This window comes from Schistocerca gregaria, chromosome X, assembly GCF_023897955.1.
Source record: "Schistocerca gregaria isolate iqSchGreg1 chromosome X, iqSchGreg1.2, whole genome shotgun sequence".
Lineage (NCBI taxonomy): Eukaryota > Metazoa > Arthropoda > Insecta > Orthoptera > Acrididae > Schistocerca > Schistocerca gregaria.
This window is the reverse complement of record NC_064931.1, coordinates 751,492,989-751,637,167: the sequence shown is the minus strand read 5'-3', so window position 1 is coordinate 751,637,167 and position 144,179 is coordinate 751,492,989. Positions and strand designations below refer to the sequence as shown.

Here is a 144,179-nt window from a genome sequence, read left to right as displayed (position 1 = left end):
TCTAGAGAACCAGCAAATGTGTCTTTCACTTGCTAGATACACACACCATAATCGAAGTTCTCTCAACTAAACACAGGCGAGAAATTTTCACCTGCTAGATGCACACATCACAATCCATGTTCCCTCCACTAAATAATGGTGCGAAATGTGCAGAAGCAGTCAACCGAACAATCTACATGGGAGGGAATAACGGTCCAGTGCAAACCCATCCCCTGTTCAATCTTCTCTAATTTCCGCGCGATCTCGAAAGCTGACCAACACATACTGAGTATTAGTTCACTGTTCTGCCGTCTAGAGGACACCCCAGATAAGATGACTACATTCCTATGATCCAACAGGCCTCTCCATTCAGACAGATCCTACTATTAACGTGAAACATGAATCATCCCTGCACAGGTCATCAGCACTACAAGCCAAGCACACACAGGTAGAATCATCACCCTAAGAACTCGGTCACATTTATATATTGTCCCTGTACTTACAACTAAATATTACGATCGCAGTCTCAGTTGAACAACATTCGACAATGAGCGAAGAAACGGAAATATACCGTGTTGACGGGAGTGGCTCTGGAAATAGAAACATTTCTACCATTCTTATGATTTGACATACTCTTCCCTTCCACATCACAGTATTCCACGTCAAATCCATACCTTCCTTACGGATGGACATAGTCATTTCCCTTATACATGTCGGGACACAAACACATACTTTATAAGCATGATGCTCAAGGCGAACTTGTCACGCACCCCCTACTACTAAGTTTAATAGATTGCCGGCGATGCGAAATAATACTGACCGAAAATCAACGATGGGTGGTCAGGTCTCATTAGTTTTTTCTTGCTAGTGGTACCAATGTGTCTTAGAAAGAGTGTTGTAATCTTCTTACAAACTGCCAGATATTAAAAAACCCGATCGCAACAACTACTACCAGACGTACCGGTATGAAATGAGATTTAACATACAAATGTGTCGATAGGGAACATTTGTTGTGAGCGAGCCTTAATTTTTTTGTTTGGTTGGTATGACATCTGTCAAAGATATCTAATATACATCAAGTCATGGAACAAACTACATCATATGTTTTCATCGTGTTAACAATGTTGAATTTTGTACCAGAAAGTGATGATTTGCGGAAAGCATTAATTTTTTGTTTTCATTTGAAAAAAAGTGCTGCAGAGTCGCATCGAATGCTTGTGGAGGCATTTGGTGATCATGCTCTATCAGAAGCAACATGCAAAAGATGGTTTCAAATGTTCAGAAATAATGATTTTGATGTAAGAAATGAAGAACGTCGAAGACCACCGAAAAAGTTCGAAGACGCCGAATTACAAGCAATATTGGATGAAGATGATGCTTTGAGTCAGAAGCAAATGGCAGCAACGCTAAATGTTGCATAAGAAACAGTTTCTGACCGTTTGAAAGGTATGGGAAAGATCCACAAGTACGGAAAAAGGGTGCCACATGAACTGAATGAAAGACAGATAGAAAACCGAAAAACCATTTGTCAAATTTTGCTTCAAAGTCATGAAAGAAAATCAATTTTCCGTCGAATTGTTACTGGCGATGAAAACGGATTTATTTTAAGAATTCTAAATGGAAAAAATCATGGGTTAATCCGGGGCAACCATCAACATCGACTGCAAAACCAGATCGATTCGGCAAGAAGACAATGCTCTGCGTTTGCTGGGATCAGAAAGGTGTGGTGTATCATGAGCTTCTAAAACCCGGGAAACTGTGAATACTAATCGCAACAGACGAAAAATGAGCAATTTGAACTATGCATTGATCGAAAAAAGACCAGAATGGGCCAGAAGACATGGCAAAGTAATTTGTTTACACGACAATGCACCTGCACACAAAGCAAAACTGGTTCAGGATACAATCAGAACACTTGGCTGGGAGCTGCTACCCCACCCGCCGTGTTCGCCAGACTTGGCCCCTTCCGACTACCATTTGTTTCCATCAATGGGACACGCATTGGCTGAGGAACACTTCGATTCCTACGAAGAAGTCGAAAATTGGGTGTCTGATTGGTTTGCTTCAAAAGACGAACATTTCTATTGGTGTGGTGTCCACAAATTTCCAGAAGGGTGGTCAAAATGTATGGAAAGCAATGGTCAGTACTTTGAATAAAATGTTTTTACTTTTCAATTCCAAATTAGTGTTTCATTTTCACAAAAAAAAACGTTCATTTCATGCCGGTACACCTGGTATATGCTACTGTCACAAGTGGTCTTGGTTCTACAGGTGCACACAAGTGTCCACGTTAAAAGCTACACTGGCTTTATAAATTGAGACATTGTATTACCTAAGAATCACGTGGTTTTTTTCAACAAATATCAAGACGGTGATCGTCGGAGTGTATATTATCAGACCAGCAACTCGGTTAGACGTAACCCATGTTCCAACCTCGTGATAAAATCGCTGAATTTTGAAAGGAATGTGGTATTAAACTGCTATTTGCAACTCCCTCACGCCGCTAGACATTTCTCCAGTATTTTTAGTGTATTCTGTCCCGATACCATGTCAGAGGTTCTGCTACACATCCACCGAGTTATAGGTGATGGCTCATTGAGAAGGATAACAGACAGTAGTACATGGTGTGCTGATTGAGATCGTAAGAAATGTAGACTAACTATTCAGATCTCAAATGCTACGCAGTCCGCTCGAAATGCTTTCTGGGATTTGGAATAAGGTCCCTCCATTCAAGCACATATCTGCTATTTATCCTACGGAGAAGCCCTTCAATGATCAGAGCCAAAAGTGAATCATAATTCTGACCCTCTCACATCTCGAAACGAGTCACCTCTCTCGAACCTATCTGCTACAATAAAATTTCACCCTCGTTTTAGGCAGTCCGTACGCATCTTGCGACTGCTGCCATTTCTGCAGCTTTGCACATGTGATCGTTCCAATTTAAGTCGGAACTGTGCAGAAGTCGGAGAATGCCATATCCACCAGCTTCTGCAACCCATGTAGAAACAAACGAAGCTGAGTTACTGCGACAGGACCGTGTTTTGATCATTCGACGGAAACAAAGCCTGCTCCTACAACACGAGGTAGTATAAAAGACAGTACGGGAACTGGGTGGAAGGATGTGGATTTTGCTACTGCATTGTGGTGCACCCCCAAAGTACGTACAAGTACTACAGATCCACGTCCATTCACATCTGTCTTCCCAACATGCTGTCTTCGTTATTCTATACCATACATCAGAGAATAATTAGGAACTAGAAAGCTCAACTAACTTCATCCCATAGAGAATTAGAGAAGATTATTACCGCATCTCTCTCCTCTCATATACTGAAAACAAATACCCAATGCGTGCAGACATCGAGCACATGTGATGACCCTATTAAATATAGAGACATTGATCCACTGCACAAAAGTTTCATCACCTGTCGTGTAGGAGGGTGATCGTATCCCGCGGAATATACTGTAAGTCGCAAGAGACTCTCAGTGACTCTGTCTCGTTGTTCGAGACATTATATATTTCTGCTGTAGCACGCTTTCTACACTGCCATACATTTTGTTTTTCTGCCGCGACTTTGAGGTCTTTGTCAGGTTCTAAACTGACATTAACACGCTCTGTTACAACATAAGGAAATTGGAAGAGCTTGGCGGCGCTGTGGAGAGTTTCCAAACTGCTGTCCGAAAGTGATTGACGACCTCTATATTTGAACTCATATGTCACAGTGACGGAATAGATGATTGCTCTGCGTTCCTTTTCAACTGATTCCTCATTTGCAGTCATGTACGCTGTCACTGTTTCGGTGGTAGCCACCCCCAGAAGATATCGCCCATCCACAAAACTCTTGTTCCAATTCAAACAAGCATTGTTAGTCAGTCATTATGTGTTAACCAACAGCATAGCAGTGGACGGATGGGATGGAAAAGGCACCGCCAATATACTGAAATAATAAGCATTACAGTTGATAGTGTGAACAAATTTACCAATTTTTCAGTAATTTCATCACCGACAAGTGATGTGACAGCATGTTTCCCAGTTTAAGTGTCAAAGCCTGAGGATGGCCTTGTCCACTTTGCGAGTATCATTGCGAATGTAGATAGATGACTCTGTCTCGTTGTCCGAAACATTATATATTTCTGCTGTAGCACGCTTTCTACACTGCCATACATTTTGTTTTTCTGCCGCGACTTTGAGGTCTTTGTCAGGTTCTAAACTGACATTAACACGCTCTGTTACAACATAAGGAAATTGGAAGAGCTTGGCGGCGCTGTGGAGAGTTTCCAAACTGCTGTCCGAAAGTGATTGACGACCTCTATATTTGAACTCATATGTCACAGTGACGGAATAGATGATTGCTCTGCGTTCCTTTTCAACTGATTCCTCATTTGCAGTCATGTACGCTGTCACTGTTTCGGTGGTAGCCACCCCCAGAAGATATCGCCCATCCACAAAACTCTTGTTCCAATTCAAACAAGCGTTGTTAGTCAGTCATTATGTGGTAACCAACAGCATAGCAGTGGACGGATGGGATGGAAAAGGCACCGCCAATATACTGAAATAATAAGCATTACAGTTGATAGTGTGAACAAATTTACCAATTTTTCAGTAATTTCAACACCGACAAGTGATGTGACAGCATGTTTCCCAAAGCCTGAGGATGGCCTTGTCCACTTTGCGAGTATCATTGCGAATATAGATAGATGACTATGCAGTACATCTATTCACTGTTAATTCTCGAACACGTACATCGTCAAAGCATATCAGACAGCGCTCTATATATTTCTAACACATCGAGCATAGCGCTTAATTTACGATCTATCTCTATGTGGATGGTAGTCACAGAGCATTCTCGCAGTCCTAGGATAAAATTAGAGACTGGAAGACCCTCTCGCACTGTCTTTGACCAAACCACCCTGCTGTACCGTTACCGATTTAATTTACAGCCGACCAGAAATAAACTGCTACATTCCACGTCCCGTGAATGAATGGAGCTTGCCGAGTCCTCGCCCAACCAAGTGCACTAGCTTTGTCAAAATGCGTCCATGTTGAGGAGGTTAGCTCTCCTTAACGATGTATAGTAACGGATCTGAAAGTGCTGTGATGTAATAGCAGACGGTTAAGAAGAACAAGAACTGGTGATTTTTATGCGTGATGGAGCTCCAGACGGATGTAATTCGAAGCATTTTTAAGTAAATCAAATAAGCTATTAATTTTAAAGTATTATTTTAGACTCTAGGATCAGTACCTGGAAGGTATTGCTAAGAGAGAACATAAACACACCCACTCCTAAGGCTACAACTTATCGCACTTAAAATGGGCTACAATGTTGGATCGTTTGCCTTTCCGACCTATCAGTAGTATGGAATGTTGTGCTATAAATATTACAATGTAAGAAATATATTTCAAGTGCATGACATACATCATTCTTCCCGGTTTCTCTAAGATAAACTATGTTATCGAACTGTAAAACGAAGAAACTACTATCTTAAAACATTGGCTCAGTGTGATACGAGCACATTATAGCCTTCCGGAGATGTATAGCATGTACGGTTCACATCCGATCACAGTTCAGTAATCATACTATGCCTGCCTCAGCTCTATATAAAATGCTCGTTAGTAATGGGGAATACCTCTTACAAGGGAACGGATAGAAGACATAGCAGCAGCGTCGACATGTGAAAATTACAAGTCATTCTGCCACTAACTCTGTAAACAGCACATCTGTCAGGTAAATGTATACACAGGGATTGCAGTGCCTCACAATCACATATCACTAAATTAATTATGAAGATGAAGTCTCGATTTTACACCCTAGATGTGACAGGGGGATGGAGTACATCGCATAAATCATAGTTCCCTTAGAGGAATGTGTCACGATTTATCACACATGAGATGGACGTCCTCTGATGACCGACTGGCTTACCGTTAACGATGGCGCCGGCCGCGGTGGTCTAGCGGTTCTAGGCGCACAGTCCGGAACGGCAGGTCTGCTACGGTCGCAGGTTCGAATCCTGCCTCGGGCATGGATGTGTGTGATGTCCTTAGGTTAGTTAGGTTTAAGTAGTTCTAAGTTCTAGAGGACTGATGACCACAGATGTTAAGTCCCATAGTTCTCAGAGCCATTTCGCTAACGATGGCAAGTACACAGCGCTTTAAACCACATACAAAACACGTGGCTGTATACGAGTCGAACGCATGCTATGTCACGAGACTGATTCATCATGTCAGAACAGTGGCAAAATTGAACTGCAGCAACTTCTCCCTCTATGGAATGCATCATCACTCTACCATTAAATCGTACTTCGTTACAACTCCATCTCAATCGATCACCCCGTCCACTCTCTGTTATCCTTTAATGCAGATTCATGTAAGTTTAGAGGCAGATGGTTCTCTGTCTTCCTGAAAAGTGTCAAATACAGTAGTCAACCGCGTGTATCACTGTCATCTTAATAGACATATAGTATAACGCTGCCTCGACGGAGAAAAATTGACTGCTCCCCTGATTCCCTTCACTTCCATGTCAACATTTTCTTGCATTTCACATGCTGCCACATACTTGTCCCTACGTACAAATTGTTCTGCACAAACAAGAAGATGCGCAAGTATTTCCTCAATGTCCCCGCATTTCAGTGTATATTTGGTCAATTTATGCATATTCTCTCGTCATTTTACGCATTTCCACCGATTGTATGTCAGATCTATCCATGCAATCATGACATAACCTGTAAGATGGACTGAAAAAGTAGCACAACTGCCAACACCTAGCCCAAATCTCGAAGGTGTAGTATAGCAATTTACTCGATTGGGTCCAGTCACCTCCACATTTGGAGATGGTTTCTTCTGTTTTCTGTATGTCTGTGTATATGTATGTCTTGCGGATGGCTCCCAAGATACTCTCCACAACGATAGCAAACTCTTCCAGTTTCCTTATGTTGTAACAGAACGTGTTAATGCCAGTTTAGAACCTGACACAGACCTCAATGTCGCGCCAGAAAAACAACATGAGTGGCAGTGTACAAACCGTGCTACAGCAGAAAAAAATAATGTTTCGAACAACGAGACAGGGTCACTCGGAGAGCCTATTGCGACTTACAGCATGGTTCTCAGGGTACGGTTATCCTCATACAGGACAGGTGATGAAAATTTTGTGCAGTGGATCAATACCTCAATATTTAATATAATCGACACATTTACTCGATGCCTGCACACATGCGGTATTTCTTTTCAATATTTGGGAGGAGAGAGATGAGGTAAGAATCTTCTCTAGTTCTCTATGGGGTGAAGTTAGTTGAGCTTTCTAGTTCGTAATTTTTCTCTGATGGATGGTATGGAATAACGAAGATAGCGTGCTGGGCACATAGATGTGAATGGACGTGGATCTATAGTACTTGTATGTAGTTGGGGGGCACACCACAATGCAGCAGCAAAATCCACATCCTTCCCCCCAGTTCCTGTACTGTTTTTTATACTAGCACGTGTTCTAGGAGCAAGCTTTATTTCCGTCAAATGGTCAAAACACGGTCCAGCAATTCAGCATGGATTGCAGAAGGTGGTGGATATGGCTTTCTTAGACTTCTGCTCAGTTGCAACTTAAACTAGGGTGATCACAAGCGCAAAGCTTCAGAAATGGCAGCAGTCGCAAGATGCGTACGGACTACCTAAAACGAGGGTGGAATTTTATTGTAGCAGATAGGTTCGAGAGAGATGACTTGTTTCGAGATATGAGAGAGTCAGAAATATAATTCACTTTTGGCTCTAATCATTGAAGGGCTTCTGAATGGGATACAACCCAGGTATGTGCTTGGATGGAGGGACTTGATTCCAAATCCCAGACAGCATTTCGAGCGGATTGCGTAGCATTAGAGACCTGCATAGTTAGCCTACATTTCTTACGATCTCAATCAGCACAGTCATCCTTCACAATCAGCCATCGCCTATAACTCGGTGGATATATCGCAGAACCTGTGATACCGTATCGAGACAGAATACATTACAAATTCTGGAGAAATATCTATCGGCGTGAGGGAGCTGCAAATAGCCGTTTCATACCACATTCCTTAGCCGAATCACTTTCAAAATTCAGCGATTTTATCACGAGGTTGGATCTTGGGTTAGGTGTAACTGGGTTGCTGCTCTGATAATATACCTCCGACAATCACCGTCTCAGTATTTGTCTGGAAAAACCACGTGATTTGTAGTTAATACAATGTCTCGATTTATAAAGCCAGTATAGCTTTTAACGTGGATACTTGTGTGCACCTGTAAAACCAAGACCACTTGTGACAGTAGCACATAGTAGTTGTTGTGATCGGGTTTTTTAAAACCTGGTGGTTTGCAAGACGATTACACATATATTTCTAAGACACAGTGGAGCCACTAGCAAGAAAAACTAATGAGACATGTCCACTCATCGTTGATTTTCCCTCAGTATTGTTTCGTATCGCCGGCAATCATTTATTGGATATGTATTAAACTTAGTAGTAGGGGGTGCGTGACAAGTTCACCTTGAGCATCAGGCTTATAATGTACGTGTTTGTTTACCGACATGTGCAAAGGAAATGACTATGTCCATTCGTAAGGAAGGTGTGGATTTGACGTGGAGTACTGTGATGGCCAAGGGAAGAGTATGTCAAGTCGTAAGCCACTGCCGTCAACACGGTATCTTTCCATTACTTCGCTCATTGTCGAATGTCGCTCAAAACAAACCGCGATCGTAACGTTTAGTTGTAAGTACAGGGATAAAATACACAGGGTGTTACAAAAAGGTACGGCCAAAGTTTCAGGAAACATTCCTCACACACAAAGAAAGAATATATGTTATGTGGACATGTGTCCGGAAACGCTTACTTTCCATGTTAGAGCTCATTATATTACTTCTCTTCAAATCACATTAATCATGGGATGGAAACACAGAGCAACAGAACGTACCAGCGTGACTTCAAACACTTTTTTGCAGGAAACGTTCAAAGTGTCCTCCGTTAGCGAGGATACATGCATCCACCCTCCGTCGCATGGAATCCCTGATCCGCTGATGCAGCCCTGGAGAATGGCGTATTGTATCACTACCGTCCACAATACGAGCACGAAGAGTCTCTACACTTGGTACCGGGGTTGCGTAGACAAGAGCTTTCAAATGCCCCCATAAATGAAAGTCAAGAGGGCTGAGGTCAGGAGAGCGTGGATGCCATGGAATTGGTCCTCCTCTACCAATCTATCGATCACCGAATCTGTTGTTGAGAAGCGTACGAACACTTCGACTGAAATGTGCAGGAGCTCCATCGAGCATGAACCACATGTTGTGTCGTACTTGTAAAGGCACATGTTCTAGCAGCACAGGTAGAGTATCCCGTATGAAATCATTATAACGCGCTCCATTTAGCGTAGGTGGAAGCACATGGGGCCCAATCAAGACATCACCAACAATGCCTGCCCAAACGTTCACAGAAAATCTGCGTTGATGACGTGATTGCACAATTGCGTGCGGATTCTCGTCAGCCCACACATGTTGATTGTGAAAATTTACAATCTGATCACGTTGGAATGGAGCCTCATCCGTAAAGAGAACATTTGCACTGAAATGAGAATTGCCACATTGTTTGATGAACCATTCGCAGAAGTGTACACGTGGAGGCCAATCAGCTGCTGATAGTGCCTGCACACGCTGTACATGGTACGGAAACAACTGGTTCTCCCGTAGCACTCTCCATACAGTGACGTGGTCAACGTTACCTTGTACAGCAGCAACTTCTCTGACGCTGACATTAGGGTTATCGTCAACAGCACGAAGAATTGCCTCGTCCACTGCAGGTATCCTCGTCGTTCTAGGTCTTCCCCAGTCGCGAGTCATAGGCTGGAATGTTCCGTGCTCCCTAAGACGCCGATCAATTGCTTCGAACGTCTTCCTGTCGGGACACCTTCGTTCTGGAAATCTATCTCGATACAAACGTACCGCGCCACGGCTATTGCCCCGTGCTAATCCATACATCAAATGGGCATATGCCAACTCCGCATTTGTAAACATTGCACTGACTGCAAAACCACATTCGTGATGAACACTAACCTATTGATGCTACGTACTGATGCGCTTGATGCTAGTACTGTAGAGCAATGAGTCGCATGTCAACACAAGCACCGAAGTCAACATTACCTTCCTTCAATTGGGCCAACTGGCGGTAAATCGAGGAAGTACAGTACATACTGACGTAACTAAAATGAGCTCTAACATGGAAATTAGGCGTTTCCGGACACATGTTCACATAACATCTTTTCTTTATTTGTGTGTGAGGAATGTTTCATGAAAGTTTGGCCGTACCGTTTTGGAACACCCTGTATATGTGACCAATTTCTTAGGGTGATGATTCTACCTGTGCGTGCTTGGCGTGCAGTGCTGATGACCTGTGCAGGGATGATTCACGTTCCCCGTTAACGGTAGGATCTGTCTGAATGGAGAGACCTGTTGGATCGTAGGAATGTAGTCGTCTTAACCGGGTTGTCATCTAGACGGCAGAATAGCGAACTAATACTTAGTATGTGTTGGGTAGCTCTCGTGATCGCGTGGAAATTCGAGAAGATTGAATAGGGACGTGTGTTTGCGCTGGGCCGTTATTTCCTCGCATGTAGATTGTTCGGTTGACAACTTCTTCACATTTCGCACCATTATTTACTGGAGGGAACATGGATTGTGGTGTGTGCGTCTAGGAGATGTTGTGTGATGTCCTTAGGTTAGTTAGGTTTAAGTAGTTCTAAGTTCTAGGGGACTGATGACCATAGCTGTTAAGTCCCATAGTGCTCTGACCCATTTGAACCATTTTCTAGGAGGTGAAACTTCGCGCCTGTATTTAGTTGAGGGAACATAGATTGTAGTGTGTGAAAGACACATTTGCCGGTTCTCTAGACATGAGAAACACCTTAGTTGACCTTGTAAATTATAGGGATAATTTGAAATCTGTTACATCACTGACATCGGTAATCGCGAGTGGAAATATCAGTTATCCTATATTTGTTTCGAGTTCTCACATAAATGTCCACCTCGCTAAAATTTGGGGTTTGTAGAGAAATAATTTCCAGTCTATATCTTTGTAATAATGTTGCGCGAGGAACCAGTAGCATACTGCTGTGTGCTTGATACCGAAAAGTACCGCGAAATTGGTATAATATTACGGTAAATCATCGAAAATCAGGTGTTCTTGTAATCCCAGAGTCTGGAGACGGGTGTAGAAAAGCAAGCAAGCAAGCAGGTTCGTACCAGAAACAGTAACGCGTTTGTGCCAAGGGAGAACGAGCTGAAATTTGTAGAACATTTCTGAGAGTGACTTCTGTCCATTGAGGGTGTATGACCGCTGACCTCGCAGGGAAATAACTAGTGTTGCAGGGAGTGTACACGGTGCTGTCTGTCATAGTGGTAAATGCACGAATGACGTAAAAGGGCTGATTTTGTATGGCGCAGGATACGATTTGTATGTTTACAAGAACGACACGGTACGTGGAGATATATAGATGGGTCGGAGATTGGTTTCATGTTCTAATATTCTAGCTCCTGTCCTCAGTGCGAGGTCAGTGTAAGTGAGTAGGAGTCTTTCCGTATTTGGCGATATGTAGGGTACTTTGCAAGGTTTAATTGTGGATGCAATATGGCTATCTGTGTAAAATAGTTTTTTTGTGGCTAAAAGTATTGTCTGCAAAACGAAGAAAAAAAGGCGAATGGCGCTTCCACGCAGGTAGCAGCGGCAGTATGATGGGTAAGTTCAGACGGATGGGCTGTATCTTTAGGAGTGCACCCTGTGCTATTCTGGGAAGTATTGCAACATCTCTCTCTCCATGCCTGACCCTATGTGTCATTGCACCAGCAATGGTATCTAGGTGAAAACGTATTTCGACAGTATCAAAGAGATTCCAGCGCCTCATCATTGCGGGACCCGAATGAACGCATCGTAGCTTCGCAGGGACCGCCGATGCTCCCCGACTCCGGCAGTGGTGTCAGGTGTTGGGTGGTGGAATGTGTTTTTTACTAGTGATCTTTTGTAATTTAAACTATATTCCATCTACATCAACACATTCAGTCTGCTGGCCACCAAGCGGTGTGCAGTGGGTGGAGTGCACTGTTTGCAACAAAGTCATATTCCCCCCCCCCCCCCCCTCTCTGTTCCACTCGTGGATCGTGTGAGGGAAAAACGACTGTCTGAACACCTCAGTACGAGCTCTAATTTCCCTTATCTTTGAATGGTGATCATTGTGCGCAATGAAAGTTGGTGGTAACAATATATGCTCTACATCCTCAGCAAAGATAGGATTTTGGAATTTAGTGAGCAGCCCCTTTCGTTTAATGTGTCTTCTGTCTGCAAGTGTGTACCACTTAAAACTTTCAATGAGATTTGTAATGCTCTTGTGGTGGCTAAATGTACCAGTCATGAATCTTTCGGTTCTTCTTTGGACCTTCTCAATCACTTGAATCAGACCCAACTCGTTAGTGCCCCATGCAGACGAACAATACTCTAAGACCAAAAAGATGCAGCAAATTAAAAAAAAACTACCCCATACATGTGAAAAATATTAATTTAATTAATTTGCATAAATTTTTTATATCACCGTGGTGTTGGCGGTACAGTCGTTAAGGGGAGGCTGTGTGTGAGTGGGTGAAATGGAGCAGAGCAGCAGGTTAAGTGCAGAACACCAAGATAATTTGAATAATTTTTATGCATAATGCAGTACAATAGTTTAAGGGGGTGTATGTTTGAGAAGAATGCTCAAGAAATGACCTTCAAAACCATGTGAAATTCGAAAAGTGTACCAGAAAATGGTGGGAGGGTATAACTAATTACTTAATTTGTCATCAAAGGCGGTACAATAGTTTAAGGAAATGGGGGTGACATGGAAAACGACTTAGCAGGACAGTAGGTTAAGTGCTGACAAAGGCTCAAGCATTAGGTTAAGACACCCAGAGTAGAGGGCCGAACATTAGATCATGCAACATGTCTGCTCCATGTAATTACTTCTTACAAGACCTACATGTTTCCAAATAGCACAGATACAAACTGATATTTTTATGAATAAACAATACACACTAGAATTTCCTGTTATTAGACCCTTCCTCTCCACCACCAGACCGCCATCATAGATTACATCATGGAAGGGACAACAGTGCCCTCTGGTGGTGGTACTGTGTACTAGGTAAGTTGGACTCCCAGACCTCTAATTATTTAAATAAATAGTGAATGCAAAATAAAGACTTATTGGAGCACAGGTCGAGTCCTCTTTCCACCATTTCCTAGGAAGAGGTGGCGATTGGATGACTTAGGTTAGTGGAGCTAGCCCAAGCGCCCTTTCTTTCCTGCCATTTTCTTAGGTTAGTGGAGGTAGCCCAATTGACCTATCTTACCTCCAAAATTCAAACTTCGTATCAATTCCTAGGAAGAAGTGGTAGTTGGGTGACTTAGATTAGTGGAGGTACCCTAAATGACCTTTCTTTCCCGCCCTGTTCTTAGGTTACTAGAGGTTGCATTGTCCTGATAGAATCAGAACTTCCCACCAGGGGGCGTGGCAGGTTTGCGTGACACTTTCCCACCAGAAACGTTAATTAATTGATCAATTTAATTGCCGGCCGGGGTGGGCGAGTGGTTCTAGACGCTACAGTGTGGAAATGCGTGACCGTTAGGGTCGCAGGTTCGAATCCTGCCTCAGGCATGGATGTATGTGATGTCCTTAGGTTTAAGTAGTTCTAAGTTCTAGGGAACTGATGACCTCAGATGTTAAGTCCAATAGTGCTCACAGCCATTTGAACCATTTTTTACCTGAGAAATCCCTATCGGCTAGGCACCGATGATGACACGATCGCACGTCCAGTCGATGAGGCCGTGAGTTGTCAAAGCACTCACAGATGTCCATTTAGGGCCACGCAAACCACAACACCCACAAAGTGAGGCAACCGCAACTCGGATCCCGCATGCTTCTCCACAGTCCCTGAGACGGAATCGTCGAACACCGGTGAAAGTTCCATGTCTCTATACAGTCACGGTTATACAGACACCATAGCATTACAAAGCACGCTCACGCCAGTCTCATGCTTGAGGCATCTCCAGGCACCACTTGTCTTTACCACTGAAGGCAGAATAGTACAGAGCGTGTTGACACACGCATTCCGCCGTGTGTACCCACCCCAGCGTGACTGAGACCTCACCATATAAAACATTCTCAATGTTATTCTTACGTTACATGCCCTTGGGAAAAAAGTGTCATCCAAGTAGAGCTCTCCGTAATTTTATAGTGCCCCAGAAATAGATAAAGCTGAGCTTGTATGCGCCAAAATTCCTACCCTAACAAAACCTGTTTACGAAAATATCGCCGAATCCAGTTCTCCTCGTAAACATAATGTGATAGCTTTCTTGCTCTCAACATACACACATGTTCTCACGGCACCTATATCCAACCACAGTCCAACGACAGAATTTACCAATTGAATTACTAACGCCGTCGGTATCGAAGCACCATCCACCTTTCCTTTCTGGGGCGTTCTGTGGCTATTTTGCACAGATTGTTAAATTGCACCGACAGTTCCCTCAATCTATACGTCCCTCACGATAGGACACACAGCCATCCTCTCTAATCATCCCAAAACATAAACCATACTAACTTTACAATGCAATATATACCCAGTTTACACAGGGTAAGCCACAGAAACTTTACAATAAAATATATACACATTTTTGACAAACATTGTCATTATCTTTTATATCTCTACATCGCCCGAAAAAAATTATCCTATACCTACACTCACACAATCTATATGCCACAATGCTCTCCATTCCTAGGGAAGCACTGTCAACCTTTTCTTTCTTTGTATAGATACGACACTCAGTGGTAATAAACTATTTGAAACCGACCACCATTTTGCATTGACAATAAAACATCGCAAAGTTGTCTAGATGTCATCAAATACATATGAGACTCGCAAGAATATTGGAGCGTTAAACTGATTTCCAACCAGGGAATATGTCACCACCCACCGTGTTGATGTGGTAAGAATACACTTCATATCCTCCACCATACAAAATCATCCCTTTCACATCAGTGGACCGAAGTCGCTCTCAGAACTCGTCAACAAATTCGGGATCGTTTCCCCTAAGCACAAACGTGTTATTTCCTCTTTCTTGCTCGCTTTTCCACAGACATCTCCAGACTCGCGGATTACAAGAACACCCATATTTTCGGAAGAATATTATACAATTTTCGCGGTACTTCTCTATATCAAGCACTAGGCAACATCCTATCGATGCAACATAATGCACAAGATATAGACTGTAAATTATTTCTCCAGTAACACCAAACTTGAGCAAGGTGCAGCATGCTGTAAACCATTGCGTGCCTCAGCGATACAGATAGCCGTACCGTAGGTACAACCACAATCTGTTGAGAGGCCAGACAAACGTGTGGTTCCTGAAGAGGGGCCGCAGCCTTTCCTGTAGTTGCAAGGGCAACAGTCTGGATGATTGACTGATCTGGCCTTGTAGCAATAACCAAAACGGACTTGCTGTGCTGGTACTGCGAACGGCTGAAAGCAAGGGGAAGGCATGCAGCTTTACTGTATGATTAAATGATGATGGCATCCTCTTGGGTAAAATATTCCGGAGGTAAAATAGTCCCCCATTCGGATCTCCGGGCGGGGACTACTCAAGAGGATGTCGTTATCAGGAGAAAGAAAACTGGCGTTCTACGGATCGGAGCGTGGAATGTCAGATCCCATAATCGGGCAGGTAGGTTAGAAAATTTAAAAAGGGAAATGGGTAGGTTAAAGTTAGATATAGTGGGAATTAGTGAAGTTCGGTGGCAGGAGGAACAAGACTTCTGGTCAGGTGACTACAGGGTTATAAACACAAAATCAAATAGGGGTGATGCAGGAGTAGGTTTAATAATGAATAGAAAAATAGGAATGCGGGTAAGCTACTACAAACAGCATAGTGAACGCATTATTGTGGCCAAGATAGATACCAAGCCCACACCTACTACATTAGTACAAGTTCATATGCCAACTGGCTCTGCAGATGACGAAGAAATTGAAGAAATGTATGATCAAATAAAAGAAATTATTCAGATAGTGAAAGGAGACGAAAATTTAATAGTCATGGGTGACTGGAATTCGAGTGTAGGAAAAGGGAGAGAAGGAAACATAGCAGGTGAATATGGACTGGGGCTAAGAAATGAAAGAGGAAGCCGCCTGGTAGAATTTTGCACAGAGCACAAATTAATCATAGCTAACACTTGGTTTAAGAATCATGAAAGAAGGTTATATACATGGAAGATCCCTGAAGATACTAAAAGGTATCAGATAGATTATATAATGGTAAGACATAGATTTAGGAACCAGGTTTTAAATTGTAAGACATTTCCAGGAGCAGATGTGGACTCTGACCACAATCTATTGGTTATGACCTGTAGATTAAAACTGAAGAAACTGCAAAAAGGTGGGAAATTAAGGAGATGGGACCTGGATAAACTGAAAGAAGCGGAGGTTCTACAGAGTTTCAGGGAGAGAATAAGAGAACAATTGACAGGAATGGGGAAAGAAATACAGTAGAAGAAGAATGGGTCGCTTTGAGGGATGAAGTAGTGAAGGCAGCAGAGGATCAAGTAGGTAAAAAGACGAGGGCTAGTAGAAATCCTTGGGTAACAGAAGAAATATTGAATTTAATTGTTGAAAGGAGAAAATATAAAAATGCAGTAAATGAAGCAGGCAAAAAGGAATACAAACGTCTCAAAAGTTAGATCGACAGGAAGTGCAAAATGGCTAAGCAGGGATGGCTAGAGGACAAATGTAAGGATGTAGAGGCTTATCTCACTAGGGGTAAGATAGATACTGCCTACAGGAAAATTAGAGAGACCTTTGGAGATAAGAGAACCACTTGTATGAACATCAAGAGCTCAGATGGAAGCCCAGTTCTGAGCAAAGAAGGGAAAGCAGAAAGGTGGAAGGAGTATATAGAGGGTCTATACAAGGGCGATGTACTTGAGGACAATATTATGGAAATGGAAGAGGATGTAGATGAAGATGAAATGGGAGATACGATACTGCGTGTAGAGTTTGACAGAGAACTGAAAGACCTGAATCGAAACAAGGCCCTGGGAGTAAACATTCCATTGGAACTTCTGACGGCCTTGGGAGAGCCAGTCCTGACAAAACTCTGCCATCTGGTGAGCAACATGTATGAAACAGGCGAAATACCCCCAGACATCAAGAAGAATATAATAATTCCAATCCCAAAGAAAGCAGGTGTTGACAGATGTGAAAATTAGCAAACAATCAGTTTAATAAGCCACAGCTGCAAAATACTAACACGAATTCTTTACAGACGAATGGAAAAACTAGTAGAAGCCGACCTCGGGGAAGATCAGTTTAGATTCCGTAGAAACACTGGAACACGTGAGGCAATACTGACCTTACGACTTATTTTAGAAGAAAGATTATAGAAAGGCAAACCTACGTTTCTAGCATTTGTAGACTTAGAGAAAGCTTTTGACAATGTTGACTGGAATACTCACTTTCAATTTCTAAAGGTGACAGGGGTAAAATACAGGGAGCGAAAGGCTATTTACAATTTGTACAGAAACCAGATGGCAGTTATAAGAGTCGAGGAACATGAAAGGGAAGCAGTGGTTGGGAAGGGAGTAAGACAGGGTTGTAACCTCTCCCCGATGTTATTCAATCTGTATATTGAGCAAGCAGTAAAGGAAACAAAAGAAAAATTCGGAGTAGGTATTAAAATCCATGGAGAAGCAATAAAAACTTTGAGGGTCGCTGATGACATTGTAATTCTGTCAGAGACAGCAAAGGACTTGGAAGAGCAGTTGAACGGAATGGACAGTGTCTTGAAAGGAGGATATAAGATGAACATCAACAAAAGCAAAACGAGGATAATGGAATGTAGCCGAATTAAGTCGGGTGACGCTGAGGGAATTAGATTAGGAAATGAGACACTTAAAGTAGTAAAGGAGTTTTGCTATTTGGGGAGCAAAATAACTGATGATGGTCGAAGTAGAGAGGATATATAATATGTAGACCGGCAATGACAAGGAAAGCGTTTCTGAAGAAGAGACATTTGTTAACATCGAGTATAGATTTAAGTGTCAGGAAGTCATTTCTGAAAGTATTTGTATGGAGTGTAGCCTTGTATGGAAGTGAAACATGGACGATAAATAGTTTGGACAAGAAGAGAATAGAAGCTTTCGAAATGTGGTGCTACAGAAGAATGCTGAAGATTAGATGGGTAGATCACATAACAAATGAGGAGGTATTGAATAGGATTGGAGAGAAGAGGAGCTTGTAGCACAACTTGACCAGAAGAAGGGATCGGTTGGTAGGACATGTTCTGTGGCATCAAGGGATCACCAATTTAGCATTGGAGGGCAGTGTGGAGGGTAAAAATCGTAGAGGAAGACCAAGAGATGAATGCACTAAGCAGATTCAGAAGGATGTAGGTTGCAGTAGGTACTGGGAGATGAAGAAGCTTGCACAGGATAGAGTAGCATGGAGAGCTGCATCAAACCAGTCTCAGGACTGAAGACCACAACAACAACATTATACAATTTTCGCGGTACTTCTCTATATCAAGCACTAGGCAGCGTCCTATCGATGCAACATAATGCACAAGATATAGACTGCAAATTATTTCTCCACTAACACCAAACTTTAGCAAGGTGCAGCATGCTGTAAACCATTGACTAATTAGACACAAATACAGTAAACTGATCTTTGCGCTCTCGAATACCGAAGTCAGTGATGTAACATATTTCACATGATCAATATAGTTTACAAACCAACTATGGTCTTTCCCACATCTAGAGAACAGACGAACATGTGACCAACATACCACAATCGATCTTGCCTCAACTAAATAAAGGCGCCAAATGTGGAGAAGCAGTCGACCGAACAATCAACATGGGAAGAAATAACACTCCACGTCAAACGCAATACATTCTCAAAATTCCACTTGTTCACGAAAGCCGCCCAACACATACTAAGTATTAGTTCGCTATTCGGTAGTTTAGAGGATGGTAAAGTTAACCCTGATACATTCCTATACTCCAACAGGTCTCTACATTCGGAAGACTGCTACCGTTAACGTGGGAACGCGAATCAATACCACCACAGACTTTCCATACACGAACACATTCAAGAAACCCCTCACATACATATTCTATAATTATGCACTACTAGCCATTAAAATTGTTACACCAATAAGAAATGCATATGATAAACGGGTATTCATTGGACAAATATATTATACTAGCTCTGACATGTGGTTACATTTTCACGCAATTTGAGAGCATAGATCCTGAGAAATCAGTATCCAGAACAACCACCTCTGGCTGTAATAACGACCTTGATACGCCTGGGCATTGAGTCAAACAGAGCTTGGATGGCGTGTACAGATACAGCTGCCCATGCAGATTCAACACGATACCACAGTTCATCAAGAGTAGTAACTGGCGTATTGTGGCGAACTAGTTGCTCGGCCACCATTGACCAGACGTTTTCAATTGGTGAGAGATCTGGAGAATGTGCTGACCAGGGCAGCAGTCGAACATTTTCTGTATCCAGAAAGGCACGTAGAGGACCTGCAACATGCGGTCGTGCATTATCCTGCTGAAATGTAGGGTTTCGCAGGGATCGAATGAAGGGTGGATCCACGGGTCGTAACACATCTTAAATGTAACGTCCACTGTTCAAAGTGCCGTCAATGCGAACAAGAGGTGACCGAGACGAGTAACCAATGGCACCCCATACCATCACGCCGGGTTATACGCCAATATGGCCATGACGAATACTCACTCCCAATGTGCATTCACCGCGATGACGCCAAACACAGAAGACACCATCATGATGAGATTTTCACTCTGCAGCGGAGTGTGCGCTGATATGAAACTTCCTGGCAGATTAAAACTGTGTGCCCGTCCGAGACTCGAACTCGGGACCTTTGCCTTTCGCGGGCAAGTGCTCTACCAACTGAGCTACCGAAGCACGACTCACGCCCGGTACTCACAGCTTTACTTCTGCCAGTACCTCGTCTCCTACCTTCCAAACTTTACAGAAGCTCTCCTGCGAGTGAGAGATCTGTATTCATCTGAAAAAAAATGACGTTTTGCCATTCGTGCACCCAGGTTCATCATTGAGTATACAGCCACAAGCGCTCCTGCCTGTGATGCAGTGACAAGGGTAACCGCATCCATGGTCTCCAAGCTGATAGTCCATGCTGCTGCAAGCGTCGTCGAACTGTTCGTGAGAGGTTGTGGATCAGAGCGTCTTAATGTCAGTTTAGAATCTGACATAGACCTCGAAGTTCTGGCAGAAAAAGAAATGTTTGGCAATGTACAAAAGCGTGTTAGTGTTTGAATCGGGACCAGAGGGTGCGTCTCATACGATAATTCTATTGGAGTATAGGTGATCAAACTTTAAAGTGGTCTCTGAGGTGTCTGTATATTTAATATGATCGTGTCCACATAGGCAGCAGTAGTTCGAGGATCGGACTTGGTGAACCGTTAGCAATGCCTGGATGGCTGCATGCTACACTATTCTGGGGAAGTATTGTGAAATCTCTTTCTTCGCGCTGAGGCCCAACGCAGCTATACGTCATTGCGCCTGCATCGACGCCTAGGTGACTTGTTAATAGGATGAGCTTTTATAGTTCGTAATTTTTCTATGTTAGAGTGGGTATAAAAGAATAAAGATAGCATGTTTGGGATCTGTAGTACTTGTCTCTAGTTTGGGGACGTACCACATTGCGCGCATTTCCTCCGAATGCTCTAAACATGGTCCTGTTGCAGTAACTCAGCTCGGTCTGTTTCTACACTTGTTGCAGAAGGTGTTGGATATGTCTTTCTCTGACTTCTGCTCAGTTCGGACTTACATTGGAACGACCACTTGTGGAAAGCTGTAGAAATGGGTGCGACTGCAAGATGTGTAGGGTGTGATTAAAACCAGGTTGTAATTTTACTGTAGCAGACAGGTTTAGAGATATGAGAGTGTGTGAAATATGATTGACTTGTTTGTGTGAGCCTATGCAAGTATGTGTTTGAATGGAAGTAATTTCTAACATACAGCGTAACACTACAGATCTGAGAAGTTAGTTAAATTTTTCTTCTTACGACCTCAATCAGCACATCATCTACTACTACTGTCTGCCACTGCCTATAACTCAGCGGATATACCGCGGAACCTCTTATATGGTCTCGAGACAGAATGCATTGCAAAAACTAATGAATTACCTCGTTGGGTGCGGTGTGATGGAGAAGCAAATAGCGCTTGCATACCATGTTCCTTAACCGAATCACTTTCAAAGTTCATTGAGTTTGTCCCGAGGTTGCACATTTCTACCATCACCCTCAGGGTATTTGTCCAGAAAACACCACCTCATTCAGAGGTAATGTTGTACCTCGATTCATAAAGAGGGTATAGGTTTTAACATGAATACTTGGGTGCACCTGAAGAACCAAGAGCGCTTCTGAGAGTAACATGCAGCAGGTATTGGGATCGGGATTTTTTTCTTTAACATAGTAGTAGTAGTAGCTTTATTCATCCATAGATCTCTTTTTACAAGGATATAGGACATGTCAAAGTATTTACAAATTTAGATCAATTTAAAATAAGCTAATTCGTATACACATAAATTTACATACTTCTAGTTAGAGACAATCATTATATTCAATCCTGTTATACAATACTTTTTTTTGCAAATAACTTATTAAATAATATAATGCCACATTGTTCACTCGTATGTCTCTGTCAGTCACTGCACACACTATACACACGTTGTTTCATAACACTTCACTGACTACACACACACACAATGGTGATCTCTGGGCCATTTTCTGTACCTCAACTTCCCACTTGCTGTGCTGAAAAACTGAGCCAGCGTCCCTCCATAATGAGTGAGATGTTGAGCTCAGAAAGAGGAAGAGGTATTAGAATTTTGCTGTGCATAGCTTCGGTGTAAGTATTTCTAGAAAGGAAAGAAAGAAGGAAAAAAACATAAAGTGAAAGTGTTATGTGGAATGTTGGGTATTTTATAATCATTATTATTATTATTTATTTGTATAACATTCTTTATCAAATCCCTACTCTGTTTTAGCTAAGTAATCCTTCAATGTATAAAATGTATTGCATAACAGCTACTTTTTAGCTGCCTTTTTAAATAAGTGTATTTTGGCAATTTCTTTAATCTTTTTGGTAATTTCTTGTATAGTTTTATTCCTTCGTAGAAAATGCTTTTTTGAGTTTTATGTTTATTTTTTCTTGGTAAATGTAAGTAGAGTCTATCTCTTGTTGCATGGTCATGGACAGAGCTGTTTGTGCAGGAATTACCAATGTTATTTTTTGATGTGTACAACTGAATGGTATATGTATTCACATGGAGCAGTTAAAATCCCAGGGTTCTGAACAGATCTTTACAATGAGCTCGACTAGTATTTTTGGTTATTGTTCTTATAGCTCTATTCTGGAGTTTGAAAATTGTGTTCATATTTTGCTCAGTTACGTCTATGACACAGTGGTATGACTCGCACGAACAACGTAAGAGACATGCGAACCCATCGTTGATTTTCGATCGGTATTATTTCGTATTGTAAGCATCCAGTTATTGATGAGGTAATATTATACTTAATATTAATGTTGGGTGTGTGATATGTTTGCATTTGAGCATCAGGTTTTTAAAGTATATGTGTTTGTGTAAAGGACATATCTATGTCCTGTTGTAGGGAGGGTATGGATTTGACTTGGAGTACTGTGATAGCAAAATCAAGAGTATGTCTAGTCGTAATTGAGGTACAGGTATTTCCAGAGCCACTGCGGTCGAAAGAGTGTATTTCACACACTTCATTCATTACCAAATACTGTTCAGTTGAGGCCACGATGTAACATTTACATGTAAGTACACTACTCGCCATTAAAGCTGCTACACCACGAAGTTGACGTACTACAGACGCGAAATTTAAGCGACAGGATGAAGATGCTGTGATATGCAAATGATAAGCTTTTCAGAGCATTCACACAAGGCTGGCGCAGGTGGCAACACCTACAACGTGCTGACATGAGGAAAGTTTCCAACCGATTTCTCATACACAAACAGCAGTTGACCGGCGTTGCCTGGTAAAAGGTTGCTGTGATGCCTCGTGTAAGGAGGAGAAATGCCTACCGTCACGTTTCCGACATTGATAAAGGTCGGATTGTAGCCTGTCGCGATTGCGGTTTATCGTATCGCGACATTGCTGCTCGCGTTGGTCGAGATCCAATGACTGTTAGCAGAATATGGAATCGGTGGGTTCAGGAGGGTAGTACGGAACGCCGTGCTGGATCCCAACGACCTCGTATCATTAGCAGTTACGATGACAGGCATCATATCTGCATGGCTGTACCGGGTCGTGCAGCCACGTCTCGATCCCTGAGTCAACAGATGGGGACGTTTGCAAGACAACAACCATCTGCACGAACAGTTCGACAACGTTTGCAGCAGCATGGAGTATCAGCTCGAAGATCGTGGCTGCGGTTACCCTTGACGATCCATCACAGGCAGGAACGCCTGCGATGGTGTACTCAACGATAAACCTGGGTGACGAATGGCAAAACGTCATTGTTTCAGATGAATCCAGGTTCTGTTTGCAGCATAGTATGGGGTGCCATTGGTTACTCGTCTCGGTCACCTCTTGTTCGCATTGACGGCACTTTGAACAGTGGACGTTACATTTAAGATGTGTTACCCGTGGATCCACCCTTCATTCGATCCCTGCGAAACCCTACGTTTCAGCAGGATAATGCACGACGGCATGTTGCAGGTCATGTACGGGACTTTCTGGATACAGAAAATGTTCGACTGCTGCCCTGGTCAGCACATTCTCCAGATCTCTCACCGATTGAGAATGTCTGGTCAATGGTGGCCGAGCAACTTGTTCGTAACAATACGCCAGTCACTACTCTTGATGAACTGTGGCATCGTGTTGAATCTGCATGGGCAGCTATACCTGTACACGCCAACCAAGCTCTTTCTGACCCAACGCCAAGACGTATCAAGAGCGTTATTACAGCCAGAGGTGGTTGTTCTGGATACTGATTTCTCAGGATCTATTCACTCAAATTGCGTGAAAATGTAACCACATGTCAGTTCTAGTATATGTTTGTACAATGAATACCCGTTTATCATCTACATTTCTTATTGGTGTAGAAATTTTAATGGCTAGTAGTGTATAATTATAGAATATGTATGTGAGGGGTTTCTTGAATGTGTCCGTGTATGGAAAGTCTGTGGTGGTATTGATTCGCGTTCCCACGTTAACGGTAGCAGTATTCCGAATGTAGAGACCTGTTGGAGTATAGGAATGTATCAGGGTTAACTTTACCATCCTCTAGACTACTGAATAGCGAACTAATACTTAGTATGTGTTGGGTAGCTTTCGTGATCAAGTGGAATTTTGAGAAGGTGTTGCGTTTGACGTGGAGCGTTATTCCTTCCCATGTTTATTGTTCGGTCGACTGCTTCTGCACATTTGGCGCCTTTATTTAGTTGAGGCAAGATCGATTGTGGTGTGTTGGACATATGTTTGTCTGTTCTCTAGACGTGGGAGAGACCATAGTTGGTTTGTTAACTATATTGATCATGTGGAATATGTTACATCACCGACATCGGTATTCGAGAGTGCAAATATCAGTTTACTGTATTTGTTTCTAGCTAGTCAATGGTTCACAGCATGCTGCAACTCGCTAAAGTTTGGTGTTTGTGGAGAAATAATTTACAGTCTATATTTTGTGCATTATGTTGCGTTAGCGATCGATAGGATGCTGCTTAGTGCTTGATATAGAAAAGTACCGCGAAAATTGTATAATATTCTTCCGAAAATATGGGTGTTCTTGTCATCCCCGAGTCTGGAGATGTCTGTAGAAAAGCGAGCAAGTAAGAGGAAACAGTAACACGTTTGTGCCGAGGGGAAACGATCCCGAATTTGTTGATGAGTTTTAAGAGCGACTTCGGTCCACTGATGTAAAAGGGATGATTTTGTACGGTGGAGGATATGAAGTGTATGTTTACTACATCGACACGGTAGGTGGTGATATATTTCCTGGTTGGTGATCAGTTTGACGCTCCAATATTCTTGCGAGTCTCGTATGTATTTGATGACCTGTAGACAACTTTGTGATATTTAATTGTCGCTGCAAAATGGTGATCAGTTGCAAATAGTTTACTACCGCTGAGTGTCGCATCTGTAGAAAGAAAGAACGGGTTGACAGTGCTTCCCTAGGAATGGAGAGCATTGTGGCATATAGATTGTGTGAGTGTAGGTAAAGGATAGTTTTTTCGGATGATTTAGAGATATAAAAGATAATTGCACTGTTTGTCAAAAATGTGTATATATTTTATTGTAAAGTTTCTGTGGCGTACACCTTGTAAACTGTGTATATATTGCATTGTAAAGTTAGTATGGTTTATGTTATAGGATGACTAGAGAGAATGACTGTGTGTCCTATCGTGAGGGACGTATATATTGAGGAAACTGTCGGTGAAATTTAGCAATCTGTGCAAAATAACCACAGAAAGCCCCAGAAAGAAAAGTTGGCTGTGCAACATGATCCCAAGCATAAGATGGCGAGTGTTTCGTATCAGTGTGATAGATATACAACATGCCTAAATAAGTTGTTTCAAAATAAATAGAGTGCATTCATTCCTTACTCTCCCCAGCAGCCCAGCGCAGCATGAGACATTTTACGCGCCATTTTACCCCTGCAGACAACCATCTGGGATTAGGTCATAGGAGCGATCACAGTACCTTCTGGTGGCAGTAGTGTGTACTAGGTCAGTAGGACTCTAGATCTCATGGTGGAGAGACTAATTGCAAAATAAAAACTTGTGTTCAGATCTGTTTTTCCGCCATTTCGCCAAACCATCCTGGATTAAGTTATGCACTACGCACATTAGTACACGTTAGTGCATGTTAGCCCGACGACATATGCTGGTAGGGGGTTGTGGCGGTCGATTGCAGAGATTTGGTGGAGACTTTAACTATTTGCTTCCAAGTCCATGTGGGTATGGCATGCAGCATTCTAGCGGGGGGGGGGGGGGGGGGGGGCTAGATCATGAATGAACTCTGTGCTCATAGTGGGAAAATGTGAAACTTCTCATTTGATAATTGAATATTGAAATTATAAATTGAGTTATTGAATATGATTAAAATTGAAATGGAATTAAGTACTTGGGTAATTCATACGTTAGATGCACGATGTTGGTGTCACATTTGTTCAGTCAAATTCGTCAGCATATTTACAGAAGACTATGTCCAACGCGAGTATGAAAGTGCGGACTTGAGGCTGTGATGTTAGCAGTCGTGCGCTCGTGGGCCGTTGCCGCGGCGCATGTCCTGTTATAACGCCCGAGACAGAGAGAGCAGACAATCTTGTGTCATCACTCAACATCACGGTTGCGTCCTCTTACGGCGACGATATGAACTAAGCCAGTTGGGCTCTGTAGCTCGTGGTGGATACACTGGGTGTTTCTATCTTGAATAACGGTGCTTGCATCATGATCTGACGTCAGGAGAGTGCCCTCTGGTGGACACGATATGAACTAAGTCAGTTGGGCTTAGGAGCTCACGGTGAACACACTGGGTGCAGCCATATTGAATAACGGTACTTGCGTCCTCACCCGATGTCAGGAAAGCGCCCTCTGGTGGCACCAATACGAATTAAGCCAGTTGGAGTCCAGACCCAGTAGCAAAAACATGTGCTTGAAATTGGTTAAATAAAAGAAGAGAAGTCTTTTTTCCCGCCATTTTCCTGCTTAGTAGAGATAACCAGGATGTGATGCATTATCCTGCTGAAATGTGATTGTCGCACGGTTTTGCAGGGAGGGAGGGGGGGGGGGGGGGGTGGCACTTTACCAACAAAATTCAAGCTTCCCGCCAAAATCTGCCATCTTGATTGACGTCATGTCCGCCATCTTTGATGACGTCATCGCCGCCATCTTGGATAATGGTACTTTGTTCCCATGCCCCCCTTGTCCCAATACTTCTGTTTATACCCCAGGGTTGTCACTACCTTGGGTTTTGAGTCATTTCATAGGACTAGTTGCTCTACACATAGTTGCAAGTCGTTGTGCTTGATCATGGAGATCGGTGAGAAGTTCCATGTCTGTCTCCAGGACATATCCTCCAGCAGCATCAGCATCCACAATTTGGATTTCATCGTTCAATCAGTCGTTTTCATCTTTGAACAACCATCAAAAACCTCCAAATGGCAGAGTGTGTTGCACAGTATTCCAACAGAGATTTTTACATGCAAAAAAATCAGGTAACTCAAATCATCAGATATCCTGTATTCCTCCTCACACAATCGCAGGTTATTCATGATAGCGTACCTGTGGATGCACTGACAAAGTACTGCATGAATCACATGTCCAAATAAAAGCAACATCTCAACATCTGTCAACAGTTCAATGCCGATACGTGTCTTCCTCAACATTGTGTCCTATGAAAACCCTGGAACGGTTTAATGGAAGGCACAATCCAGAATACATGTGCCTAGATTTACACTCTGGAATTTGTCAAAAATATCTGCGAGCAAGAGTACATTTGTCTCCATATACGATTTATCATATACCTCTAAATGGGAGATATTGAATTCCTGCCACACATTAAATGTGTGTGTGTATACTCTGCACCCATTATGGCAGTGCCTGAGATTTCGCTGGTGAACGCGGTTATATCAGAGAACATAGTTTCATGGAGTATCCAAGTATTCATATACTTGGATTCAGTGGAGATACTCCTTTCTTCGTTACAGGCTAAAGCTATGCATTATCGGGATATGTGGCTCTGTTGAGATGCATATCCTCCTGACACATTGTCTCAGCAAATTTCTGGAGAAAATTTCAGGAACAGAATGACATTATTTACGTGATCTGTTAGGAAAATTAAATGCATTGTTCTACGTTGTCAGATATGATACTGACCTTACCATTCTTCATTCTGAAATCAACCAAGTGCTCAACGAGAAAGTCAGCATCATACCCACTCAAATTATAGAAGAGGACGGGTATATGCCATGGCACTGCAGGACTTCTCCATTAGATGACAGTGATCTCTACATGGGTTTCCGCATTTCTACCCCAAGGCAGGTCTCAAATATGACATTTAACTGCTTGCTTGTGTAAGGCATCATTCTCGTGTGAGGTGGTCATTGGAATGTCGTTGCTATAAATAACATCAACACACTACGTGAATGTTCTGAGAACAGAGAGTAACCAGGATTGTTTTGTCTGCTCTGAGCCGAGCCGGCAAAGCGCGTTGCGTGCAGGGAGCACGCAGCGGTGCTGGGTGGGGCCGCTTGCCGATTACGCTCTTTAGGCCTTCTTCTCGGTCTTCTTTGGCAGCAGGACGGCCTGGGTTGGGCAGGACACCAGCCTGTGAGATGGTGACGCCCGACAGGAGCTTGTTGAGGTCCTCGTCGTTGCGGATGGCGAGCTGCAGGTGGCGCGGGACGATGCGCGTCTTCTTGCTGTCGCGGGCCGCGTTTCCGGCCAGCTCGAGCACCTCAGCCGCGAGGTACTCCATGACGGCGGCGAGGTAGACGGGCGCCCCGGCGCCGACGCGCTCGGCGTAGTTTCCCTTGCGCAGGAGGCGGTGGACTCTGCCTACCGGGAACTGGAGTCCAGCCCTGCTTGAGCGGGACTTTGACTTGCCCTTGACTTTGCCTCCCTTTCCGAGTCCGGACATGGCGCTGGGCTAGTGGCGTTGGCGACCGTAACGATGTAAGCCGCAACGAGTCGCGTAGCGGCACCAATGTATGATTCAAAGTTGTTGATATTGGTGTCATACAAGCATACAACTCGATACTCTATTGCACACAGTATACATCATTCTGTAAAAGTGCTGTGAGAGGCAAAGGGATCAACTTCACAGTGCGCCACAGGAATTAGTAAGCACTCAGGATCAGCATATACAACAAAGGGACATTGTTCCTGGTAGTGGGCGCTCTTAAACTCTAAGAACATGTTATCCTCAGTGGGCATTTGCACACGTACCAATTCCTGACTCGAGCAATCAATTAGATGTCTTTCTAAATACTCTCCCTCAGTAAAAGAGTTGATGCATCTGCAGCTAACATTTCAACAACTGAGCCAAAAGTTGATGGGATATGCTCTTGATCCAGAGCTAGTGGTGCTTCTCACCTTCAGGGAACAGCAGTATATTTACATGTTTAGGTCACTGGCCGACTCCTTTTCAAAGTAGAGCGCTCCAGCTGCTTTATAGTTCACATCTCCTAGCTTGCTCTTTTCTCATCTACGTCCAGATTGTAAACATGGAGCAAATAATTAGGGTCATGACTCTTGAATTTTGACAGGGCGGAAGTTGTGACGAGGAATGAGATACATTCACAGTTATAATGCCCACAGAAGTTATTTGTTTCATACGTATCCATACAACACGAAGCTTTCAAGTAATCTCTATCTCATGCCAGAAGTCACCACGTGAAGCAACATTTATCCCCCTTTTTGATATTCTCGACATTAATACACATCTTTGTTAGTGGCAATATCTTTTTATGAGGAATGAACTGGAATCCCCCACCCCATCAACTGCATCAAGAACATGAGAGTATACATCAAGGTGCAGTACACGGATGACTCCCTTATTGGACCCTCTTCCCTTAATATCAGAAAAACGCCTCAGTATGATCCTCTTGGTAAAAGTTCCACACCCCTCTTCAATTGACATACCCTGTGATATCACAACCATTCTCCCCCAAAGGTTTACGTTGCTTTTTTTGGCAGTATCATTACTGACCTCTTTCAGGGGTGCTCCAGTTCGCAGTATATAACTGTTTTGCACCTGATGGTTCAAATTCAAATGGCTCTGAGCACTATGGGACTTAACATCTGTGGTCATCAGTCCCCTAGAACTTAGAACTACTTAAACCTAACTAACCTAAGGACATCACACACATCCATGCCCGTGGCAGGATTCGAACTTGCGACCGTAGCAGTCCCGCGGTTTGCACCTGATGTTGGGATACCATTGGGTGTTGTTGATTTCAGGGAACATACTTTCCAACAGTGTTCAACATGCACGACGGAAGGTAGCTGGATTCCGATTGGTATTACGAATGTGGGATTGTAAGATCCGACCTCTGAAAGCACCAATAACCACAGAGTGATCTAATGCAGCTGTATGATTTACCTGGTGTCCATTAACAAGACAGGCTATGAGGTTGCTACTGCTAGGTCTGGGACATTAGCCAGATAGCCCCAGATGAGATGATGTCGACATATACAGTAAAGCCCTGCTACTGCTAGGCCAGGGATGCCAGCCAGACAGGCCCAGACAAGGTGGTGTAGACTTCAATGGACATGTAAAAGACAGGTCCAGCACCAGTGCTGTTGTTGCCATTAAAGTCAAGGTGGAGCAGCAACCCGCCTCTGTACACATCTCGAGAAATTGGTAATTCCAGAGTAATTCTGAAACGCACACATCAGAACATTCTATAAGTATCATCTTACGTTACACAAACACAAACACACACACACACACACTATATGCATATATCTTGTAATCTGACTTGTTCCACATCATATCGATAAAATAATCGTGAAAATGATCTACGGAACATGACATAACTAAACTAAACTAAACTCTGGGCAGAAATAGTCTGTAAAGTTTATGTGTTGCAGAGGAGGTTGACAAAATGACAAATGTGTCTGAAATCTTATGGGACTTAACTGCTAAGGTCATGAGTCCCTAAGCTTACACACCACTTAACCTAAATTATCGTAAGGACGAAAACACACACCCATGCCCGAGATAGGACTCGAACCTCCGCCGGGACCAGCCGCACAGTCCATGACTGCAGCGCCTAAGACCGTTCGGCTAATCCCGCGAGGCAGGAAAAAGGGGGGGGGGGGAGGTTGAGCTGAGAAGTAACTGTTCAGAAAAAATTCAATACATTGCGCCATTTCTGAGAGCACTGAAATTAGGCAATCAGGTCGTCGTGCAAACGGATTCGAGATAGCTGCCTGAAGCAATGTTGCCAAATGTGTCTTCATTTGGTTGGCTGAAACTGACCAAAAAATGACAGGAAATCATTGGACAATAGCGAAGATCGAACCCACAGACATTTAGCCTGGTGGACCCTGGTTTTTGAGAAATCGACAAAAAAAATTCTCAATTCCGTGTGATATCCTGATGATGATGATGATGAGTCCCATACTCCGTTTACCGAGCGTAGGGGAGCGACGCGGGAGACCCGCGCCGCCATACTAGGCAAGGTCCTAGTGGAGGTGGTTTGCCATTGCCTTCCTCCGACCGTAATGGGGATGATTGATGATGATGATGAAGACGACACAAACACCCAGTCATCACGAGGCAGGTGAAAAATCCCTGACCCCGCCGGGAATCGAACCCGGGACCCCGTGCTCGGGAAGCGAGAACGCTACCGCGAGACCACGAGCTGCGGACTGTGATATCCTAGTGGCTTAAAAATAACAATGCTGCGCAGGGTGGTGGCATAGCATCAGTCACGGCCGAGTGCTTAGCCTGTGTTGACGGGTGGTGCGGCGCTCTATAGTATAAATTAGTGGTTACTGTACTACATAAACACGATGCTATTGCACTTGGCCTCCTGTGGCCGCTATCGGAAAGACGTGGTGACCTTACAGTAAACAAGTACAGTGGTGACTAAGGAACATGCATCGCACTCTCAATGCTATCAGGTCAGCAGTGCATACGCTATCAAGTGGTTCAGCGTGTCCTCATTAAGTATCACGATAAAAGCTCACGCTAAGCAGAAGGAAGCACCAGCAAGCACCAGCACTCCCAGGTGCAATAATATTGTGGTCGACTAATACATGTATATCGCATTTCCTTGTGCAACCATTGCACATGTAAGTAGTAATATTTCTTGTTCATCTTCTTTGTGTATTGTTCACGAAACGGAGATTCCACTTCGTAGTTATAAATCATGTCCACGGATTCGATCAGGGAAAATACTTTGAGGTTCGCCTTTGACGAGAATAGAATACATGTACAATATACAGCTTTGAAAATTCATGACTGACTGCATGATAATTTTGGTATTTCTGGTGGTAATGCTAGGTTGTTCAAATGGAAATTTGAATTCCGTCGTCGTGATGATTCTGTGAAGACCATTGATATAAGTAATGGTAGCAGTGAACTAAAAACTGTCAGGGCGCTAAAACTTCTCTCCGAGCACGACAACAAGGGCTTTGATACAAGTACTTCCTTATTTAGGGCAGGTCAAAAGTATCTCTTTCGAAAAGTTATCTAATAGATAAAAAATTCAGTGCTGTAAAAGGATTAGGTCAGTCCAAATGTTTGTTACGTCCGACATCCTCTCCCACAAATGGTTCAAATGGCTCTAAGCACTATGGGACTTCACATCTGAGATCATCAGTCCCCTAGACTTAGAACTACATAAACTACATAAACCTAACTAACCTAAGGACATCACACACATCCATGCCCAAGGCAGGATTCGAACCTTTGACCGTAGCAACAGCGCGGTTCCGGACTGAAGCGCCTAGAACCGCTAGGCCACAGCAGCCGGCCTCTCCCACATTCTTGTGGGTAGAAACTGGTACACCTGTCTGATACCGTGTAGGGCCGCAACATGACGTGGCATAGACTCGGCTAATATCTGAAGTAGTGCTCGAAGGAACTGACACCATAAATCCTGCAGGGCTGTCCATAAATCCATAAGAGTACGAGGCGATAGAGATCTCTTCTGAACAGCACTTTGCAAGGGATCCCATATATGCTCAATAATGCTCATGTCTGAGGAGTTTGGTGGCCAGCGGAAGTGTTTAAACTCAGAAGAGTGTTCCTGGAGCTACTCTGTAGCAATTCTGGACGTGTGGGGTGTTACAGTGACCTGCTGGTATTGCCCAAGTTCGTCGGCATGCACAGTGGACATGGATGGATGCAGGTGATCGCACAGGATGCTTTCATACATATCACCTGTCAAACTCGTATCCAGACGTATCAGGGGCCCCATATCGCACCAACTGCACACGCCCCATACCATTACAGAGCCTCTACCAGCTTGAACAGTCCCCTGCTGACATGGAGGGCCCATGGCTTCATGAGGTTGTCTCCACACCCGTACACGTTCATCCGCTTGATACAATTTGAAACGAGACTCGTCCGACCAGCCAACATCTTTACAGTCATCAACAGTCCAATGTTGGTGTTGACAGGCCCAGGCGAGGTGTAAAGCTTTGTGTCGTGTAGCCATCAAGGGTACACGAGTGGGCCGTCGGCCATATCGGTGATCTACTGTTGAATGGTTCGCACGCTGACACTTGTTGATGGCCCAGCATTGAAATCTGCAGCAATTTTCGGAAGGGTTGCACTTGTGCCACGTTGAAGGATTCTCTTCAGCCGTCTTTGGTCCCGTTCTTACAGGATCTTTTTCTGGCCACAGAGATGTCGGATACTCCATGTTTTACCGGATTCCTGATATTCACGGTACACTCGTGAAATGGTCGTAAGGGAAAATCCCCACTTCATTGCTATCTCGGAGACGCTGTGTGCCGTCGCTCGTACGCAGGCTATAACACCACATTCAAACTTACTTAAATCTTGATAACCTACCATTGTAGCAGCAGTAACCGATCTAACAATTGCGCCAGATACTTGTCTTGTATAGGCGTTGCCGACCGCAGTGCCGTATTCTGCCTGTTTAAATATCTCTGTATTTGAGTACGCATGCTTATACAAGATTCTTTCGCGCCTCACTGTGGATGTTGGGCAAAATCTCACATATCAAGAATACAATGAAAATTAACCGGGATATCCTTGAAAAAACTGTCCATGGTGGGTGTTTATTTTATGAAATAGCCTGTAACAGCGAACAACATAGGAATTGATCCACACGAGTAAGGCATCGGACAACACCGAGAGTACTCCCATGGAATCCACTGACCAAACCCTTATTTTAGATGCAGGGGAATTCCCACCCGTGAATAGGGAACCAGCAAAAAATTAATTACATGAGGAAAAAAAAGAACGGGCACGAGAAAAGGGTAGGATGAGCTCAAAAGAGGACCCCGAAAAGAGATCGTCACAGACACGTAGGAAACAGAACTCGGGTAACGTTACAGCGATGCAGGGTGGATCCGAGACGGAAAAGATAACTCATGCGGAAACAACTGTTCACCAATCCCAACAATCAGACATAGCAGGCTGAGCATTACACAGAAGGAAAGTAAACATCCACCTGTTCATGAAGGAACTCGGCAGGCAACAGTGCAGGAAGGGCTGAGTGAAACATGTAAGAAGGGAGGTAAAGTGAAGGGTCGCGCTGAACCAAATTTCATTACTATCACAGAGGAGTGGCCGAGCAGTTCTAGGCACTTCAGTCTGGAACCGCGCGACCGCTACGGTCGCAGGTTCGAATCCTGCCTCGGGCATGGATAAGTGTGATGTCCATAGGTTACTTAGGTTTAAGTAGTTCTAAGTTCTATGGGACTGATGACCTCAGATGTTAAGTCCCATAGTGCTCAGAGCCATTTGAATGCATTATCACAGAATAAATTAAAGAAACGCTCTGTAAGGGGAGCAGAGGAAAGGAGCAACAACCTTAAGGCTACAAAACCTCAAGGTGTTGCGAAGACACTGTGCGAGAAAGTCAAACCCAATCGAAATGTGGAGCGTAGAAATGTCAAGAAAGGTGCGTAAAGGAAAAACAAAGATGACGAGAAGGGAGTAATAGAAAGTGAACCTACTGAAAACGACAGAGGTCAGAATATTGAAGAATCAGAAGCAAAATCAAAACTGAAAAATAAGTTTGCAGTGGAGAAGCTACGGTGTTACTATGAACGTAGATGAGCGACAAGAATAACCGTTGGCAGTGACACACCTGTGAAACGTAGAAAACAACTTAATCTGGTCAGAGAACTTTCAACTGTTTGGCGTGTAAAATAGTGACTGTCAGTCTCTACCGAATTCAGTCAGATGTTGAATTAAAATGCTTGGCCGGCTGTTTATATACCGCAGATGTAGAGGTAGCTCATATCCAAAATGTGGTCAGCCAAAGATTTCCGATGTATTAGTTTCTAATGGTTCAAATGGCTCGGAGCACTATGGGACTTAACTGCTGTGGTCATTAGTCCCCTAGAACTTAGAACTACTTAAACCCAACTAACCTAATGACATGAGGAGACAGAAACACCCATGCCCGAGACAGGATTCGAACCTGCGACCGCAGCGGTCGCGCGCTTCCAGACTGTAGCGCCTAGAACCGCTCGGCCACTCCGGCCGGCGATGTATTAATATTTGATGTGATGCTAATATTGGTGAAGAATCTGGAACGGCGATTCTATACAGGAAGGGTGTAGAATGTACGGTTCAAGCGTGCGTATAGTCACTAAGAGGCACTGTTGCTCTGCTAGAGGATATGCTCAAAGCACTATGGGACTTAACATCTGAGGTCATCAGTCCCCTCGACGTAGAACTACTTAAACCTAACTAACCTAATGACATCACACACATCCATGCCCGAGGTAGGATTAGAACCTGCGACCGTAACAGCAGCGCGGTTCCGGACTGCACTATCATTCACTCATCAGTCAGACTCATGGGTCAGATATCATGGTGAGTTTTGACGTCGTTTGCTTGTTTACGAGGGTACCCCTGCGAGAGTCACTAAAATTGATTAGTCAGAAGTTTGACGAGAGGACCACTGAACTTTTTAGGCATGTCTTGACTTCCACGTATTTTCTTTTTAATGGAGAATACTACGAACAAACGGAGGGAGTCGCCATGGGTAGCCCACTCTCACCGGTGGTAGCGAATTTGTACATGGGGAACTTCGGGGAGGAAGCCCTGTCGTCATCCGAATGGAAACCTACTTGCTTTTTCCATTACGTGGGCGACACGTTCGTCATCTGGCCACATGGTATGGATAAACTCCTTGACTTCCTTACACATCTAAACTCCATACACTCCAACATCAAATTCACTATGGAGACTAAAACGGAGGGTAAATTACCTCTCCTTGACGTCTTGGTCAAGAGAAGGGTTGACGGCACCCTAGGTCATGGGGTGTATCGGAAGGCAACGCACACTGATCTGTATTTGCACGCAGACAACTGCCACCACCCTTCACAGAGGAATGGGGTACTTAAAACTCTAGCACACTATCTCTGACGCAGAGAGTCTACCCCAGGAATTGGAACATCTGAGAACTGTATGGGTACTCAGAGTGGCAGCTTCAACGTGCTCTCCGCCCAACCACTACAGCACAACCTGTGGAGATGGATGAAATCACGAGGGAGGAGGTAGGCACTGCGTTTAATCCATATACAGACGAACTCTCGGGGAAAATCGCCCGCATTTTGAAGAAACACCGGGTCGGAACGGTGTTTTGTCCACCGAATAAAACTCGTGCACTGGTGGGGAGCGCCAAAGATGACCTCGGTTTGAGGAAGGCCGGCGTATACTAGATTCCGTGTCAATGTGACAAGTCGTATATTGGTCAGACGATGCGTACCTTCGAGGATCGATGCCGTGAACACCAGAGGCACACTCGACTGATGTATCCGAGCAAGTCGGCGGTCGCTGAACATTGTTTGTCGGAAAATCACGCTATGGTGTATGAACGCACGAGGATTCTGGTACCGACGTCAAGATACTGGGACAGTGTTGTTAGAGAGGCCATCGAAATTCGCACCAATGACGACCTCATAAACTGTGACTGTGGCTATAATCTTAGCAAGGCTTGGGAACCAGCGATTGGGTTAACCAAGAGTAAACCGAGCAAACGTATAGTTGTGACGACCACGGGGGACCGAGCCATCACACCGACGTCATCTCAGTTGCCGTCGCAATCTGTTCCACCGCGCGACCGTGGCGCGGGGCGAGGACGGCGGAGGGAGCGCCCCGCGGGCGGAGGGTATTTAAATCGGCCGCCGCCGCGACCGAACCCACTTCCCTCTGAGCCATAGAGTACGGATCTCCGTGCCGGCACGTTCACAGGAGCTCAGTCCGTCAGTTCACCTGATGATGGCGACATGTATGATCGCCGAAATATTGTGCCCGTTGGACACTGTAGACCGGCAGTACACCCGTAGATATTTTGATGATCATATTTTATTACTATTTTGTTTTGTTACCTCCAAGCTGGTTACCTCCAAGCTGGTTTACTACTCTCTTTGCAGAATACAAGGTCTGAAGATGACCGAAGTACAAAAGATCAAAACCCGTCATCAGTTCAAATAAAATATTTATGCAATCAAGTTTTATTCACATAGAAAATGCTATTTTCTTAGAACAATGTCCCATAAAATATTTGGAATAATTAAGGTTCACAGCACATAGTAATATTTTTAAAAGAAGAAACATATTATTTACAGTATTTCCATTCACTCATTCGGCAACTATGCTCTGGAACAATTATTGACTAATACATTCATTGTAAATGTCTGGTACACTTCCTCCCATTGTTCATGGTGTAAACTGTTTTGAAACAAGTTTGTAGATTCTGTACTTATTATTCTAACATGTCATATTGTTGTCCAAAACCTGGGCCTATCAGACCACCTCTGTCAGATCTTAAAAACTAACATTCATGTAGAAACTCCTCCTAAACTGCATAAATACAAAAGAATGTTTTCCAAATCAACCCTGTATGAGTTTAAATCCCAGCTGGAATATGAAGATTGGTCGGAAGTCTATGTAGAAACCAATGCAAATCAGAAATTTATCAAGCTCATGTCAATTTTTAAACTCAGATTTGAAGAGATGTTTCCCAAAACTCTATATCAAATTAAAACTACAAAGAGAAATCAATGAGTGACTACAGGTATCGAAAAATCCTCAGAAACTCTTAGATATCTCAACTCCATAATAAATAACCAATGTAACCCAGAAGTTCTGCAATTCTACAAAAAGTACAGGAAAATATACAGAAAGGTGTTGCTAGCCGCAAGAAAACTTTCAAGCAACAAAATATAACTTGAAGCTGAAAACAAGAGCAAAGCAGCCTGGAACATCATCAAACAGGAAACATCTAACTCTGTTAAAAAGGACCTCAAGTCGCATATTAAAAACAAAGATGTACCAGTAGGTAACCCTAAAAAATTAGCTCGTTTTGTAAACTCATATTTCAGTAGTATTGCAAAAAAATTACAGCAGAAATTTCCAGATACGTATGATTTACCTACACAGAACCAGCCAACAAACTCAATGGTGCTCTTGCCAACTACAGAAAGGGAAGTGGCACCAGTAGTACACCAGCTAAAAAATAAAACTTCAGTAGGACTTGATGAAATCCCACTCTGCGTAATTAAAGAATGTATAGACTCCGTGAAGGGCCCATTAACAGACATAATTAATGAATCTTACAAATCTGGATACTTTCCGGAGTACCTAAAACAAGCAAAAGTTATACTTATCCTTAAAAACGGAGATGTGGAAAATGTAGAGAACTACAGGTCGATTTCTATACTGTCTATCATTTCTAAAATAATAGAAATACTAGTCAAAAAGAGACTGCTAAATTACCTGAATAAATATAACCTTCTTTCCAATGACCAATTTGGTTTTAGGCCCACAAAAGGCACACAATCTGCTATAGCACAGTTCACTAAAGTAATTTTAGAAGCACTGGACAAAGGTGAAAATGTGAGTGGTATCTTTTTAGCCTTGTCCAAGGCCTTTGATACAGTTGACCACAAATTCTTACTTCATAAATTAGGGCAAATAGGAATAAGAGGTGTGACAAAGAAGTGGTTCAAATCATACTTGGAAAACAGAGTTCAACGATTCCCTTCTGAAACACCTGTCTGACCCAGTAAATGTGAAAATAGGCATCCCACAGGCCCAATATTGTTTCTTACACACATTAACGAGTTCCCACAAAGTATCAGACATGGAGAAAAAATACTTTTTGCTGATGAAAGCAACATAGTAATAACAGGTGAAAATCCAACTCAACTGTCAGAAAGAGCAAACGAGGCTCCCAATGATGTCCACAACTGGTCATTAAAAAATAAAGTAACCCTAAATGTAAAGAAAACAAACTATATTAACTTCCAATTGAACAAAAAACACAATGCTACTAGAATAAAAGTTAATAATAATAAATTAGGATGTGTAACAAGTACCAAATTCTTAGGGATGAATGAAGACAGCCAATTGAAATGGACAAACCATGTCAACATTTTGACAAAGAAGTTATCCACACCATGCTATGCTCTTACAATCCTTGCACCGGTATGCAATATAACCTGTCTTAAAATGACATATTACAGATATCTACACTCAGTCCTCAGTTATGGCATCATGTTTTGAGGAACAAGTGCCAGTAACATACAAACTGTGTTCAAAGTACAAAAAAGAGCCATAAGGATAATAACAAACAGCAACAACAGGGCCCACTGTCTAGAATTATTTAGAAAGCTAGGCTGGCTGGCTCTGAGCACTATGGGACTTAACATCGATGGTCATCAGTCCAAAGCTAGGCATTTTAACAATTATCTTCTGAAAGATATACTCACAAGAAACAGTTAGAAAGCTAGGCATTCTAACTGTTTCTTGTGAGTATATCTTTCAGAAGATAATGTTCATTAAGAAAAATCTCAACATGTACAACACAAACAGCCTAATACATGACCATGAAGCAAGAGCTTGTCACCACCTCCATCTAGATAGAAAGAACAAGGCAAAGATGCCAAAAAGTATATTTTACAATGGGATAAAACTGTATAACTAATTACCACAGGAAATTAAAGAAATAAATGAGCCCCTCACTTTCAGACAAAAGCTTAAAACCTTCTTAGTAAGTAAAAGTTGTTATACTGTAAAAGGATATTTTACATAGATGTAGATTATTAGCAACATATGACATTATCACCAAAATATTATATAATTATAAATGTGTGTATGACTAGTTATAAAAACTACACAAAATATGAGAAACCTGTTTCACTGTAAATGTAAATGTGTGCTCATGTGTTGTAAACTGACGACATCCATACAATATTTATTGTTCCACAGATAAATAAATAAATAAATGAATAAATAAATAAATAAACCTGACTGTGATCATTTATTGTTTTTCTACTGGTGTGTTTTAAGGTTGGCAGTTGACCATCATGATCAGATAGACAATTTATTATGGCTTGTGTCTTTACATGATTGTAATTTGTGGGGTCTAGGGACAGATTATCAATCAAGATCTTGCTATGCCCATTAATCTTGTTAAGAATGAAACCATCAGGAGTAGGTTTAATGTAGAGAACAATGATTCCAGTTGTTTGTGACTGTTACTATTTGAAAGAAAATTATTTCAATGCTTTCCACAGGTGTCTTATAAACTGCAATTATTATGAGGAACTGAATTCCCAGTTCTAATTTGACAGCACAGCATTCATAATGTTGTTCAATACAGTACTGAACTACATCAATGGTTGATGTTCTAAGAATACATATTGCCACCCCTCCTCACCTTACGTTGCTCCTGTAGTGGTAAGAGACAATTCTATAACTTTTTAAATGTACTTGTTTGATTTCTGTATCATTTGCACAATAAATTGTAACTATGTGGAAAACGTCATCTTACATTCAAATTTCAGATTAACTTGTAAGTATTTTAAACTTCAGATGGGAGTTAGTAATTCCAATCCACCACCTTTTACACATTACAATAATAAAAATTCTTCTATTCGGTAGAAGAAGTTATGAAGGAAAAAATTTTTCAGTTTTTTTCAAGTTTTACTTTCCTGTCTGTCACACATTTTATATCACTAGGTAATTTATCATACATTTTACTTGTGGCATTGTGTACTCTTTTCTCCCCTAAAGACGTGGAGTGATGAATGTAATTTTTCCTTCTGGTATTGTGATATGTAGATCCTTTTTCCTTTTGAATTGCAGTGAATCATTTACAACAAACATCATGTAGAAATAAATATAGTGTGAAGCAGCAGTCAGAATGCCCAACTCCTTAAACAGATGTCTAAAAGGTGATCATAGGTGAGCACCACATATTATTCTTACAGCTTGTTTCTGAGTAAAGACGACTCTCTTTCTTACAGATGAGTTACTCTAGAACCTTTTTTCTGTATTGCATTATTGAATAAACGAACCCACATGCAAAGTAAATCCTGAAGATTTGCAATGATTCTAATGCAGATGGGACTTAACTTAATTGTTTTAGGAGTTCCAACATGCACCTTTTCAGTTTAAATTGGTATCAATATGGACACCTAATAATTTTGAAGTTTCCACCCTATTTATTATTTCCTCACCATGTGTTAAATCATCATTGGAGTAGTACCCCTAGATGTGCAGAAATGAATATGTTGTGTCTTTTTAAAATTAAGAGCGAGACTGTTTACAGAAAACCAGTCAATAACACTTTTAAGAACAGTGTTTACCATTTCTTCTGTTGCTGTATGTTAGCATTGATTGTTTACAATATCAGTGTCATCTGCAAAAATAACTAATTCTGTTTGTTGTATACTCAACAGAGGTTGTTCACTCCTGTGAGGAACAATAACAGACCTAAGACTGAGCTTTGGGGCACCTCATACATGATTTCTCCCCAGCCAGAAGAATGTTCTCAGACTCCATTGTTTGGATTACCACATAGAACTTTCTCCATTCATTTTGTTGTATAAGAAGTTATCAATTGGTTAGCTACACCATCAATCCCACAAAACTTCAGTTGATCTGGGAGAATATTGTGATTCACACAGTCATATCTTAGACAGACCGCAAAAAATACCAGCTGACACTATTCTGTTATTTAATGCTTGTGAGTGGTCATGTAAATGGCATTCTTAGAAGAGCAACTTTTCTTAAATACAAATTGTGATATGCTGAGAATATTGTTGCACAGGTGAGATATTACTCTAGAATACTTCATCTTCTTAAACAATTTGGAAAACCGTATCAGCAGTGAAACAGCTGAGTAGTTATGGACATCTCTTTTATTACCTTTGTGGCACCGATGAAATTGATACCAACATCGATGCATCCATCTTTCAACTAAGCTAAGATTATCTTTGGACTCTGAGCATTGTCTTTGTGCTGTTCCGCCATGTTCAGTTCTTTGTGAGCCTTTGATGTGTTTAGGTGAATAAGTGAACTACTGCTAAAATGGTGTTGTTTGGTGTAACCAACCCGAACTTCCATGTCACCTTTCTTAGAGAGGGGTTTGACAAAGGCACAATTTAGTCTCTCTGGAAAACTGCCTTTAGTTAGTTATGCTCCATGGGCCACTTTGCCTGTAATGGTGTGGACCAAGTCACTTAACATTCACATTACAAATTAATTTGTGAACATGGTTACATGCTGAACATTTACAAGAGACCTCTTTTTCCCCCTCTGATGCATTACATATTTCAGATACCGTGGGTCTAATTATATGGGAACAAATCTGTAGTACTCTAATGAAAACATCACCAAAACCAGAAGAAGTTTGTGATACATTCATAGGATTGAATTTTATGAGAGTTGTGCCATACTTAAGAAGTAATTATTAAAGATATGTACTACCTGTGACTCACAATTTATACCTCTTCCTTTCACTTCAATAGTCATGTTATCTTTTTCTGTGGCTGGTTGTCCTGTGTCTTGTTTACTGCAATCCATATAGCTTTGGTAATGTTCTTTGATTTTTTAATAACTTTTCTTAGAAATTTGAGGAGTCTTAGGGTGCAACTACAAACTACATGTTCCAATCAATAGATACATTTCTATTTTTTTTTCACAATTAAATTTAATCCTTCTAGTGGTCCAGGGTTTTTTACATGGCTGTTTAATGTTCTTTCTGATTAGTTTATGCAGACAGCTGTTTTCAAGTAATAATACAAATTTGTCATGGAATATATTAAATTTTATGTTAGCACTTGGTTCATTATAAATTTTGTTCCAGGCCATCACTTGTAGACTATTCCGAAAAACTTTTGTCCTAGAGTAATTAATTATTCCAACTGTTTTCTACTGAGGACTATCCATACTGTAAGCCACTATCTTATTTAGCCTAAGTGAATCGGTATCATGATCAGCAAGAACATTCATTACTGGGTAAACAGTTATTTTTCTTCTTTGAGATTCAACAAAAAAGTTATCAATTAGGGTCCTACTATCTTCATTCACCCAGTTTGGGTGAATCCAAACAAGTTTTCTATCTCCTTTTGCCTATCAGAATCCTTCAGAAAATATGCATTTAAGTCACCAGAGACTATTAGCTGCTTGCTGCCATCTGACACATAGTACAATAAGGAAACCAGATTCCTTGTTAACAGTTCAAATTTTCCCAGTGGGGATCTATATATAGTCTTCATTAAAAGTGAACTATTTTTCAGTATTAATTCACAAGCCACATTTCTATGCACTGATCACTGCAAAATCTATTTGTCTCAATGTTTTGGAACTTGTGTTCTGCCTTAATATAGGTAACAACTCCTTCTCTTCCCATATTAGTTCTGCATGAGTAAGATGCTACAGTGTAACCTTTTATATGTATCTAATCTAACACTGTGGTTATGTGGTGCTCAGATAGATACGAGATGACTTATAAGGGAGGTTGCTGTTTATGACCTCTGACATTTTATAGAAAAGAGACTCCAAAACAGCCTGACAAAGTGATGTTGGTGGCATGCAGTGAAAGACATGTATAGCACAGGTTCATACTTGCAACTATATTATTGAATCAGTTATTAGCCTTATGGCAATGATGTGTGAGGAAAGATATGCATAGTATAAGAGTGTGTTTTATTCTTTTTCAGTTATTCACAGTGTTTCTGATGAAATATGGTACACATCATATATTGGCAATTAATAAAAAATGTTATAGTATCCCTGAAAATTATGCAATCATTACTTGTCAAAAACACAGCAATCCTCTTTTATGTAAATATGAGCATCATCCATGGACCAACGACCATATGATATCTTCTGTGAAGGGAACACAGCTATAGAAGATGCATGGTGACTGGACAGGACATTTGCAACATGTGTCTGAAGTGTTCAGGACCAACTGCAACACAGACATTAAGTATCTGGCTGTTACAAACAGTCCATATCATCACATTTTCAGCAGTAATGTCAAGTGTAGATGTCGTAATCAAATCAAATCAAAATACTTCATTCTAATGTGATTTCTCACACACAACACTACTAAACTGTGTTCAATAAGTGTTGTTGTTAAGAAGTAAAGATATAAAATAAAGCTATAAGTTATTGTACAGCTTACTAAAACAAAAGCATACAAAAATCTTGTGAACATTTCATATTTGTGATTAACAGTGGAGTGGAAAATATTATTTTTCTCGAGCTGCTGCTTCATTCAGAAAAAGGAATAATGAAAAATATTTAGGTTAATTAAAAAAAATGTCAAGGAATGCTGTATGGTCTGATGCCATATACTCTAAATGGAAGACACATTTGCACATACCTGCATAGGGAATTAATGAAACAGAGGATTAACCTTTTCCATCATGGACAAATGAATGCTGAGTCAGAAAGGTTGTGGTTGGTGTAGAACCACACAGCAAGTTGAATTTTTCACATTAGTGACACTGCCCAAGAAGAAAGTGAAAAGCAACATAAATATCCTGTGATTCACTAGGAATCAAATCTGAGAACTTTGGATCCATAGCCTGGCACTTTATGGCTGAGCACTGAGTCACAAAAATTTGTACACTTTATTAAACATGTTGTGACAACCATCTTTTACAGGTGATGCACAAGAATATTACAATGGGTATACAACTTGTATTCTGGGTGTCCTCAAGAGAAATTAATAATTGTGGCAATGAGATCAGCTTGCAGAATTGCTATTTGAGAACCCAGAAGAAGATGCTACCAGGTAGTTGAAAAATGAGGCCTATTGTGTTTTGCAATTTGCTGTGAGGTGTTTCAGCACTAATAAATTTAATAAAGGTGACAGAGTTCATGACAACATACATTTTTGTGACAACTTATTTAAGAAAGTGATGAAATTTTTAGAGATCATGAACATAAAGGTCATCAGAATGACACACATTCATAGTTCTTAAAAGCTGATGCTGGAAATTAAATGTGGCAAATATCGAGACACTGCTCCCAGCACTCATCTAAAGTGACTTGAGAAAATACTGAGAATCTAAATCTCAGTGCACAAGTTGGGGATTTTGTGTGTTCCTCCCAAAAGCACATTCAGTATCTTTTTCATTAGTGCGCAATATCTCTTCTAATGCTGGGTTACCATTTTTTACTATTTCTCAAGAAGCTGGGACATTTTCTTGGTTCCTGATTTATTAACACACACCAAGTCATTATTGATAATGAGTTCATAGTACCTTATGTACTCCTGGAGTTACAGTCAGGAGTGAAATGAACACACAAAACATTCTCTCCTAGTAAAAGTGGATACAGAAATATTTTGTAAGACAATGAAATTATTAATAAAACTATTTGTTACAGTTTCTTCTAAGCAGATTATTTAAAAAAATGTCAGCCACAAACTTAAAATAAAAATGGTAGAATCTGCATCTCAGCAGTGAACAGAATTTGCAAATACTGAACATTATGACTTTACAGCAGCCATGTAAAAGTTTCATAGTTATTTTTCAAAAGATCTTCAGTGTTATAACACACAAATTTTGTGTATATAAAAGCATTTATTTAGGAAATATTTTCCACTGTATCTTTTTTAAACACATCTCATATTATGGAAACATTATAAACTGATGTGAAACACCTCTTGTTCATATAATTAATTTATGTTTTAGATTTTTGTACATGTTTTAGTAATTTAGACCTCTTAAAATATTATTTTGAGACTTTTTGACCATTTTGAAAATGTGAATACAAGATATATACTGGAAAAAATAAAACTCCAATATGCACCAACAATATTTTATTACATGTTTTGTTAATTAGTCAAATATTATTCCACTATTTACAATTGGTTACAGAAAAAATTACAGTAAACCACAGACATCTCCCACTGTCCCCCATTGTGTACATCTCACACCAAGTATGCATATTTTTACATCACTTCAACTACAACAAAAGTTCTATTAACAGCACTTGTTGTCATCTTGACTTCTTGTCTAGCATGTCTTCATATATTGACAATGAAGCAGATAATCATTTGAGGTTTCATTTATTTCTAAAATCTAAGCGAGACTGAGTTAAATTATTTGCTTTGTCAAGGCAAGATTTTACAGCAGTATCAATTATTGTATTGCCCAGAAAAAAATCAGTGCTAACAATATTAGCAAATTCCCACCACTCATCCATAAACCACCTTGTAAGGTTTTGATTTAACTTGTTTGCAAGCTCACGTAGGCTTTTTGCACCACCAAACATAAAGTCTATGGGAGTAGGTTTGAGAAAAGCTGAAGCAACCCAAAAGGTGGTTTCATTTGATATCCTTGCATTGTCAATGCATTCTTGTAAGAATTCCTTTACATCTTGAGGTGAATTACTTTCCAACCACTTGTGAGTAATAGGTGCCCATAACCAGTCAAATTCTGTAAAAAGAAAGTGCAGTTGTTATGTACTTAGATGATTATTCCTCCAAAATTTCACTTAGCATTATAAAAGCAGGAAGCAGAAACTCCATACTTACCAAAAAGAATCAAAGGCTGTGATACAGTTGAAGATACATTCAGATTCTGAATCTCAATATATATTTACTATGAATTGCTTCTTTTGGAACTATCAAGTAAGTTATAAGAAAAAAAAAAGAGTGTAGACATGGTGAAGAAGAGTGGAAGTATGAAACTTTAATTTGTTCTGGTGTATAAAATGTTCAAACAACATGTGGGAATCAGCCTGGTGACATGTTTGACAACTGTTGATATTGTGACAGGTGCACAACCATCATTTTTATGGTACCAATGCGATAAGAATTCGCTGTATGAGAAATTTATAATTTCTTGTAGTTTTCTCTTTTTCAGTTTGTGCCTTGAATCTTCCTGTCATTTTCAAGGTACAAATGGAAGAAAAGTGCATTGTCCAAGGAATTTAATTTCCTGATATAAAACTATCTCACTGTATTTGTGCCATGAAAAGAATAGGTTATTTGCCTGTCACAGTATTGATTGTTGTCAAAGACATCATGCGGTTGCATTTCCCTAAGTTTCCTGACCAAACATAAGTGATCTGCAGCTAGGATTAGAAGGACTCACCATAAGAAATAAAATGCTAAAAGTGACATTCTTTGATAATAATATTGACTTCTACAGAGACTATCTTTGGAAGAAAGGTGAACTGAGAAAAGACAAATGGTGTCAAGTGGTTAAACCTTTGAAATTTAAGCACTGAATAAAGGTTTAGGGTAAAAGTAAAACTAAGTTTAGTCATTACACATGTATTGCAATACAAATAAAAAGAAAAACAGGATCGAACAAAGAAGACAGGTGTGGTGTAAATTATAAAGTAGAGAACTACACCAACACAGAAAAAGAGAGAGAAAGCTAAATTTTATTGTCTCATTATAGCTTCTGTCATTAGAAATGGATTACTTGCTTAGCTGGATAAAGTTTTGGGCTTAGAATTAATTTTATGATTGTTTGAGGAACAATCATGTCTACGTTTTGAAGTTCTTTAGGGAAACAAAGTGGAACAATTTTTTTGTCTGTGGTGTTCCACAATTTCAATAAATTATATGAAATGTAAATTTGATACAAAGTGAATTTTGACACAATTTTTGTGTTATTTTAATTTTCCACTACTCATTCTGAGTATGGCTTTTTTTTTTTAGCAGTACCTGTATAAAATCAAGCTAAGATAAATACACATACACTGATGAGGCAAAACTTTTTGACCATCTATTAAACAGCACGTCAGTTCACTTTTTGAATGCAGAACAGCAGTAGTTCTGCATGACATTGATTTTGTAAGTTTTGATGGGTTTCCAGAGGCATATGATTTAAGTGTCAGGAAGTTGTTTCTGAAAGTATTTGTATGGAGTGTAGCCTTGTATGGAAGTGAAACATTGACAATAATTCATAATAATATTTCCGTAGCCCACAGCTGCCACAGTGCCTTTTATTACTACTACATGTGCCACAGAAGTCCAGGTGAATGTCCACCCCTCCCCCCCCCCCCCCCCCCCCTTCTGATGTAACACTGCCCTAGCCAGCCCATGTCCGTGGTGCAGTCTACGTATGTTTGGAGCAGCAGTTTGTCTAGACAGCAATGTAGCCAGAGGCTAGTTCATGTGACTAGGCAACACATTTAAATCAACTGGGAGTCCAATCTCCTCGACCATGTGCCCACTATACTCTTAACTGATGATGCAATTAGTTCAATGTGGAAACAAGTAGCAATTGCCTGCTATGGAGTCACATTGCACAACATGCACTGAATAGCCAACCAGTTTCACTGTTTCCAGATTCTTATTTGCAGACACTGAACCACAACGGTCTGCCCTATCTCAAAGTTACTTATGTCAGTGGATTTCCCCATTTGCATCCTGTATCATGATTCCCCTTTTGTCTGTGCTCCACTTATGTGCTTTCCCTACCATGCCACATGGATTTAGAGATTGATGGTACAAGGGTGGGAGAAGTAGGATCTGCTAGATTCTTAGGTATTCTTGTGGATAATGAACTGAAATGGAAAAATATATTAGCAATGTCTGTAAGAAACTGAGCTCTGTCATATTCTTAATGATGCAGCTATCACAGTATTCAGACAAGAACCTTCTGTGTACAGTGTATCATGGACTTTTCAAACCATACTTACAGTATGGAGTGACTGTGTGGGGAAATTCAAACAAATGAGAGACAAAACAAGTGTTTAAAAAAAGCAATTAGGAACATTTTAATAAGAAAGACCTCTGAAACATGCAGAAACTCTTTCAGGAAGTTAGGTATTGTGACGTTTTCATCGCTGTGTACATACAAAACAATAATGTACACCACAAAAGGTAGTGAGGACTGGATTACAAATGCTAGTGTACACACACACAATACAAGAAGGAAGAATGAAGTACGGAGCATACCTCACTGACTGGGAATGCTAGAAAAGGGACCCCAGTTCTGTGTTATCGGAGTACTAAGAAGTCTGCCTATAAACCTGCAAGATAGTGTGCTTGACAATCACTTTCCAAAGAAACTTGAAAACTATCTCACTGAAAAAGAGTTTTACAGTGTTACAGAATACTTATGCCATTAAATTTGTATATATTGTTATTCATTATCAATGATGTAAGAATGTAAGCTAAAAGGGTAGAAAAATAACGAATGTTACTACTTTGTCATGTCCTATATTACATGTACATTTACTGTACACAATGTAATGTTACAGGATCAAATAAAATTCAATTCAATTCATGCCTACAATCTCACACTGTGTAGTGGTCATAATGTTTTGGCTCATCAGTGTACACATAAATAGTATCAAAGGAAAGTAACAGAGAGAACTAGTAAATTAAGAGATAGAAATGTGAGCCATCACTTACCTTCAGAAGGCAAAATGCTTAGTGCTGCCAATAGCCCCACACAAAAATGAAAATGATGACTTTTACTAGCTTTCAGAACTACTAATCCCTTCATCCTTAAAGAAATGGGATCAGAAAGCAGCTCAATCAGTCCTCAGTAAGAGAGGTGCCCACCTATACAGAGGATTAAGAAGTGGGCACCTCTCACCCTGGGATCCAAGTGAACTGCTTTCTATCCCTCTCCTCTGACTGAGGAATGAACTAAGAGTTCTGAAATTTAGGAAAATGTCATCACTTTTACTATCATATGTGTCTGTCAGCAGCACTACATATTTCATCTAAAGGTAAGTAAGTATTGACCTACAATTCTGTCTCATCATATTATTTGTGAACTATGAAACCACTTTCCTATGTCATATTTATGATATTACTGTGCAACTGCCACATTATTGATCTATTTTTGTGTCAGAGATATAGTCTGCGATTATCTTTTATGAAAGGCAATTTTTATGTAATATTTTGTTCTGAATTACCTATGTAGTGAGAAGAACTTTGTCAAAGTTAGACATATATTTCTTATATCTTGAGGTTTGGTTTTTTCATTTAAAATGTACCTAGATTTCCAATCTAATGTGTGTAAATCTTTCTCTCCTTCATAATGTTAATATAGTTCACCTTTTTTTCACTCTCTGAAACACTTAAAGCTTACTACTTAGTTCTGTTGTTGTTTTCTGTATTTTGTGTTAAATATTTGTCCAGTATGTCCGATATACATGTCACAGTCCTTGCATTTAATTTTATATGTTCTTGACTAATCATATTGTTTGAGTTTTGTCTGTTCTGTGTATTAGGTCCATAGTTTATATGTAGTTTCTTTTCTGTACAAAAGCTACTTTTAAGATTAGTGTTAAGGAATGTGTAACTTAGGAAAACGATATATTGCTACTCATTGTAAAGATGACACACTGAGTTTCAGACTCTAACAGGTTGAAGAATTAGAAATTTTTAAATATCTATCTCAAAAAGATGGATTTATTCTTAATGAACAGGTGCAGCTTAGAAACAATTTTTTTTTTTATTGATAGTTTCAAACTCCTCCTTGCTCTAACTTAATATAGTTTGGCTGACTAGAAGCTAGTTTTCTTGTCTGTTGATGCTGGTGAGATACTCCTTTCCTGTCTTGTTGGGATTTTATGTATTTTTGATGATTGTTGTTTCCAGTTTTCAATGTGTATGTGTGGTTTAAATTATTCTGTTATGTTTTTTATTTATGATGACAGATGGTTTTGATTTTCTACAACATTTTGTCCATTTTTGTTAGTATGTATCCTAGCCTTTAATTGTGCGCAAGATTCTTGTGCATAACACTAGTGCCCTCTCTAGTTGGATATGTTCCTTAGTGCATGCTTTACCTGCTTGACACTAGGACACAGGCAAATTGGCGTTCATATTTTCTATTGTATACAGGTGTTTTAAATGGTTTTGATATGTTTCATTTATTAAGACAGGGGGTTTGAATTAGCATAAGCTTTAAAATTTTGATGCGCATGGATATGCATCACAGGTTTTAATGTGCATGAGTGTCTCACGCATACCACAAGTGCCCTCTTGGTGAAACTGTCTGACCTAGTGTTTCCACACGCTCTTCACACTAGTTCACAGGCTAAGTACTGATAGTATGCTGTGTTTGTGTAGACCATCTCTTCATAATTATACTGTACAGATGGAGGTGATATTTTCATTATAACTACTGGTGCCACCTTTGGCACAATTGTTTTATGCATCTTCACTACAGGATGTGATTTTAGTAAGTGCCTAAAGGTTTTTATGCTTGTAATACTTTGGTAATTTTCATGGTTATTTATAGCTACAAGTGTTTGTTTTTTCTACTATCTCAGTTATGTTGTTGAGTTTTTTGCTAATGAAAGTGTCTTCCTGTTTGGATGTATTTTTGCTTCTGATGAAGGTATATTTAGATATACTGAAACTGTGGTCAAGGATTTCAATAAATCTTTATCCTGTTTGGCTGTTATCATTTACCATGAAGTTTAAGAAATACTCTTTCTTGGAAACATAAGTTTTGATTTGAAAAAATGTTTTATGAGTTTTTTCCAAAATGCTACTTAATTTCTAAACATGCCTTACATGATGTAGTATGTCCAAACATGAGATAATATCGTGTATTAGGATACTCAGGGTATCACGTATCTTGTGCTAGAAACCTAGCTTAACAGTTACACTGCCTGGTTTGAAGTGAGTGAAAGAGTACTTTGTGAAGAATATAATTAAATGAATTTTGTTGCAACACTTACTCAAATTCAGATATTAAAGGATTACATACTCATGCACTCAAAAAACTTTAAATTCCACACTTCTAAAATCAAGGATTCTCAACAGTGTCCAGCTCCACAATGGTCTTATTGTCACTACTCTATACTCTGGCACTGTGAGACCTGATACTTCCCAATAGAGCTGACCACTTACTTTAGCCAGAATCCAGCTGTCTCACAAAAGCAAACTCTCCTGTGAGAGGCACTTTTCCTCTATAGTCAAAATAATTCTCAATGATGATAGTATCATCTGATTAAATTAAAAACAATGTGAAGTCAGAACATAAACAGTCATTTACTCAAATTAAATTCTAATTCCAATAAGGCAAAACACAGTGAATTGCATCATGTGGCATCTGTAGATTCATACCCACAGACAACCAAAATTTTTGAATTCTGCTTTATTTGAAAATTACAGAGAAACTAACCATAATTATGCTAGAAAACCATAGTCTATGCTTGGCTTGCCAATTGAAAGGATTTTCAATTTCATACCTTCTTATCTTTCTTGGATAATTATACATGTCCAATCAGATTTTAATAAATAATGTCTGATAGAATTTAAACATCTTATTCAGAGCCATTACAATGAGTAGTTGAACTTATTTTTATGGCATATTTTTAATTTTACTTTCATCCCAAAATTTGTGAGCTCTTCAGTAAACATTTATTCTGTCTTAATCAATTTCTGCTGCATCTGCTTTGCTGTTCTGTCTGCTACCTCTGTGAATAGTTTTATGCATGCAGTCAAAGCTTTCTCTTCAGTAGCTTAATTTGGACTTGATTGTTTTTTAAATTGAGATTGATAGTGAATTTTAATGTTCCAGAGTAAAAGGACAGAATATTGCTGTTGAGCATGGCACCTTGAAATTGAGTATATCACTGTTAGTCTCATTCACGCCAAAGAACTGGCATTTATGTGTTCATTGATCTTGTTTTTCTTTTTTTAACAGTTCAAATGGTTCAAATGGCTCTGAACACTATGGGACTTAACATCTTAGGTCATCAGTCCCCTAGAACTTAGAACTACTTAAACCTAACTAACCTAAGGACATCACATGCATCCATGCCCGAGGCAGGATTCGAACCTGCGACCATAGCAGTCGCGCGGTTCCGGACTGAGCGCCTAGAACTGCGAGACCACCGCGGCCGGCTTTTTTAACAGTCTCCCAGTTTGGCCTACATAGAGCTTTTGCATGTACTTCATACTGTATAGTAAATGCCAAATAGTATCTGTTTATCTGTCTATATGGTCATGTCGTGTCATAGCATGTTGCAGTTTTTTTTGTGTATTTTTGAAAGTGATGTTAACTTTGTGCAGTCTGAAAATATTTACTATTCTAAAGGAGACTTTGTTTGTGAATGGTATATAAACAGTAAGTTTCCTTTTCATTTTCTGGGTAGCAGTTGGTTTATTATTCCTTTCTTTTCTGTATGAAGTTTTCAATACATCTGTCATAGTCATTTACTGCAGATATTTGTTTGATAATGCTGAGTTCATGATGCTTTGCATATATATCTAACTGTTTATCACTGGCTCTGTTGATTAGGTGCTGTATGCAGTATGTTTGTGTGTTGTTTGGTAACAAGATGGGTTGCATATGATGATAAAACCTCCAATGTATGGTGTTGTTGATAACAGAACAATATGTGATGTGCACTAACTAGTTAAAAATGAATTCACAGACATGGTATTGCCAAATGTTTTCATATCTCACGGAATATTCCCTGCTTAATACCAGGCTTGTGATAATGCATGCAGAATTCATCAGCATCATAGATGATGTCTATCAGAATGAATCATGGAAAAAAACTGAGTGATTCTGAACAGTTCATGATTATTGGAACTCACGTGTTCACACATTTTGTAAGAGAGATTGTGTGTGATTTACATTTGCCCAGCTCCCTTGTAAAGAAAAGTACTGAGAAGTGAAAAAAATCAGGACACCCTTAATATACTCATTGTTCTGGAATTTTTTGGATTTTTCTGAGAGAAATCATTGCACTCTGAGGGTTAAATGTTCAAACCAATCCTAAGATATTCTTATGAACTATTTCAGAGAACTTCCATTGTGGCTCACATACAGAGGCTAGTGTCAGTACCTGATACTGAAAAGTTTTTGATGTTGCCCTGCTAACACCTGGTGAGAAGAATGAATGTGTAGTGTAGCTGAGAGTGATGGAAACAATATCCTTGTTGATGGCAGTAAAAAATGGTTCCATGAAATGATAAATAAATGAAAAGCACACCCTGAAAATTACATGCTGTAAAGCAGGCAAAGGCTGTCCTGTATAAAATTACTTATGTGGCTTCCATCATGAAGATTAACACCACTGGTTGCCCATAGGGTTTTGCCCAATAATTGCATGTGAGTAATTTGGTAAAGGTATTTATAGACAAAGATATGAGTATAGGATCCTCTTACTATTGATGAGTCAAAAAACTGCTGTGTTCTTTATTGCTAATATATTTTATGTAAATGTATCATGCTACATTGTTAGCCTAGGATTCAACTGTGGAATAAATTCCACCAAGAGGTATTAATAATGTTCTCTTACCTTTTACAGTCTCAGGATGGTTGTATGCAACAATTAGGTTCCGGCCAGTTTCCCAAACTTCAGCTAGAGTAGAATTGTAGCTTATATTGCTGAATGGCAATACAAATTCACCAAGTACTGAATGTACCAATGAAACAAACTGGTGATGATTGCTAGCATGCTCATCAAAGCCAGGGGGAAATTCATGTATATCAAGGATGACTATCTCACAACTTATCCTCTTCATATAATCTTTAATTTCTTCCAATATGTGTGTCACACCATCAACATTAACTAGTTTCCTGAACCTGAAAAACAAACAGAGGTTTTACACTGAGAACAAGATTTGTAAAATATCTATCTTTACAGCAATATTTCTCAGCTAGAATAATTATTTTCTACATACATTAGTAAGCATTTTTTCATGCTTTCAATCATGTCCTCAGCAGATAAAGTAATCTCATTTACAGTGGTGGTCAGAATATAGGAAAATGTAATATCTGCTATCCTATTTTGTGTAACTTCATTATGTATAGTTACAATGTCTTTGTTGGGAAGAAACACTGCAATAAGCCTATACTAACAACTGAAATGAGGAGAGTAGTGATCTGCTTGTTCTCATACTAATGTGGCAGAAAGTGAAAGAATTTATTGGTACTTGACTGCTGGCAAATAATTTGGCCCTAGATTCATTTTAATCTGCAGCTTCATTTTATAACTTTGTTTAGAATGGTGTTTCTTGAGTGAAAAGTAGCTATAAATGAAATACTTCAGCTTCAGACATTTTTATTTACTTAAAATTGGTTTCATAAATTTGAGCAGGAAAGTAATTTGTGTGGTTATCACATAAAAAATTGAATGCACCATATTAATGCTGCACAATGTCTATCTTCTTCCAAGAACTGATGAAATAGTCCATAAATATTTGTGGGTATCAATATGAGTTATAATGAAATAAACAATTCAGCTTCGCAGATAGTAAGCATACTCAAAGAATTATATTAAACTGTAAGTGAATGTTGGACGATTCAATGATAGTTAATAGCAAAGCACTGCAAAATTACAAAATGACAGCATAATAAATCTATGTAAGGAAACATACATGTTGAATAGTATGCCATTCATCATAAGTTACAGTACAAAACAGGAGGGCATGCTGTGAAATGCCCCTTTCCTCAATGTGGTCCACCATCATTCGCAAGATCCAGGTGATGTGCAATATGTGTGGTTTAGGTACATGGCATAACTCTACCTCTGGCATTAAAAAAATTGATCTTGGCCAACTTGTTGTGCTCAACACTTGTGAAATAAATTTTAGTAGTCACCAATCCGGTTTAGACCCATTAGCCAAAGTTAAATAAAGTTAAATACATTGCTGATGAGAACACTTAAGCAATCTGATTGGTTTTAGATAGACTCCTGCACTGACCACTGGACTGGAAGGAATATAACCTCAATAGTCACCACTTCAGTGTCCAAACTGATTCACTGCAATAAATGTAAAATATCAGGAAAACCTTGCATTATGAATTCAGAAGCATGAGAATAAAACAGATATGTGCAATCAAATACTTCAGTCTCTGGGGCCATAATGTGATTTATTTTAACAAACATTGCCAAGTGGGTTTCTTTGAATAATTCCAGGCTATCAACTTCACAATCCATCACAAGTTTGCAACTGAAAAGCCACATTTATCTGTATTAGATCACTACAGTCATGTATGGAAATCTGAAATGCTAATAGAGTCCCAAGTCATGAAACAAGACATAATTGTATTTTCAGCATAATATCCTGCAGATAATATATGACTCTGTTGAACACTGTGGGTAACAACATTTGTTGACCTCTAGCATCTGATAAACATCAAACAATATAATCACCATTCTGTATTTTTAAGAACATTAGAAAATGATCTCTGTTTCTGAGGAGTGTACACAACTGACCTGACATCACCTCTTGAGAATGTTTAATATTTACATCCCTTAGCCAATCCAAAGTGTGATTATGAACTGATTTTTCTTTAGCCTCAGTCAAGGAGAAGTCTCACTGTTTCTGAACTTCTACCACTCATAGAACTTCTCTGCAATGTGCAGCACTTTGGACAGACATTTTGTGTTATATTTCTGATATTATGTTCAAAGAAAATGGGAGACATTCTGACATTTATTCCTGTCCATTGGTTTCAAGATCAGAATTCAGTGTGCTTTGAAAAGCTTGGAAAAAGTCAAATGCTGTTAAGTGATATACCTAGAAGGCTGAGCATACCAACAGTCACAGGGACTGATTACATCCAGCACAAAATGTTCACTTTTTGTCTACTCTAAAGTGAATGACAGCTAAGCTAATGTCCAAAATTACAGTCGTTTCTCATACAACACTTAATGTATGTAAGACAACTTCTCAAATCAAAATTTGATTAGGGTAATTTACTGCTGTCAAAACCTGAAACTGTAGGATCAGAAATGACATGTCACAGACCAACAGCTGCAAATTTAAAACTTCTTAGGGAAAATTTCTGCTTCGTTTTCCCATTTATTCAAAGAGCTAAATTCTTCTTCTGAGAGAGTGATCAGGGATTCCGGAAAAAAAGGAGTACCATAGCTCTTCAGATCCAAAATGTCTTACCAGTGTAATCAGAGAGCTGAACAAAGATTACAGGACAGGCTGCTGCAACTGTGTCCCAAGCATCATGCCAAATTAGTCACTGTACCATGTACATATTACTCCTCACCACAAGAAGAATAGATTCTGCAGGGAATGTGGGGAGCAGATGAAGCAAGCTCCATCCACCAAATCTCAATACATAGGCTGTTGTGGGGCATGAGACATGCAAGGAGAACAAGCCAAGAGTAGTAATGCCGTGCTGGCAATGTACTTGCTGTCACAAATAAATTTATGTTACAAGAGGCACTGATAGTGCCATCTGTTGGCTGCCATAATAACTACTATGTATTACCATGGCTGTACCACCCACAAAAATAAAAACGAAGAATCAGACAGGGGCATAACAAATGCCTACAAGATTTGTGATAATTTAAATGATAATATCATGTGAAACAAAGGTGCTTGTTGCTACAATTCCATGTCTCTCATAGATAGTTCGAAATTAAGAGAGCCAGAGATACAAGTTACATTCAAGCAATAACAAAAAGTGATGAAAATTTTGAACATTTATTAGCATATGCCACACATAATTATAATATATAAAATAATTATAAAGCATATAATAACTATAAAAACACTAAAATCTGTCATATTGTATTCTTTATCTGTGCAAGAGTTGTTGTTATAATTGCTACTATCCAATTTGGCAGAATCCATAATGAATTGGTCTGTCATGAGGTCTACAACATTGTCACACCTCTAATAATCTTCTTCCAGTTGCTGGACATTCCTGCAGTATGCTTGCAAGTCTTCAGCAGTTACTGTCAGAAGGGATTCACTGGCAACCTTACACAAATTTTTGTTTGTCATATTATCAGAAATATTTTGCTCCCTAAGCAGTCTGTTAACTTTTGCCCGTACTAGCTCCATTGCATGTAAGTCACAATTATATGGAGGCAAGTGGACAACCATGTGGCCTTTTCTTTTGCCATTTTGTTGATGACATATGACTTCTTCACAGGTTTGTTTTCTTGAATTAAAGAGAACAGGACTGCTCTCTCATGCTGTCATTACACTCAACATTCCCTCTTCTGCAATGATCACAACATCCTTGCTTTTGTGTTGTACCACATGGGTGGTTTGTCTACCTGTTTGTTGTGGTATGGAGCATGATGTATCACAACTACTGAATCCAGTGGAAGATTTGTGAGAAGTATATTCATGAACCATCTCTCCAAGTTTTATGTGTTTATCTGACCATGGTAGTCACCTGTGGATGACTTTGTCTAGAGTTTTAGTTTGGTTTTTTGACAAACCCCTGCTTAGAACCAACATTTACAACTATAAGTCTTTCAGCAGGGGTTTCTCATTCCACAATGCTGGTAACATTATCCTTTTGCCAATGTTTCCCAACTGTCATCTCCGCCCCTGGAAGCTGAGTGGTCAGCACGACAGAATGTCAATCCTAAGGGCCCGGATTTGATTCCTGGTTGGGTCGGAGATTTTCTCTGCTCAGGGACTGGGTGTTGTGTTGTCCTAATCATCATCATTTCATCCAAGCCGCCAAAGTGGCATCAAATCGAAAGACTTGCACGCAGCGAACGGTCTCCCCGGTGGGAGGCCCTAGTCACACGACATTATTATTATAGTCAATCCATGGATCATTTACATTCAATTTTTCACTCCTGCTTCCATAATACGTTTCATTTCTACAGTGAAATGTGACCACCAGTCTATAATGTCTCTACACTCTAACAATAATGTCCTTTTATGTTACAAATTTTTTCAAGTAAATCCCATTGACAACAAAATGTTCCTTAGAGATGTAATGCCCCAAGTCCAGCTGATATTTTCCTCGTGTAGTAGCCAAGGTCTCCACAGACTGGGAAAACTTTTTTGCACTGTCATTTTTATCGCGACACACCTTTCAAAATCACCCCTCTGAATTTTTCCAATCAGTTTTAGCCTAAATGACACAAAAATGAAAAAAAGCACATCAGTAACTAGAACTGCATTCTGTTCAGAATGTACAGATGCAATTAATGAGGATGATCCCTTGGGCTGGGATAAATTTTTTGAAACAATATATATGGTTGTATGTCACATCAAGCTGCTAAAATTAACTGAATAAAAATAATGAGAGTCTATAACAGAAATTGCTTGCAGCAGGATTCGTACCCACCAGTCTTAGAATATTAGCCTTAAACTAAGCTATGGTGAGATCTTTGAAGTTACACTTGTTATCGCAGCTGTAGTCTGCCAGTGGATCACAGGTTTGTTTTTGTTACTTGCAAATTAGAGTTTATTGACGTATGATTATAAGGGGTGATACAATACCCAGGGACATAACCTGCACAACTGCATATATACAGAAGTTCAAAAAAGTCAGTCCCTCCCCTGGGGACCTGTATTTGTTATGGAAACAGTATCAGTACCAGTATTTCCTCAGTCCTTACACACATGAACTTAATTAACCTTTTAAGCTAATTTAAAGTGAAAGTTAGTTTTAGAGCACTGTCAAACTGTAATCAGAACTGAATTGAATTGGTATATACCTCTTTTTCTGGGAGTACCTGGTAATTTCCCAGGATTATCTTTGCAAAATTTTTGAATACTATGAATATGCCATAGCTTACCCCTGTGTAGGTCACAGCTTCTTACATTAGTTGTGACATGGACTGGAGCAACTCTTTATTTTGGTTCACTTGCTCACAGCATTCAGTGATACTGTTAATAATTTTTATGGCCCCACTCCATCATGTGCTACCACTTATCCTCCAAAGAGTGGATGGGCCGGGAAGCAGTTCATTATTCATCATGAATGGTATTTATTTGTGATGCAACGAAACATGTAGAACAATCACTGTGCGTTATCTACATACTGTATGCAGCATTCTGTATTGGAGCACTGAGGTTGGCAGTAGCCAGAAACAAAACACTTGTGGCCCAAAGCCAAATGACTTCTACAAATGTCTGCTAATCCATAAATAGGGAGCCCATGTTCTTCCCATTGTGAATAAGTAATAGATTGTTACACCTTATAATGAATCTCGACTCCTCGGAACTTCCACATATCAATTGAAATATTCGATTCCATATAAATTTTAGACAGACTTGGGTTGATTTTCATACTGAAATTATATATTCCACATCTGGAGATATTTGTACATGTATATGACCACCAAAACATTATTGGTCTGACAATATATATTTGTTTTTCATACCATTCCATTTAACAACATTGACTTTGTATCATGAAAATGAGTAGTTGCAATTGTCAGCTTAAATGATCCAAGAACTACTTTACAGAAAAAATAACAATATTTTCAGTTTTCACATAAACAAGATTCCTGTTTTTATTTATAAGTTTTCTACTTTTATATAGACAGTAATGCCAATATTGTACAAAGACCGGAATCTTATAATCAAAATTTGCAACCTTCTTTATGAACCTATAAACACATAAATCTTGCTATAAATATTTATTTTCAGAAAATATTGTGTAAATTAAATCTGAAGAACAACTTCAATTTAGACAGTTAAAATAATACTAAAATGACTACATCTTGTTCTATGAAATACTGGAAGCTGAGTTCACAATATATAATGTATTTTTGGCATCAAGTGCATCACAGAGTGTCAGCTTTAGTATTATAACAGAGTGGTTTTAGCAGCTACTGAGATTGGTCTATGTGACTATCTGAAAGAAATTATGTTCTTTGTCTTGTGAAGAAATGTTGCACAATGTATTTACTTAACAAGTGGAGTTGTATAAAGTATATTGAGAATTTGAAAATAGACTGATATAGTGATAAAAAGTAACAATATTCCAGTGTCTTGTTATTATACTGTAACACCATGTGACCAACAGGAGAAACAGAATTCTTACCTGCATTTGGCCAAGACAGAAATGGAGTAGGCTAAATTCCTTCATTAGCCTACACTTCCTTTTCTTATTCATTGTTTCCTTCTCACAGACAAGAAGCTTATATAAGTGAGTGCACAGAAGGGTAATTATAGTGTCTTTATTAGGTATTCTCTTTCTTTTCTTTGTCTGCACTTATTTATAATAAATAAAGAAGTGTCTTATGAGACATATTGATCGGTAAACCCACTAATGTTATTAAAGCAGTACACAACACAGCTACATGTTTACTAGCTCATTTACTTAAACAATGTTCTGAAAAGAGCTGCTAACCAGAGGTACTAAAGTATGGCAAAGTCAAATCAACTTTCAAGAAGGGATCAAGAGGGATCATGTGAAATTATCATCATATATCACTTCCCAAGTCATAAGAAAACAGGCTGTTTCTGAGGCACAAAAATAACCCCAGAGTGGGGGAACATAATATGTGGAGTGCCACTGGTATCAGTAGTTAGATCACTCTTCTTTCTAACCTACATAAATGGTATTTCAATGACTTTAAATGACAATTCTAAAACTGTAATGTTTGTTGATTGCAGACTCAACTCCAGCAGACACAGCTGAGATTATAGCTGAAAAGGGCTGTAAGTGGTTCACAGCTAACAGTTTAGGTTTTATTCTCACAAAAACTCTTGGTATGCAATTCCAGATAAGCTATAATGAACTTTTGTCACCAGAAGTAATAATGGTCATACACTGAATGAAGCACAGCATGTAAAATTCTTTTGGGTGCAGCTGGGTAACAAGTTAAAATGGAGTCAACACATGGTAAAACATGAAAAAAAGAAGCTCAATTCAACATTTTATGTCTGTAGAAGTATTTTCCACTATGCTGGCTTAAAAGTCAAGATAGATGGCTGATTTTAAATATTTGCATTCCCCATTGTCTTATGAAATTATTTTCTGGGGCAGCATATGTAAGTAAATAAAATGTCTATCCATCAGAAATGAGCAGTAAGAATATTGTGTAAAGCAGATAATCAAACATTTTGTAGAAGCCTTTTCAAGGACCTAAGAATTGTTATACTTACTTCCCAATACATTTTTTACTTAATGGTTTTTGTTGCTGATAATGAAAAGCAGTTTTAATTAAACTGGGATGTACAAAGTCACAATACAAGGCACAAAAACTATTTACATGTAGACTTAACCTTCTTCTCTAGGATTCATAATGGAATTGTGTATGCTGGTGGTAATATATTGAACAAGGTCTTGTGTAACATGAAGATAAGAAATTGGAAATTCTACAAAACCAAGAGAAAGCACACTTCCGGCACTCTTCTTACAAACTGTCTGAATATTCAGATTGAAAATTTCTGTTAGCTACATGTCATGTAGCAGAGTTTGTTATAAAGCTGTATGACAAGCAATACTTTAATATAAATGACTTGTTAATAGATGTAAAAATCTTCACTGTGATAAATGCCATTGTCTCAAGTGAATATTATGATACTAATAGCTTATAAACAGCAGCTATACACTGATGAACCAAAACATTGTGACCACCTACAAAAAATTTGTTGGTCCACTTCTGGAACACAATTTGGCAGTGATTCTGCATGCCATGGGTTCAACAAGTACTTGATAGGTTTCCAGATGTCTGGGTCACCAGATGTCTATGCGCAAGTCACACACTTACTGTAATTTATGGGTGGTTGGTTTGTGGGTGCAGAGCTGGTGCTGGATAGTGTCCGAGTTGGGTTTCATCAAATTCAGATAAGTTGAATTTGAGGCCAAGACATCAATGTAAGTTCACTATATTGCCCTTCAAACCATTGCAGCATTATCCTGGCCATGCGACATGTACATTTATCAATGCCAGCGCTGTTCAGGAAGACATCAAGCATAAAGCATTACAGGTGGTCCCTAATAATGTTCCCATAGTCCCCAGCTGCTCATGGTGCCTTCAGTTATTACCACAGGTCCCATGGAAGACAAAGTGAATAGCCCCCCTAACATAATACTGCTCCCACTCTAACAATATTTGTTTATGGTGCATCTAAATTTTTATAACTTTTTGCTATAAATTTTCACATATTGGTACTATATTTTCTGTATATGTATAGTAAAGTGTGATATACTGGAGGTTGAAGTTCTTTGCATTCTATGTGAGTAATGTATGTAAAATACTATGTAAATTTTTTATTACATTAAATAATTTTCTGATGTCATTTTGTATTAAAAAATATTTTTGTGTATAAACTGTTCATGTTTATCTAAGTTTTACAACTGTAAGAAATGGTCATGCTTAGGAACAATGTAACAAATAGATGTTATGTAAAAGCTAGTGTGCTTTTGTTTGAAATGAAAGTGGTTCTGTGGTGTGGAAAAGGAGGCAAGGGCAAATTGGCGTACTACCTAGAGAGTGCGAGAAGTAAGTCGCACAGTCTTCAGACAGCAGTGATTGAGGCAACATCCTTGTGGAGCAGGAGAAGCTTTGCTTGCAGATCTGCACAAAAATGCATCCAGTGAAGACTGCAAATTATGGCATAACTGCAAGTTGTTGGGCTACTGCACATAAAATTGAACAATGCCAAGAAGAGAAACTGAGCTCATACAGCATGGTACTTGCAGGCTGTACTGTGGGTAGTTAGCCACCATAATTGTTCACTACACCCAAACCTACAGACACTAGATAAGATTTTTTTGGTTCAGTGTGAACCATTAATTTAACCTGTGTTTTATTAGTGAATAATCATTCTTGAACTTTAAAGAAACTGGTTCACCTTGTTATTTCATTCTAATCATACACCTATATAGGGTTCCTTCCTGATGTTTGATTAATGTGACTATCCTGTTTTACGGACTTATGAAGTGCCAAGTTAATATAAAGAGGCACCATTTAAATTTGTGTGTGTAAATAATGAGACTAATAGCCTTTGAAAGTAAATTCCAGTAAGAAATAGGTTTTCTTGTAGTGAAATGTTCAACATAAAAAATGTGTGTGTTAGGATCTAAATACAGTATTTTAGTATTTAAGTTTATTGGTTATGTAAAGTGCTTTCCTAAAGGCCTCCCTTGCCAAAATTCTTTTTAGCTTCCTTGAAGTTATCTACTGGGTTTTTCCTATTCTAAAAACGTAATGTATAAGGGTGTAGTAGTCAAATAGAAATTCCAGTGTCTGCACCAACATAGTCTACGTGGAGTAATATTTATTTGAAGAAGCAACTTTAATGGTAGCAAGATAATGGATTCACTGCAGGACTCAGTGCATCATCATCTCCAAAAGGATCCAATGGATGCAGTGCAAAGAAAGACATCTGCACTCCTCAGATAGAGCCAATTTGCTGAACATCTTAAAAAGATAATATAATAAGAGCTCATACATTATTTTTTGTACAGATTGCCTGAGGATGCACCGATAAGTGGTGCAAAACTGGTCACAGATTTAATAAAAAATCATTGATACAGCCAGTGTGGAATTTTCTTTGGAAAATGTCAAAGTCCGGCTGTGGTTGTCCACCCTACAAAACAATGTCTTAAAAAGAGCTTACAAGTGCAAACATCAGTTCCACCACGGTAGCCCTTTGTCTCCAATAGCAGCTAACCTTTTTATGGAAGACTTCGAGGGAAAAGCACTTCACTCAGCAATGTTGAAAATTAAATGTTTCTGGAGATATTCAGGTGACACCTTCGTTGTATGGCCAGATGGGGCACCAATGCTATACTTCTGACATTTTTGGAATACCTTAATTCCCTCCATTCAGGCATTTGCCTCGCTACGGAAGTGAGCAGACATGGAGTCTTTCTGTTCTTAGATATCTTGGTCCGTGGAAAAGGAGATGGTTGCTTGGGTCACAGTGTGTTTCATAAACCAACACTGACTTATATGTATAAGCTACAAGCTACCACAACCCATCTCAATACAGTGGCATACTACAGACCCTCATTCACAGTACTAGAGTTATCTCATATGCAAGGAGCTTATAAGCAGAGATAAGTCATCTTTGCTCTGTGTTTGTACAAAGTGGGTATCCTGATAAACAGATCCGTAGTACATTTCAACCTGTGCACACTGAAGCTCAAGACCAGCCAGAAGAAATGGAGAACTCCATGAGGATAGTTTTTCTACCCAATGTTGGTGGCATGTCCTTTAAGATTAGCAGGTTGTTGAAGGAACATCAAATAAAATGGGTCTTCTGCTCCCCCCCCCTCCCCCCCCCCCCCCCCCAGCACAAGTGTAAATGATGCTGGGTTCTGTTAAAGGCAACCTACATGTAAGGAGACCCTGTGCCAGTGTGGGAAATCATGCATTGGCCAGAGGGTTACACTGTTAAGGATAGATGCATTGAATATAGATGTCACACCAGATTGGGTCAGCCAGAAAACGCTGCTGGGGCTGTTCACTGTCTCGACACAGGATGTAGCATGAACTACAGACAGACAAGGATCCATTTGTCTGCTTCCATGTACTGGGAATCCTTCATTAAAGAAGCAGTTGAAATACATATAAGTAATTGCCTAATTAATAGAGACAAGGGATTTCAATTCAGCAAGCCATGGGAAACAGCACAGGTGGTAGTAAGGCATCATTAGCTGCAGACAAATGAATCTGAGTCAACATAAATAGTGAATTGGGGTCTGCACATTTACATTGGATATTCACACTCTGCCCACATATTCACTGGGCCACAATTTGCATGTCATGCATGCAAAGACTGTGGCCTGTTTCTATGGCAGAGGGCACTGGGTGTCACTGTGCTCTATGATTCATCTTCAATGATGTTACAGCCCCACTCCTTGTCACTTGTGCTTTTCTAGCAAGCCAGCATATATATTGGTGAGCTACTGCAGCAATACGTAAAAACTGAAGACGATGAACAGCTGTGTTGTTGAAATATAATGTAGCTTCCACAGCATTATCCAACATGATGCCCATGAACCAATTAAGCTATTTCAAAGATGCACCAATGATTATTATTATTATCAACAAAGTCTGTATGGATATGGATACCAATCTTGTATTGGACAGATCGAATCTACCCTTGCACTTCTTTACCACAGCACTGTGGCATAGCTGAAGGTGATGTCGCACATTTCTAGAAGGAACAAGTTGATGCCTGGAGATCATTTGGCATGGAATTTCAGTAATTCCAGAGCTATCCTGCAAGTATGATTCATATATGTGCGAAAGAAGTGTTTATGGTAAAATAATAATTTTTAAGCTCAGGGTTAATTTTGTATCAATGGAATTGTTATGCAACTAAAAGGCAATTATAAAGTGGGAAAGTGGTAACAGTAAATTCATATGAATTTGTGATAGTTGAGAGACTGTAATTTTAGTGTGAATTAGATCAGAACAAATAGGAACGTATTAACTGAATTTAAAGTGTGTTATACAAAACTGTTTACATATTGCAACCACTCCATTATTATTAGAACTATTGGAAGGAAATGAATTATAGAACAGTGTGGGAAAATAGTCCAGGCATCATAGGCTCTCAGTCAGAACTTTAATTACCTGTGCATGTTCCTTGGGAGCAAATTTGCAGTTCAAAACTGGATACTTGTAAACGTCCAGTGCCTAATTTTCCAACCAGAGAGACTACAGCAAGTAATTTTAAGTGTAAATTGATGAACAGTATGGATTGGCAGGTTACAAATTGTGAACTTTTTGATTTTATATTATATCTCTGTTTTTCATTGTGCATAGTCTTGGCAAATGAGGTGAAATTGATCATCTTGACTAAAGAGTGATTGTAAATAGAGATAATTTATTTTTGTAATACTGCTAAAGACAGAAATATCTTTTGTTAATAATTCAATGTGTGCAGATATTACTGAATATAGTTGTTTTCAAAATCTAGAGACTTTATTTCATTGAATAATGATTGGAAGCCATCTAAATAACACAATCCTTTCATCATTTATGTTTTTAATATCAGATATATGATCTGAGATCAGCATCATATTGAACAGAAGACAACAAGGCCATGAACAAAATAAGAGATAAGTAATATTTTATAACTTTAGTTGTGGATAATAGATTTGATGCAATTCACTTGAAATAAATGATCAAAGTCTGTTTTGAAGACAAATAATTGAACATTGAGCACTGAAGAATCTCATTACACTAGGCTGTGTTATTCTGCATAACATTACATCACAAAATATTAATCAGACTTATTTTTCAGATTAAAATTAAAATTTATGAGGGATGCAAAAGCTATCAAAATGGAAACAAAATGAAAAGACTTGTGAACTAAAAGATTGGATAATATAGAGGATATAATAGACACACAGCACCAGAATTTAAGTATATATTTATGGCTTACTTCTTTAATTGTCTCCTTAGAGCAAAAAATAATGGCAAAAAAAACATTACTTGTGTTTTTTTATTTTGTGTGAAGTAATTTTGCTAACACATATTATTGGTACAATTTTCAAAATGGCACTTAAGAAAGAGAAAAGAACTCAGGTTCATGACATTTTTGATGAAGATAATTCATGACTAGAACTTCTGAATAAGAGTTTAGAAAATTCTGTACATTTAGAAAATCAAACCATTGTCAGAAAAATGTATGAGAAAAATGACAACAGTTATAAGCATTTTAGGTAAAATAGTTACACTTTAGTCACGCAAATGACTGAAACAAACAATCAAATTTCTGAAAAATACAATAATATTTCTGAAAGTTTTGGTAATTTAGGTACAGAAGTTACTGAAACAAACAATCTAATTCCTGGAAGCTATGATAGTTTAGTAAATGATTTGAGAAACCAGATTTCTGAAAGTTTTAATGATGTAAAAAGTGAGTTAGGGAAACAAATGTTTGAAAGCCTTAATGATATAAAATTTTTTTATAGTAATAACTTTTGGTGTACAGAGAAGAGCTGAGTTGCCAGGTAAGTGCATTTCAAGATGAACTGAAAGGTTGGTTCTCAACTGTAAATTCAAAACTCAAAGGAAAAATCATAAACATGTAATATAATGTTGAGGGGGATCTAAAAGTAACTGAATTGGAAGTTAAAGTGACACTGTAGATAATGCTGAAAATTCCAATGTAATTCATACAAAAAAAAATTAGTTAGCTTACATGGTGATATGGTTGCAGCAGACAATGTCAATGGACAGATAATTGATTTTCTTACTTTAAAAGACAATTTTGTATCTGTGAAAGGTAAAAATCAGTTACTTGAGTCATTCAGCAAGTGAATTTTCAACATTAAATACAGGTAGTTATGTAAAATCCAAATTTGTACAACAAATTTGTGTGGAATAAACTATCATAATTTTCTGAAATACTGAAGCTTGACAAGTGGGCAAAGTATCTGGATGTTTTTTGCAACCAGTTTAAACTCAGTTAGAAAGAATTTGATGTGGGTATAGTAAATTATGTTAACTCATTTGAAATGCTTAAGAGAACTGAAAAGATAGCTGATCAGAACTTTGCAGTAGTACTGAAGGAAAAGATTACTAAAGTATGTGGATGTAAAGTTATTCTCATCCTGATTAAGCAATTGCATAAACTTTGTTTGATTGTTAATTAGTTGAGGGACTGCCTAGAAAATTTAATGGTGGAAATGTGTGAATTTGACACTGAAATGAAAAAGGTGCCACAGGATGTACTAATTACAAGACTTAAAAGCCCTCAGAGAGGCTGTATGCATTAGAAAAAAAATAGTGATGAACATAAACTTCTCTTGCACAGAATTCAAAACATTTGTTAATGAGATTTTAGTGAATGAACTTTTTACTTTTCTATGTTATACTAAGGCAGAGTCTATGATGCACAATAAATGCTTAATGATTATTTGATTTTAGAATTGTGGTCTGTGCTGTACACCGACTGCAAAATTATTATTTTGATTTCAACTTTGTCTATGATGGTATGTTTAGCAGATTTTGTAACATGAAATTGCTACTAAGGAACATTACTGAACTGAAAACTTACATCCAGAAAGTTCGCTGAGTGGTTAATTAGATAAATTAAGGTGGTTGTTGATTGAAAGGTAAACTTTTCACTGCTGGTATTTTTTCATGTGTTAGTTATAAATGAACAGATTTAAATTCTCACGTAAAAAATCTTAATTGTGCACTTTTCATTGATAAATTGCATGACACATGTGTTTCTAAGTGACATTTACTGTTTTAGATCATGAAGGTAATGAAGAATGTTGACACATTATCAGCATTTGAGACCATATGATAATAATGAACAACTGAATATACTTTTATACCATGTGAAAAAGTGAGATAACTGAATAGAACATGCTATGTAATGGGGTTGTAGCACTAAATATTTATTCTGTTTCGAAATTACTCTGCAAGGTCAGAAACATATGCTGCAATCAATTTGTAGATGGTTTGAGGCACTTATGCCAATTAACAAACAGGAACTGAACATTTATCACTCAAGTGAAGAGTTAAGATTTGAATTTTTCTTAAAAAAACATTCACTTGAAATTTCAATATGTAATATGTTTTTATGTAATCTATCATTGTAGTTAGCTGTGTAATTGACATTTAATACTATTTTTGATGGTTACATAGAACTTTTGAATTTTCTCTCATTACTAATACTATCAATTTTGGGATACGTGATTCTGCTATTTCATTTGTGTCATTTCTACTGTGACAAAGCATTCAAACTCATGTTTGATATTTTGTTCACCTAATATATTACATCCATATTAAAATATCATGGAAAATACATATTAAGGTTTTAGAGTATCATAATCATTGGAAAATAAATAAGTGTGTATGTTTACATTTAAGTTAGAGTACACTTGCTGTTGTTTGAGTACTATTTGAATACATTTAAATTGTTGAACTGCATACATGATATACATTTAGTGTCATTGCTGAATGAATATGTCAAGTTTTCCATAAGCTTTGTATAACATTGTTGAGAAATTTCACCTCACACAAATTTTGACATATTTGTCCATTAACACAAGTACTTTCAATTCAGTTACTAGGTTAGAAAGTGAATTGTTGTGTCTTGTGTTAGAGAATCTGGTTCTGTGTAGTGATGCCAGAAAGATGTTGTAATGCAAAAAGATGATGAATGGCTCAGGTAAGAGACTACGAACACTGCAATGCAGCAGAAGGACATTGTGCTGTAATAAAGGATGGAAATCAGAAGAAAGAGCGGAATATAAGACACTATACATTGTCAAAAAATTTTAATATTCAGTTTTGGAAAATTTTATAATTTATTTTGTACAAAAACTTCATTTTATTTGATATTTTACTTGTCGTGTTACAGAATTCCTCCCATGTATGCTTGTGTGTGAAATGTGGGTGGTGTGGTTGTGCAATGTAACCAAGTCAATAAGACAACAAGAAATGTATGATACCAGTGAGTATCAATATCTACAGCTGGATATAAATAACTTCAGATACACACACTTTAATAAATATTAGTTGTTTCATCCTTAAATATTCACAGTGTGCATTATTTAAAATATATACCACAGATGAATATGGAAATCATCATAAACTCTGATTTTATATTATATCTGTACTCTTCTTAGTTTTACACAATGCTAGTGAGAATGTGACATGAAATGGACAGTCCTGACAGAAGAGTTCAAAATGGTTCAAATGGCTCTGAGCACTATGGGACTCAACTGCTGTGGTCATCAGTCCCCTAGAACTTAGAACTACTTAAACCTAACTAACCTAAGGTCATCACACACATCCATGCCCGAGGCAGGATTCGAACCTGCGACCGAAGCAGTCGCACGGTTCCGGACTGCGCGCCTAGAACCGCGAGACCACCGCGGCCGGCTGACAGAAGAGTGACTGTAAAGTGTTTTAGTAATACTGGTAAGGGCGAAAGTATTTTTCATTAACTGTTCAGTGCATGCAAATTTTAGAGACTATAGTTTTTTTCAAAGTTCAGTAACTTTATTTGATTGAATAATGATTGGAAGTCACCTGAATACCAAATGCTTTCACCAGTTAATGTATCTTCCTATCCCAAGACCAGCATAATATAGAAGACAATGTGGCCACCAGTGAAATAACAGTTAAGTAATATTTTATGACTTTAGATGTGGATGAGGGATTTAATGCAACTCCAGTTATGACAAATGTTCAAATTAAATTTTGAAGACAGCACTTGACGACCTTATTTCAACTATATATGAATTATCAAAGAAAAATCATTTTGTTCGTACATAAAATCAAGAAAGAAAGAAAACTTTAGGCATCCATAGACTAAGTGACTCTGTATGTCCATACTCCTCAATGTATGTAAAGGATGATTTATAATAAATTAGAAAGGAATATGTTAATGCAAATGATGTTTGACCCACTGAAAATAAAGCTACACAAGGCACTGACACAGGAATTTTATTACTTAGTGAATGAATTCATAAATGATGAACTGGTAATTTAAACTGGATAAAATATATTAATTATCTAACTAAGTATATATTGTGTACTTGAAGGAGGTGTTTTTCCGATGAAACTGAAACTTGCTATAGTTAAACCTCTATATCAAAAAGAGGAAAGGAAACAGCCACAGAACTACAGACCAGTTGCCTTAACCTCAGTGTTTCCCTCTCCTTCCTGAAGAAGCAACCATCAGTTGCGAAAGCTAGTAATTCTGTGTGTGTGTTTGTGTGTTTTGTTCATTGTGCCTGTCTGCCGGCGCTTTCCCGCTTGGTAAGTCTTGGAATCTTTGTTTTTAATATAAGTATATATAGACCTAGATATTTATTCACAGAATATCATTTTTGTATTATATTTCTACTTATCACTGCAAAGATACTTTAAATTTTAATATGTTTCCTTTACATCAAACAAATGGTTATCATCCATATGTCACGACATGAATAAATCATAATTCACAAAAAATGTAAAATTTAGTACATAAATAGGACTTACTTCATGGTATATATTTGTTCAAAGTCTTTTGCCACAGTGATCTAATATTGCAGATAATTAATCAAGCTATTTAATCAGTTTCATTATATTACTATACATACCTGTCAACATCTTGTGTAACAGGAGTATAGGCAGTTGCATTGCCACCATAGCAGTGGCGAATGTTAAGGTCTAAGTATCGAATTCCATGTACTAGCTGGCCCCAGATATCAGTATCTTGTGTGAGAACATAGTGTCCAATAGGTCCAACTGTAGATTCTCTATTGTAAGTGGCTGAACTATGTGTTCCAGGGATGAACAAATCAGCAAGAGTCAAGATTTCCAGCTTTGTTCTGTTTAAAGCAAAGTATTCAGAAATTAGAATTTCAGTATCAGATAACAGGAAATTGTGAAGAGGATACTATTTTTTTTTATTTGGTGAAACTGTTAATCTTGTACATTTATATAACAACAATTGGATATTAAATGTGGATTTTAGTAGTGGCAGCATCATCCATCCACAAAATTTGAAATGTATTAAACTATATTATACTGATAAGACAGCCCTCTGAAACATCACAGGTTAATGCAATGTTACTAAAAAAGATGATGAAATTAATTTATGACTAGAATATTTTAATTTGTGAATGCTTACAGCAAATTAACATTGGCCCCAGCAGGATGAATTACAATTAAATGTGGTGTACCACAGCAGATTGGAAATCATTTGCTGCAGGACACATTTGAAACATGAAAGTGTTTATTTCTGTGTGAATAAAAGCTTCAAAAATGGGTTGTGAAATTATTGATGGCAGCAAACTATCCACAGAAAAAATTGTTGTTGGAGACTGCAGCTGTTATGGTGCAAAGACAAGAATTTATATCCATTTTGATATTTCAACCACACAGTCATTTTGTGAACTTGTAAGCCAACTATTGCTCCTTAAATATGAAAACTGCAGAATGTTAATATTTGGAGTTATCTGTGTGGTAGTAATATTTAAGTACAAAATTGCAAAATTTTTCAAAGTACGTTACAATACTCAGTTGTCAATGCACAAACAACAAACCAGGCAAGACATATATTTGGGTAATATTACACAATTTTCGATTATAGTAAGCAAAACTTGATTTATCCCAACTCAAGTAGTTACTTCCAATTGTAAATGTAAGTTATCTAAGCTGTCTCTGGCCACTAACAAGCTCTTGCTCCTTAATTATAAAATCCGTGGACTGTCAATATTTGGAGATACCTATATAATAATAACATTTAAGAACAAAATGGCAACATTTTTCAAAGTACATTACAATACTCCGTTGTTACTGTACAAACAACAAACCAGGCAAGAAACATGCTTGGATAATATTAAACAAGTTTCAGTTATCGTAAGAAAACTTGATTTGTTCCAGTTCAAATAGTTGTTTCTGATTGTAAGTGTAAGTTATAAGGGGTAGCTCTGGCCACTAACAGTCATTAGATTGATTAATGAAACAAAACTATATCAGGTGAGAAAATTAGTGTGTTAACAAACAGGAAGGCTGTATTCTTGCACAATGTAGGCACTAATCAGTCAACCAAAGAATTCTTGGATATACTAACTAAAAAGCAGGAAACACACTGTCCTAAAAGCTTGAAACAATTTCTATAAGCAGGGAAAGTTTTACAGATCACACCATTGCAAAGAGTATAAAAAATTTATTTGAGTTTTCAATAGTAAAAGAGTATAAAACAAACAATCAAAACAGTGAACTGAAAAGCATATGACAGATGAATAGTTAAGAAATTAGTGTAAATTTTCCTTAGATGTTATCAAAAATAAATGGTAGAGATAAAGATTTCAGTGCATAAGTCACACATATCAACATAAATGAAACTGCTTAAAAAAAAAAAAAAAGGGGGAGTGCCACAGAGCACCATTCTTGGGCCCTTTGTGTTCATTATATGCATAAATTATCTGCCTTCCAGATTGCCCTTGATACTGTACTGCATGCAGACAACAGTACATAATTCCTCAGAATACCAACATGGATGAGTTACAGCTGAATGTTACAATAGCAATAGACAGATGTACCTCCTAGTTTGAGGCTAATGCAAATCAGTGGAATGTGATAAAAGTCTAAGCTCTAGAATACAGATAAGTTACACTCCAGACTTATATTTGTGGTTTATCTGCTGTACCAGCTGAGAGGCTGTGTAAGTGAAACTGTTGCTGTATGCACACTGTGCTTTTCTTAGTTCCCATATGATATATGGAATCTTCTAGGGGGAAACTCACATGGATCTAAGACTGTATTTAAATGACAAAAATGGCCATCAGATGCATTGAAGGACTCACACCACAAGAATCTTGCAGACACTACTTTAAGGAAATGAATATTATGACAGTACCTAGTTTATATATTTATAGTTGGCTAGTACACATCAAACAAAACCTGAATAATTTTGACCTTAGGATGTCCATACACCATCATAACACTGAACAGACATGCAATTGACAAGCCACATGCTAGACTAGCAAAGGTTCACAACAACTATAAATATCCTGGACTCATATATTTTAACAAACTATCTAAAAATGCTCACTCACAACCCCTGAATATATTTAAAAGTATAGCAACAAACTGGGTAAAAAGTAGTCTTCTACACATTGAAGAAATTTGAAGAATGTACCATAGATGACTTAGAGTTGAGATGGGGTTATACAGAATTATAAATTGTAATATTTTATGAAACTACCAGAGTGATATATCAATTTAATGTGACATATTGTATAAGGCAATACAAAGATAACATTTATGATTACTATACGTATTTACAGATCCTATAGGTACAAAAATATTAACATGATATGCTGATTCATTGTGTTATACTGTATAAGGTTTGGAGAAAGTAATCAGTTTGTATAATAATGTACTTTCCCAAAGTAGTTACTTATATAAAAGTCTCCTTGTAACATTATTAGGTAAGGATCCATGTAACTTCACTGTAATGTTGTAACTATAAATGTATTGACTGCATGTAAACATGTTCAAAGGTGAGTAAAAATTCTATTCTGTTCTATCCATTTTCAGGTTCCTACACAGGTTCCTGTCTTGTGGAAGAAGTGAAAAAAGTAAAGACATTTCTGGTAGCTTAAAGCAATAAACCAAACTGCATCTTATTCCAGGCTCATGTAACACAATAGGAAGTTAGCAAATCCATAGCTAATATTACTATCTCCAGAGCAGAAGATGATTATGGCATCATGAATTTTGTAATTTAACATTTTTGGAAACAGGAGCATGAATAACCAAACTAAACAAAAAGTTATTAAATGAAGCTGTTTCTTAAGATGTTTAAAAATAACTATCTTCAAATCAGTTACTAGGAGATCACTAACTCAAAATCATTATTTACATACATCATCCATACCAGTAACATATAAAATGATAGAATGTTGTAGTTGAAGTCTGACAATTAGTTTCATACAGCATTCTACTCAAGTCCTTTGTGTGTTAGTGTCTTTACCTCTGCGTAACTACTCAAAGCCACATGTCACCAATCCTGCTACTTAAAAAAAGAATTACTAGAAATATATGTTGTACCCCTCCAAGGACGTCCTGTCACCCATTATTCAAGAACTAAAAATATTACCTATCCCTGCATTATAAGTATTTCTGGTTATCGTCATGTTACACAGTACTTGTGAGCTAACTGAAGGAAACCATTTCAAACATATGTACAAAATTAGACACAAAGAAAATTTAATGCTTCAAAAACAGTGTTTAAAACTTTACCAATAGACACCCCAGTAGATATAAACAAAAATCTAAAATAAATACAAGGATAGAGATGTACTGAGTATGGAAATGGGTCCACTGAAGAGAAAACTATATGATCTCCAGGTGGAAAAATGTTACTACCCAATGGAGGAATTTATGAATGATGAGATGATCATTTGAACAGTGTGACTATTTAATATCATTGTATTGTAGATAATATAATGTCTGGGAAATGTGGACACTATGTACTGGCACACTATAAGAAAAACACATTAATAATATTATTGTATGCAACACAAAACTGTGATTGCAAAAACACTTTTAGAGAATTAAGCAACTGTGTATATCAGAAGACACAAATTGACATGTTTTCATACAATACAATCAGATGATCTATAAATTGTGTGTTATGAGATGAATAAAATGCAACACAACAGATACAATGCCACCAGCATCCACTTGAACCTGCTTACTGTACTCCAGCCTTTGCCTTTCTCTATAATTTTTATCCCCACACTTCTGCTATTAGCAAACTGATGATCCCTTGATGCCTTAGAATGTGTTCCATCAACTGATCTGTTCTGTTACTCAAATTTTGCTGCAAAATTTCTTTTTTTCTTGTTCTACTCAGTGTCTCCTCATTAGTTATCCAACCTACCCATTCAATTTGCAGTATTCTTCTGTGGCACCATATTTTCAAAGGTTCTATTCTTTTCTTGTCTGAGATGCTTATTGCCCACATTTCACTTATGGAAAAGGGTACATTATAGTCAAATATCTTTAAAAAAAACCTCCTAACATTTGAATTAGTGTTTGATATTAACATTTTTTTCTTTTTCACAAAATGTTTTTCTTGCTGTTACCATACCAATTTTCATTTTAAATCCTCTCTACTTTGACCATCATGAGTTAACTTGCTGCTCACATAACATAACCCATCTACTACTTTAGTCTCCCATTTACTAACTGAATTACTTAAGCATGAGCTGATTTAATTCAGTGACACTTCATTACCATTCTTTTACCTTTTGACTGCTCATCTTATAACTTCTTTTCAAGACACAACCTATTCCACTCAATTGTTCTTTCAAAGCCTTCGCCAATTCCGAGTGAATTACTTTCTCACTCCTTTCTCTCTACTTCTACCCTGTCATGTCCTTTGACTCTTATAACTGTAGTCTGATTTCTGTACATGTTGTAGATAACCTTTTGTTGCCCATATTTTATCTCTGCTGCCTTTACAATTTCAAAGAAAGTACTACAGTCAGTATCACCTAAAGCTACATTAAATTCACAAATACTATAAACATAGGAGCATCTTCCCTGAACTTATATTCTAAGACAATTTGATGGGTCAGTATCACTTTGTATGTTTCTAAATTTCTCTGTAACCCAAACAGATCTTCCTTCATGTTGACTTCAATGAGTTTTCTCTTGCTTCTGAAGCTAATTCATGTCAGTGTTTTTTGCAACCATGATTCATTAAACTGATGGTTCAATAATATTCACAAGTGTCAGCACCCTTTTTTTTTGTAATTGGAATTATTACATTCTTCTTGAAGTTGGAGAGTATTTCACCTGTCTCATATCTTGCATGCCATGTAGAACAGTTTCATCATGATATGTTCTCCCAAGAATCTCTATAATTTTGAGGAAATGTTGTCTACTCCAAGTGCCTTGTTTTGTCTTAGTTGTTTTGGTACTCTGTCTAATTTTTCTTGCAATACCATATTCCCTATTTATGATCATTGACTTCTTTGTATATATTCCACCCACCTTTCACCCTTCTTTTTTTTTTTTTTTTGTTTAGCACTGATCATGCGATCCTTAAATGTTTATACAGAAGCTTCTTTTTTCTCCAAAGTTCTCTTTCATTTTCCTATAGGGTGAATCTGTCTTTCCCATAGTCTTGGATGCTTCTACAGTTTATATTTTTCCTCTAGCTATTACTACTTTGCCATTTTACACTTACTGACAATTCCATATTTTTAGATGTTTTTACTCCATTTCCTTGATTTAGTTGCTGCATTTTTATATTTTCTCATTTTGTCTACTACATTTAATACATCATGTGATATACAAGGATTTCTACTGGACCTTTCCATTTTGCTTATTTCATCCTCTGCTGCAATCAATGTTACATCTCTCAAAGCTGCCCACTGGTCTTCGATTGCATCCCTTTCTCCTGTTTCAGACAGCCTTTGCTTAATACTCCCTTAAAACTTTCAACAACCTCTGGTTCTTTCAATTTATCCAAGACCCATCTCCATAATTTCTTATCTTTCATGTTTGTCTCCCATTTTTACTTCTCTTCCTTTCCATGTCTTATGACATTGTTGTTGATGGGATGTTAAACCCTAATATTCCCTTTTTTTCTTGATTTTCCTACTACTGGAATCCAGTCATCCATTGCAATTAAATTTTCATCTCCCTTAACTATACAAATGATTTCCTTTATCTCATCATAAATTCTTTGAATCCCTTCACCATTTGTGGAGCTAGTAGGCCCATAGACTTGTACTACTGTGGTGAGAGTCACATACATTGGCTATGATAGTGTGTTCACTGTGTTGTTTATACTATGTTACCTGCATTCTTATTTTCTTGTTCATCATTAGACCTACTCCTGCATTACCCCTATTTGATTTGGTGTTGATAATGAAGCACTCATCTGGCCAGAACTGCTGGTCTTCCTGCCACTGCACTTTACTGGTTCCCATTATATCTAACATCAGCATACCTATTGCTGTTTATAATCTCTCTAATCTACCTACCTGATTAAGGGATCTGACATTCCACATTTGGGCCATAGACTCCCAGTTTAGTTTTTCCTGATGACAACATTTTCCTGAATAGTCCCATAAAGAGATCTGATTGGAATATTATTTCGCCTCTGTAATATTTTACCTATATGATTTCCTACTGCGTGGCCAATGGCATTGTCACAGTGATTCTGTCAGATCTCGGACGTTAAGTGCTGTAGGGCTTGGATAGCACATAGATGGGTGAGCGCTGTTGGCAAGTGGAATGCTCTTAGCCTTTGTGAGGCAAATTAAGGAGCTACTTGATTGAGAAGTAGCGGCTTTGGTCATGAAAACTGATAATGGCCAGGAGAGCAGTGCCCTTCCACATCCTCGACCAGTGATGACACGGCAGTGGGTCAGTACCATTGGGCCTTCCATGGTCTGTTCAGATGGAGAGGAAAGATATGATACTGTAAAATTACCTCAAGGGAAACAGTTGTTACACTGAAAGGTGTAAATGACCACTGCCAGAGGTTGTATTTGACACCATGCTTCATCATCTTCTGCTGAGCTGTAAAAAATTTTCCAAACATTTCCAACAAGCAACAAGAAGAATGCAAATGTCTTATTTCATCGGGGTATATACACTGGTGAGAACAAAAGCATAGTCCTAGCTGGAATACAGTGTTGAAAATATAAAGAGCCATGGAGCAATTAGTGGCCATTTAGTTTGTAAATGATACATGCGTTTTTATGAAATCACTGAATCAGTAAATCTACTGGTTTACACCAAACAAATTGATGTCAGTGCAATGTGTGCCCAGCATCAGATACCAGACTACATTTATGAACATAAATAAATGTATTATTAACAGAATTCTAGAAGAAGCATGACGGAGAGATATGTGCATGACTGGAATTTTAATTTTTGACAAAAACTGTGCAGTAACTGAGGCTAAGAAAATGAAAAGGCCTAAAGGGGAGACAGAGAAATTACTGTGTCTATGAATGAGGACAGCTTCACACAATAACTAGAAATGTTTACCTTTATTTATGGTCTTTCATTAAGACTTTTAACATGAATGGTTATAGTTTTCTGACATATGAGGGGCGTTTGAAAAGTCCATGCAAAGTCTGAGAGATGGCACCACCGGCATGTATCGAGGTCATGTTTAGTTAGTAGCATGTTTGGAAAGAACGCACACCAAGTTTCAGCCACATTGGTCTACTTCTTTGTGTCTGGCATTCATGAGAATCAAGGAAGTCGAGTGATTGTCAAAAAATGGATGAAGAAGAATTTCATGGTGATTAAACATTACTTTATGAAAGGCGAATCGCCTCAGGAGACCAAAGAGAAGCTTGATAAACATTACAGTGACTCTGCACCTTTGATTAGAACAGTTTATAAGTGGTTTCAAAATTTTCGGAGTGGCCATATGGGCACAGGTGACGCTGAATGTTCTGGACGCCCTGTGGAGGTTACGACTCCAGAAATCATTGATAAAATCCATGACATGGTGATGGATGACAGAAGAGTTAATGTGTGTGAGATTGCTAGTGCTGTTGGCATCTCAAATGAATGAGTACTTAATATTTTGCATGAACATTTGGACATAAGAAAGCTATCCGCAAGACAGGTTCTGCGATTGCTCACACCTGACCAAAAACAGAATTGTATGAAGTGTTGCAAGGATGGTTTGCAGTCGTTCAGGAAGTATCCACAGGACTTTAAGCATTGTTTCGTCACTGTGGATAAAACATGGATAAATTAATATACTCCTGTGACCAAACAAAAGTCTAAACAATGGGTTACAAAGGAAAAGCTGCACCAAAAAAAGGCGAAGACCAGTTCTTTGGTCGGAAAGGTCATGGCAACTGTCTTTTGGGATTTGCAAGGGATAATCCTCATTGACTATCTGGAAAAGGGTAAAACTATTACAGGTGCATATTATTCATCATTATTGGACTGTTTGTAAACTGAGCTGCAAGAAAAACGCCAGCGATGGGACCGCAAAAAAGTCCTTTCCCATCATGACAGGGCACCAGCACACACCTCAGCAGTTGTGGTAATAAAATTAATGAAAATAGGATTCCAACTCATTTCACATCCCCCCTATTCTCCAGACTTGGCTCCCTCAAATTACTATTTGTTCCCCAATTTGAAGAAATCGCTGGCGGGAAAAATGTTTTATTCAAATGAGGAGGTGATTGCAGCAACTAATAACTATTTTGTAGACTTGGGCAATTCCTATTATTCGGAAGGGATCAACAAATTAGAACAGCATTGGACAAAGTGTATAAGTCTAAAAGGAGACTATGTCAAAAAATAAAAAAGGTTCAAATGGCTCTGAGCACTATGGGATTTAACTTCTAAGGTCATCAGTCCCCTAGAACTGCGACCGGAGAATAAAAAAGGTTTACCCCAAACACGTAAGTAGCTTTTATTTTTGCATATACAAACCTGACAGGTCATTGATTTTCCACATATCAATCCATCTCAGCGGTGTCCTTCAAAGGGGACACATTGGAAAGGAGGTAAAAAGTGGAGACAATGGCTAGCTGCTACTCTTGGCAGTCCCTGAGTGTTGGGACAAGCCTATCGTCATATAAGATCAGTGGCAGGTCATGAAGTATGAACGCCCAATCATTATCTTAAATTAAATGAATCAGAAGTAGCTGCTGTGTTAGAGAGGCAGTGCTTCTGTCACCACAATGAATGAAACAGTTCAGTGTATCACATAAATGAGACATTGTATTGGTTGTCAATGAAACAGTTGAACACAGAATGGGCAAGAAATGCAGTAATGCCATATTTGGCTGTGCCCATATGCTGTGAGCCTGATGTGTGGGACACTCCATTTTGAGGTTGTCCAGGCACAGAGCTTTTCACATGCCACTGCATCAAAGTATACTGTAAGTTCATGAAGTATGTGGATTCTTGTAAAATTACCATCACAGTGGTCAACTGCCATTGCAAATATACTAATGACAAAGAGTTGCTGTCAGCTGTCTCAGGGCATAATATAGGATAAATATTCCACAATGAACAACTCAATCGCCCACTCATTGGTTCCAATTGGCCAATTATTTGCATCTGATGTTCTGTTACAGTACCCCACATGAAACCTACACCTACAACATTCTGTCCACAAGGAAGTGTGATAGGGCTGTTACTGTTTACACTATATATAAATAATCTATTGACTTTGATGTAGCTGTTTCAGGAGGAGGGGTAGTCACAAGTTTTTAATTTCAGAATCCCCCCCCCCACCTCCCCCCCTCCAATATAACATGCCATCAATCCCATTTTAGCATGCCATAGGAGTCTATGATTTTAGCAATAAAATATACAAAATATTTAAATACTTTTATTATTTTTATTGAATCAGATGACGCCTTTACTGATTAATAAAACCACTAAATAAGATTTTGAATAATTAACTATTATGCAAAATATTTATTTTCGTATGGTACCTGTACTTGTGAGCCAGGAATTCTATCACAGATGCATAAAGTGATTGCATAAACTTTTCTAAATTCCTAGATTACCACATTATTTGCAAAGCAAAATTTTGTTAATGCTTATAGTCAATTCCAAATAGAAATATTTCACCTATTCAGTTCTTAAATGATTGCATCATTTCTGAAGCAACAGTTTGTTCATAAGCCATCTTTCAAGTAGTCAGACATCACTTGAAGTAAGAGAGACAGTGCTCAGTCTCGGTCAAGCTAATAAGCTAATAAGTGTGTAATAGCATGCTCCAAATATTGGCTCACATTATAGCTTTGTGCAGTTTGTTCAAGAAATATCTGTACTTACATCCACAGGAAATAAGCAATATTGATGTCGAATAATTTTCAAGTGATTTTTGTCACTCAAGCTATCAGTAATCAATATTGTGACTGAACTGTTTTGTGACTTGTAGTAAGCTTAGACTGTCATTGTCACTTGAATGAGCTAGTGACTTTAGTTAATGACTATTCTAAGTGAGCTAATGTAGGGTACTCATTTCTAATGGAATATTACAGGACAATAATGAATGTGAACTGTGATGTTTCATGTGAATATGGAGAGTGTCTGTGCCTTGCTTAGTTATGGTACTTCATTTAATGACTTGTTAGAGCCACCACTGATTGGGAGACGGTGGTTCACTTGGGCATGTTTTAATAACTTTGTTATTCATATGTGTAATTCTGCCACTGAATGTTTTGTTATTTGTCAGTATCAAGCAGACTGTAAGTGCTAATATTTTCATGAAGTAGGAAAAGCTGGTATAACTGTGAGGTGAATCAAATGTATGGTAAGGTACAACCTAAATTATGATGTTGAGTATACTTTCTTTGAGGAAACACTGTCAAATACTGAATACCACTTTCAGCTTCAAGTCTACAGGCAGATGTGCTACCAAAGAGGTGACAAAGACTACAGTTGGTGCTTTACAACCACCCCAACACATGTTGGTAAGTAGGATGCTTTAACTACTCCAGTGTTCACTGTTTGAGAGTTGTGATTTTATCATCACTAATGATCAACTAGTTGTGATAAGGTGTTACTTTATTTTTGTGTACTGGAAGATATCTGGTTGTTATTTTCCAGCATATCCTAAATCATCCTGCTGTTTTATTTTGAAGTATTGCATGGTAAAGTGCATAAATCACATATCACACAATAAAACAGAGTTACAGCACCTTAGAATTTTAACTTCATGTGCGAGTATTTTTTTTTCATTTGTACTGGTAGTTTCATGTTAAGACAAACGAGTTGTGCTTGTGTGAGTCCCAAGAATTCTGATAAAATCAGTTGAAGGACACTGGGCCTCAACAATATATTAAGATTTTAATGTCTTTGTCTACTATTCATTTACAGATGTACCAATTTCTAACAAAGTTTTGTTGTCTTAGACTCATTCATTATCAGAGTTAAAATGTGGGAATGCAATGTACTAGCATCTGCAGTGCAGGCGAGATCATTTAAGGTTAAGAGGTCAAGGATGTGTGGTCAGCCTTTGAAGACAAAGAGATTACAGGTAGGTCTACTGTTCAGTAGTCATGCACCCATATTAGACTACCACTTCCTGATACAGGCTGTTTGTTTATATGTAATATGACAGGAAGTAATAGAAAATATTTCAAAATGGCCAGATAATACATGCAATGATGTAAAATTAACAGCCAAGTATGTAGCATGTAACACATTCTTCAAGAGTAAGTTTAGAGTCTGTAAACACAATACTGAGCAGTATAAGCTGGAGGTCAAAAAGCATTCTCCTAGTGGCAGGAAAAAAGAGTGAGGTAAGGGGTGGGGCACTTTAGCTGATGTTGATAACATTGCCAAGTCATGGCCACAAGTAGTCCCAGGTGATAGAAGGTGGACATGGCAGTGGCAAGAAAGTGTGGCACAAAGTAGCGGTAAGGCATTCAGCTCAGTGGGGAGACAGCTGGCACAGTGACAGATGACATGACACAAAACACTTCAGAAGCTAAGCTCTCTTATTCTTTAGTGCTGTTTGGCATGCTAGTGACATTACAGAACAGAATGGCTAACAATGAAAAATCCCAGCAAATTCCACTTCACCAGATGAAACATAGGGTGCAATTGACATGGACAGAATTAAGACTAAGCTAAGTAGTACAGACATTTTCAGTCTTTATGTGCAATCAACCAGAGTAGTGTGGGAAAAGTAAATGGCATTAGCATCTCAAAGAATTGTACCATTAGAACCAGTGAAACCTGAACCAGTGGAAATCAATCTAAGAGTTTCAGCACCTGCAAGTATAGATGACACTCAAGAAATGACACATGAAGCAGCAGAACAGATGGCTCCAGAGGTAAAGTCAGAGGGAAAAATGTCTTCCTGTTGTTGCTAACTGACACCTTAGGTAACCTCAAGAAGGAATTGCCAAATGAAATCAGCCAGAGTAATGAAGAGCCAAGGTCAAATGTCAATCCAATTTAGAAACAGAGACTGATGAGGTCAATATTCATATGTCAACTGAAATTAAAATCATTATGTAAAGCATGGCACTTAACAACAGTTCACCCTAAATCACTTATGATTAGAGCAGCAGGCTGACACAAAGGTGAAAAACATAGTTTCAAAAGTAGATTCAGATCTTAGCACAGTACACAAAAATTTCCATGAATGAGCTAATGAACCAGAAGAAAAGACTGAAAAAGTTGGTTGCTGGTGAAGCTCTCTATCACACTTTCACTGAGTACATCAGGCTAAAGTATTCAGAATATGAGAAGGCAATGGTCAAAGAATGAAGTAATATCAGTGATGAGATAACATCTGATCAGAGCACTAGTTTTAAGAAACGTGCACTCAAGACGAGTTGCATGCTGTACACTAAGTGAATAAACAGAGAAGATGGCACATAGTAGAATAGTTGATGAGTAACTGGTAAAAACTGACATGGAGATTTCAATATTGTCAAGAAATGTTTTACAGAATGCATGAGTTAACTTCAGCTGAAGTTGCATTTATTCAGTGTTTTAAATTTAATTATTACAAGCTACTTGTAAATGTACGAGGGTCGGTCAAAAAGTAATGCCTCCCATTTTTTTTCTACTTAAAAAAATTAAGTTAAGTGAAAAATTTGAATTTGGCGCCATTCCTCAAACCTCCTTCTGCAATCCACTGCAGTAGTAACTTTCTGTCTCAACAGGTGGCAGCACAGCAGAAGTTTGTAAGATGGCTGACATCGATGTTCGTTTGAGACAGCGTTGTGTGATTGAATTCTTGAATGCAGAAGGTGAAACGCCCATACGCATTCATGAAAGACTGAAGAAGGTGTATGGTGTTGTGACAGTGGATGTCAGCACTGTTAGACGATGGGTTCGTCGTTGTAAGGAAGCTGAAGGGCAAACACCGTTGACTGACGAAAAGCGGAGCGGCAGGCCGGTGAGTGCAGTGACTCCACACAAAATTCAGCAAGTTGATGACATCATTCGTGGTGACCGTCGGGTGACTGCAGATGAAGTGTGTCGCATTATTTCTCTTAGTAAAGGCAGTGTGATCACGATTATTAAACAATTGGGGTACTCAAAAGTTTGTGCACGGTGGGTTCCAAGAATGTTAACCGATCAGAATAAAGAGGCAAGGAAAACAATAGCCTCCCAACACTTGCAGCGCTTCCGTTTGGAGGGAGATGAGTTTCTGAAAAAAATTGTGACCAGGGACGAAACATGGGTGCATTTTTTTGAACCCGAATCAAAGAGGCAGTCAATGGAGTGGCGTCACACAAGCTCGCCGAGGAAGAAAAAATTCAAAACTGTGCGATCGGCAGGGAAAGTTATGGCAACAGTTTTCTGGGATACAGAGGGTGTGATTCTGGTTGATTTTTTCGAGCAGGGATGCACAATAAATTCTGTTCAATACGTCACAACCCTCAAAAAACTTAAAGCACGTCTTCAGCGAGTTCGCCCAACAAAATCAATGGCAGATGTTCTTCTTTTGCATGACAATGCAAGACCACACACCAGTCGTCACACCTCTGACGAGATTGTCAAAATTGGATGGGAAGTTTTGCCTCATCCCCCATACAGCCCTGACCTGGCACCATCAGACTTCCATCTGTTCGGGCCACTAAAAGAAGCTCATCGTGGGATTCATTTTGAAGATGAGGAGGCCGTCAAAACATCCGTGCGTCAATGGCTTAGGAAGCAGAGCTGTGATTTTTACCGTGCTGGGATACATGCCCTTGTTCAAAGATGGACCAAAATTGTAGAGATGGGCGGAGATTACATTGAAAAATGACAAAATGATCCTCAATGTTGTGGTTTTCAACCTATGTAATTGCATTTAAATTTCCTGACAATTAAACGTAGAAAAAAAAATAGGAGGCATTACTTTTTGACTGACCCTCGTACATCTGAAACTACCCATACAGGAATTTATCAATGTTTTATGAGTACCCTTGTCAGCAGAAGAATGAATTTCTTTTGAAGCAGGACACTGCAGAGGCAACGCCATTAGGTGGGCAAATGATGTGGCTAAAGGTTGTAAGGATTGAAATGAGTTCAAAGAAAAGACCACTGGTCTTCGAAAATTTGACAAGAGTTACTCACAGATTTCTGCAGCAGCAACAAGTGTCAGGCACACAGCAGCACAATGAAAGTGTTCTGTGAATACTGGTGGAAATAAATTGAGTACCTGGAGGTGGGCATGGTTATAGAACTGTTTGTTCTATAACTGCTACGGTTGCAGGTTCAAATCCTGCTTCGGGCATGGATGTGTGTGATGTCCTTAGGTTAGTTAGGTTTAAGTAGTTCTAAGTTCTAGGGGACTTATGACCACAGCAGTTGAGTCCCAGAATGCTCAGAGCCATTTGAACCATTTTTGAAACCATCATGATATTCTTGAGGAATTTCACACTGCTGATATGTCTGGAATTGTGTGACAGTTGAACAAACAGGAACACACTGGAACAGTAACAATAAGGAATAACCATTCATCGAGCAAGTGGAGGAGCTTTGGGCTCCAGAACATTGTTTTAAAAACTGTGAGAGAACGTGAACAAGCAAGCACAGTAAAGACCACTAGAGGGCCTTTGAAGGGAAGCAACAGTATCTATTTGCATCTGACGGACATTCTGAAAATGAACTACCCTTAAGATTGGAAAGCGATCATGCAATGCTTTTAGACTCCCAGGCCAAGTGTGATGAATCCCAGCACCTTTGTGAATTGTTGCTTCATGATGTTATACTTAGACATTTAAAATGTTTGCCTGTAGGAAGTGTAAAAATGGAAAATGTGATGGCTGTACCCAAGTCTGACAGAAAATCCATAATTAAAGATTTTTTACATGAAGAATGAACACATTCCAGATGATGTAAATGCTATTGTAACAACAGCAGTAAGTGGTTTGAAGAGTGAGTTAATAGTTGACAACAATTCAAGGATATCAGCAATTTCACAAGAATATCTGAAAGCATTGCCAAGCAAAATGGACATGATGGTACAGCCAGTCTCCAATATTAAATTCTTTGGAGCTAGAGGGAAGTTGTCCAAAGCAATCCATCGTAAATTAACACTAGCTATGTAATTTAAGGATGTAGTTATAGAGCACATATTTTTAATTATTCCAAAACTCAGTGTGAACATGATTATAGGTTTAAATTTCCTGAATCTGTATTGCTGTAATGTAAATTTTGAGTTCTGCTGTATAAAATGTATGTTGAAGGAAAGGCAGTTGTAATACTGTTTTGGCAGAAAAAGGAGCCAGTTATGGGAACCTCTGAACTTCAGCATAGGGCCGAAAGCAATAACAAGAAAGAAGTAATACATACAAGTTTATGTTGTTTTAGAGCTAAAAGGGAAGCTGAAAAAGAAAGTAGGAACTATCCTCCAGAAAGGAAACCAGAAAGATCAGTTGAAGGTAGGTGAAAGGATGATGGTGGAGGCAGTGTTATCATAGCGGAGAAGCGTTATCCTAACTGAAAAGTGTAGGGGGTTTCCTGGCTTCACAGCTGGGCAACTGTATGCACCCGAGCTGTCTAGAACATCTCTGCTTTTTTCTTGCGTCTTTTCCAGTATCAGAGAAATTTTCATGAAGTAAATACCAATAAAGTTACTGAAATCACAAGAGAATATGTCAAGTAAATAAAAGATAAGTACAGAAAGGTGTGAAGGTTGCATGAGAAATATAAATGGTTAAGTCTCAAGGAAACGCACCTTGAAACTAAGCTAACAGTATGAAATGTAGAATGTGTACATGGATGAGGTTCTTGTGTCAAAAAGTTGAGTGCTTTGTGTCACAAACAATTGATCAGTCAGTTAACGTGATGCAGTAGGCTAGAGAAACAGACACAAAGCAGAATAATACATATTTACTCAAAGAGGCCATCATATATCATGTTTTTGGTAAACTATGAACTGAAATGCATAAAGCACCAGAATATTGTTAAGTTCTTTAATATGCTTAGTTCTAACATTGTAAAGATGAAATAAAGTCTGAAAAGCCACTAGCTCCAGAAAAAAGGGTAGAATACATTGTGTACATGTCTAAAGGTCTAGTGATTAAGTAAATGTAGCATATGCATCAAGAATGTAAGAATGCAGCTGATCAAACTAGAAGAGTACAGTACTGGTAACTAACTGAGGAAAGTAGACTGAGTCATGAGTGGTAGTCTCTGGTCAGAGTAAACTGTTATGAGTAACAATAGTTAGCTTCCAATGTTTTCACAATCATGAGTAAGAGCATTTCAAAACTATTTGGAAAAGAGCAATATAATTAAGAATCCTGAGTCTATGTCAGAAACTTTTTTTTACACAGTTAGGCAATTGGTGGCTTTCAGTCTCCATTATGAGGCCAAGATTCTGAGATTTATGAAACTAGCCCACAGATGTGAAAGGGAATTGGGGAGTAAGGACTGGAGTGAATGGTGGTATTCACAAGGAAGGAGGAAACATTGTTGTAGAGGCTCCTTTGACCCATGTCTGTGAATCAGAGAGCCCCTCCCTGCTGTCTTTTTGGTTACCAGTCCAACAAAACATGTGAAACTGTATGGTGAAGTAGGGTCAGAAGTTTAGGCAATATGACAGAATAATTGTGAAAAAGGTACTTACATCACATAAAGAGCTGGTCATTGTAATCTGAGGTATTACAATAAAGTTTAAATTAGATATATTTTATAAGCAAGAAAATTGGTATTTCTGAGATCAACCAGCGGTCAGATTTTTTAACGTTTTCTATTTATGGTCCCTCAGCAATTTGATACAAGTCTCAAAAATTCTTGTGAAAATACTTTGAATATTTCTAAGGAATTTTCATTGACTAAAAATAAGGTAACTACCTAATTACCAGCCTCCTGTATTACTACATGAGCCACATGATCTGTTGTAAAGGTCACCTGAACTTTAAAAAATTTTCAGGGAATTTTAATTGACTAAAGTAAATATCCTCAAGAATTTTTGAGAGTTTCAGCAAAGTGATTCGGGTAACTGATATCTGAGTTCTGAACTTCATGTACTACAAATCTAAAAAAATATAAAAATCCAATCACACTGTGGTCTCGTTGTAAGTCTTGGTTTATTTTTTTCTCACAATAACTAGTATCAAGTACTGCACTAACTTATCAGATCAGTAATCACTGCAGAGCAAATGGAACCACCAGAGTCAAAGTCTGTAAACTACAACAAAATATTTTTGTTAGGAGAATGTGAGTAAAAGTAAAATATATCTACATGATGAAGCAATATCAGAAAGTGTAGTTTATGACCTTCTTCTTCAAAATTCATAAAAAATTTAAAACCAATGGGGTAAAGTGAGATGTGGCAGCAGCATGTTATTCCATTGAGCATGTATTAATAAATTGTTTCACTAAAATAATGAAATATAGAAGTAATCAGGTGGAATCATATATAGATGTAAGTAAAATTTTATTAAATTGAGTTTGGTAAAAACTGCATTGTGATCTGAGTGAAGAATGATAAGACACTGAATTTTGACTTAGCTTGATGACACAAATTCATGTGAGCCAAATGCAAATGTGGATTTCCACTGTTGAGGAGAGGAGGTGCTGGTGCCCATAAAAACACAAGTCAGCCTGACAGGAATTCAGACTATTGCATTGAGAAGTTTCGACTGCTGGCGTGGGAATACTAACAGTGAGTTAAAAGAAAATACTGCGTAGCTTGCAAGGATGGACACTGCTTTGCTGCAGTCTTATGGAAGACTAAGTGAGCAAACAAAGGAAGTAGAAAAATAGTACATGTTGAAATTACGGGTTGACGTAGGTGGGAGAAATTCTGGCAAGTATCATTCTGAGACTGTCTCAAATGGAGTCATGGATTTAAGCTAGTATAATATTAGAAGCATTACTAATTCTTAAAATGGATTGTGTGATGTCACACAACACCTTATCAGATAAAGTAGTGAAGGAAGTGAATTTTTTTTAGTGTTGCCAAAGTACATTTTGACTTGTAACAGCACACATAGTCTTAGATGATGACAGATAGTGAGCTAGTTTATGTCAAGTGAGACATCCTCACTGTAAAGTCATGTTGGTAAGTAGAATGCTTTGACTGTTCCAGTGCTGACTGTTTCAATTTTGTGATTTTATTGTCACTGACGATCATGTGGTTGCAACAGTGATGTTAATTTATTTTTGTGTCTTGTAGGGAATCGGGTTATTAATTACCAGCATAACCTAAACTATTCTAAAACTTCCTGGCAGATTAAAACTGTGTGCCAGACTGAAACTCGAACTCGGGACCTTTGCCTTTCACGGGCAAGTGCTCTACCAACTGAGCTACCCAAGCATGACTCATGCCCTGTCCTCACAGTATTAATTCTGCCAGTACCTTGTCTCAGCGCACACTCTCCTGTAGAGTGAAAATCTCATTCTCTAAACTATCCTGTCATTATAGTCTGAAGTCACATGTGGCAAAGTGTACAAATTATATGTCACACAGTATATCAGAGCTGTGGCAGGTTAGGACTTCAACTTCAGGTGTAAGTAACTGTTTCCTTTTTGTTGGTAGTGTCGTCTTGACAGGAAGGAGTTATAGTTGCACAAGTTCCGAGAATCCTGATAAAAACAATTAGTAATTTGGTCCAACTGATGTAACTAATGTATGCCTATGAAGTTGAAGAACACCAGGCCTCAGCAATATATTAATGTTTTGCTAGCTTTGTCTGGTATTCATTTAAATGTGTACCAATCTCTCCCAAAGTGTTGTTGTCTTAGAACCATTCATTATCAGGATTCAAATGTGGGAGTGCGATATACTAGCAGCTGTACTGCATGTAACATCAGACAAGGCTAAGAGGTTGAGAATGTGTAGCTGGACTTCAAAGACACAGATCCAATAGGTAGGTCTGATGTTCAATAGTCATGCATCGCTGATAGACTACCACTTCCTAATACAGGTCATTTGTTTACAGTACGTTGTTCGTTAGGGTTTGGAGATCAGATATTTTCTCTGTTTGTCAACTGATGCATTTTGTTTGAATTGGCATTGAAAAATCCCAAGCCACTTAACGTGAAATACGAGAGGAAATAGCAGAGAATGTTACCAACTTCTATTGCAGAGCTGCAATAATAACAGTTTGTTTACATCAGTGAATATTTCATTGTTTCATCACTCCAGTAATGTCCAAGCAAGTGCATTTCAGAAAAATTTAACCTATCAAAATCATACCAGTAAATAAGGAAATTTGAGGGGTAGTTGTATCACATAATTAATTTAAGAACTGTAATAGCAACAACCTCTCACAACTCTGAAGTCATAACTTACATAATATATAGTTATCAGTATTTCACTATGCACTGCATTTGTAACACTGGCCTGCAAGCCATAACTACACAAATGTGTAAATGAGGGGAATGCTATTCCTTTCATGCATTTCCCATACATTCAGAAAGTCTTTTTGTCTGTTCTTATTTATTTATTCATAGTAAAGAGTCTTCTGCTCTGTCTGCCTATCTGCCCTTACTCAGCTTCCTGTAGTATGCTGATCTACCTGTGAATTGCTAAACTGTGAGGTTTATTGTTAATAGTAATTGTCAGCTTGTGCTTATGCATCTTTACCTGGCTGGAATGTTACCGATGAGGCCGCAAATCTAGCCACGTCAGCAGGCCTTCAAATTGAAAAGTATTCTGTGCTGAATGTACCAGGAATTCATAAGTTCTATAATTCCTTGCCATTTTCTAGACTCTTATTTTTAATGCTACTTTGTTCTTCTAAAGTTGGCTATGAAATTTGGAAATTTATGTACCATATGCAAAAATATTCAGTCTAGTCACGTTTATGTGATCGCTGCCTGTGTTTGACGTCAACATTCAATAACCACTCACAGATGGCAGGTGGCAACACTAGCAGTGGAGGGATCATGAAACATCTATATAAAGCAGAAAACGATGCTGTTGTCGCCATAATGGGGATACGGAGCAATTAGATGACATCCAAAAGGCCATGATCATTGGCTTTTGGGCTCAGGGTGGAAGCATTTCTGAAACAGCTAACTATATAAACTGTTTGCGTGCTGCCGTGCTTAAAGTATACCTTGGGTGGCAAAATGGTGCTATGGAAAACTGGCACTGAGGCAGCTGTGATTCACCACAGATGACAGAGGTGAATGACAGCTGCGGAGATGCGTATGGACAAACATATGTGCAACTGTTGAGCAGCTGAGCACTCAGATGAACCAAGGGGCTATTAATAGTCTCTCCACATTGAGCTTCAGCAAACACTCCTGCATATCGATTTGCGTAGCAGACTTCAAGTTCATGCATCTATGTTGGCTGCTGTTTGTCATTGATGATAGTTGGAATTTGCATGCCAATACCGCAGTTGGACGTCTACTAAGTGGCGATAGGGGGCTTTTCAGGTAAATCACGTTTTATGCTTCATCAGACAGATGGTCATTGGCATGTATGGCATGAAATGTCTGAATGCAGACACTATGGCACAACCATCAGAAGCGTCCAAGTTGTAGGGCATTCCTGGGTGATCTCATCATTCTGGAGAACATAATGAATCAACACAAACATGCATCCTTGTGGATCATGTTCACCATTACATTATCTTTGTTTCTCCTCAGCACATTGGTATCTATCAGCAGAACAATATAATGTGTCACACAGATTGCAGTGTGTGTGTGTGTGTGTGTGTGTGTGTGTGTGTGTGTGTGTGTGTGTGTGTGTGTGTAGTTCAAAGAGTACCACAATGAGTGGCCAATAAATTCCCCAGATTTGAACCTAATCAAGAATCTGTGGGACCACCTAGATAAGGTTTCTCAATTGAGAAACCTACTGCAGCTGGTGTGGCCCTGGGGTTGGTATGGCTCCACACCGATGTTGGTACCTTGACTCTCTTCCTGCACATGATGCGGCGGTCTACACTGCAAAAGGTGGTTATTCAGGAATTCAGGCTTTTGACAGACGGTCACATTATTGTATAAATACTTTTAGTAACTTTTTTTTGTGGAGATGAGAGTCAATAATCCTATGATCCACGCCTTGGATCCATGCCTGACTGCATCGCCGCTGAACTGCGCCAGAACAGACTGGTTTGAGTAACACTCCATGATGAAGTCACGGAAAATATAAATCATTACAGACACAAAGGAATTACCGATGTTGCCTGTGAGTGAACATTGGATTAAATCAATGGGGAAAATCAAAAATTTGTGCTAGACTGGGATACGGGCCTGGGTCTCCTGCTTACTAAACACGTGCTCCGACCACGTTTTTTTTTTGCTCCAAAGGAACCTTCCTGGTGCCCAAAGGGAGGGATGGAGGCAAAGTGGGCAGGGGTCGTAACCCTGGCCATCATGTCCTGTTCCCATCCGCCAGGAACCAAGGAAAGCATAGGGAACGTGGAATAGAGGTACAATGAACATCAATAGTGTATTTATTTATTTTACTTTTTTAAAATAACATTAATAACACTGATAATAGCAGGAAATCTGCGTTGCTAGGAGGAGGGTGCGGCAAGGCGTCGGACTCATTGAGATTATCAACGCATAGTTTTTTGGAGAACATTCTGATGACCAGATAATATGTTGATTCCAAGTGTGGAAGAGGCAGGGATCAATTCCTCATGGCAGGAACACACCAGCTGTGGGATGGGGTAAGGATGACACTACAAAGGACACTGGAGAAAAGTTATCTGTATTTGGAATTGCAGACAACTGCACAATGGCGTTTATTAAGAAAGTGCCCAAAACATAGGATATTATTCAGCAAACAAGTAGTGAACTGAGTGTCCACAAATCCACTTCACAGAGTTAAAAAAAATGGCTCTGAGCACTATGGGACTTAACATCTATGGTCATTAGTCCCCTAAAACTTGGAACTACTTAAAGCTAACTAACGTAAGGACAGCACACAACACCCAGCCATCACGAGGCAGAGAATATCCCTGATCACAGAGTTCGTCTTCTCTTCTAGGAAGTATCCTGATTCTGAAAAGAGGAGCAATTGAGTGGGTATCTGATGAGGAGTCGTACGGGTAATTAGAGCCAATATCTGTCACACCTATAACCAGACAGCTCTTTCTGATCCGCACACCAGGTGGTGCTCGTCTGTGTCCAAAACATCACAGGCGACACGCAAAAGGGTGTCTGCAAGGTGAATCCTGCGATCGTGTGATCAGCATATTTGCTTCCCATTGACAGTTAGGTACGATGCAGACTGGATGTCAGTGTCAAATAAGGAGCACACTCTGATCGCCAAACGGAACACCAGTCGACGTGAGAATGCTTTCTGTCAATCACATTCGGTGACCTGTGCTTCTGAGGAAAGCCATAGATCGCCTGTGTGGATGTCAAGTGCACTGGCATTATCTCGGTACGAAAATAGCTTGGTTCAAGGAAAAAGTGGTGGAAATAAAACAAGGGCGGCGGGACCTTTGAAAGTAGGATAGGTGCTGAGAGTGTGGTGCAAGTGCCTCTAGCAATAGGCTGGTAAGGCACGAAAGACAAGGACACCACAGTGCCATGTGAGAGCTGATGAAAAGGGATATCTCTCTGTCAGACACATGATACAGACCTAAGCCGCCGCTGCACTGTCAGAGGGTGAGGGTCCCGTACCTTATCTTTGAACAGCAATCCATGGCAAACATATGGACCCAATGCTGCAAGCATGCGGTTTACCATGGGTCGTGGAGTAGGAAGAGTCTGAGCATGTGGGGGATGCGTTGTACCATATACACATTTCCATACTGTGTCCATTGTGGAAGATCGAGTGCTCGTAAACGGTGAGCTAAGAGCCCAGCTCATAGTTGGAAAGTAGACACAGGTAGTTGAGGGCTATCCTGTGCCTCAAATCACTTGCAAAATCGAGTCCTAAGCATCGGACAATATCAGCTACACGCAAAGGAGCAGTTCTGTCTGAAAAAGGCCCGCACCTATAGCCATGGCGCTCGATTTTCAGACGTTAAGGCAGCTGCCAGAAGCTTCACCGCAGGTTTTAATCCATGCTAGTCACTCCCTGACCTCAGCACCACTAAGAATAACGATGACGAGATCATCTGCATAAACAGTGCAGTTGAATACATGGCCACTGTGAGACATTCCAGAACAATACGAGGCTGGAATAGATTGGAGAACCGATATAGGTACTCAGGGTACCCTCCGCCACACACCTTCAGGTGGCTTGCGGGGTATAGATGTAGATGTATTTGTAGAGGCATTGTCGGAGACCACAGAGCAATAGCTCCACGGCAATAGCATACTACAGTGCAGAGAACAGGCAGCCTTGATGCACCGATTGATGCATCGAGATGGGAAGAGTGAAACGGCCATTATAGAGTACATGGAACGTAGCTCCATGAAGGAGACATTACGGCGTCAACGGTAGTATCAGGGTTTCCCATATTGTGGAGAACCCCTTCCAGGTACTCGTGATCGATCCAATCTAACACCTGGCTGAACTCAAAAGTTGCCAAAAGTCTAGGCATATGTCGAGTGCGAGCAAGAGCGATTATGTCCCGATAGCAACAGAAGGCACTGTGGGTGTTATTGACACCTCCCAATGAATTCTGACCTATTGCCAAGCCACTCTTTAAGCCGCACAGCCAATAGCCAGGTAAAGATCTTTGTGTCGCTGTTGAGCAAGCTCAAGGGGTGGTACAGTAGTAAAGTGCTACTTGGGACCGTATCGTATCCTTCGTTGCTTGTTGCATATCACGTGTGAAGTCGAGATTTACGACCTTTCATCAAGAAGACAAAAGCGGAGTGACATCGTCCTTGCACTCTGTATGAAGCCCAACTAGAGTCCAGAGACGCGAATCGACTATGGGAGGTTCATGAAAACTAAAGTTCCACCTGACTGTCGCGAAGCTACGACAGGAGGGGCTACCTTGCATGCTCTTGTGAAGAGGATGCAACAATACAACCACAACACGAAGATGCGCCAGCGCCACCATAAAGAGGACCACTGACAAGACCTAGTTGAGGGTGCTGTAATCAGTTTCAGTGGGAACTTCTGAAACAGCGGTTCGCTTTATGTTGGTGTCAGTAATAAAGATGCCTTCAGTTCCATGTGTTGTACTTCACTGACGACCTTGACTTTGGATTCGTACTTGACTGTGGTTTCGACGTGACGATACTATTACACGTAGGGAGAGGAGTCCCGTTCTCCACGTGAGAAGCGATTAGCGAATTGGTAAATAAAAATCTGTCTTCAGATGTGACACAAATTATTAAGAAGTTTTCATCACAAGTTAAGCTAGTAAACAGACTGAATCTATCTTTGTAGATATTGGGTGACTATAATGGCATATAAACAGAGGATTACATAAATAATATCGATATACTGAATTTCTTGAAGAAGAATTATTGTACTGAGGGTGATCGTGCTGCAACTACTTCTTTAAATCACAGCACGAACGTCAAAATGGAAGATATCAGAGTAGGTAACCGTGAGATACAAAATCAACTAAAATCGCAGAGGTAAGACGATTGGGCCTAATGGTTTACCTATACAACTCTACATAGACTATGTACTCTTCTTCTAATAGGAATGTACTGCAGGCCGCTGTTGGGGTGAAGCATTCCTACTGATCTTAAAATAGCGCAAGTAATTCCCGTTTTCCAGAAGGGGCATCGAACAGAAGCACACAGTTATAACCAATATCACCGACGTCGCTCTGTTGCAGAATTTTGGAACACGTTATACTCTCATTTCTGGAATCCGAATAGTTCCTCTGTAGGAATCAAAATGAGTTGCGCAAACAACGATCATGTCAAACCCAGCTCATTCCTCAACGGGGACGAGAAAGCAGTAGATGCCGGCACCCAGGTTAATGGCGCGTTTCTTGACCCCCAGAAGGGGTTCGATACAGTTTCAGAATTTCGCCCAATAAAGAAATCATAGGAGCGTGTGGAATATCAGTTTTTTGAGTGGCTTGATGAGTTCCCAACAAACAGAACACAGCATGTCATTCTTAAAGGAGATAAATCTTCAGACGTAAAAATAACTTTGGTCGTACCCCAAGAGAGTGACAGAGAATGATTACTTTCCACAATATAGGGTAAATGTACCATAGAGTGCGCGGTCCCAAAGAGAGCGCAGCTTGTGTTCCTGACAATTGACAAAACTGACGTAGTTGTGTTCAGAGTGGTATCAGAAACGCCTCGTAGAAGTTCTGTGAATAAATCCTGTGCTTCCGAAGTGAAACAGGTAAGAATCACTTTTCAGCTTTCTTAATGTGGTTCTGGTACTCTGTTGTGCAAGGTGTACACAAAATATACGACCAATAGTCTTTAAGTCTTGACTGCATTTTGAAAGGCTGGCTTTCAATCTACCATACTGCAACCAGATGTTATGCAAACGTGACGCGTTCTGTCATCTGTTGACTTCGCTTGAAATCATTGTTTCTGTACGAAAGAGCGCGCTATAACGTCCTCAAAGAGTGCGTGCATTCTCTTTAGGGTTGGTTGTTTGGTTGTTTGATTTGGAGGGAGGGGACCAAATCGGTCCCGTCGGATTAGGGGAGGGTGGGGAAGGAAGTTGGCCTTGCTCTTTCAAAGGAACCATCCCGGCATTTGCCCGAAGCCATTTAGGGAAATAACGGAAAAACTAAATCAGGATGGCCGGACGCGGGTTTGAACCGTCGTCCTCTCGAATGGGAGTCCAGTATGCTACACACTTCGCCACGCCGCTCGGGCTCTCTTTAGGGCACAACTGCAAATTTGTACCTCTTGAGTGCGTTGTGGAGTCCGAAGGATAGGTTTTGTTTCTGAATGATTTCAAAATAAGTACAAAAATCGGTCAGGAAGCACATCTAAACTGAAGAGCTGTTCAATGAGGCCAGACAATGAATTGAAAATGGCGAAAGCAAATAAAGGTTGCCGCTGCCCTTGGTACGAAGGAGTCTGCTTTAAGGAAAAGACTAAACGCTGTGAGTAGAGAACATAGATGTTGGCGTTTCCAGAAGACTGGATGCAGTGTATTAAAGAGAGGGAGATTGTTGCACGAACAGTGTTCTTTATTTGTGAGTGATATTGCGTTCATTTGTGGCATTTGCTAAATGCGTACTCTTTGGATATGTTTTGAATACTCTTAAGCGCAGGTGAACGAAAGAGTGCGCGGTTTCCGGTTTTTGAATTTTGAATTTTGGAAAGTTCGATAAACGTATTACCTCTCTGCTGCTATAGTTTTCTGAACATGTAGATTTTGTGTTAATAAATATAAACCGAAAATTATTTTCTTTTCCTATTGGTAATAACGAGATATTTACGGTTATTCCTTAACTGCGCGCTCTTCGGTATGATTCCCCTACACCCAAGGGAAAAAATCGCATCACCAAAAAGGAGTTGTGCGGCACAAACGAATGTTGGTAGGCGTGTTTCTACATCTGAAAGATGATGTTCATTCCAGTTTCGTGCCAGTCGCATGAGAGTAGCGCTAATAGCGCCACTATAAGGACGCAAATCAAATTTTATTTAAATACACTCCTTAACGGTCATGAGCATTAGTTACCTCTGAGAATGGACGTAGGGAATTGTTCTTCGAGAATGGCTTTAAGATGGCGAAGACGCCGTTCTCAGCACTTCGTTTGAAAGAGGCATGTAATAGTGCTACAAGGAGCTGGATGTTCCACCTGCGATATGCAGAAATGGGAATGTAGTCACTGTACATGATTGCCGCCAACGGTGGTCACGAGAACTAACGGTCGCAAGAAGACCGGGTTCGGGATGGCCACGTCGCACTGCAGAGAGGGAAGGCCATTGCGTTCGGCTTATGGCCCTGCCGCAGCGTACTACATCTGCAGCAACAATTTGAGCATCAATTAGCACCACAGTGACACAACGAACTGTTACAAATCTGTCACCAAGAACAGCTCCGAGCCAGCTGCCCTGTAGCGCGCATTCTGCTGATCCCAAACCACCGCTATTTGCGACTGCAGCGAGAGCCCATTCGAGGGAAGGGTGAAGTCTGGTGTGATTTCCGATGAAAGTTGGTTCTGACTCGGTGCCAGTGATGGCCGTGCGGTGATTAGAAGGAGGCCAGTTAATGGCCTGCAACCAATCTGTCTGGGTGTTAGACACACTGGACCTAAACCTAGAGTTACGGTCTGGGATACGATTTCGTATGACAGCAGAAGCACTCTCATGACTATCCCACGCACCCCAACTGCAAAACTGTATGTCAGTGTGGTGTTTCGATCTGTTGTTCTGCCATTCATGAAAAGCATTCTAGGAAGTGTTTTCCAACAGGATAACACTCTCCCACATACCGTATTGGTAACCCAATAAACTCTACAGTGTATCGACATGTTGCCTTGGCTTGCTCGATCGCGAGATCTGTTTCCAGTCGAGCATATATGAGACATCTACATCTTCATCTACATTTTTACTCCGCAAGCCACCCAACGGTGTGTGGCGGAGGGCACTTAACGTGCCACTATCATTACCTCCCTTTCCTGTTCCACTCGCGTATGGTTCGCGGGAAGAACGACTGCCGGGAAGCCTCCGTGCGCGCTCGAATCTCTCTAATTTTACATTCGTGATCTCCTTGGGAGGTATAAGTAGGGGGAAGCAATATATTCGATACCTCATCCAGAAACGCACCCTCACGAAACCTGGACAGCAAGCTACACCGCGATGCAGAGCGCCTCTCTTGCAAAGTCTGCCACTTGAGTTTGCTATACATCTCCGTAACACGCTTACCAAATAACCCTATGACGAAACGCGCCGCTCTTCTTTGGATCTTCTGTATCTCCTCTGTCAACCCGACCTGGTACCGATCCCCCACTGATGAGCAATACTCAAGTATAGGCCGAACGAGTGTTTTGTAAGCCACCTCCTTTGTTGATGGACTACATTTTCTAAGGACTCTCCCAATGAATCTCAACCTGGCACCCGCCTTACCAACAATTACTTATATGAACATTCCACTTCAAATCGATCCGTACGCATGCTCCCAGATATTTTACAGAAGTAACTGCTACCAGTGTTTGTTCCGCTATCATATAATCATACAATAAAGGATCCTTCTTTCAATGTATTCGTAATACATTACATTTGTCTATGTTAAGGGTCAGTTGCCACTCCCTGCACCAAGTGCCTATCCGCTGCAGATCTTCCTGCATTTCGCTGCAGTTTTCTAATGCTGCAACTTCTCTGTAGGCTATAGCATCATCCGCGAAAAGCAGCATGGAACTTCCGATATTATCTACTAGGTCATTTATATATATTGTGAAAAGCAATGGTCCCATAACACTCCCCTGTGGTGCGCCAGAGGTTACTTTAACGTCAGTAGACGTCTATCCATTGAGACTACAACTCAAGCGTCATCCACAACCAACATTAACCGTATCTGTATTGACCAAGTGCAACAGGCATGGAACTCCATCCCACAAACTGACATCTGGCACCTGTAGAGCATAATGCATGCACATTTGCTTGCTGGCATTCAACATTCAGGCGTTTACACCTGTTATTAATGTACCAGCATTTCACATTTGCAATGGCTTATCTCACACTTTGATTAACCTGTGACCTTGCAGTGTATATATATGACCTTGCGAACAATGTCGGAAACATCACGTGTCTGCTGACTGGTGATCTATAGGATATTGTGCAGCCGCAACGCTAAAATATTGTCGCTTGTTCCTCAGAGTGTGAAAATATTTTGTTGGCGCTCACCTACCGAGGGAGACATGATCAGCGCAATAAAATAAGAGATATCAGGGCACGTACGGAAAGATTTAAGTGTTCATTTTTCCCCCGCACTATTCGAGAGTGGAACGGTAGAGAAGACTTAAGTAATAGAACCCAGGACGTTGCCCTCGATGGTGAGTGTTCATCGGAGGTAAGGGTATCATCTGGAATGCCCCAGGGAAGTGTGGTAGGCCCGCTGTAGTTTTCTATCTACATAAATGATCTTTTGGATAGGGTGGATAGCAATGTGCGGCTGTTTGCTGACTATGCTTTGGTGTACGGGAAGGTGTCGTCGTTGAGTGACTGTAGGAGGATACAAGATGACTTGGACAGGATTTGTGATTGGTGTAAAGAATGGCAGCTAACTCTAAATAAAAATAAATATAAATTGATGCAGATGAATAGGAAAAAGAATCCCGTAATGTTTGAATACTCCATTAGTAGTGTAGCGCTTGACACAGTCACGTCGATTAAATATTTGGGCGTAACATTGCAGAGCGATATGAAGTGGGACAAGCATGTAATGGCAGTTGTGGGGAAGGCGGATAGTCGTCTTCGGTTCATTGGTAGTATTTTGGGAAGATGTGGTTCATCTGTAAAGGAGACCGCTTATAAAACACTAATACGACATATTCTTGAGTACTGCTCGAGCGTTTGGGATCCCTATCAGGTCGGATTGAGGGAAGACATGGAAGCAATTCAGAGGCGATCTCCTAGATTTGTTACTGGTAGGTTTGATCATCACGCGAATGTTACGGAAATGCTTCAGGAACACGGGTGGGAGTCTCTAGAGGAAAGGAGGCGTTCTTTTCGTGAATCACTACTGAGGAAATTTAGAAAACCAGAATTTTAGGCTCGCTGCAGTACAATTTTGCTGCCGCCAACTTACATTTCTCGGAAAGACCACAAAGATAAGATAGAGAGATTAGGGCTCGTACAGAGGCATATAGGCAGTCATTTTTCCCTCGTTTTGTTTGGGAGTGGAACACGGAGAGAAGATGCTAGTTGTGGTACGAGGTACCCTCCGCCACGCACCGTATGGTGGACTGCGGAGTATGTATGTAGATGTAGCTTAAAAGTGGATCTATGAACTCTCTGCCAAGCTCTTAATTGTGAATTGCAGAGTAATCATGTAGATGTACAAGAATAGGCCGAAACAGTATTATTACTTGACTGCAGAACAGTCACTGGAAGCAGTCACGTCCATTAAATAACTGGAAGCATGCGTAGAGTGAGATTTAAAGCGGAATGACCACTTACAACTAATCTCAGGAACGACATACACCAGACTGACATTCATCTACAGAATCGCCAGGTCACTTGTAGACCACCCGCTATGAAGGTAGCTTACAAAACCCTCATTCGACCGATACTCGAATATTGCTCGTCAGTTGGAGACACATACCACATAAAGATTGATAGAGAAAAATGAGAAGATTCAAAGAAGGGCTGCGCCTTTCGTCAAAGGTTCGTTTATTAAGCGCGGAAGCTTGACGGAGATGCTAATCCAGCTCCAGTGGCAGACACTACAAGAGAGACTCTGTGCATAACGATGCGATTTAGAACTTATATTCCGGATGCGTACGTCCCTAGAAGAGTCAACCAATGTATTGCTTTCCGCTACGTTTATCTTGCGGAAAGACTATGACAGGAAATCAGAGAGATTCGAACTCACACAGGCTTACCAGTAATCATGCTTCTCGCACCATCTGCGACTGGAGCAGGAAATGGTAAGTGACAGTAGGACACTAAGTCCCTCCACCATACACCATCAGGTGAGCTGCGGAGTATAGATGTAGATGCAGATACGCCGAAACTTGCAGGTAACTAAGCTTCCCACCTCTATGGTGGGAATGTACTCAGTTATAGGAACAAAACTTTCTTTAGGACAGACTGTAATAGAGGTGTCAGAGAAGAAAGTCAGTCGGGTGTTTACACTACTGGCCATTAAAATTGCTACACCACGAAGACGACGTGCTACAGACGCGAAATTTAACCGACAAGAAGAAGATGCTGTGATATGCAAATGATTAGCTTTTCAGAGCATTCACACAAGGTTGGCGCCGGTGGCAACACCTGCAACGTGTTAACATAAGGAAAGTTTCCAACCGATTTCTCATACACAAACAGCAGTTGACTGGCGTTGTCTGGTGAAACGTTGTTGTGATGCCTCGTGTAAGGAGAAGAAATGCGTACCATCAGGTTTCCGACTTTGAAGAAGGTCGGATTGTAGCCTCTCGCGATTGCGGTTTATCGTATCACGACATTGCTGCTCGCGTTGGTCGAGATCCAATGACTGTAAGCAGAATATGGAATCGGTGGGTTCAGGAGGGTAATACGGAACGCCGTGCTGGATCCCAACGGCCTTGTATCACTAGTGGTGGTGGTGGTGGTTAATGTTTAACGTCCCGTCGACAACGAGGTCATTAGAGACGGAGCGCATGCTCGGGTTAGGGAAGGATTGGGAAGGAAATCGGGCGTGCCCTTTCAAAGGAACCATCCCGGCATTTGCCTGAAACGATTTAGGGAAATCACGGAAAACCTAAATCAGGATGGCCGGAGACGGGATTCAACCGTCGTCCTCCCGAATGCGAGTCCAGTGTGGTAACCACTGCGCCACCTCGCTCGGTGCGTATCACTAGCAGTCGAGATGACAGGCATCTTATCCGTATGGCTGTAACGGATCGTGCAGCCACGTCTCGATCCCTTAGTCAACAGATGGGGACGTTTGCAAGACAACAACCATCTGCACGAACAGTTCGACGACGTTTGCAGCAGCATGGACTGTCAGCTCGGAGACCATGGCTGCGGTTACCCTTGAGACGCTGCATCACAGACAGGGGCGCCTTCGATGGTGTACTCAACGACGAACCTGGGTGCACGAATGGCAAAACGTCATGTTTTCGGATGAATCTAGGTTCTGTTGACAGCATCATGAAGGTCTCATTCGTGTTTGGCGACATCGCGGTGAACTCACATTGGAAGCATGTATTCGTCATCGCCATACTGGTGCATCACCTGGCGTGATGGTATGAGATGCCATTGGTTACACGTCTCGGTCACCTCTTCTTCGCATTGACGGCACCTTGAACAGTGGAAGTTACATTTCAGATGTGTTACGACCCGTGGCTCTACCCTTCATTCGATCGCTGCGAACCCCTACATTTCAGCAGAATAATGCACGACCACATGTTGCATGTCCTGTACGGACCTTTCTGGATACAGAAAATGTTCGACTGCTGCCCTGGCGAGCACATTCTCCAGATCTCTCACCAATTGAAAATGTCTGGTCAATGGTGGTCGAGCAACTGGCTCGTCACAACACGCCAGTCACTACTCTTGACGAACTGTGTTATCGTGTTAAAGCTTCATGGGCAGCTGTACCTGTACACGTCATCCAAGCTCTGTTTGACTCAATGCCCATGGGTATCAAGGCCGTTATTACGACCCGATATGGTTGTTGTGGGTACTGATTTCTCAGTATCTATGCACCCAAATTGCGTGAAAATATAATCACATGTCAGTTCTAGTATAATATATTTGTCCAATCAATAGCCGTTTATCATCTGCATTTCTTCTTAGTGTAGCAATTTTTATGGCCAGTAGTGTATTTTAGTTGTTGAATGTCAGGATGGCGAAAAAATTTCCTTGGAGTGCAATCGATTGCAAATGGAGTCTTCAGCCACTTCAAGAAGAGTACGCAACGTCTCTATCCAGCGCTTGTAGGAGCTGGCAGCAACCATATCTTTTATTAAGTCTTTCATTTCTGTGGAAGAATCTTTCCGTTCCGTTATCTTTCTCAAAATGTGTCTTTGGTTCATATCTTATTTTAATACACGATGTGATTTGATCTCTGCCCCTTTCGACATTTTGTTCTAACTACTTGATTATGCTTGCGTCTGGAACAGGACATCGGATAGGAAATGTTTGGGATTGAAACATCTTAATGATTGAATTGACAGAACAGTGTTTCAATGGTCGGTCCCAGCTTTTGAGGGGAAATTCATAAGTTAAGTCATGAAACTACTGACTGACATCGGAAAAGGCGAGTACATTTTTGGTACAAGCAACTTGGCACCTTGATACAGTTAGCGGGGTATGAAATGATCTGTGTTGGGCGCGAGTTGGTACAGTGTGGCTAGATGATGGTGGTGAGAACAGTCTACAGGCTATTACTGACTTTAGCTAGACTGTGTCAACTGACAGAATATGATCCATGAAATTTTGCACATTAAGTGTGGTCACAGAGCATGGCAAGTATTTACACCGACATAGTTTTTGTCCCATGCTTATTAGTTCTCTGTAGCTGTAAGCATCATGCAACGGGACATCTTCCTCTAGCATAACTTTTACTCAACAGTAGTTGTCGAAACCACTAGTATTTTTTCGAATTTTGGACAGGTCAACATTATCTCAGTTGCTGTTCTGAAAACTTTCATATATTTTTATACGCAGTATCTTATGAAAAAGAATTACTTTATAAAATATTTCAGTTTGGATGTTATAATCAATAAGTACTAGTTGTGAATGTTCAGTTAATTTTTTTTAGAAACATTTGAAATTACGAAATGTTTGCAGACTTAAAATTTCTATTATTAATTACGCAATCCTGTACTGTTTTCTATGTAGATTTCTAGATTCATGTATCAAATAATAACCGAAATTAATAATGTGACGAAAACTAGTAGGAATTCATTTGTTAAGAAAAATTGTAGACCCTTTGGAATGTTGTTACATCCGGGGAGTGTGAGAGTCGTAAGCTTGCTTCTGATGTGTTCGGACGTATGTTTGTGTAATAGGTAAGAACAATGTAATTTAGGCTTTGTTAATGTGAAAAATCGAAATACTGTATGCTATATTATACTGTGAGAAAATCAGTGGAAAGTATATTTACGAAAAAAATTCTGCAACAACAATCATCCAATATATTTGGTTCAAACCAACCGCGAGGACTCAATCTTAAATTTTCAGCTTCAAGACTAAGACCCCTAGACAAGAACTGGAGCCATCTCAACATGACAAGCAAATAAACTTGAAAGTTTATTGTAATCTTCGCTCCTCTCAAATGTTCATAACAGCATAACAGTCTTTGCTTATTAATCACTTCGACTGGGCACTGTTTAATGTGGACAATAGATGCAAGAAGGAAGGAGGGGGGAGATTACAATTGGAATTTCATTTTATTACGTTGCTTTTTATCTGTGGGATGTTCCATTTTTCTATTTATTTTTGATTTTAAACGAGAGGAAATTGAAGGGGCACAGAGAGGAACGGCGGATAAACGACGACTGGCACTATGTTTTATCATCATCCTGATGAACGATTTCTCACGTTAATTACACTTACCAAAATGTGTATGGAAAATAAATTGTTAACCAGGACACGAAGAAAGACCTGTGAATAATCAATCTTATGGCAATATTTTCCAAACGACTGTCATCCAGCACTGCGAAAGCGGCTAGCCTCTGCTGATTTAGATTTACACGAATGTGACACGAAGGTTCCGAGTCATCGGTGACTAATGTGTGAAGCAGAATGTACTTATGTAGGAAACGTAAGTTGTAAGAAAGAAACCTGTCTCAATTCATATCTCCTGAACTTATTCGCTAAATTTTCCATTAAAATAATTGCAAGTTTTTCTTTTGAGATGTCCTTGAAAATCTTAACAATATGAAGGAGCTTCTGTCTCGCTGGCTAGCTTAAATTTAAACTACAGCTGAGTTCCTCAGTTCTGTATCAGTGACCCATGGATGTTTTCAGAAGATTGTTTAAATGGTACCGGAATTACATACATCTCGAAGAAAATCTTATCGTTTATCGAGCTCATATTATTTCGGAAAACAAATGAACATGTTATCACTAAGGACATGAAGCTTCCATTTTTATAGCGCACGCCGAATTAGGCTTTCATGTACACAGCGCAGTGTGGGACGTAATGTTCTGACGTATTGGATACGTACAGCAACGACAGCATGCATCGTTACGGCGTCCTACAGTAATTCGTAGAATGTTGGTGAAAATGCTTAACTGTCTACACTAGTGTCGGCGGGAAATTTCTTCGATATTCCAAAAAGAGATGTTGGTGGAGAAGTCAAGAATCGCAGTGAAAATGATTACTCTGGACTGATTAAGCAAGAAGGACGGTAGGTCAGTAGTTGTTCAGTAAGAGATTCTCAGAAATAGTTATGGAAATTATTTCATATTGCTAAAACGTATAGTTTGCACACTAGATCCATGAACTTATAGAATGGACAGAGGAATGATCACAAGCTGATGAACATTCCATAGCGAATTACGTGGTGTGGATACAGAGTGTTGTTCTTTTATGACGGATAGAGTGTATATTGCCACTCCACGGATTGCCCCTAATTATAATGATTAGTGGTAATTTTACGCGTCCCTCCCAAGATGAGATCTCTCCAGGTAAATGTCAGTGTTTGTCTCCCGTCAGTTCTACGGGTCTCTGATGAGGTCGTTATCGACAGTACGCTAGCCCCTCATCTTCCTACGGTTTCACATGTGTAGTTTTGGATGTCCCTAGGGATGTGTGACAGCACCAGTACCTTTTATAAACGAATTAGCGGATGGTTTTAGTTACAACAAGAGACGCATACCGGCTACGCATGGGTGTACTAGGTATCTACAGACGGAAGCCTTGTCTGGCGTAAGGGTAATACACTGAAGCGCCAAAGAAATTGGTATAGGCATGCGTATTCAAATACAGAGATATGTAAACAGGCAGAATACGGCGCTGTGGTCGGCAACATCTATATAAAACAACAACTATATGGCACAGTTGTTAGATCGGTTACTGCTGCTACAATGGTAGGTTATCAGGCTTTAAGTGAGTTTGAACGTGGTCGCCGCGCGAGATAGACTTGCGGTTTAGGGCGCCTTGCCACGGTTAGCGCGGCTGCTCCCGTCGGAGGTTCGAGTCCTCCCTCGAGCATGGGTGTGTGTGTTGTCCTTAGTGTAAGTTACTTTAAGCTAGATTAAGTAGTGTGTAAGCCTAGGGACCGATGACCTCAGCAGGTTCCGTAGGAACTTACTACAAATTTCCAAAAAAAATTTTTAACGTCATGTTATAGCTGGCGCACGAGCGATGGGACACAATATCTCCGAGATAGCGATGAAGTGGGCATTTTCCGGTACGATCATTTCACGAGTGTACCGCGAATATCAGTAATCTGGTAAAACATCAAATCTCCGACATCGCTGCGCCCGAAAACGACCCTGCAAGAACGGGACCAACGGCGACTGAAGAGAATCGTTCGACGTGACAGAAGTGCAACCCTTCCGCAAATCGGTGCAGTTTTCACTTCTGGACCATCAACAAGTGTCAACGTGCGAACCATTCAACGAAAAATCATCGATATGGGCTTTCGGAGCCGAAGGCCCTCTCGTGTACCGTTCATAATTGCACGACATATAGCTTTACGCCTTGCCTTTGCCTGTCAACACCGACATTGGACTATTGATGACTGGAAACATGTTGCCTGGTCGGACTAGTCTAGCGGATGGATGTATACGGCTATGGAGACAACCTCATGAATCCATGTCAACGGAGGACTGTTTAAGCTGGTGGAGGCTCTGTATTGATGTGGGGCGTGCGCGGTTAGAGTGATATGGAACCCCTGATATGTCTAGATATGACTCTGACAGGTGCCACGGGCTCCCCACGTCGGAGGTTCGGGTCCTCCCTCGGGCATGGGTGTTTGTGTTGTCCATCGCGTAAGATAGTTTACGTTACATTAAGTAGTGTGTAGGCTCAGGGACCGATGACCTCAGCAGTTTGGTCCCATAAGACCTTACCACAAATTTCAAATTTTTCAGGTGGCACGTACGTAAGCATCCTGCCTCATCACCTGCATCCATTGACGTCCATTGTGGCCGCGCGGGATTAGCCGAGCGGCCTGGGGCGCTGCAGTCATGGACTGTGCGGCTGGTTCCGTCTGAGGTTCGAGTCCTCCCTCGGGCATGGGTGTGTGTGTTTGTTCTTAGGATAACTGGCCTGAGTGGCCGAGCGGTTCTAGGCGCTACAGCCTGGAACCGAGCGACCGCTGCGGTCGCAGTTTCGAATCCTGACTCTGGTATGGGTGTGTGTGATGTCCTTAGGTTAGTTAGGTTTAAGTAGTTCTAAGTTCTAGGGGACTGATGACCTAAGATGTTAAGTCCGATAGTGCTCAGAGTCATTTGAACCATTTTTCACCTCCATTGTACATTCCGACGGACTCGGGAAGTTCCTGCAGGACAATGCGGCACCTCACACATCCAGAATTGCTTCAGAGTGGTTCCAGGAACACTCTCCTGAGTTTAATCACTTCCGCTAGCCACCAAACTCCCTAGACATGAACATTATTGAGCATATCTGGGATGCCTTGCAACGTGCTGTTCAGAAGACATCTCCACACCCTCGTACTCTTACGTATTTATGGACAGCCCTGCAGGATTCATGGTGTCAGTTCCCTCCAGCACTACTTCAGACATTAGTCAAGTCCATCCCACGTCGTGTTGCGGAACTTCTGCGTGCTCGCGGGGCCCTACACGATATTGGGCTGGTGTAAGAGTTTCTTTGACTCTTCAGTGTAGATTATACAGGGTGTTACAAAAAGATACGGCCAAACTTTCAGGAAACATTCCTCACCCACAAAGAAAGAAAATATGTTATGTGGACATGTTTCCGGAAACGCTTACTTTCCATGTTAGAGCTCATTTTATTACTTATCTTCAAATCACATTAATCATGGAATGGAAACACACAGCAACAGAACGTACCAGCGTGACTTCAAAAACTTTGTTCCAGGAAATGTTCAAAATGTCCTCCGTTAGCAAGGATACATGCATCCACCCTCCGTCGCATGTAATCCCTGATGCGCTGATGCAGCCCTGGAGAATGGCGTATTGTATCACAGCCTCCACAATACGAGCACGAAGAGTGTCTACATTTGGTACGGGGGTTGCGTAGACAAGAGCTTTCAAATGCCCTCATAAATGAAAGTCAAGAGGGTTGAGGTCAGGAGAGCGTGGATTCCATGGAATTGGTCCGCCTTTACCAATCCATTGGTCACCGAATCTGTTGTTGAGAAGCGTACGAACACTTCGACTGAAATGTGCAGGAGCTCCATCGTACATGAACCACATGTTGCGTCGTACTTGTAAAGGCACATGTTCTAGCAGCACAGGTAGAGTATCCCGTATGAAATCATGATAACGTGCTCCATTGAACGTAGGTGGAAGAACATGGGGCCCAATCAAGACATCACCAACAATGCCGGCCCAAACGTTCACAGAAAATCTGTGTTGATGACGTGATTGCACAATTGCGTGCGGATTCTCGTCAGCCCACACATGTTGATTGTGAAAATTTACAATTTGATCACGTTGGAATGAAGCCTCATCCGTAAAGAGAACATTTGCACTGAAATTAGGGTTCACACATTGTTGGATGAACTATTCGCAGAAGTGTACCCGTGGAGGCCAATCAGCTGCTGATAGTACTTGCACACGCTGTACATGGTACGGAAACAACTGGTTCTCCCGTAGCACTCTCCATACAGTGACGTGGTCAACGTTACCTTTTACAGCAGGAACTTCTCCGACGCTGACATTAGGGTTATCGTCAACTGCACGAAAAATTGCCTCGTCCATTGCAGGTGTCCGCGTCGTTCTAGGTCTTCCCCAGTCGCGAGTCATAGGCTGGAATGTTCCGTGCTCCCTAAGGCGCCGATCTATTGCTTCGAACGTCTTCCTGTCGGGACACCTCCGTTCTGGAAATTTGTCTCGATACAAACGTACCGCACCACGGCTATTGCCCCTTGCTAATCCATACATCAAATGGGCATCTGCCAACTCCGCATTTGTAAAGACTGCAAAACCACGTTAGTGATGATCACTAATCTGTTGATGCTACGTACTGATGTGCTTGATGGTAGTACTGTAGAGCAATGAGTCGCATGTCAACACAAGCTCCGAAGTCAACATTACCTTCCTTCAATTGGGCCAACCGGCCGTGAATCGAGGAAGTACAATACATACTGACGAAACTAAAATGAGCTCTGACATGGAAATTGAGCGTTTCCGGACACATGTCCACATAACATCTTTTCTTTATTTGTATCTGAGGAATGTTTGGCCGTACCTTTTTTGTAGCACCCTGAATACACAGACTCTCTTCGTGAACCAGTCTGTCTGCTACTGAAAACCGTACCAGAATGCTACAGCATTTCCTGAGAGTAACCTTCAGATACAAAGAGAAAAATGAGACAGTGTAATTTAGTAATATATACTTGCATAGCGCTCAGAATTTTGGCGAACGACGTGGCCTTCTGCGAAGAAGCGTTACCCGAAAAGAATCTGATCCCATCAAATTAGATCTTGACAAAATATTTCCCTGGTGGAAAAAATTGGATACTAGAAAACAAACAAACACCATCAAAACAAGCCTTCAAGGCCCAACTATACGGACTGGCTGCCGTGTTATCCTCAGCCCTTAGGCGTCAGGGGATGGGGATGCGGAGGGGCATGTGGTCAGCACACTGCTCTCCACGCAGTTGTCAGTTTCTGTGACCGGTGCCACTACTTCCCGATCAAGTATTTCCTCAACTGGCCTCGCAAGGGCTGAGTGTACCGGCTCTCAATACAGAGAAATGCAAATATGTGCCCTCCACGAGACGTATGGAGCTGGTAGCCTTTGACTACAGCATTAATTAGTCTCAACTGGAGTCAATCATCTAAATGCCTAACTAACGACATACGAGAATATGAAATCACGCGATGGTATGGTCTCAGTAGCAGATGAAGTAGATGGTATGCTTCATTTTATTGGTATGACGCTGGGAAAATACCTTTTTATGTACAAAAATATGTACGTTTATGCAGCCTATGCTTGAGTACAGTTGAAGTGTATCGGACTGGGGTAACAGGAGCATCTATTTCGTAGGAAGAAATATGTAGCAAACGGTCATCGGCTTCTTTGCAATACGTGAGAGTGTAACAGTAATATAAAATATTTTCTAATTGTAGAGACTTTAAGGAAGACGCTTAACATCCGAGAATCGGTTTTCACGGCGTAATCAATACTGACCTTACGGCTTATCTTAGAAGAAAGATTAAGGAAAGGCAAACCTACGTTTCTAGCATTTGTAGACTTCGAGAAAGCTTTTGACAATGTTGACTGGAATACTCTCTTTCAAATTCTGAAGGTGTCAGGGGTAAAATACAGGGAGCGAAAAGCTATTTACAATTTGTACAGAAACCAGATGGCAGTTATAAGAGTCGACGGGCATGAAAGGGAAGCAGTGGTTGGGAAGGGAGTGAGACAGGGTTGTAGCCTCTTCCCGATGCTATTCAATCTGTAAATTGAGCAAGCAGTAAAGAAAACGAGAGAAAAGTTCGGAGTAGGTATTAAAATCCATGGAGAAACTTTGAGGTTCGCCGATGACATTGTAATTCTGCCAGAGATAGCAAAGGACTTGGAAGAACAGTTGAACGGAATGGACAGTGTCTTGAAAGGAGGGTATACGATGTGCATCAACAAAAGCAAAACGAGGATAATGGAATGTAGTCGAATTAAGTCGGGTGATGCTGCGGGAATTAGATTAGGAAATGAGACACTTAAAGTAGTAACGGAGTTTTGCTACTTGGGGAGCAAAGTAACTGACTATGGTCGAATTAGAGAGGATATAAAATGTAGACTGGCAATGGCAAGGAAAGCGTTTCTGAAGAAGAGGAATTTGTTAACATCGAGTATTGATTTAAGTGTCAGGAAGTCGTTTCTGGAAGTATTTGTGTGGAGTTTAGCCATGTATGGAAGTGAAACATGGACGATAAATAGTTTAGTCAAGAAGAGAATAGAAGCTATTGAAATGTGGTGCTACAGAAGAATGCAGAAGATTAGATGGGTAGATCACATAACTAATGAGGAGGTATTGAATCGAATTGGGGAGGAGTTTGTGGCACGACTTGACTAGAAGAAGGGATCAGTTGGTAGGACATGTTCTGAGGCATCAAGGGATCACGAATTTAGCACTGGTGGGCAGCATGGAGGGTAAAAATCGTAGAGGGAGACCAAGAGATGAATACACTAAACAGATTCAGAAGGATGTAAGCTGCAGTAGGTACTGGGAGATGAACAGGCTTGCATGGAGTAGCATGGAGAGCTGCATCAAACCAGTCTCAGGACTGAAGAGCACAACAACAACAACAATCTGCGAAACCTGTTCAGCCACGGACTTAGCGCTGTCGAAGAGACAGCTATGAAGATAAATTTAGACTAATAATAGCTCTTACAGTTACATACACAAAATCCTTTCTTTTTTGTTGGTAGAGCCATATTACATGACTTCGAACTATTTAGGTTTGCAGTCAGCCAGGCTAGCGTTGTTATTTTCTTCCGTGATATTTCGACAATTTTGCGAGTGGAAGAAAACGACAACATTGATTCGGCTGCATACCAAGAAACCTGGTAATCATCTATGTTGCCGAAAATTCCTGCATATTTACACCGTATAATGTTGCATTGAAAAGTTCCTTTCTTCATTCACTTTATACTGATTTTCAGAATAAAAATGCAGACGTAAAACTTGTACACTCCTTCACATACATGGCATGCAATTTCTGAAGTACAGTGATGTAGTCTGTGATGATTTTAGAATAAGCTCTTTCGAAAACTATCAGATACGTTCAAAAAGAAAGTTACTTTTAAGTATTCTACACCCAAATCTTTTAATTTTACATACGGCATGGCCACAACGTAGATGGTGCTCAACACGAAGAAGTAAACGAAGACATTTGAAAAAATACCGTTTTTTACTAATTGATATTTTATTTTATTTATTGATATTCTCAGACCCGTCAGCTTTGATATGATCAGATTTTAATGTAATTGATATTACAACTCCTGCATTGAGCCGAATTATCTGATAAAATGTTTTGCCATATTTAAAGGGAGACGAATTAATTTGTTAAAGTTGTCAGCTTCTTTACATAAGTTATTCGATATAGCGGCTAAAAGTAGCGGTCTATTACAGAACCTATGATAGTGAAACTGCATTGGTGGAAAAAATTATGGAATCTTGTAAATGAAACGATTTTCATTTCGAAAATCTGACTTACCAAATATCCGTAGCTTTGTATCACTTCTAGATGGAAATTTCTTTTTTGTTCTCATCAAGAATTTTCCTCTAATAAAAAGTCTTGTACAAAAGTATCTGTTGGCCGATTGAGTCGTAGTATCATTGAAATAAGAAAAATATTTCCTTTCGCCTGAGCGTATTGTTGAACATATTGCTAGGAATGTTGACACTCCTTTTGATGTGTTTACAAGAAAAAATCCACACTAGTTAGAGCGAAAGATCAGTTGATAACCACATACTTTACACTGCATGTAAATAATCAGCAGCAATTATTTAAACTATACCTTATGTCCCGAAACGATTAATATCAAGCAGATTTATTTACTTTTCTTTTTAAGGAATTATTTCGCCTGACAAAAATTACAATTTTCATGCACTCTGTTGCATCTAATCACACAGCTTTAGAAGGTTAAAACTGCAATACGCGTAGTGAAAGATGATGTTTGATTTATGGGACGCTCAACTGCACGGTCATCAGCGCCGGTACAAAGTCTCAGTTTTTACACAGTCCAACCTAACCACTGCCACGAATGATGATGATGATGAAAGGATGAGGACAACACAAACAACCAGTCCCCGGGCAGAGAAATACCTCAACCCGGCCGGGACTCGAACCCGGGACCAGAGACAGCAACGCTAGCCACTAGACGACGAACTGCAGACGCGTAGTCAACGATCAATACTAATTAGTAATGGTCACAAGAGCGAGAAATAATAGGGAAAGCTTAGCAGATAGAAAAAAAAAAGAAACAGCAATAGATATGGATGACGAGAGCATGGGCTGTGGTGACAGTATGACAGGTACTGATTGTCTTTTGTACTTAATGGAGGCAACTCGAATATACGAAGAAGGGAGTTTGAATCGCCTCTTTAATGCACAGTAGATTTGGATGCGATGGAGGTTACTAGCTAGTTTGTTTCACACTCGTATGGCTGAAATAGAGGAGATGGAGATAGATTTAGTGTTGTGCGAATAGCTTCAGCCAAAATGCTGAATGATCAGACCTTTTATTGCAGACATGCAATGTTGATAGGTATTTGGTACCCGAGGAGAGATACTGAGGATATCAAGGACCAATAAATCTATGAAGAAAGGAGACTGTGTGAAAATCAAGCCGGTTAACCTACCGAATCGACTGCCACAGAACAAAGGCAGGACTCAGATAGTCAAAGAACCTTATGTAAAAGGATTTGTCCTCAGCACAACATGGCAACTCTGATTGGAAGTGGCGTAACATTACACATCAGAGGTCAACGGACCACCGACGCACATGGGTCCCATAGACCGTTACTGAATTAAGTGCTCGCCTCGACTTACGACTAGGAAACGAATTGTGATGCACCGACTCTTCGTTAGAATGTGCTTGTCGAAACGTAGCACATACTCCACAGTCAGTGTACCGGGAAGGTTTACTGTATCAGATAAGATACACAATAATATTTAACTTCTGTACACGTTGCAGTTAAGCTAACACAACTGAACGACTTATTGCTTAACATAAAGCAAAATAATTTCTGACTAATAGTTAACATACTTCATCTTATTGTATTCTGAGTCATTTAATTATAGTCATTTAACTATATCTCTTTGTCGTTGACATAAGGATAGAATTACATGAAACGGTACAGCATCGCTCAAAGTAGCCGCAGTGGCTTCGAAACATCACTACAGGGAAAGATAGTCACTCATGCACGCACACAGAGAAGTTATGTACATTACCTGTGATCGCCCATCCAGGTAGGACGGATTTTAATGCAGTTATCGTACAGTAATTCGTCATTTTTGTTGTAGGCGGCAATCCAGAAGGGCATACAAGCGTCTCCTGGAACAGGCTTCTCTTTGGACCCCTTCTTCCAGCCGTTAGGATACTGGTCGCGAGGTAGACTGACATTTGTGCGGTAGTAGCCACTTGGGTAGTCTGAAGGATTAATGCGGACGAGTGGTGCTGATCCTGAAATTGCATATTTACAAAAAGTGAAATTTAGTCACATTCTGTTTCATATTTCACGTGTTATGAGGCTTTGAAACTAAAATTCATTGTGTATATTTGTTTTCTTCTGGGCTCCCCTCACTTGTATGGCGACATTGAACATTCGAAAGCAGCTTCCTTGTAATGCGAGCTTGAAGCATGATATTGTTCCACGATATTACATTTCATTTGTTTGTAAGAAGAGTAAAAACATGATACTGAGATTTATTTGTGGTTTTTACTGACAGTAATAGTCCGTAGGGCAAGACGGTAAGAGTTCTTAACATGTAAATAAGAGTAATATTCGCACAACTCATTTCTGAAATAAGATGGACGCATAGTTTTCTGTGACGCTATGCTTTTACTTCTTCAGTTGTAAAAATGTTCTTGGCATTCAGGTATGGTGTAACAGCCACAGAACAAAATAAATTACCCAACCTTCTGGAGCTTAATTATTTACTGTTTTCTGAAAACAAGCTATTTTATGTGTCTAAAATAAGTCTTAGATACAATACATTCAATACTCTAAATATGCTCTACACGATTTATTCTTCTTATTTTTTCTTAATTCTTATATATAGTTACTTGTCCAACTACGTCATATACGATGACCAACCTTCTTCACTCAATTCGTTCACAATTAAGAGTTTAAAGATGAACTCGTACTCAAATGTGTACACATAAAATTCGAAGGTAAAGTAAATGACCTAATAATCACAAAGTAAATCTGAATTGTTAAATGATGCGACTACAAGACCAGTGAGCAGTTCACCTTTTCCATTATTCATCGCTTATTCGAGACAATTATTATAATGATGGAAGGTTTTCACTTGCTTCCTTGTTCTGTTTCGTCTGTTCCAAAGGCATACTGCAAAATCTTATCTAGGGAAATGGTTTTTATTGCAGGCTTGTCGTAATGAAATTGGAAAATATTGTTACCAATGCAAGTAAAAATTTACGAACTTACTTGCATTAGTTTTCAACATCATTCTTTTCACTAAAATTTTGCCTAAATAATTTTGATTGTCGAGACAATATTTTTAATCAACAAATGTTCAAAATGGTTCAAATGGCTCTGAGCACTATGGGACTCAACATCTTAGGTCATAAGTCCCCTAGAACTTAGAACTACTTAAACCTAACTAACCTAAGGACATCACACACACCCATGCCCGAGGCAGGATTCGAACCTGCGACCGTAGCAGCCCCGCGGCTCCGGACTGCAGCGCCAGAACCGTACGGCCACCGCGGCCGGCAACAACAAATGTCAGATGGGACATGTTTTCTGTGACTACACTGCATTGTGCTAGCAGCTGTAGCGCCATCGATAAAAACTAGACTACTTCTTTAACGTTGGAACTGTGAATCATACGTTCGACTGACAACTACGTTTCTGGCATAACGTTTGGCTCCCAGAACGTACAGAATGTATAAGAACTGCCTCTAAAATCTCTGGAGCCAAATTATTCACACCAAAACAAGAAAAAAGCGAATAAAGATATACATTTGAAAATTTCTCCATTTCGATTTATCAGTGAAAGCATATTTCACAACATTCTCAAACCAGAAATTCCCAACAACGTAAAATGTCCTCCACTTGCTTTCACATGCGAGCGCATTTACACAGTATTTAGCGTCAGGTGAAAATCTTCGTGGCACGATTTAAGTAAAACATCAGTAGCAATTTCAAGATTAACCTGTGCACTGTGCAGATGATTGTCTGATAGGCTCATAGACTCTCTTACAGACCTGGCACATGTAGAAGCATGTCGTTTATGCATGCTGGGACTACAGCATATTTCAGTCAAATAGTTCGAGATTCTCTGGACGATATCCACCACGACGGATGGATAAGAGCATTTCCATGACTTGCACGTTCATTCACCCAACTGCAGTCCTTCCCAACTGCAGTCCTTGGCAATATTGTCTATGAAGCCACATAAAACTGGTTTATGTAACAGTTGTATCTAATGTTCAGACGCTTCATCAGTTTACGACGGGAGTCTGCAAAACCGTTCAATACTATCTGGGGTTGTTTGAAATGATGAGACTGTCCATGATCCGGTGGGTGCTTCAGCTTGAGTGCGCAGCAGCAAATGGATGTTTTGAGCATTTATTGTGAGTTTCTCACTTGAGAACATCGCAAAATGTCCCTTCATTGACAACTCAAAGAGCAAATAGCTCCAGATATATGTTTATATTAACTTTCTTCTAGTTTGATGTAAATGATCCGCACCCAATGCTTATAAACATATTTCTGTTATAAAGCGTATGTTTTGACTCTGTAGTGTGGTGTGGATGAAAACTGCGTGGTCTACGGTCTACCTTTTGAGCCGTCCATGTGTGTCCCACGGACATACGTCGATTTTCAAACTGTCAGTCCTTCCATTCTGCCAGATGCGCAATGTAGTCTCTGCGGAAATTCGAAAAACAGCTGAGAAGTACAGGTAGATTCAAGCTTCGGGTCGTTCCGTAGTGCGTGATAGAATGATTCGGACGCTAGGTGGCTGCTTCCGAGGGGAATAGCTGCATGTTCGTATCTTGGTCTCGTACATACCTCTAGTCGCTCAAGATGGTTCAACAAATCTTGGTTTTCCTAAATTTGCGTTAATACGAAAAAATTTAATTTCTCACTATTTCCGCGTAAGAGATGAAATGGTTTACGCTTTAACATCATCCTCATCATGTTTCTAGAGATGTTAGGGGTTCATCCAGGATACTTTTGTTTTTTACATACTCCTTCGTTCAAACAAAGATTAGTCACAAAGGAGATAATAGAGTGTAAACGTTGTACACCGAGATTTTCATCAAAAAGATGTAAGATTGTCACTAACAAAAATGTGATAGCTAAATGTATTACAAAGAGTTTACTTACGTTTTGAGAAACAGGTTTAACAAATCTGGCATCTGACTTACCGCTTAAAATTTTCCTTGAAGTATTCTTTTTGCCTCCGAACTGCTTGAACAATGATGGCGAAGGTTGAAAAATGTATTTGACGAATACGATGCGCAGTTTGAAGCAACAATGGTTTAGGTAAATTAAGTTTCCAGTAATCATCACAAAGGCAGTTCGGGTAGTTACATACAAGTACTGTGACACTTAAAATGCAAAACTCACTGCAGGGCGTTCGCAGAAAGCTTATGTTTCTAAAATACTAATTTTTTATAGAAAAATAGCACCACGTCGAGACAAAGTCGTCATCCAGGACTCAGATAAATCTTTTCCTGTCAAGCACGTACTTTCGTTGTGATACTGTAATGTCAAGAGGAGGAAATTTGGCGATTTGTGATATGCAAGCAATATCATTTTCTCACGCTATTCGTCTACGAGAGAATGGATAATGTCAAGGAACAGGTACTTACAAGGGAACCTCGCCATCGCACCCCCCTCAGATTTAGTTATAAGTTGGCACAGTGTATAGGCCCTGAAAAACTGAACACAGATCAATTGAGAAAACAGGAAGAAGTTGTGTGGAACTATGAAAAAAAAGCAAAATATAAAAACTAAGTAGTCCATGCGCAAGATAGGCAACATCAAGCAGAATGTGAGCTCAGGAGCGCCGTGGTCCCGTGGTTAGCGTGAGCAGCTGCGGAATGAAAGGTCCTTGGTTCAAGTCTTCCCTCGAGTGAAAAGTCAGCTGGCACGGTAGCTCAGCGTGTTCGGTCAGAGGGTTAGCAGCCCTCTGTAATAAAGAACCTGAGCTAATCGATCAACAACGAACTTCAACTGATATCTTACGAAGTCTGCCCGAGCAGATGCAACGAACAAAAGCGAACAAAATGAGATTTTTAAAAAAGGCTAATTTTTTTTTATTTTCAGAGAATTATTATCCGTCCGTCCGATGCAATCACTTTTTTGGGAGTGATTATCACATCCACAAGAAAACCTAAATCGGGCAAGGTAGAAGAATCTTTTAACCCGTTCGCCAAGTGTATAAGTTAGATGGGTCGACAACATATTCCTGTCATGTGACGCACATGCCGTCACCAGTGTCGTATAGAATATATCAGACGTGTTTTCCTGTGGAGGAATCGGTTGACCTATGACCTTGCGATCAAATGTTTTCGGTTCCCTTTGGAGAGGCACGTCCTTTCGTCTACTAATCGCACGGTTTTGCGGTGCGGTCGCAAAACACAGACACTAAACTTTTTACAGTGAACAGAGGCGTCAATGAACGACGGACAGATCATAACTTTGCGAAAATAAAGAAAGTACACTTTTCACTCGAGGGAAGACTTGAACCAAGGACTTCTCATTCCACAGCTGCTCACGCTAACCACGGGACCACGGCGCTCCTAAAGGGAGACTAAACTTGATGTTACCTATCTTACGCATGGACTACTCAGTTTGTATATTTTGTTTATTTTTTTCATAGTTCCACACAACTTCTTCCTGTTTTCTCGATTGATCTTTGTTCAGTTTTTCAAGGCCTATCCACTGTGCCAACTTATAACTAAATCTGAGTGGGGTGCGATGGGGAAGTTCCCTTGTTAGAAACATTCATTACGATATGACAACGAAAAGGGAAACTCAAGGAAACTCCCGACACGTGTTGCTGCTGACTCTGTGTGTGTGTGTGTGTGTGTGTGTGTGTGTGTGTGTGTGTGTCAGTGTCAGCTAGTAGTGGTGGAGTGATACCTTCGCTGGCCTTCTGCGGAGGAGAAACGGTGAAGAGTCCCAGCCATTCAGCGTCCGGCATAGGCTCCCAGACCATCTCCAGCTGGCGCTGAATTACATTCGGACCCTCCCCATCGAGCGGTGTCTTCAGCGATGATACGGTCAGCGCCACGTTAGAGTGCGCAGAACCGCCTGAAAAGATTGAAAAACATTCAGACTTTCATTCGAATTATCGTATCAGCAAAAAATGCTGTGCGACAGGAGAATGAACAAGCTAAAATTTGTTTAAGAGTACTACATCTACATCTACATTTATACCCCGCAAGCCACCCAACGGTGTGTGGCGGAGAGCACTTAACGTGCCACTGTCATTACGTCCCTTTCCTGTTCCACTCGCGTATGGTTCGCGGAAAGAACGATTGCTGGAAAGCCTAAAAAAAAAAAAAAAAAATGGCTCTGAGCACTATGGGACTCAACATCTTAAGTCATAAGTCCCCTAGAACTTAGAACTACTTAAACCTAACTAACCTAAGGACATCACAAACATCCATGCCCGAGGCAGGATTCGAACCTGCGACCGTAGCAGTCCCGCGGTTCCGGACTGCAGCGCCAGAACGGCACGACACCGCGGCGGCCCGGAAAGCCTCCATGCACGCTCGAATCTCTCTAATTTTACATTCGTGATCTCCTCGGGAGGTGTAAGTAGGGGGAAGCAATATATTCGATACCTCATCCAGGAACGCACCCTCTCGAAACCTGGACAGCAAGCTACACCGCGATGCAGAGCGCCTCTCTTGCGGAGTCTGCCACTTGAGTTTACTAAGCATCTCCGTAACGCTATCACGCCTACGAAATAACCCTTTGACGAAGCGCGCCGCTCTTCTTTGGATCTTATCTATTTCCTCCGTCAACCCGACCTGGTGCGGATCCCACACTGATGAGCGATACTCAAGTATAGGTCGAACGAGTGTTTTCTTTGTTGATGGACTACATTTTCTAAGGACTCTCCCAATGAATCTCAACCTGGTACCCGCCTTACCAACAATTAATTTTATATGATCATTTCACTTCAAATCGTTCCGCATTCATACTCACAGATATTTTACAGAAGTAACTGCTACCAGTATGTGATCCGCTATCATATAATCATACAATAAAGGATCCTTCTTTCTATGTATTCGCAATACATTACATTTGTCTATGTTAAGGGTCAGTTGCCACTCCCTGCACCAAGTGCCTATCCGCTGCAGATCTTCCTGCATTTCGCTACAATTTTCTAATGCTGCAACTTCTCTGTATAGTACAGCATCATCCGCGAATAGCCGCATGGAACTTCCGACACTATCTACTAGGTCATTTATATATATTGTGAAAAGCAATGGTCCCATAACACTCCCCTGTGGCACGCCAGTGGTTACTTTAACGTCAATAGACGCCTCTCCATTGAGAACAACATGCTGTGTTTTGTTTGCTAAAAACTCTTCAATCTAGCCACACAGCTGGTCTGATATTCCGTAGGCTCTTACTTTGTTTATCAGGCGACTGTGCAGAACTGTATCGGACGCCTTCCGGAAGTCAAGAAAAATAGCATCTACCTGGGAGCCTGTATCTAATATTTTGTGGGTCTCATGAACAAATAAAGCGAGTTGGGTCTCACACGATCGCTGTTTCCGGAATCCATGTTGATTCCTACAGAGTAGTTTCTGGGTTTCCAAAAAGACATGATACTCGAGCAAAAAACATGTTCTAAAATTCTACAACAGATCAAAGTCAGAGATGTGGGTCTATAGTTTTGCGCATCTGCTCGACGACCCTTCTTGAAGACTGGGACTACCTGTGCCCTTTTCCAATCATCTAGAACCTTCCAAGAAAGTGTGCTAAATAAAATTATGAAGGAAGTTTATAGCTTAAAGGCTTGTTGTTATCGAGGACATTAGATTAGGAGCAGAGTCTTATTTGGGCAAGAATCCAGCAGAAATCTGACAAATACGATTTTGCAGGTAATGGCCAACGAAGGGACAGTTTGATAGGACTCAGTTTGATGCCCCAAAGAATAGTCTATCTGATAATGGAGAGAAGTTTGAGGGGGGTAGGGGTTAATTTGACAGTGGAGAGGGGTTTGAGGGGGCGGGAGTTAAAATTGGAGAGGGAGATTTAGAGATGAATATAGCAAGCTGGTTCAAATGGATGTAGGTTTCAGTAGTTACATAGAGATGAGGAGACTTGTACATAACAGTCGACGACGAAGTGCCTTAACAAACCAGTCTTTGGATTGGAGATGACAACAGTAACAAAAATTACTGGGTATTACCGGCAATATAAAGACCTTTCCTTATTCAGAATGAAATTTTCACTCTGCAGCGGGGTGTGCGCTGATATGAAACTTCCTGTCAAATTAAAACGGTGTGCCGGACCGAGACTCGAACTCGAGACCTTTGAAATTCAAGGGCAAGTGCTCTACCACCTTTTTTTTGCGTCGTGGACGTCACATGAAATCCGTTGAAGTTCGTTTTTTATCTCTTCACTCAGTTTTTTTCTTTTTTTTTATCACAGAGGGCAACCAGCTCTCTGACCGAACACGCTGAGCTACCGTGCCGGCACCATCTAAGCTACCCAAGCACGACTTAGGCCTCTCCTCACAGCTTTATTTCCGCCAGTATCTCGTCTCCTACCTTCCAAGCTTCACATAAGCTCACCTGCGAGTTCGAGTCTCGGTCCGGGACACAGTTTTAATCTGCCAGGAAGTTTCACCTTTCCTTACTGACTGCAGATATTTAAGTCAATACCTTCAGCTCATAATATCCTCCAGTTCGGAGTGATACTGATATGGATGATTTTACGCTGAAATTTCTCGACCAGAACCAAAATCTAGTTTCCCATGGAATTAGCAGAGTTACTATAATCATAAATCGTCGGATGGCAAGAGGATACTGTCTTCATTTGAAGTATGCCAATGTGGATATTCACCAGCCTTTGAGCAAATAATGCCCTATTAAAGTTTGGAAAGATGGATAAATATCAGACACCATTCGTGTTTGGCAAGGGTAAGATGGTGATCTTTTCTTAGAAACAGAATAACAATGGTTTTAATATTTTGTGTTAGCCTAACATAGTACTCAAACTGGTGATTAGCGTTTCTAATGCAGAACGGCAAAAGTATGTTTAGCAGCTAATCAGACGAGAGTGCAGATCAACATATACAGGTTGTTTCAAAGTCTTTGAATCAAATGTCTAGGAGTGACAGAACACCTCATAAGGAACTATTCTGTTAGTAACAAAATGTTTGCTGACGCTTCATGGTGACACTAGGTGTATTTTTATTGAAGTCACCTGCCTTAGGACTGCAAGATGTCACCGAACTAGCGGTGTCTGCATACCAAGTGTGCTTTATCTGCATACTACCTACGCCCACGAATTGGTAGAATGATTTTCAACAAGAAAACCTTAAGAACGAGCGCAAGTAGAGAACGATATTTTAGAAGTATATCAGTAACATTAATTTTATATGTGTATATAATTTTAATTTTATATATGTATATTAAGGCGAGACGGCCAGTGATCTCTTCACTGCAGATGCACACCAGACTCGAACTCTTACGGCAGTCGGCGGAACGTCGCGAGTAATGAGGTTATGGGCAAGGGGCACTACATTAGTTGTGTGTGGATGTATTGAGAATTTGGGTCTGACGTGAGGCGTGCTAGGGTGGTCCGCGCAGTTGTGATGACACATGAGTCCAGATGGCTTAATGGTAAGAGCATGTGCCTAGTAAGTAGGAGACCCGGGTTCCAAACCCGGTCCAGCACAAATTTTCAGCCGGCCGCTGTGGACGAGTGGTTCTAGGCGCTTCATTCCGGAACCGCGCTGCTGCTACGGTCGCAGGTTCGAATCCTGCTTCGGGCATGAATGTGTATGATGTCCTTGGGTTAGTTGATGATCTCAGATGTTAAGTCCCGTAGTGCTTAGAGCCATTTGAACCATTTGAACAAATTTTCAACTTTGTCCATCGATTTCAGTCAGCCAATGTCTGTAATCCTTTTGTGTGTTAACTTTTAATTTTGTTTGGCCTACGCCCTTTCACGAGGAGCAGAAGACTGGATTGTAGGCAACACGCATTGCATACGCACGCCACATAGCCCTGACGCCTCTCACAGAGCTGTCAGCAAACATTTTGTCTCCAGCAGAAGTTGTTCCCTGTGATGTGATTTATCACCCCTGCACGTTTGACGCAAAGACTTTGAAATACCTTCTATATTCCGCAAATCACTACGCAGTGCATGATGGAAATTACATCGTAAAACGGCGATTTTCTGTCCAATTGCATTACCGTATTGAGCGAAGGAAAGCTGACTGTCTAAACGCCTCCTTTTTAATTGCATTAATCTTGCTTATATTATCCCTCTATGCACGAGCTCGTCAAATTTGTAACGCTTACCATAGATTGTTCAATCTGCATACCGAGAAGCATGTTCCCGGAGTCGCCGTGCCTGGCAGATTCGTATTGCTTCAGACTGAAAGTATGAGAAGTTCCGCTGCACTTGAGATTTTCTTCAATTACTTGAACAGTTGCATCTTGAAAGTTATGTGTAGCTTGGACGCGCGTATTTCACCTGTTGATATTTGTTATTACTGATCTTGAAGAACATAGGTTATCAACTTTAAATAAATATTACGTGCAAGAGGCAATTTCGAGGTATAAATAGGTAACAAAATTATTTCGGGACATTATTCCTAGAATTTATGAGCGTATTTTTAAACGTTACAAATTTTTCACCTTAGGTAGCATAGTATTTTTTAGGTAGTATATCCCGCAGTATTTTATGGAAAGAAGAGAAGTGTTATCGCTCGTGAGACTGGCGGAGAGAGAGACGACTGTTACATGAGTCTCTCCTTTAGCAGTACCACTAAGTAATGTGGACCGACGGGATAAAAAGACCAAAGAAAGGCCTGAATTTGACTGTCCATCAATTATTCTTCCCTACAATGAGTTTATGGGAGGTGTGGATCTTTTAGATTCACTAATTGTATTATACAGAATTTACTTCAAATCGAAGAAGTACTACCATCAGCTATTTTTTCATTTTCTTGGTATGATGGCAGTAAATCCACGGCTACTGCATAGAAGAGACTGTGACTCTCTCGGTGTACCCAAAAATAAGCAGAGGCCACCTCGCCAGTTCAAAGCCGAAGTAGCTGATGCCCTGTGCAGAATGAGCAAGGGTGTACATGGGAGAAGTGTAGATACTGTATATGCAGAGTAGTAGAAGATAGGGCATGCACCAAAGCCAGTTACCCAAAAGGTTGTTATTCAGGACAATGTTTGACATACGCCAGTTATGTCTGCGAAGAGAGGTAGATGCAAGATGTCAAAACTACAAAGGATGTCCATCAGTTATCTGCCAGACGTGCAATGTTAATTTGTGTACAGAGGTAAAAGCTAACTGTTCTCTGTACTTTCACAAAGAATAAAAGCTATGACGGTCAAAAGTTTCAAATTGTTGAATATTTTCATATGCCAGAAAATTATATATGTCATTATTCACAGGCCAGAATTTAATTTACCTTTTGCCTTTAAGATGCCTAACGTAACAAATATGTGACGCTGCAAAATATAGCATATAAACTAGACATAATGTATTTTTATCGGTATAGGTTTATTGTGAACCTCAAGTAACATAAGTATAGCATTTAGAACTTTTTGTCTTAATTTCATAATTCTGTCCATAGAGGGTGATCCTTGCGTGAGAATTACAATGGTGACATTAAATTGTCGACCAGTCTTCATCTAATAAAGATCCTCTAAATTTACCTGACTAAGTTTCACGAGAGCGACGTCGCATTTCTTCCTGAGATTCCCATTCAAATACTTTAATATGTGCTTTATAGACCTGCTACGATCCTTGCAGCACGACTCTCAATTCTTTCGATGTCTTGTGCCACACGTAAAACATAAGTGCTACAATTCTCTGGAATTAGTAGTACTTACGATCGTATACGAGTTCCTCTATAAGTGCACACCACATTTCCTAAACCCTTCCAGATATCAAATTCTTCTATTCATCTCCTCTGCTTAATATTTTACATGTTTCTCTCACTTCATATTGCTTCTTAGTATAATCTCTGTATATTTAAACGCTGTGATTTGTCCAAGATTTTACCACTAATCCAGTAATCGGGCATTATTGGGTTATTTATCTTTATTATGGACGTACTCTTTCATTTAACCACCGGCCATGATAGCCATCCGTCTAAAAGCGCCGGCCTTGGATCTGATCCGCCCGGCCGATTAATGACGAGGTTCGGCGTGCCGGCCATCCTGGGTGTGGTTTTTAGGCGGTTTACCACATTCCACTACGTGAATACCTGGCTGGTACCCGAGAACAGCCTCAGTTACACCATTCGCTAACATTTCGAAAACTTTCGCTCACTGTTACACGAATAACACTACTCGCAGACAGCCGTCATCCGGCCACGCCTTAAACTAACAATGCCAAATCCTTTAGCAACCATGCACACCCTGCTCCAGTGTGTTTCAAAGGCACAAGAAAAAGAAGAAGAAGAAGAAGCAAAAGAAGATACTCATACACTTACCCCTACTTGTGGAAAGCAGCCATTCATTACACATTGTGGAAATTTATGCAAGATTTCCTACGTTTCCTTATGATCATCACCGAGCGAGGTGGCGCAATGGGTTGCACGCTGGATTCGCATTCGGAAGGACAACGGTTCAAATTCAGATTTAGGTTTTCTGTGATTTTCCCAAATCGCTCCAGGCAAATGCCAGTATGTTCTTTGGAAAGGACATGGCTGATTTTCTCCGCCATCCTCGAAATATTTCGACTATGTCCTCCGTCTCTAATGACTTTCACATCGACGGGACATTTAAACCTAATCTTCATTTATTAGCCGACCGTTGTGGCCGTGCGGTTCTAGGCGCTTCAGTCTGGAACCGCGTGACCGGTACGGTCGCAGGTTCGAATCCTGCATCGGGCATGGATGTGTGTGATGTCCTTAGGTTAGTTAGGTTCAAGTACTTCTAAGTTCTAGGGGACTGATGACCACAGATGTTAAGACCCATAGTGCTCAGAGCCATTTTTTCATTTATTATGATCATCCAACAACGATACTTCAATGTAGACAACAGTGTCGTCAGCGAACACTCTTATAGTTCTGTATATCCTACCTGATAAAACATTTATATATACTGAGACTATTAACGGTTTATTTCTCTGCCTTGGGACACATGCGATCTTTCTTTCGTTTCTGTTGAACATTCAAAGGTCAATAAAACGTACTGGGCTCTATTACTTCCATAGTTCACATTGTAGCCCAAATTTAATAGGTTTAGAATAATTTTCGTAGTGATTTTCGTAGTGATTGTGCACAATAGATCATTAACGTCATGACGAATTTCTCATTTAATTTTGGTTGAACCAAAAAAACCAATAGACAAGTAACCGATTTCGCAGTTGAGTAAACAAAGAATTGTGGTTCCTAATCTCTCCTAGTTTCATATACTTTGCAGGTCAACTCTTTATGTATTTTACTTGAACTTCACCTATTATTCTTCAAGTATCCAAGGATTTTCTGTACAACGCAGCCAGCGTTAGCAGTCGGGCTGGCTTATAAGATATGTATGAATATTATTTGTATCATACAATTTGATCATCACGAGAACCCACAGGGCACTACAAAATCGAAGGAAAGTTACGAACCCTCGATCCTTTCGTTATTGGCAACTCTACTAAGCGAGTAGATACATCTGAGCAGGCCAATATCATATTTTTACTTCCGTCGACTCTGGTCCGCTACAAGCCTTTCTAGTTCACGACTTGCATTCCAGGTATCTGTAAGTGTAACTGGTTTTGGAAAGGGTACTGTGTTAGCTGACCATAAACTAAAGTGTCGTGCTTAATTTTCTGAGAAAGAATGCCTGCATATAGCACGCTAACTTAAATTATCTCCTTCACGGTCGCCGACATCAACGTCCATTCGGATTAGCATCAACAGTGTAGTGTCTCCATGAAACACTGTGCAGAATTTTGGAAATCTACCCTTGTGATCAGCAACTCTTTCCAATTTCTTCCTTCATCAGTTTCTGAAATGACTACCACAGAGTCGAGAGGCAGCGCACAAGCAGCTGGTTGATAATACATGAAAATCTGTTAATCTATATACCGTACGCCGTACGGTATTAATCTTATCCAGAATCTTCCAACCATCGAAGTGTATTTATTATTCTGCTGTGGAGCAGCAGCTAACTCGTTTTGGCAGCCATGATTTGAATAGCAAAGAGAAAATAATATACCACCACAGCCAAAGTAAACTTACGTGAATAATATTAGCAGAGTATAGAAGAACACTATAAGAATTGTAATTGATATTAATTCTGCAACATACTGCAGAGACTTCTTCAGTAAACTTGGTATTTTGACGACTGTTTCGCAATATGATAATCATTAATATTTTTCGTTGTTATCAATATTTCTCCTTTCTTAAAAACATAGTACTAAGCGTGAATATAATACCAGGACCAAAAACTGTTTTTAAAAGTCTTCAAAGGTTTGACATTTTTATAGAACGGAGTCAGATGTTTGGATACTGCCTGACAAAGTGTATGAAATATCTTTCGAGAAATGTAGTCGAGTTCAACACCGAAGTAGTGAACTTCCTGTTGTAGAATGTAGAATGAAGTTTATTCGTCTCATAAAACAGTTACAAATCAAAGATTTTTGTACTGGGGTCACCTCAAATTACTTTAAAAAATAAGGGTATAATAATTACCATATTTAAGCAGGCATTTCTGAATTTTTAGACATGAACTTTTAACAATAATGTATATAACACTTTTGCAGCTTGCAGTACAATTCATACAATTTGTTATACAATACATAATCTTTCTTGTTTCTTTTCTTTTCAAATTGCTAAACTGTGCTGCACGAATTATTCAATTGGATAATAACATTTTTCCACTAGTGTAACAAATAACAATCTCTTTAGTGGGTCCTACTCGATATTTAACAGATTTATGTTACTTAATTTAGTGTAAATTTTTAACCCTGTATACAATGGTGTTTGAGCGTAAAGTTTTAAATTATGTCTGTGACGAGTACTGTAATTGTGGTTGAAATGAAAGTTGTCAAGTGAGTTTTGACTTTTGTATATGAAAATAAAAATTTCGTAAATGTACAGCGAAGGAATAGTTAGTATTTTCAATTTTTTAAATAATGGGCGACATGGTGTTCTTTTATGGACTAAACACATGTTTCTTATGATTCTCTTTTGAAGTGTAAGTACTCTCGGGCTGTTCGTAGAGCTTCCAAGAAAGACTTCCACTGAACTGAAGAGTATCTTCACAGAATCAGGTTGTAATACAATTAAAATTAGCATTATAATACGATAATCGTTCTTAAAGTTATTTATTGCATTACATTTACATTAAATGTACATCCATGACTTCTTTCCGCATGTCAGGGACCTCTCTCAGCGGGACGCAAAGAATGTGACATGTAATATAAAGGTCTATTTTCATATGTTATAAGCTGGTTCAGCCACTTGCTTCAGTTCTCCACACAACAGGTAAAGAAACCAAGGTAATTTCATTTAAATCGAACATATTTCACATTTATAAATGAAAACACATGCCACGAGAGTCCTATGTTTTTTTCCCAGACTTCGATCAATAACTTTATTGTGGATGTTGGAATTTTCCAGGAGATGATGTTCGCGAGTGCAATTGGTAATCGTTTCTTGTCACACTCGAAGTTTTATCTGGGAATTTGCCAAGCAACTTCAGGTGAGCCGTCAAAGATCGACATGGCAGTCACACGAAGATGTTTGGCAAGTCTCTAGATGAAATGTGGTGCGTGGTAAAAAATGACGACCACCTGCACTCCCGAAACATCGCCTAGAGCGTAAGTTAGTTCTGATAGCTTAACCGTAGCTAAAGTAAATATCAAAAGTAAGCAACGAATTATTGTGAAGGAAGGGTTATTGCACGTAAGGAGAAAAATCGCATTTTACGTCAAAACTGCCACAATTAAAGTAAAAATTAGCAGAGCTGTAAAATTACCATAGACTACCACACGCAAGCGTAGACTACAGTAGTTCTCCTAGTATCTTTCGTGAGTAACGATTGTAATCGTATAACCTGTACGTTAGGTGTGTTACATACCTATTGGGCGTTACATGATTACGATCACTTTGTTTGTGTATGTGATCAGTGTCTTACTAGATTCCTCTAGAAGGCAGAAGCGGTGGACCATCTAGAAACTGAGCGGGGAGACAGTGAGGACCGCATAACCCACTTCTTCGTTGTTATCCCCCTGTCTGTTACTTAAAAATAAACAGTATTTTATAGCAAAATTGAAATTGTCAACATTTTATTAGAAAATTATTGACCTGTAACGTGCAACAGATGGATATCCTAGCAAAAATAGAAAACAATAAAGTTTATCACATTGAGCTAGAAAACAAAATTTTCTAAAAAAAGACAGAATTAAATAATCAACAACAAAATAAAAAATATCAGACATGGCGTCAACATTTCGTCGAGCTTGTGTAAATCTTATTTCTGTTTTTCGTAAACAACTTTCGTACTTATCAACAAGAACAGAAAACTTGCCTTTGATCGTGATAAAGAACGTTCTACTGAGTAAAAAAAACCACCATAATAATAGAGGTGCTTTTATGTTTCTGCTTTTAAACTGTACTTGCATCAAAAGTAATTGGTTTAGTTACATAAAAGCTAAGAAGTTATGCGATTAACTTATAAAATTACTTATTACTTATAAAATACAGTTTATATTTCGTAAGGACATAAAATACACAACAGACTAAAATTGGACGATTATTTGCAAAACAAACAGAATGCAAAGAAAAGTCGTCGGCTCCCAGTGTCCCTCTCACACATTCACTTATGTTTCTTTCCCTACCAATGCCATCAGTAGTACAGTAATCGTATCATTTACTACGCCGTTTATATATTGTACCAAAACGACCGAACCGAAGTTTTAGTTGAAAGCAAATCTAAAACTGAGTAATAATGAGGTATCTACTTACCTTCTTATATTGCACCGTTTTGCTTACAAATAATTATTGATGCCAGTACCTTTGAAGGTTTATTGCGGTGATACTTTTCTACGACAGTAGTGTCAAACTTCTGCATAGATAACTGGTATGAACAACTATTACAAATTATGTACAAGTGAGCTAGATGAGTAAGAATCATACATTTAAAATTTTTCCGTTGATGGTTCGTGTTTAGGTAACGCGTATCACTAATTTCATATCGCTTAACGCAACAACGCGCGCCAGTCATAAATTTCATCGTAAAAAGTAAGCTGCGGATAGAGAGCGGGACTTACTGTGAGCGAGGACAGCGGAGAGCTGCAGCAGCAGGAGCAGCAGCATCATGGTTGCAACTCGGCCCACGGGTCGCGGCGAAATGGCGGCGCCGGCCGCTGCGCTCCATATGTACCTACTCCGTCCCCGCTGCCCTTCAATTGAATAACGACACCCAATTGCACTTCCCGTCTGCACCCTCCAGCTGGCGATTGGATAATGCTTCAATCTGGCGCTATCAACGCTCGTTGGCAGAACCGTCGAGAAGCTCCTGCAGACTCCCTCGCCGACGTGCACTCGACTCTGAGGTCACCTTCAGTGCCGGATAGGTCACTTAACAGGAGTTGGCAAATGCCACGGGCCCTGCGCATTAGGCGCCCCCGGCCCCGAGCTTGGGCTTCAACAAATATCTGAAGTTAGATACGAATGATATTCTTCCTGCCGTCCAGCGAAAAGACGGTGGTGTCCAAATCTACAATGAGTAATAACGAATTCAACTCATATCTGAAAGTGAGCGTTAGCCACACCGTACATCATGTGTCATAAGATGACTACACCGCAAAAATCACAAAGAAATTCCCAAACGTTGTCCGAGCTAGTTGTAATAACCGATCAAGTACGCGGAGCGTTCAATAAGTGATGCATCGCATTTTTTCTCGGCCAATTTCGGTTGAAAAAAATACGGAATTTGTTGTGGGACATTGTAGGATATCCGCAATTCAGCCCCTATAGTTTCATGACATTCCGATAGGTGATGCCGCCACACGAAGCCTTCAAAATGGCGTGTGTAAAGGCGCGTTTACCGTTAGATATGAATGCCATTCTTCCTGCCGTCCAGCGAAAAGACGGTGGTGTCCAAATCTACAATGAGTAATAACGAATTCAACTCATATCTGAAAGTGAGCGTTAGCCACACCGTACATCATGTGTCGTAAGATGACTACACCGCAAATATCACAAAGAAATTCCCAAACGTTGTCCGAGCTAGTTGTAATAACCGATCAAGTACGCGGAGCGTTCAATAAGTGATGCATCGCATTTTTTCTCTGCCAATTTCGGTTGAAAAAAATACGGAATTTGTTGTGGGACATTGTAGGATATCCGCAATTCAGCCCCTATAGTTTCATGACATTCCGATAGGTGATGCCGCCACACGAAGCCTTCAAAATGGCTTGTGTAAAGGCGCGTTTACCGTTAGATATGAATGCCATTCTTCCTGCCGTCCAGCGAAAAGATGGTGGTGTCCAAATCTACAATGAGTAATAACGAATTCAACTCATATCTGAAAGTGAGCGTTAGCCACACTGTACATCATGTGTCGTAAGATGACTACACCGCAAAAATCACAAGGGAATTCCCAAACGTTGTCCGAGCTAGTTTTAATAACCGGTCAAGTACGCGGAGCGTTCAATAAGTAATGCATCGCATTTTTTCTCGGCCAATTTCGGTTGAAAAAAATACGGAATTTGTTGTGGGACATTGTAGGATATTCCCAATTCAGCCCCTTCAGTTTGATGAAATTCCGATAGGTGATGCCGCTACACGAAGCCGTGTGTAAAGGCGCGTTTACACCGAGTTCGCGACATTGTTCACAACATTGTTCGCAACATTGTTCGTGGCTAGTAATGGACTACCGATGTTCACAACTTGTTGCCAACATGTTCGCAAAACAAAATCAGTGTTCCACGGCTGTGTCGGTAGAGATCAAAGAAACATTGTTCGTGGCCTGCTACCACTAAATTCCGTTACGCAGCGTTAGTGTTCGTTTGGTCTTAGCGAGCCTGTATACAGAGAGAGTGGCCATAGGTGAAGTTGCCCGTGATTGGTTGATTAGCTTTGGCGCCATTTTTCTTCCAAACGTCTCTCGCGCTTACTACGTTCCCCGTGCTTTTGAGCTGAATTGAAATTCAGAGGACTTTTGGAAACGATTAAAAAGTATTTGAATTACTGAGAGACTTGTTATGCGATGTGCATGCATGTTCGGTTTAGTTGTATAGTTTTTAGTACGTAATTAGCGTTTGCGATCTTCAATACGGGCCGGCCGCGGTGGCCGTGCAGTTCTGGCGCTGCAGTCTGGAACCGCGGGGCTGCTACGGTTGCAGGTTCGAATCCTGCCTCGGGCATGGGTGTGTGTGATGTCCTTAGGTTAGTTAGGTTTAAGTAGTTCTAAGTTCTAGGGGACTATGACCTAAGATGTTGAGTCCCATAGTGCTCAGAGCCATTTGAACCATTTTTTTTCTTAAATACGAGTTGAAATAATGAAGCATTTTGTGATGAAGTCGATAGGCCTACATGTTTGAAGTAAACACGTTAGTAATTGTACAGTATTGTTTTTGTCATCTGTATTTCGTTCTGCAGACGTTCGTAAACGATGCCACGTTGTGCTGCATTTGGTTGTTCCAATAGAGGCGAAGGTGGATTTCGCATGTTAGCATTTCCACGCAATGAAGAAGACGAAAGCAGTGGGCAGTCGCAGTCAACAGGGCTGAGATAAATCAAACAGGAGCCTTTCTTAATGGTATATATTGTCCGAAATATTTATTTAGTTACGCCTATAAAATGTTTGGTTCTTCACTTTGCTCAGAGAACTCTGATTTTAAGGTGTCAGTTTTTTAAAAATATTTTTAATCACGCAAAACAGGTAGACCTATTACAATTTACTGCATTTCTAAGCTCTTATTTCTTTAACAGTTCGTGCATACTGGTAGCATCACAAGCTTTTCCGAAGCCAACATCTGACAGTCCTTGCTGGAAACGGAAAGTTCCTGTAACTGTTGTGCCATGCTCATTCCACTTTATACCGTCAAACTTCATTTCGTTCCGAATCAGAACACAAGCATTATTTTGGTTTCAGTAGTATTGCCTGACTGTTGACGCAGGCAAGTTGTAAGCACGTTTTCCGCAGTTGTCGTGATTGCTGAAATATTATTCGTAGTAAATAATTGTAGGTACTCTTGAAGACAGTTTTTAATAGGCCTACTTACTGTGGGGTAGAAGGGATCCGGTAGTTTCCTTTTAAGTTTGGTCGTTATTACAGTAGCCTATATCTAACATTACCTGATTTTTGTAATCTTTTTCGTTTGTTATTTACGAGAGGTATTCAAGTCGTAAACAGTTGTTTACTTGTGACATGCAAAAAGTTTGAAGACGTGACAAGAAGTATTAATACGTCTCACACTTTTTGCATGTCACAAGTAAACAACTGCTTACGACTTTCATTCATCTGACGTAATACAGGTACGTTAAATCTTTAGCGTTATGCACTTCCAATACAAAACAAATGCTATACACTATATTTTTTATTTACGTTACTTTCATTCCAAAATGTCTAGTAAACGAACTTTAAAGGAGATAAATGCAAGTAACGAATAATTTTTACAGCCACTGTATCAAATTTTCCTGTGCTGTACGTAGGAGGCTACTATGAGTATATTATAGCTGTAAAGAAAGGCATTTAACGAATAATTTCGCCAAATTGTCTTGTGCTTTTGATTCGGTGAGTGTGTACTCCACTACTGGACATTCAAAAGTCCCGCACGTAGTTTGGCAGAAAAATGGCCGCCGTAACGTCCGGTTGGCCACTCTCTCCCTATACAGGCGCTCTATTTGCTCTGAGTGAGTGTTTTGGTGGGTTTTTTTTTCCTGGAGTGTAGTGGTGCGTTTATTTTACGTCCCTTTATTTTTATTTGAAATGGAGTGGTCACGAGACAAAATTTTCCAACTGATGTCGCTCTATGAGGCAGAGGAGAGCCTGCGGAATGTACGTTGTGCAGGTTACAAAAATACTAAAATTAAACATGATTCGTTACAAAAGTTGCTGTGCCGCTTGGCACCAGCTGCAGTGACTTGGACAAAAAAATTAAATCTCTCTTGTCTCAGTACCGACGAGAGAAACGAAAAATAGGGGTAAGTAAAAAATGCCGATGTGGTACTGACACACTTTATGAAACGAAGTGGTTTGAATTTAAATATTTACGTTTCCTGGATGATATGGAACTATTTGGAACTATTTGAGATATGGCTGACTTTGGTAGGAGTCTCCTGATGCCAGAAAACGAAGAGTAACAGCAAGTCTTTGGTTCACAGGGATTGCTTTTCTGAAATTTGTGACTTTCTTTGAAACAACTGGTCCTAAAATATGCAACAACATTTCAAAATCTGACGGCGACATCCTACTGAAGTTGCGAAAGCCAGAACCGTCCTCCAAATTCAGCTCACAAAGTATGTCTTTCCCACCACTCTTCTATAGTATGTTTTGGTTCACCGACGACGACTACATCGTTTTCTTCGTCTGTTTATTTCGTTAAGTATTATTAATGCAGCACCAAATGTCATTAACTCTTCCTCTTCACTTGACATAGCGTATCTCTTGATGTGAATACACAAAGTAACCTATCAGTTTACCGCAACAGTCTATGCGAATACGTAGAAATGTTGATCGCTAGTGTAAACGGGAAGCGAACAACGAACAATGTTGCCAACATGTTGAGGGAACAAGTTGCACACAATGTTCCGAACAAAAACATGTTCTGAGCTCAATGCAAACGCGCCTTTTAAAGCAGAGAGCTGTCTTTGAGTTTCAGATATTCATAGGCACTTGCAGAATGCCTACGGTGACCTGTCAATGAAAACAAGAACGATGAGTCGTTGGGTGAGGCATCTGCCACCATCGCAACAAGGTCACAGAATGGAAACTCGCCTGAAACCCATGCGCCAAAAATTTAGTGGGCATGCGCGAAGTCTGCCATATTGAAACCGAGTAAAGAACAATGTGTTTTATTCACTTCATTAATTATGTATGTTACCTGTTTGGTTTACGTAACCAGTTGACTGATGTACTATTATAGTAAGAAATATACATCGAGCAGTAATAAGAGAGGAGACCACATAGGAAAGTAACAAGCAGTTCCCATGAAGCGGCTGGTAGCAGCTATACACCAGAAAAACTAGTTTTCCGATTTCCCTGCTGTTAACAATAAAAACTCATTAAACTGCAAAAAAATTTCATGTAAATGAAGCAAAACAATATCAACCACTTAGTTGGTTTGCGGTAGAGGTTCTCCTTTTCCTTTAAAAAAATGAAAACGACTTGTTCTGCATTTGTGCATTTTCATCACTGCTGTATGTAATTCCTATCATATCTACATCTACATACTCTGCAAATCACATTTAAGTGTCTGGCAGAGCATTCATCGAGCCACGTTCGCAAATCTCTATTATTCCAATCTCGTACAGCGGGCGGAAAGAAAGAACACCTGTACCTTTCCGTACAAGCTCTGATTTCCCTTATTTTATTATGGTGATCGTTTCTCCCTATCAAGGTCGGCGTCAACAAAATATATTCGCATTCGGCGGAGAAAGTTGATGATTGGAATTCCGTGATAGATTGCTCCGCAACGAAAAATGACTTTCTTTTAATGATGTGCATCCCAAATGCTGTATCATTTCAGCGACATAATAAAAAACGCGCTGCCATACTTTGAACTTTTTCGATGTACTAAGTCAATCCTAGCTTGTAAGGATCGCATACGGGCGCAGCAGTATTCTAAAAGAGGACGGACAAGCGTAGTGTGGCTGTGGATGACCTCACACTTTTCGTTATTTAGGATCAATCGCCAATTTTCGTACCATACAGATATCATTTCTAAATCATTTTGCAATTTTTTTTGGTCTTCTGATGACTTTACTAGTCGATAAATGACAGCGTCATCTGCAAACAACCTACGACGGCGGCTCAGATTGGTTCCCAAATCGTTTAGTTAGTTAAGCAACAGCAAAGGGCCTATAACACTACCTTGGGGAACGAGAGAAATCACTTCTGTTTACTCGAAAACTTTCCGTCACTTACTACGAATTGTGACCCCTCTGACAGGAAATCACGAATCCAGTCGTATAATTCAGCCGATATTCCACAAGCACCCAATTTCACTATAATCCGCTTGTGTGGTACAGTGTCAAAAGCCTACCGGAAATCCCTAAATATGGAATCACTTTGAAATCCCTTGTCAATTGCACTGAGAACTTCATGCGTATAAAGAGCTAGTTGTGTTTCACAAGAACGATGTTTTCTAAATCCGTGTTGACTGTGTGTCAATAGACCGTTCTCTTCCATTTAATTCATAATGTATGTTCCAAAATCATGTTGCATATCTATGTTCACGATATGGCCTGTGATTTACTGAATTAATCCTACTGCCTTTCTTGGATATTGGTGTGACCTGTGCAACTTCTCAGTCTCTGGGTACGGATCTTTCGTAGAGCGAACGGTTGTATATGATTGTTAAGTATGGAGCTATTGCATCAGCATACTTTGAAAGAAAACAGTCTGGACCAGAAGACTTGCTTTTATTAAGTGATTTAAGTTGCTTCACTAGTCAGAAAATATCTACTTCTATGTTACTCATGTTAGCAGCTGTTCTTCATTCGAATTCTGGAATATTTACTTCGTCTTCTTTTGTGAAGGCATTTCGGAAGGCTGTGTTTAGGAACTCTGCTCTGGCAGCCCTGTCTGCGATAGTATCACAAATGCTGCCACACAGAGAAGGCACTGATGGTGTCTTGCCGCTAGCTCACTTCACATACGACCAGAATCTCTTGGATTTTCTACGAGATTTCGAGAAAAACTTTCGTTGCGGAAGCTATAATAAGTATCTCACATTGAAATCCGCGCAAAATTTCGTGCTTCTGTAGAAGATCGCCAATCGTGGAGATTCTGCGTTCGTTTAAATTTGGCATGCTTTTTTCGTTGTTTCTCCAACAGTGTTCTGACCAGTTTTATGTACCAAGGGAAATCAGCTCCTTCGTTTGCTAATTTATTTGGTATAAATCTCTCAGTTGCTGTCGATACTATTTCTATCAATTCAAGCAACATGTAGTTTACACTTACCAGTGGACTGTTAATTTGGAAAGAGTGGAGATTGTCTCGCAGGAAGGCGTCAAGTGAATTTATATTTGCTTTTTTGAATAGGTATATTGTTCGTTCACTTTGGAGGATTTGAGAGTTACAATATTCAATCTCGCTACGATAACCCAGAGTTCACTAATCTCTGTATCCGTTACGATGCTCGTTATTAGCTCAGGATTGATGGAGCGTACTATGTATACTTCATGGGCCTATTTTCGACAGCGGATATGTATTTAACTTTTTACTTCCGAAGTCAGCACCGAGTTTGCCCAACGAGAATTTTCTGCCGTATTCAATTGGCCTCTTCTTCTAATTGTTCCGTTAATATTGCTTCATTTTTCGTTACTGCAGAACTGTACAATGCATACTGCATGTGGCATATTGCGAAGACCGAAATTTATTTTCTTATTGAACTTAGCCAGTCCTTACAAAACTCTACCATTTGGTGAGCAAAATGTATGAGACAGGCGAAATACCCTCAGACTTCAAGAAGAATATAATAATTCCAATCCCAAAGAAAGGAGTTTAATAAGTCACAGCTGCCAAATACTAACACGAATTCTTTACAGACGAATGGAAAAACTAGTAGAAGCTGACCTCGGGGAAGATCAGTTTGGCTTCCGTAGAAATGTTGGAACACGTGAGGCAATACTGACCCTACGACTTATCTTAGAAGAAAGATTCAGGAAAGGCAAACCTACGTTTCTAGCATTTGTAGACTTAGAGAAAGCTTTTGACCATGTTGACTGGAATACTCTCCTTCAAATTCTGAAGGTGGCAGGGGTAAAATACAGGGAGCGAAAGGCTATTTACAATTTGTACAGAAACCAGATGGCAGGGGGGCATGAAAGGGAAGCAGTGGTTGGGAAGGGAGTGAGACAGCGTTGTAGTCTCTCCCCGATGTTATTCAATCTGTATATTGAGCAAGCAGTAAAGGAAACAAAAGAAAAATTTGGAGTAGGTATTAAAATCCATGGAGAAGAAATAAAAACATTGAGGTTCGCCGATGACATCGTAATTCTGTCAGAGACAGCAAAGGACTTGGAAGAGCAGTTGAACGGAATGGACAGTGTCTTGAAAGGAGGATATAAGATGACCATCAACAAAAGCAAAACGACGATAATTGAATGTAGTCGAATGAAGTCGGGTGATGTTGAGGGTATTAGATTAGGAAATGAGACACTTAAAGTAGTAAAGGAGTTTTGCTATTTGGGGAGCAAAATAACTGATGATGGTCGAAGTAGAGAGGATATAAAATGTAGACTGGCAATGGCAAGGAAAGCGTTTCTGAAAAAGAGAAATTTGTTAACATCGAGTATAGATTTAAGTGTCAGGAAGTCATTTCTGGAAGTATTTGTATGGAGTGTAGCCATGTATGGAAGTGAAACATGGACGATAAATAGTTTGGACAAGAAGAGAATAGAAGCTTTCGAAATGTGGTGCTACAGAAGAATGCTGAAGATTAGATGGGTAGATCACATAACTAATGAGGAAGTATTGAATAGGATCGGGGAGAAGAGAAGTTTGTGGCACAACTTGACCAGAAGGAGGGATCGGTTGGTAGGACATGTTCTGAGGCATCAAGGGATCACCAATTTAGTATTGGAGGGCACCGTGGAGGGTAAAAATCGTAGAGGGAGACCAAGAGATGAATACAGTAAGCAGATTCAGAAGTACGTAGGTTGCAGTAGGTACTGGGAGATGAAGAAGCTTGCACAGGATAGAGTAGCATTTAGAGCTGCATCAAACCAGTCTCAGGACTGAAAACCACAACATCAACAACAACATTGAACTTAGAGTTTAGCTGCGTAAGAAGGAGGATAGTACAATGGTTCAAAGTCACTATGGGACTTAACTTTGGAGGTCATCAGTCCCCTAGAACTTAGAACTACATAAAACTAACTAACCTAAGGAAATCACACACATCCATGCCCGAGGCAGGATTCGAACCTTCGACCGTAGCGATCTCGCGGATCCAGACTGTAGCGCCTAGAACCGCTCGGCCACACCGGCCGCCATGGAGGGTAGTATCCATGCTATGAGTAACATATAGCAAAGGCGGAAATATCTTTAGTTATTGAAGCCAAAATGTAGCACCGAGACGACCGACCAGTTATCTGCTACCATATTATCTCCTACCATATTGCACTGCCCATACCTCTTAGTCGGACCTTTCATTTGGATTTATTTTTTGTTATTACAGTAAAGAAAGACCACACTATGCGTAATGCAAGTGACATTTTGCGGTGACCGAAATTTATTGAATTACGGACAGCCGAAAATATTTCATTTATAATGTTCGAAGTTGGTACTGGGGATACAAAGCGCGTCTTTTGTGTCATATTCAACTGCCCATCACATGTAAACGGACAGCTAATCTGGCTTCGTGTCATGTTATAAAACTAAATAAGGATTATACTGTGGATACAGCAAGTGGCATACTGCAAACGACAATATTTACTGAGATAGTGATGTGTGAAGTTAGCAACCGACGGGGCAAAGCACGTTTTTCCTGCCACATCCAGCTGCCCAGGTGTGGTAATCCGACGTTACATTTAGCTAAAGGTTTGGTATCTAACTAAAGACGGACTATATTGTGCACAATGCAAGTGACATATTGCAAATGCCGATTTTTATACGTTGACTTCCGAAGGTAGCACACGGCGCACAAAGAGCGTTTTTTCTACCGTACTCAACTGCTCGTATTTCGTAATCGGTCCTTTCATTTGCCTACATGTTTTTATATTAAATTAAAAACGCAATGTGCACTATGCATGCTACTTGTGGTGTTTTGTGCCGGTCAATATTCGTTGAATTATTAGCCTCCGACTGTACTACAGAAGCTTCCAAGCGTGTATTTTCAGCTATATTCAACTGACCATATTTCTTAATCGGACATTTATTTTGACATCACTTTCTGTTATTAAACTAGAGAAGTAGTGTGCTGTGCATACTCCAAATTACAAATTTTTACAGCCAATATTTTTTCAGTGACTGGCGCATTTAGCACCTATGGTGCCAAGCTCGAATTGTACGAATTTTCTGCCATATACAACTGCCCATATCTTCTAAAAGGATCTTCCATATGTCTTCACGTTTAATTATTAAACTGAAGAAGAATGTCCTATGCATATTCCAATTGGCATTTAGCGACGGCTGATGCTCATTTAATTTTTAACTTCCGAAATTAATACCGTGGGTGTAATCCACGTATTTTGTATGACACTGAACCACCCATATCTTGTAATTGGACCGCTAATGCAGCTTCTTGTCGTGTTATTAAACTATAGAAGGAGGATAATGCGGATACTATAAGTGGCATATTGCGAACGCCAACATTTACTGACATACTGAACTCCGAAGTTAGCAAGTGAGGGCACGAAGCACGTACTTTCTGTCACATTCATCTGTCCACCATTCGTAAACCTCCGTGTGATTTCGGTCATGATTTATTATTAATCTAAAGATAGAGTGTAATGCGCAGGATGCAAGTGACATATTGTGAATTCCGATATTTATCCAGTTACAGACTTTCGAATGTAGCTCCCAGTGTGCCAACAGCCTAATTCCAGCCTTAGGCAACTGCCCATATCTTGTATTCGGGTTTTCTCTATTAAACTAATGGTAGAGTGTACTATGTGTACTTCATGCGGCATATTTCGACGGAGGATATGTATTTAAGTTTTAATTCTGAATTCAGCACCGAGGTTGCCCAACGCGTATTTTCTGCCGTATTCAGTTGCCCACATATTCTAATTGTACCGTTAATCTTGCTTCATTTTTCGTTACTGAACGAAAAAAGGAGTGTACTGTGCATATTGCGTGTGACATATCGCGTCGACCAATATTTATTGTCTTATCGGCCTTAGAATTTAGCTGCGTAATAAGATGCGTAGTATCCATATAGCAAACGCGGCAAAATGTTTTGTTATTGATGCCAAAAAGTAGCACCGAGACTGTCAACCACACTTCTCCTACCATATTGGACTGCTCATACTTCGTACTCGGATCTTTCAGTTGGCTTTATGTTTTTTTATTACAGTAAAGAAGGACCGTACTATGCGTACTGCAAGTAACTTTTCGCGGCATCCCATATTTATTTAATTACTGACAGTCGAAATTACTTTCGAGGGTGCCAAGAGCGTATTTTCTGCTATATCTAAGAGTCCGTATCTCGTAAGTGGACCCTTCTTTTGATTTTATGTTTTTTTTATTAAACTAAAGAAAGAATGTACTATGCATACTGCAAGCGCATATGGCGATAAACAACATTTCAATTTATTTTATTTTATTTTTAATTTTTAATTAATTAATTAATTAATTAATTATTTTTTCATTCGAATTTAGCTCATAGGGTGCTAAGGGCGTATTTTATGCCATATTCAGCTGCCTATACCTTGTAATATTCCTTTTCACTCAGATATACATGGTTTATCATTATTAACGAAGGAGTGTACCATGCATCTTGAATGCGGCATTTTTCCGCGGTGAATATTTATTTAGATATTGACTTCTAAATTTAGCGTCGATGTGTTTAAGCACTTACTTTCATCCACATTCAACTACTCATATCTAATTATCCGACCTTCCATTAGCCTTCACGTTTTGTTATGAAACTACATACATGGGGCATATTGCTAATGCCCATATTTGCTGCCTTATTGACCTCCGAATGTAGCATACGGTTTATCTAGAGCGTATTTCCGGCCATATGCAACTGGTCATATCTCGTAATCGGATCCTTCATTTGTCTTCATGTTATTTTATGAAACTAAAAAACGAGAGCACTATGTATTCTGCAAGTGGTGTTTCGCGCCGACCAATATTTACTCAGAATGTAACACCGAGGGTGCGAAGTATGTATTGTCTGGCATCTTCAGCGGAACATAATTCGTAATCGCACCTTTCTTTTTCCCTCATGATCTGTTTTTACCCTAAAGAACGAGTACTCTGCACGTACTGGAAGTAACAAATTGCTACGAGCGATATATACACTTTTTGGCTCCGAATTTATTACTGAAGTTGCCAAGCAGGTATATTTTACAACACTCAAATGCCCTCGTCTCGTAATTGGTCCGTTAGTGTGCCTTCATGTCTTCTTATCATTCTTAACAAGGAGTTTACTGTACACGCTTCAAGTGGGACATAGCGACAGTCGGAATTTATTTGATTATTAGCTCTCGAATGTAGCAACGATGAAGCAAGCGAGGATTTTCTGCTATATTCTACTGCTCTTATCTCGTAATCCTCCTTTATATTTAGCTCCTTTTTCGTTCTTAAACAAAAGGAAGAGTGTGCTATGCACACTGTGAAAGTCGATGTTTATTTAGTTATAGATCTTAGAAGGTAGAACACAGCGTGCCGAGCTCGTATTTTCCACCATATTGAACTGCGCGTATGTCGTAATCGAAAATTTCATTTGGCTTCTTGTTTTGTTATTAAACGAAAGAAGGTGTGCGCTATGCGTAC

General features: G+C 39.9%; 1 protein-coding gene across 1 annotated transcript; it reads right to left on the bottom strand.

Moving 5' to 3' along the window:
- Positions 1–45,848: 45,848 nt before the first annotated feature.
- On the bottom strand, positions 45,849–132,126 carry LOC126299372 (PI-PLC X domain-containing protein 1-like). Its single transcript, XM_049991235.1, has 6 exons — positions 131,830–132,126; positions 120,487–120,657; positions 115,598–115,829; positions 71,740–71,970; positions 54,290–54,576; positions 45,849–46,482 (listed from the first exon to the last, which is right to left on the bottom strand). Exons 1-6 carry the CDS (start codon positions 131,876–131,878, stop codon positions 46,109–46,111), a joined length of 1,344 nt encoding a protein of 447 aa, XP_049847192.1. The 5' UTR covers positions 131,879–132,126; the 3' UTR covers positions 45,849–46,108.
- Positions 132,127–144,179: the final 12,053 nt, after the last annotated feature.

Bases quoted from the DNA above. Each gene is read 5' to 3' on its own strand.
- LOC126299372 (XM_049991235.1), bottom strand. From the start codon at position 131,878: ATGATGCTGCTGCTCCTGCTGCTGCAGCTCTCCGCTGTCCTCGCTCAC. The intron at 115,830-120,486 runs GTATCACTCCAC...ATGCAATTTCAG, and splicing joins TCCGCAGAAGGCCAGCGAAG to GATCAGCACCACTCGTCCGC. The intron at 46,483-54,289 runs GTAAGAGAACAT...TTCTTTTTACAG, and splicing joins CCATCCTGAGACTGTAAAAG to AATTTGACTGGTTATGGGCA.